At 42.4% G+C, this 144,179-nt stretch overlaps 2 protein-coding genes across 2 annotated transcripts; both read left to right on the top strand.

Annotated features, from left to right (window-relative positions):
• Positions 1 to 31,702: 31,702 nt before the first annotated feature.
• Positions 31,703 to 104,350, top strand: CD2AP (CD2 associated protein; the record flags this gene model as incomplete). Its single annotated transcript, XM_084261178.1, has 18 exons — positions 31,703 to 31,775; positions 38,885 to 39,045; positions 59,504 to 59,657; positions 63,738 to 63,838; positions 68,426 to 68,546; positions 71,036 to 71,220; positions 76,239 to 76,344; positions 81,152 to 81,243; positions 83,667 to 83,771; positions 86,010 to 86,046; positions 86,427 to 86,489; positions 89,969 to 90,128; positions 91,265 to 91,407; positions 99,133 to 99,248; positions 100,097 to 100,183; positions 100,796 to 100,980; positions 102,100 to 102,163; positions 103,313 to 104,350. 18 exons carry the CDS (start codon positions 31,703 to 31,705, stop codon positions 103,352 to 103,354), a joined length of 1,995 nt encoding a protein of 664 aa, XP_084117304.1. The 3' UTR covers positions 103,355 to 104,350.
• Positions 104,351 to 111,365: 7,015 nt separating this feature from the next.
• On the top strand, positions 111,366 to 118,611 carry ADGRF4 (adhesion G protein-coupled receptor F4; the record flags this gene model as incomplete). Its single annotated transcript, XM_084261177.1, has 8 exons — positions 111,366 to 111,443; positions 112,085 to 112,121; positions 112,262 to 112,422; positions 112,996 to 113,283; positions 114,219 to 115,583; positions 116,833 to 116,874; positions 116,967 to 117,026; positions 118,555 to 118,611. The coding sequence occupies 8 exons, from the start codon at positions 111,366 to 111,368 to the stop codon at positions 118,609 to 118,611; spliced, it is 2,088 nt and encodes a 695-aa protein (XP_084117303.1).
• Between the last annotated feature and the right edge of the window lie 25,568 nt (positions 118,612 to 144,179).

Here is a 144,179-nt window from a genome sequence, read left to right as displayed (position 1 = left end):
CTTATAAAATTAAGAGATAGACAGCCAAAATTAAAGACAAATGAAATATATTTGTAAGTGTTATAGCTTCTTTGGGGAACTGACTTGAGTGGGTTTTTAAGGTGAGAGGTACAGAGCTAGTGCTCCAAAACCAAGCACCATCTGAAAGCTTACTACAAAGATTATCAGCATCCCCTACAAACAGGCAAGGTACACAGAATAAATCCGTGGCTTAAATACCATCTCTTTTGGTATTTACAGGTTTAAATAAATGGTTTTACAGGATTAAATAAAATGGATACCCAATTTAAACAAATAGTACATGTAGAGTGAGGAGAAGGCAAAAAAGTGGTATGGGACAAGGGAGAATAAGCTCTATTTAAAAAAAAACCCAAAGCACAACAAATACACCTGAAAGGAGAGAAAGCAGAGGAATAGAAATGGGGGACAGCACAGGGCAGTGCTGTTGTACTTACAAAAATGACTAAATGGTAGGAACCTGGATCTTCTATCTTAACATAAGAAGTTGTCATATAAATATGACAGCACAGCTTGTGGGGTTTTTTCTGTCTCCTCCCCTGTAAACACAGCCTGGGAGCACAGAACAATGGGATTACTACATCTCAGCATCATCATTTCTAATGGATGCTACAATGCCCTTATCACATACAGCCATGACACTTATCCTACTACAGATTTCTTCAAGGACCAAAAGCAAACTCCAGAGCTTCCTTTGATGAGACACATTTGGTGCCTGCTGCCTTTGGTAGAGGTGAAATTCAACCTGTGCATATTTTATGTGCCTTGTAATACTACCCACTGGTTCACTGCAGAAGAGGCATTCTATTGCCCTCCAATGACACTTCTTTGGGATTGCAGCTGGAAGATGTCTCCCAGGGACTTGCCTTTGTTTCCTCCCTATGAACTAGATGCTAGTGACAGGTGCTGGATTGGTGGCCCCACAGAAACAGATACTCCAGGCCACCAGCTTGCACAAGTGGTGATATAGCTCAGGAGTCTGGCTTCTGTATGGCACCTATCACTTTGCTGCTAGACCGCAGAGGTTAATCAGCAGCTGTCAAACAGCACTGTTCAAGCACTTCTTCTGGGCCAGAGTGGTAACTCACCTGCTTCATGTCACAGGAGCAGAGCCAAAGCTGATACAAGACTTCAGTTCTTTATTTCAGTCTTTTCCCATTGCCCCCATTTAGGGAAGGAGAAATGACTGCACTCCCTACCACAGGTCTAACCCTAACCCTAATGCTAACCCTCAACCTGACCCATTAGGGATGCCCTTCTGACAGCCTAAAGGCTGTCCTTCCTGAAAAGGAGAGGAACAGGGTTACAGTGGGACCATGTTGGAGAGAGCAGAGCTACCTAGGTTGCTGTGATCTGTATACTGACTACTGTCACCAGTGCTCAGATCTGGCAATGCCAAGCACGCTCTCTCTGGTATTTTCCAATCACTCCTGGATAGTTGAATGTGAAAGGCAAAATGGTGATAGTGAAGTCCATACCATACAAAGCTTTGTAGCAGCCTGTAGACATATCAAGGCACCTGTGCCCTCTGCTTCTCATGGAAGGGTAAGAACTTGACCCTTGTGCTTAGAACTTCTAAAAAAATAAACACACTTGTGTATGCATACAGCACATGCATGTATACACACAAACATGCACTATATATGTGTGTGTATAGACATGCACTTAGGAAATAATGTAATCCTTTCTCCTGCTAGCAAAGAAATACTACTACTACTACTACTACTACTACTACTACTTCTTCTTCTTCTAAATAATCCATTACATGAAATGAACAAACTCCATCCTGACAACTGGTACAGTGCTTCTCTCCAAACTCCTGTGTGACTGTTGTTGCAGAATATCACAGCTGTACTCTGCACCAATGTTTCCTTTTGCATTTCCAGTCTGAGCACATCCACCATCATATTCTGCCCCTTGATTCTGAGCAGTGCTGCTTGTAAGCTTTAGTCATTTCCTCTCCCTTAGATCTGCCCTAGGATGTATTTACAGAGAGCTAATCCCTCCCTTGTCAGCCTTTGTTTTATGAGACTAAACAACCTCTTTTAGACTGCTCACACTCCACCATGGTTCAAATGAACCTTTTCCATACCTATTCCAAGCTGAATGTACTTTTCTTGCATGGCTCTGCATTCATTTTTCAAAAGTAGGACTTACTAGTCAAATGATGGCATCAACATTTCCTGAGGTCAACGCTGCATCACAGTAGTGGGTACAGCCAATTGCTACTCTGTTTTTTCTCCTCAACATCCATCCTTCCCAACAACTTCTCACCATTGGCTTAAATGCAGAACCAGTGCAGGGCCTTGCACTTTGAACACTAACATTTCACACTAAGAGGATTAAAAAAGAAGGAACACAGTTGGATTTGGCCAGTAATTTATTACTTTCCACTTCAAGACTTCCTCTTTAAGCAGCTGTGTCTAGGTCTTGTCTCACTTTTGGGTATATGAAGCAACCTCCAGAAACATGAACTAAATCTAACCCTAGACTGTTCAGAATGCACTGTTGATTTGGCTTGCAAGGAGAATGTTTTAATAGCAGAATTTAAGGCAAAAATAATACAGAGATGCTGAAAGAGGAGTATGTATCCTCTACTCTAATGATGACATTCGCTTCACCAAACTTCAGTCACCCAAGTCTAAGCCAGTTGGGTGGTTTCCCTCTACAACTACCAAAACCCAAAAAGATGCTGGGACCTCTCCAGGGTTTTTATCACTCTTGTCTTAGGGATTTATTTTAGGAACTGATGAACTGTTTCCTATCTGCCTGCTTCTTCCTTTCCACAGGAATTGTCGAATGAATCCGCATCAGCAGAGTAGCTGAAGCATGCAGCTAAAATCAGGTGAAATGAGCTTCCCTTTGTTTTTTCTCTCAAAATTCAAAAGAATGTTCCTGTCAGTGGCTGAAATTGCTGGGTACATGAAGTAAGTCATGCTGGGCTTTTCTAAAAACTACAGGTGGACATCAGCTCTTTTCTCAACATTGTAACAAGGGTGGATTTCGTGGATGGGTGTTTCTGCGCCCCTTTTCACCACCAGTTCCAACTAAATGTTCTAGTATAACCCAGGAGTAGGGCTAGTCAGCAAGAACAGAAGATGCTGAGGCTTCAGTCCTTTGATTTTTTTATGCATAGAGAAGAAAACGGATCACAGAGCGGTCACCTGAGATGTTAGAGAGCTGCTAAAGAGAACTAAATACCTTCAGAAATTAATGACATGTCATGAGACAAAAATAAGCATTGAAATGAAAAACTATAGAAAGTTTGAAACTTTTTTTTCCCCCACAGAAATGAGTGTTTTCCAGAATCTCTATTGCAAAAATTGCTGTAATTTTAAATTGGAAGAAGAATAAGGTTTGGAATATTGATTTGCCATGAGAGAGCTCTCATTATTTAGTGTAGAAAATAGCTGAGATGGGAAAATTCTAACCGATCCTATGTTAGCACCTGTCCTTCTAAGAGCTCACTCTGAAAAAATACAGTCTTTTAGCAGACTTGTGTGTAAGGAAAGATACTATTTTTGCTCTGGTTTGTGACAGAAGGTGATGAAGAGAGTTTGGGAGTTCCCTGTACAGCAGGAGCTCTGGAACAATTATAAACTGGAATTTCTAAAAAGGAAGGAATTTGATGTGAAAGACCAAGTCATAAAGAGTAATTAAATTCAAGAAGGGATGCTGTCGTTCAAGTAGTCAGGGCTGGAAATAACACAGATGGAGAAGTGAAAAAGAATAGCAAACATCACGTCTGCAAACTGTTCTCTGAGTGAGTGTGTTTGGGAGGGTGCCAGCTAGAGGATTCGGCCCCTTGGTAGGAAGAGCATGAATTATCCATACCCATATTTATGGTTAATCAAATCACAAATAAGATGATTAGTTAGTTAAGTGTTGCTTCCTTAGAAAAACCACTCAGGTTTGTGAGTTTAGTTGGCAATACACTTTTGGTGACTCGGGTAACTATTGCTGGAGCACGTTCCCCTTTTCTGTCGCACCCCCCGGCACTTTCCAGTGCCCAAAGTGCAAGTCCAAACAATGCAATAAACTATTCCATAGAATCCATTTCCTTCTGGTGTTTTCCTCTGCCTGCACAAAACGACTATTTTTCTCTGCACCTTAATCAGGAAAAGTAGAAATAATCTCACTTTACTGTCCCACATAAAATCGGAACTGAGGAACATGTTACTTGTCAAGACATAAACCCACCCTTCTGTTTGCCTCCCTAACTCCATTGTCTCTGCAAGTGGCATAAGAGCTGCTCTTCCTCCTTCGGGTTGAGAGGATGATAGCTGCTGAAGTGGAAATACAGAGTCAACATTTCCACTTGCAGCCAGTGAGTGCAACCAGGAAACTCATCTTCTGCCGTTTCTGTGGGAATAGTCTCTGGTAACAGGAGTAATCCCCAACACTTTTAACTTCTTAGGAGGGAAAATGCAAAGCAATCGGGCACTTCTGAAGTGCTCGGGCTGGTTTTAGGCTGAGGCTGCTGTCTCTCTAGAAAAGCTGATGTGCGTTGTTGGCAGCAGGCAGCAATGCCCCGAGGGAGGGAGAGGATATACAAGCCTGCAGGAATGTAGATAAATATCTAAGTTCTTACTCTGCATGACAACAAGATAAATAATCGGTGAAAGCCTCCAAAGCTCTGCCAAGGAGCCCTTCTTCATAGTCACAAGTACCTTAGTAAGACAAGTGCTAACTGTTCCGATTGAAAAAATTTCATGTTTATTAGATCCAATCACGATTCTGACTTATTTAACCGACAAAACCGATAGGGTTTGGTTTGTCAAGAGATGGGAAGGGAAAAATGCCTGTCTTTTCCTGATCTGGGCAACGTTTTCTCTGTAGTAATGCCTAATGGTTTGGTCAGCTGTAATTTACTTGAATGGAAAATGCAGCAAACCAACTTTTTTGGTAAAAATTACTATCTTGCTGGAAATACACACCTTAGAGAAACATCTGCTGATGACAGCAACACATCCTAGAGTTCAGGTAGTGTAACTGAAGGTGAGAGTGTCAGGGAAAGTACTATTTTATTACAGAATTTTCTAAACAGTGGGTATTCATCAACTCTGTCAATTCCACAGATGAACAGACTAGCCCTTGGGAATATTATTTATAAGCTCAAAAGTGGCTGAATGGCACTCACAAAAAGGCTGCCACTTCTAAGAAAATTAATGACACTTATATTGTTTGAGGATGAAGAGAGAAGAGGCACTGGGCTGAGCATGAAGCACGAAGCAATAACCAAGTATGCTGGCACTCCATTGTCTCGACCTCTCTGTCAAAGACTGGGATATTGATGAAAATGCATCGTCAGCTTAGAAAAATCAATCCAGGGAAATGGAAACATACAGGTAACTACACATCCCTTTCTCCTAAAGGCTCCCAAGAGTCTCCTAGAGCACAGCACTATAAAGAATACTGTGTATTCATGTCTTGGAACTTGCAGGGTGTGGCTTTGCTGTACTTCCATTAAAAAAAAATCAAACACCAGAACAAAACCACACACACACACAAAAACCCCACAAACAACCCCGCCCCCCCCCCCCAAAAAAAAAAATCAACAAGGAAAAATCCTCAAAATAGTTCCCTGAGTGCAAGGAATGCATGCAATGTTTCTGTACCTGGGGGTCTTAGTGATAGTCTGGTTTTATTTGGAATTTTTAAAATTACAGTTGAACTTTATTTAATTTTAAGTCCAAACTGCTCTGAAGACTTAACAATTACCTGCTTTGAAAGTTTCCTGATTGAGTTTAGAAGCTGAACTGGCTGAGCAAAACCATGAATTGAGCAAGAGAGCACAAGAAACAGAAACAGCACTTTGGTGTCAGAGTGATGCTTTCCAATTGTGGTGGCAAAAGCAGCTGTCCTTGAAGAACTTTTTCCTAATATCCAACCTAAATCTCCCCTTTTTGTGATTAAAACCATTACCCCATATCCTACTGCTCCATGCCCTCGTGAACAGTTCTTCCCCAGCTTTCATATAGGAACATTTCAGGGACTGGAAGGCTGCTATAAAGTTCCCCTGGAGACTTCTCTTCTCCTGGCTGAACAAGCTCAACTCTCTCAGCCTATCTTCACAGGAGAGGTGCTCTAACCCCCGATCATCTTTGTGGCCTCCTCTGGACTCACTCCAACAGGTCCATGTCCTCCTTGTGTTGAGGGCTCCTGAGCTGGATGAAGCAGTAGAGGTGAGGTCTCCTCAGAACACAGCAGAGGGGCAGAATCCCCTCTCTCGATCTGCTGGCCACACTTCTGGTGATGCAGCCCAGGATGCAGTTGGCCTTCTGGGCTGCCGGTGCACACTGGTGGCTCATGTCCAGCTTCTCATTCACAAATACTCCCCAGTCCACAATCATGCATGAAACACTTTAATAAAACTACCTACCTTTTGAGCAAATATCTATCTTTAGATCACTGCAATTAGGACTGCATTGCTGTTACTGATGGAGTGAGGGGAAAACTACATTGCCAATGCTGTATGCTTTGTGTGAAAAGACTTCTTCTCTCCCTCTCAGAGCAGGTGTGAGAGCTGTTACAACCAGCAGCAGTTTTTCCTTTACTTTTATTTTGGTAAGACAAAACGGCTGAAGGCCACAGCTGTTGATTTATTCAGATGCCAAAGGAAACCATTAGCCCACTGGACCCTGAAGATGAGATTTCTTTGTGCTACATGTTAATATAAGGAAATCCCAAACAGTGACCCACAAAGGGACTTAATACAAATGCAAAATGCCAAATATAGCTAAAAGGGAAGGAGGAAGGTGGTTACATATTAGAGAAAAAAAAGTGCTGGTGGAAAGTACAGTTTGCTTTTTTTTCTACTTCTTGTTTTAAGTACAGTCTGATGAACTGCCACCAAACTGTGGATATGCATTTAAATAGAGTGTCTTTGAAAGTCCCCGTAGGGTTACACATATGGTCATACCGTTAAGGACTACATGTCCATGTGAAACGGTTTTGATCAGCATGACACCGACAAAGCTTCTTCACAAACTCCCTGCTGTTCACAGCTTTGTATTAATTGGGGGTAACAGCCCAGTAGAAATGGATCAAATCCTCAGATGAGATGTCAAAGAAAAACCATAATAGCTGCTATCAGGGTAACCACTCCGTTAGATTACTGTTATAACGGCTTGATGGCAGAAACACCACTAATTAGTGCTCATACTTAGCCAGGATTTCAGACACACCCTCCTCTCCCCCACTTCCTTCAAGATTCCACAGTTACAAGTCCTTTATTTCATACCTGTGCAACAGAAATGACATTTCTAATACTTCAGTCAGGACTTTAAAAATATCAGACAAGCTGTCATCTCCAATTATGTTTTAATCAACACCAGGTCCTATTTGAAGCAAGTATTTTAATATAATAAAATAAGGCCACAGAACCGGAAGTCATCCTTGCTCCCTGTCCTGTGCTCAGCCCAGCAAAATGGAGTAAGGCATAGGGATTTTTGGCAGGAGGCAAAGCGATAGGACAGGGGGGAAAAAAAGCATTTGCTAGTCAAGGCTAGAACTGGTTATGGACAAGATAATGGCATTGACTGAAGAAGTTGATAATAAAGGAGGAAATAGATCAAGAGTGGTAAAACTTGAAACAAAGGACAGAGGAATTTGTTTCTGTTGGCATATGTTCCTCAAACTTTTCAATCAAGAACTTAACAAGTAAACCACAAACTATTTTTGTGGTGTTGCCACAAGAAGTTCCAATTAAAAAGAAATAAAATTGAGGATAAACATTGGTGTCCACATTATTCCCCAATTTTTCCTGCCTGCTTGTTTGATATATGAGAATGTGAGCGTAGCTGGTTAAAAAAAGCTATTTTCAATTATTTTGCAGACCAGTTCCTGACTTCTCATAGATCATCACTGATCCCCAGTCCACAGTTTGAAAAATATGTCATGAGTTCCTGATACTTTAGATAGCCTGAAATCTGCAAGAAATACTATACAACTAGTAGCTCTTTACTTGGATGGAGAGAGTTCTCCAGTTCTGGGCTCCCTGGTATAAGAAAGACAGGGATCTCCTGGAAAGTGTCCAGCAGAGGGCTTTGAAGATGATTAAAGGACTGGAGTATCTCCCCTACAAGGAAAGGCTGAATGAACTGGGGCTGCTCAGCCTTGAGACAAGAAGACTGGGAGGGGATCTGATCAATGGTTATCAATATCTGGAGTGTGGGACACAGGCGGAAATGGCCAGCCCCTTTTCAGTTGTCTGTGGAGACAGGACAAGGGGCAATGGCCTCAAGTTGGAGCACAGGGAGTTCTGCACCAACATGCGGAAGAACTTTTTCACAGTGAGGGTGACAGAGCCCTGGGACAGGCTGCCCAGGGGCGTTGTGGAGTCTCCTCTGGAGATATTCAAGACCCATCTGGATGCCTATCTGAGTGATATGTCCTAGGGAGCCAGCTTTGGCAGGGGGGTTGGACCCGATGATCTCCTGAGGTCCCTTCCAACCCCTACAGCTCTGTGATTCTGTGATTCTGTGAGCCCTGTGCTGTAGTTGCACAGGGTCCAGACTTTCTAAGAGCCCAGTATAGCTGTTAAAGTGCTGCACAAGGGAGTGTCTATAGGGGAGGCAGGAAGAAAAGAAAGACAAAGTTGGTTTTGCTTCTTAAAATAATGCTAAAAGAAATAGGATTAAATGTTTGCATGCAAGCTTAATATGCCCTCTCCTTGAAAATCAACATTTTTACACAGTTTTTATTTACAAACCAGGTTTTTTTTACAGTTTTTATTTACTCTGTGTTTTTGCATTTTCTCTATTCTTTTTTTCCCCAAAGAGCCCTGCCTCATTCCATGGAATAAGCAGATTCACTCTCCACTGACTGTACAGTGATGGGAAAGACGCTGTGTGTGCTGAATGAATACTTTCCCACAGTTTGTATTTTTTTAAAGGAAATATCTCTGCCGCTGCTTCAAACCAGCAGAGGGAGTTTTCTCATCTATGTAATTTTTAAACTCCTAAAACACAAACCTAGCCTTTTTTTAAAGTAACATTTTGTTTCCTACTAGGAACTCCTACTGAAAACAAGAGGTGATATTTTACAATCGAGACAGTTTAACTCCTCGGAGCTAGAGGCTGTATGCCTCTCACCAATATTTACAGGTGGTATTGCGCAAGCAATTGCTGTCAGGAAAGAATGCAATAGAATATTCCACACCAATATGCGGAAGGACTTTTTCACAGTGAGGGTGACAGAGCCCTGGGACAGGCTGCCCAGGGGGGTTGTGGAGTCTCCTTCTCTGGAGATATTCAAGACCCATCTGGATGCTGACCTGTGCAACCTGTCCTGGGGACCCTGATTTGACAGAGGGGTTGGACCTGATGATCTCTTGAGGTCCCTTCCAACCCCTATGATTCTTTGAGCCTGTGATTAAAAGCATGAAAAATTGATTCAGCTGGAATGTTTGGGAGCAAACTGTTTGGTCAAAGGGGAATGTACAATTATTGCAGTACATGTGCCACTCAAATGTGCATGAAACCGCAACTCAGTACCAGCTGACACGTGATATTTTGTTTGAAAAAAACCCTCAGTTTCTTTCTTTTTTTGCACTCTGGGGAGAAGTTTTGCAAGTTCTGGGTTTGGGTTACTTTATTTGGAAGTAATGGAGTAATTTTAAGATTACCACAGTGGCAAAGAAAAGTTCACGTGACACTCTAGCCCTACTAGGAAAAAAGTGAATCTGTATTCCTACTTTTTTTGTGATAGAAAAAACCCCAAATATCTCCAGTGGTGACAAACTATCACTGTTATTTTACGTTACAAACCTGCACACCAGGCTCTATACAACGATCACTCTTGTAAAATAAAATGATAGCCATTACTGACGTTAACAGTGAATATCTTCATCTGTGAAAGTGTCACAGCTCTCTCAACAGCAGGCATTAAATTCAGATGTTCCATTAAGCTCACTCATAAAGCACAGAAAATGCTAATCTTCCGTTTTTATAAGTTTAGTTGAACAAATTCCTCCTCGGGAGTAAATAATCACAGCTATTTTGGGGAATCTAATTGGATTTGAAAATACTGTGAAACAAATATGCACTTTTATCATCCCATAGTCTCAGAAAATCAAGGCTCTGTAATCTGTTCGAACTGAAACAATTGAATAAAAGGCAAGATCCAGAGTTCCCTGAGCATCTACCGACGTCACAGCAAGTCTGTGTTTTCAAAAGACTGCATAAATACTGATTGCTGCATATCATCCAAGTGAAAATGGCATGTTTTCAGGTTTTACTAAAGTGAAAAGTAACACTTTGTAGGTTATTTCTACGGTAATTATTGATATAGTGTGGAAGGTCAGGTTGGATGGGGCTTTGGGCAGCCTGGGCTAGTGAAGGGTGTCCCTGCCCATGGCAGAGGGTTGGAACTAGATGGGCTTTGAGGTCCATGGTAATATGTGGTAAATAAACATTTAGCATCGGACATGGAACATATAGAAAAGAAACAAAGTAGTCACATGGCGTAAAGCTTGAGCGGTAACAGTTAATAGCCTAGCACAGATGTATTTTCCTTACAGGTATTGTAATTGACAGCTCATGCGAGAACACTAAATACAGGTGCCTGTGCTGCTTGGAGTTACACTAGCAGACTCCTGCATTCTTACAAAGCCCACTGCAGCCAAGTCTTGTTAAACTCAATGAGCCACGAGGCAGACACAGCTATTCAACACAACCCAGGGACCAAAGCCCCAAAGAAGGACCAGCTTTAGACGTGGGCAAACCAGAGGGAAGATGCCTTTCGGGCTCAGCTGTCATAGGGGCTCCCTCAAGAACCATCCCATTTCTGCCTCACTGGTACTGAAAACCAGTGCCCCTGTACTTGGCATTGGTGAGGCCACACCCTGAGTACTGTGTCCAACTCTGGGCTCCTCACCATAAGAAAGACATTGAGGTCCTTGAAAGAGTCCAGAGAAGGGCAACCAGGCTGGTGAAGGGGCTGGAGGGCAAATCATGTGAGGAGCGGCTGGGGGAGATGGGGATGTTCAGCCTGGAGAAGAGGAGGCTGAGGGGAGACCTTATCACCACCTACAACTACCTGAAGGGAGGTTGTAGAGAGGTGGGCGATGGTCTCTTCAGCCAGGTGACAGGAGATAGGACAAGGGGAAATGTCTCTAAGCTGTGCCAGGGCAGGCTCAGTTTAGATGTTAGGAAAATAATTTTTACTGAAAGAGTTGTCAGGGTCTGGAACAGGCTGCCCAGGGAGGGGGTTGAGTCACCAACCCTGGATGTGTTTAAAAACACGGCAAATGATGTATTTAGGGATATAGTTTAGCATAGGACGGGAATGGTGGGACTTGATGATCTTAAAGGTCTTTTCCAACCTTGTGATTCTGTGATTCTGTGAAACGGAGATGGAGGCTAAAGCACAGGACTGGCTGGATGCTGGTGAGCTCCCTGAATAAAATTCAGGTTTTGTACTTAGGCTGCTAAGAAGCTTTGAGCCAGCCCTGGCCCTGGGTACCAAGACACACGACAATAAAATAGAGACAATTTCAGAAAGCCAGCATCTTGCTAGTCCACAGCGTCAGAACCAAGAACCAGTGCTTTGGTCTCCAGCATGTTTTAGGAAGGGGGGGGGGGGGCAAAGGTAGTATTAGGGCAGCACGAACATTCACTCAGAGCTGATCCAATGCTTAAATAAACTGGAATGAACTTTTGCCCTAGTTCAGACCAGTTTCCTGGAAGAAGGGTACCGGGAGCTCCTTCGATGCGCTGTAAAGGCAAACGCTGTATTTCAGTTCTCACTTCTGGTTTGTGAATACTTAGCCTTTGGGCAGGGTTTAAAATGGTAAAATTTGCTTTATTGGATCAAATCTATAATTCGTCTCATCCTTTACCCTATTTTTCAAGCACACAGCTCTTCAGAGGAAGTGGAAAAAAATAGAGAGATGACAGATGAGGATAACATCCCCTGGAAGTAATTTTCTGAAGTTTGTTGGGAGTGACTTCAGACTCTAAGGACGAGGCTTCCCTTCTGTCCCAAATCTCCTCTTAACTGTTGTAAATCTGAGGTGGGCAGAGGTTGTATTTTTATAACAAATAGATTCTCCCCTTAAGGGAAGTATTACGGGACCATTTGTCAGAGTTAAACGCTGTACCTGCTTCAAGGAAATTCTCTCTCTTCTCTTTCTAGTTCTGCAATCGAAAAAAATGAGGGCAGTCCACCTCAAAGTAAAGCAAAGGCGATATAATACCATACTCCAATATGGTATGCACTTGTTTACAACCTCGGACTCCACATTTTGTCTTCGGTACTCACTCTCTGACTCATTTTCTGTTTATATGCCATGAGAAAGATGCTAAGCAAAAGCTGACTCCTGGAAATACTTGACATTCTTTTCTAGGCTAATTTTGTCCACAGCTCGGCTGAAATGGCTCATTTTGAACCGCTCATAAAAAAGGATGTCTGCAGCAGGGAAGGCAGAATATTTTCATTCGAGAGCGCCCTGCTGCGCCATAGCCCCTGATTTTCATCAAAACCAGACCACGTTTACTTGTCCTTTTGGCCTCAGGGGTCACTGTTTTTCCTCTACATCGGTTTAGTCCTAAGTAGCTGTTTTCACTCGTTCCCGACTTTCCCACAAAAACCTAAACAGCAACAGCCCGATAGAGCTTTGACCACTCTCCTCCTTTCCTAAGCACATCTTAAAAAGGCAGGCAGCCTGTGAACTCTCCCAGAGCGGCCTGCACAAGCCCACGGGCGTGCACACGAGGCTGGCTGCCTCCATGGCCAAGGGGACATGGCCGCCTCCATGGCCAAGGGGACGTGCCCGCTTTGCACCCCAGGCCTGCCTGCCCCCGGCCCCTGCCGCCCTGCCTCAGACAGCAGCAACCGCCGGGCCCCCGCCGCCAGGACCGACCCCAGGTCTCGCCCTCTCTCCCTGAAAGCGGCTTCTCCTGAGACGGGCGCGGGGCGGGTGGTTTGGGGTAAGGGCTAGAGGCAGCGGAGGCGGCGAAGACCCTGCACGCAGGGGCCGGGGTTTTGCTGAGGGGAGGCGAAGCCGTGAGGCAGCTCCGTGCCGCGGGGCAGGCGCGTCCCGTCAGGAGGGGCTGAGGCGACGCGGCCGCGGCGCGGGGGAGGCTCGGCAGGCGAGTGACGCGGCGGAGGGCCCGGCCCTTTGGGAGAGGGAGCTGCGGGACGCGACCCCACGAGGCGGCGACACTTTCCCGCGCGGGGGGTGGTGGTGGTGCTGGTGGTGGTGTGACGCGAGGATGACGTCACCCCGCCTGGCAACGGCGGCGCGGCGTGGGGGCGGTGGCGCTCGGCTCTCGCGGGATTTGGGGAGGCGGGGGCGGGGCGCGGGCGGTGCCGGCGGTGCCGAGCTCGCCCGAGGCGGGACGCGGCGGCCGTGGGTAGCGACGGGACGGGGTGGGTCGGGTTGTGAGGGTGTCGTATCGCGCCGTGTCCGCCCCGGGCCGCAGGCGGCTCGGAGAAGCTCCCTTTCGCCACCGCCGCGCTGCGGATGGAGCCGCCGTGCCCGGCTTGAGAGAGTGTCGGCGGGACCCCGAAGCCGCTCCGCCGAGCCCGGGCGGGCGGGCGCAGCATGGGTGAGAGGGGTGGGGAAGGGCTGCCGCGGCGGGGGGCGGCGAGACCGGCCCCCTCTTCCCGCTCCCCCGGGGCCGCCCTTTGTCTGAGGGGGAGGGCGCGGGCATGGGCCGCCCTGGGAAGCGCCGCCGCTTCGGTGCAGCCCCCGGGGGAAGGAGCTTCGCCGGTAACCCGGTACCCTCGCAGAAGGCGGCGGACCGAACTGAGGAGCTGCCGCCGGTGCCCAGGCCCGGCGGGCGGGGAGTTGGCGGCGGCGGCAGGTGCCCGCAGGTGCTCGGCTGATCCCTGCCGCCTCGGCGGGACGAGGCGCGGCGGCGGCTCGGGAGAGGCCGGGGCCTCTCGCTCCTGCCCGGCCGGTCCCGGGGAGGCTGCGGCGGGGAGCCCGGGGTGGGGGGAGGCAGGTGGCGGCGCAGGGGGTGGGTGGTTTTCGGCGGGGAGAGCGAGGTGTGCAGCGGCGTGCCGAGTGCTGGAGCGGCGCTGGTTGAGGACAGCTCGGGGCGGCGTGGCGGAGCCTGGAAGTTTTCCCCATTAAATCCAGCCCCTTTGGCGTTTTCTTTTTTTTAACCCAGCTTCAGCGTGAGTTTTGCCGTCACCCATTCCTTCACCAAGGTGTTGGCTTAAAAACCCGAAGCGTGCAGCGACTCAAAAGTACTCATATTCATAAAAGAGACCCGTTTGGACGTCTCCCTGTGCGATAGGGAACCTGCTCTGACCGGGGGCTTGGACCCGATGATCTCTCGTGGTCCCTTCCAACCAACACCTGCGATTCTGTGATTCCTCTCCTGCTTGCATAGCATGCCAGCTCAGATTCACGCTTGAAACAAACAATCAGCTTTACTGGGTCTGACTTTTAATGTAAGAGCGTCTGCGTAGGGCAGTGTTAAAAGAATGACTTAAACATCACTCTGCCCTTGCGCAGAATTCCTCTGCTGAGGTCCAGGAAGGTCCATTGGCCATTTTGTCCATCTCCGGTACCTCCGCTTGTATTATCCCCTGTCCTGCTGCCCTGTGTATCGCCAGCTCCTTACTGTACTTCTTGGGCAGGTGGCTTTCGTGTTGTGTGAAGAGGCGCGTGGGTGCTGATGCTGCTGTGTGCAAGTGTGCAGCATCTGAGCGTGATTTAGGCTTTTCTAAGTGGAAGGATGCACGGGTTTCTGTGATTCTGTTTCGATAGCTTTGCCTTCTCCCCCTTGTGCCCGCAGCGAAGGGGAAGAAGTGCGTGGTGTGCAGGTCAGGCGTGCAGCTGGTGAAGTGACAGGCGCTCCTCCTGACTCGCTGCTTCCTGAGTATAAAGAGGTGCTTTCAGGGTGTTCATCTCAGTTGAAAGTTGGCTTGTGCGCTCGTGTTTAAAATTAAGTCTTAAAATACAAAGTGGAATTAGTGGTTTAGGTTTTGGTATGAACCAAACTCTGCAGAACTTACTTCTTGATGCTTCTAGTCCTGTTCAGAATAGGTAAGAGTTACTATTTCTTTCTTTTTGGGCTGTGTTGTCATATTTACAAGCGAGAAGTGTCTACCCAGCTCGCTGCAGTGAGTGGGTAGTAGTTCATAAAGCATAAAGCTTTAGTGTGCTGATTAAACATTTTGAACTCAGACTGTGCACCACTGAAGTGTGGAATACCTGAGGATTTATGTGAGGTAGGTCAGGGTTAGAGTCACTAGTATGTAGTTAGGAATTATTGTATAAAATAAAGGACCGAGTCCAGTTTATAGTTAATGATTCTGCATGACATTGTTTTGAGTGTTTTTTTCTTACCTATCTTAAGTGTGGCTTCTCTCTCTGCCTTTTCTAAATACAATAGTGAGTGTGTTATTAATGCTTCCAGAGGCAACTGAACTGAGTGGGTACCTACACTCTGTGTCAAGCATTGTTATTGCCGGGGTTGTTACTGTAATGATTTGTGTCCATGAGCGGTTAGAGAACTGTTTCTGCCAGTATGCTGGCAAACCTCTATAAATGATTGCAGAATGATCCCAGAGCCTTATAAATAGATTTTCTATGAAGGTCTGTTCCTCTCTTTTGACCAAAAGTGCAGAAGAATGCCCAGTAAAACGTCACTAAAAATAAGAGGAGATAAAAGTCTAAACTACGTTTAGTGATGGCCATGCATTTACCTTGAGAAGTTGTTATTTGATTCTTCTGTTGCTGGCATTGTGGTAGAGCTGGCTCTTGATGAGTGATTGTTTGCCTTTTATGTCATCTTACGGAAGAGATTTTATGCCTAAGAAGTGGCTAAGAGGGGACTCCTGAGGTCTCTGACAAACTCAAGGGTTTCTGAGATTTATGAAGAAGTAAGAACAGGGCAGTGTAACTCTGGAGGAACCAAAAGGAGAAGGGTAGAAATACAAAATGCCTTGGAACTTGTTCTTTATGTTCTGGAAAGTAATGTTGCAAGAGCGCAGAGTCATTTTGGTACTTGACAGATGAGGAGGAAGATGTTAAGAGAGGTGACAAACACCAGACCTTATAAAGTTACTAGTAATGCCCAGTTAAATGCTTGAGCTATGTCATAATTATTTGCCTTCTCTTAAGGCAAATAATTATCATGATTAACATCATTAATCATGTTTATTCAATACATAGCTCTACAAATAGAGAAATAGATTAATTAAAGGAAAAAAACCCCACAGTTTTTCTGAGGAAAAACCTTTATTTGGTTGAATAATCTTTTTGCTGTCTCAGGTTCATAACAACTTAGAATGATGCAGCGTTCCACATCCTGATGCATCGTAACATCGGTTTACTTCTAAGGCTCAATAGCAGATAACTTACCTAATTGTAGTTGGGAAATGGTTTGACTACACAACTTGCGTGTTAACAGCAAAATTGAGTTAAATTTACAGTGTCCAGCTAATTTTTATATGACTTGACAACTGAGAATGAAATATCCCAGGAGCAGTTGATAAATTGCCACAGTGGTGCACTGGAGTCTGCTGGACTTCAGCATCTTATTAGCTATATGCACTTTCCCCCTCCTTTTTAAAAATTTATTTGTAGTTTATTTGTTTCCAAAACTTTGTGCAAGCTTTGATTTGTGGTTCCCATGGAGTAGTACACTTGAATTTTGCTGTGTTTCATCTCTAGAAGATTGTATAACTTTGGATTCTTAAACTATTCCACGTGTCTTCATTGCTAACAGAATGAGCAGAGATGTACATAAATATATTTAGTCTACAGAAACCCTTTAGGATGTTCATCGACCATTCATGTTGTGTGAAGCCTTTGGCTTTCTGCACCTTGATGTTGGCAACAGGAAAAAAAATCTAGAAGGTTTTTACGAGCAGCCTGAATATCTCTAACATACACAAGAGACAGTGACAGATTGGTTCAGTGTTCACTAGGAGTTATGACAAGAACCAATTAAAACATTACTGCAGGCTTCGTTCTCTGGTTTTAAAGAGAAAAACCCACCCAAACAAGCACGAAAAAACCCAACAGAACTCCTCCAAAAAATCCACTCCAAACATGCCTGAACAAATGGGATAGGATAAACCAAGAGTCCTTCTGCTAGTATTTTTCCTAAGAAATACTTAAGATGCATTGTAAAGTTGAACTTTATTCACAGCAAACTACTGAAGAAAGAATAAAATTACCTAATTGGAAGTAAGTTATTGCCACCCCTCTGTACTAGGGTGCTTGCTGAGCTTAATGTCCACAGACCAGGTGTACTTGTGCTGGCAATGTTGACCAAAGCGCTTTCTTGTTACAGGTTTTTGATTTTAAGTGAAACTATAAAGGAAGAGGATGGAAAGTTGACCTCTGGAAGAGAGGTGCCTGAGAAACTGAATTACAGTAACTGGGAAGAGTTGATGAATGCTGGGTTTGGGTCAAGCTAGAGGAGAAATCTCTTGAGTGCTAGAGCTCAGCCCCTGCCTTTGTTTTTCCAAGGATGTAAGAGTTGCTGTGCTGAGAGCCCTGTCTGGGTAGGGAGGAAAAGGATATGTTAAGCAGGTCTGTCATGGAAAGGTCTTAGTTTTTTGTAAAAACCTGTGGTCAGGCAGTTAGTTTTTGCTTAAACATGTTTGCAGTTTCATGAGACCTTTTCATTGTAGATAGTGACGGACCCTCAGGGACTCGTACAACATGGGCCAGCGAGGACCATGTTGCTTGCCTCCCACAACTACTTGTAGCAGTGGGAGTCCCCGTTTCACCCTGGTGGGCATGTACAGGGGAAATACGTCCTTTCAGTGTGGGTTTTTTCCCCTCCTAAAGCTGCTGTTTGCTCCACCTGACCCCTTTGCGATTTTGAGAAACGGTGGCTGATTGTTCTGTGCCTTCAGCCAGAGATGTAGTCTCTCTACATCCACTTTCCTCATGTGACAGCCATTCAGCTGGCCATCTTTACTGGATGATTATTTTAATTTTGATAGCACTCTCATCTTGTCACAGAGGCTTGTTCAGGACTGTGTATGTAATTGAGACTTTGCTGTCTTGGTTTATTTTGTTTTCCTAGCAGTTCTTACAGTTTTTGTTTCCACAAGATAAGATCTTCCCTTTGAAGTCTCTTCACCTTCACTGGCCTTCTGCACTCCCTTGTATACCTGTGTTAGTTATTTTTGGTCCCTTAGTGGTTTTTTGTTGCATAAACAAAAGGAAAGTATGGTCAGGCACTGTACTGTCTGGAATGAACTGACTGCCCAGTCTATCTCACTTTTCCCATCCATTTTTTGCTTCCTTGTAGATGTGACTGCTGGTTCAGTCACAGTTACTAAACCTATTCAGTTTATTAAACCTGGTTTAATAAAAAGTGATGTATTAGGAAAGAGCAGCAGCGAACCTGCTTGAAGTGACTTAGGTCGTTTTGACAGAAGTGGATAATTCAAGCAAGTGGAATCTGTTGCTCATGGGTCTGGGATGTAGTGACTTTTAGCAGTGAGTCCAACCTCTATTTACCACCTGACACTTAAAACATGTCTCTGGTCCTCTACAGGGGTTTAGCCCTCTTCTGTTCTTTTTAAAGTTGTGGGTTTTTTTCTTAAACTGTCTTCCTATATTTCGTAATGTAATTAAATTCTGTTCAACCTTTTCTTCCCTTCGTCTTCCTTTCCATGAATGTTGCTGTTCTCTTCTACTCCAAACTGTGAATCTGCTAACAATCTAAAGTGTGCCTTTGCCCCCCTTTATCTTCTTGGACATGCACCAATGTGAAATAGTTTTAAGTAACTTTATTGCTGGGATGGTGTGAGTGTAACCCTGCTTACGCATCGTCCTCGGCTGTTGCACTGGTGGTTATCAGGGCTCAAGTACTAAAACTGCTGGTTCAGTCACCTCTTTCCTAGAGTGCTCATCCCTTGCTGTGTCGTACTGAAGATTTATTTGTGATGCTAGCCTTGTTTTCAGCAGGATGTATGCCTAGATGGCCTCTGTAGGTTCCTCTTAGCCTAAATTGTTAGTGTAAACCTAATGCATTGGAGTAATGTTGGTAGCAGCACAGGTATTTACTTTCTCTGACTAATGCCAACAAGTATTTTTGGGTGGGACTGTGTTTTATTGGCCTAGCCATATGTAGAATTGACTTTCTTTATATAAAATCAACATCAAATGTTGCTTTTTTGGAAATCTTCAGTGGAGACAATGAAACAGGCTGGATGGAGAATGGCTTGAGAGAAGCTCAACATGAGCTGGCAGTGTGTGCTGGCAGCTCAGGAGGCCAACCTTGTCCTGGGCTGCATCAAGAACAGTGTGACCAGTAGGTTGAGGGAGGGGATTCTGCCCCTCTGCTCTGCTCTGGTGAGACCCCACCTGCAGTGCTGCGTCCAGCTCTGGGGTCCCCAGTATAGGAAAAACACGGAGCTGTTGGAGCGAGTCCAGAGGAGGCCACGAAGATCATCAGAGAGCTGGAGAACCTCTGCTGTGAAGACAGGCTGCAAGAGTTGGGCTTATTCAGCCTGGAGAAGAGAAGGCTCTGGGGTGACCTAGTTGCAGCATATCAATACTTAAAGGGGCCTACAGGAAAGTGGGAGAGGGGCTGTTCACCAGGGAGTGCAGTGCCAGGACAAGGGGCAATGGCTTGAAACTGAAAGAGGGCAGGGTTAGGTTAGATATTAGGAGGTCCCCTTAGTCCTACTAGCCAAGCATCCCTCCAGTTTTTTTTCCTCTTCACTGTATCTTTCAGATCTTTAGCCTCCTTTCTTTTATTTCCTTTAGATATACAGAAGAAACTTTCCTGTGAGGTTGGTGAGGCCCTGGCACAGGGTGCCCAGAGAAGCTGTGGCTGCCCCTGGATCCCTGGCAAGGTTCAAGGCCGGATTGGATGGGGCTTGGGATCCCTGGGCTAGTGGCGGGTATCCCTGCCCATGGCAGGGGGTTGGCACTAGTTGGACTTTGACATCCCTTCCAACTACTCTGTGATTCTATGAAACCCCATAGATATTTTTGAATGATATATCTGCATTTCCTGAAAGATGTCAGTCAGGCTGAAGGAGAAGCCACAGTATGTGTCTGTCAGCAAAATGAGTTAAATCTTTCCACTGTTGGGGTGATATACACTGAAGACAATATAATATGAGGTCATTTAGAATATTAACTTTTCTTAAAGGAATATATATAGCCTATAACATGCTCGAGGTATTAGGCAGGATTGTTTTTAGTGGAATAAATTACAATCTAATATTTTAATTGTTTAAAAAATGAACTGGTTTCCTTTTATTTCAGCAATTCGGACGTGGCTGGTGTGTTGTATGAGAGGGTTGCAGTTGGGACTCTCCGCTGAATTCTGAAGAAGGAAGCAGGCATCTGTCTGCTTGTGTATCTTAATGCTGAAGAGCTCTGTGATTTTAAACTTTGACATTACTGTTTTAAACTCACAAAGGGTGGATTTAGGTTGGATATTAGGAAAAAATTCTTCACTATGAGGGTGGTGGATCACTGGAACAGGTTGCCCAGAGAGGTGGTGGAGGTCCCATCCCTGGAGATATTCAAGGTCAGGCTTGATGGGGCTCCAAGCAACCCGATCTAGTGAAGATGTCCATGCTCACTGCAGGGGGGTTGGACTAGGTGACCTCTAAAGGTCAAACTTCCAACCTTACACATTCTATGATCGTTGTTTAAGGAATGCCAAATTATTTTTATCACTCCTATTGCTTCAACCAGTTAGAGTATTATTTTAAATTATTTAAATGGCTTAAGCTCACAGACTTTTCTTAACTGCACCAAAACTGTCGTGAACAGGATACTTCTTGACATTAGAGGAATATGTGAATAGTTTTGGGATTAAGCTGTACTAGGGAATCTGAGTTTTTAATTTCCTGCTTCTGCAGAAATGGAGTCTCAGCTGCTGTGAATAGGTTTTTGTGGAATGGGGCTATTAACGATATTTACCTTAGTTTGAAACCCAGAAGAGAGTTTTGCCCAAGTTCTGGGAAACTTGCCTGATGTACCATTTAAAAGGAGCCATCCTTGAGTCATCAGTTTCTGCCTCTTGGATTGAATTACAAAGTGACCAGTCTTAGTCAAATGGGTTTGATCTTTTTAAACTGGTTCTGAAAGTCTCATGCTTTGCATAACTCTGGCTAGGGAGTATTGCCCACTTCCCTTGCATGTGAGTGAGTATTGTCCTCCTCCTCTTCCCTTGCATGTATGAGCTGAATCTTCTGAAGCTTCCCTGGCTGCCTGGGTTAGTTTTCTGCTGGGTTGGCTGTCCAGAAATCGAGACTTAAGTTTATGGTTGCAAAAGAGTGAATGGAAGCAGGAGGAAGGTGAGGATGCTGCTTACTGCAGTGTCAGCTGCAGATCAACAGCAGTCCTTGAAGTCATGCCTGTCTCTCAGTTTTAGCTTTAATTAAATTATGGATTTATTTGAAACATACCAGTTTACCTTGATTCTGTGTAGTGGTTTATGTTTTTGTTTCCCCAAGCCACATTGTTCCTTCGTTTTCCAGGAAAAATGCAAAAGCAGAAAAATAAACTTCTCAGAATGGTTCCAAAGTCGTTTCCACTCAGTGCATCTTCAGGATGGGGGTGAAAAGTCTCTGCCTTTGCCTCTTGATGAATCAAAACCACTGATTTCATGAAGTTTTCATTCCGTAGTATAGGACAATCGCATCACATAACTACAGATACAAGTTCAGAGTTACAGAAGGGTTTGTTTATGCGGAAGAACTTTTTCACAGTGAGAGTGACAGAGCCCTGGGACAGGCTGCCCAGGGGTGTGTGGAGTCTCCTTCTCTGGAGATATTCCAGACCCGTCTGGACGCCGACCTGTGCAACCTGTCCTAAGGAACCTGCTCTGGCAGGGGGCTTGGACTCAATGATCTCTTGAGGTCCCTTCCAACCCCTACAGCACTGTGATTCTCCCAGAGTCATTCTGTGGGCACAGTTTCATGGTGGGTACCCCCAGAGATAACTTCAGGCTGCTGTCTAAAGGGGACAGAGCTTTGCAATGCCTAGCTGTGTCTCTCGTGGCTGTGAATCCGGGGTGTGACTGACAAGCTGGCTGGTGTGGAAGAAACTCTTGTGTGAGGTTTGCCACCGCATCAGCAAGTTGGACGGCCTTACTCTGACCACACTGTTGTTAGCTCCTGCGTGAGAATGGAAGCGTCTGTATTTTGGTAGCCAGGGTAGGGAGAGTGTTTCTCCTTTTCCATTTTAGCCTGCAGTTACTTTGCACTAGGTCCAAGATGAAATTTCATAAGTTTCTTCTTAGTGTTTATATTTATTGCTCTCCCTCAGTGTTTATGATTGAGCAAACTGATTACTTCACAGCTTTCTTGTTCCCAGTCTTGAAAATGTGGTTTAAACTCCTTGTCATCTCCCCCCATCCATTTTAAGCCATCCCAGTTTCCTTTTTAAACCGTGCTTCTGACTTGCATTCTTTTTTTTTTTATTGACTTCATAGCAAAATATGAAGAGAAAATAGTTCCTAAACATCTAGAAGTTTATTGTTGGATTTTTTTTTTGTATTACTGTGGATTTTGCTTTTTGTTGTCCTCAGTAATGTATGTGTTTTGAGAAGCAGACTGAGCATGATACGTAAAAATACACTGATTTTCTGCAGTTGGGCTGGGCTTTAATGTTCCCATCACTTAAATGCTTTTATGGAGTTTGGCTTATTTAGTACTGTCATAAATCAATAAATGCAGGATTAACTGGAATAAGCTTGCCTAAAATTTAAGGTAAATTGTACTGTTGTTTGCACTCACTTTAAAATCTGAATGTTTCTATTGGGGTAGTTATTAACTATGAGAGCAGATTGCTGAGGGAAGTGCTAGATCCATCCCTCCTTGATATGGTTGGTCCTCTGGATGAAGCCCATATCAGCACGTTCTTTAATCTTCCATTTTGGCAGATTTTGCGAGCGTGTGTCCCTGGGATGATCTAGTTCAAGACACTGGCCAGAGTTGAATCCAACTGGAAGAGACCCAGCTGGCTGATTTGGCAGCAAACTAGACCGGCACACCCTGGAGCAGCATAACTGCGAGGCCAGCGTAAGGAAAGAGGCAGTGGTATGGGAATGCCTAGGCAGGGATCGTGCAGGGTCATTCCTTCATCCTCTTATTGTTGCATTGGTGTAAGAAACTATTCTCTGTAAATTATAAAAGCAACTGTTCCTGAAAAGAGAGCCCATCTGTTTGGTTTCCTAAGTGGTTAAATGAAGAATATTCTGTTCAGTGTTTTTTGTGTGAGGCTTCACACATTTAGCTAGATCTGCAAGCTGCCTGGGAGTGTCAGTAGTCTCAGATGACTGTCTGAAGAGTGGGCTGTGGGCTGTTTGAAACCTTAGTGTCCCAAACAACGCTTCTTTCTGTGTTTCTCTGAGTTACGGCTGTTCTGACGCCAGGTAAAATGAGCTGCTGCGCTGAAACTGGGGCAGAAAAAGTGCTGAGGGGAGTAAGACTTCTGTAGACAGGAGGACAAAACCAAATATGCTACTCCCATACTATCATGGGTGTGCTGGAGAAGGAGAAAAAGTACAAACAGCGGAATATAGTCCTTTTATTAAGCATAAAGTATTCAGCATAAACTTATAAACTGTGCTCTTTTGCTGTTGAAAATCAAATGTCATGCTTCATTTGCCTGATTCAAACTACATGTGGTACTGAGAGTATACAGCATCCTTCAGCACAGGGGAGGAGAGTTTCTCTAAGTGGAAGACAGTTAATGTGAAATTTTTAATGTAATTTTTTAATGAGAAACATAGGTATAACAGGATCTGCTTTTACTGGATATGGATATCTGTGTAAGGATGTGATGTAGAGAAACGGGGAGACTGGAAATCATCTCAGATGAAACCCTTTGCAGCTTGAGGAGAGCTTGAAGGCATTTCTTGTAGCTTTATGTGCTGTAGGGCTATATATATCAATTAAGTGTGTGGTTGTGAGTAAAGGCAGAATTGAGAGTGCATGAAAGTGTTTCCTCTGAGCGTGTATATCATCTTCTAGCTAGATGCTTATTTTGTGGCAAGATGGTTTGCTCGTTCGGTCTTAATGCTGCATCCTTACTGAGAGAGAATCATGAAGTATATAAGGATTGTAATGTAAATGGCTTCTAATGTGTAGGTCACAGAAGAAAATTGCCCTCGTAGGTGAACTAGTAACAGTAAGCTTCTGGCTCAGTCAGTAGCAGATGAAATAAAGCTGTTTGAGAAAGGAGATGAGCTGTTGGTACAATAAGACACAGCCTGCCGTCTCCATGCAGCAAGAAGACCATGCTGATCCCCTAAAGAGAGAGAGTTGCTGGATCTTGCTCTGTCATGATTTTGTAGGTCTGAGCAGTGATTGAAGAGGGAAATCCTGAGCTGTGGGTTTGTTTTTTTTTTAAAGCTGAGGTTATATTGCTAAACTTTTCTCTCCTCTTGGTTTTACTTTTATTTTTAATGTGCAGTTAGGTCACCAGGGCTGTGCCTGGTAATTGTGAAATATGTGGGGACTGTCAAAAGGATTTCCATTGTGTTTCTGGAATGCAAACTGGTACTTCAAGCAAATGTGGTAAGAATGGTGGAGGTGAGGGTTAGCTTTCTATGAACTTGCATTTGGGTGCTTCATCTTCTGACCAGCAGTGACTGGTATCCCTTGCCCCAGTTGTTTTTTCATAACCTCCTGTAATGTCTCCGCTCCCTCCCCAAATTCTTAAAATACCGATCGTTCTGTGTTAATATCAATTAGCTCTGCAAGACACAGCACATGCTGTAGCTGCTTCCAAGCTGCATATTTGGTGATTAGCCAACCATCAGGTTAAAAAAGGCAGGAGTATTGGGGCATTCCTCAAGTCTTTTTCTCCGGGAGGACTGTCACTTGAGTGCTTCAGTGCTGACTCTGCAAAATAATAGCAAAAGAAAAAGCAGGTTCTTAATTTTGAGATGCTGCTCTTCTGGGATGTTTCCCCTGAATGGGTGCACAGGGGAAGAATTACTAGGAGTGAACCAGGAAGATCACAGAATCACAGAACGCTAGGAGTTGGAAGGGACCTCGAAAGATCATCTAGTCCAACCCCCTGCCAGAGCAGGATCATCCAGACTAAATCACACAGGAACACATCCAGGTGGGGTTTGAATGTCTCCAGAGAAGGAGACTCCACAACCTCTCTGGGCAGCCTGTCCCAGGGCTCTGTCACCCTCACAGGAAAAAATTCCTCCTTGTATTTCCATGGAACTTCCTTGGCTCCAGCTTGCACCCATTGCCCCTTGTCCTATCACTGGCCATCCCTGAGAAGAGCCAGGCTCCGTCCTCCTGACTCTCACCCTTTACATATTTATAAACATTAATAAGGTCACCCCTAAGTCTCCTCCAGGCTAAAGAGGCCCAGCTTCCTCAGCCTTTCCTCATAAGGAAGGTGTTACACTCCCTTCATCACCTTGGTGTCCCTGCACTGGGCTCTCTCAAGGAGTTCTATGTCCTTCTTGAACTGAGGGGCCCAGAACTGAACAAAATATTCCAGGTGCAACCTCACCAGGGCAGAGTAGAGTGGGAGAAGGACCTCTCTTGACCTTCCAACCAACCCCCTCCTAATACACCCCAGGGTGCCATTGGCCTTCTTAGCCCCGAAGACACATTGCTGGCTTGTGGCCATCCTGCTGTCCCCCAGGTCCCTCTCACCCATGCTGCTTTCCAACAGGCCAGTCCACAACCTATACTGGTACCTGGGGCTGTTCTTCCCTACATGAGACCCTGCACTTGCCCTTGTTAAGTCTCATTAAACGTCTCCCTGCCCAACTCTCCAGCCTGTATAAGGTAGGTTGATAGGGATGCTCTTATGAGCCTTGTTTCTTCAAGTGCTCAAGATTTATGGTCAGGTATCTAAAAAGTCTCAGAGTGAGTGAGGGAGAAGTAGTTGATGTGCTGCAGTAGTACTGGGGAACGGGCCATAGGGAACCTCCTGTGGTTCCTTAAGGACAAATGCATAATCCAGTATCTAGGAAGGAACAGCCTTGCTCTCTACAAGGTGGCATGAGCAGGATAGCAGCTAGCAGGTCATGGGGAGTGGTTGTTCCCCACTTCCTGGCACTCACAAAGCTGTCTTTAAAAAAACTGCCTTCCTCTTTTTTCCTCAAGTGCAAAGGAGATGCCAACAAACCAGACATTTGAGTGTGGTTGGGAGGTTAATGCGTGTAGCGTGCAAGAAGTTGGTCTAGCCTGGAGAAGAGCAAGCTGTACTCTCCTTGGAGGCACAGTGAACCAATGCAAATTAATGGAAGCAAGTTGGGACAATAATCCCTAATGAATATAACGAGGAAAAAAATTACTATGGAAATTGAGAAGCAGGAAAGGTGCCCAGGGTGGCTTCTTTATCTCCATGCTTTGAAGGCTTGCAAAATGCACAGGGACAGTGCCTTGAGTGACCTGATCTGACTTTGTGATTAGCCTTGCTGGGACCAGTTTGGGATAAGTGACCTCCAGAGGTCCTGTCAAACCTTGCTTTTCTGGAAGTGCTGCAAACCGTGCACATTTAAATCACAGTCTTAAATTCTTCTAAATCTGAGTTACAAATGGAAGTTTAAAGGGCTCGATCTCCTAACTTTTAGAACATAACTGAGCCAATGAAGCAGTTTTATCTCCTTTCAAAATCTCTGACTGAGTTTGTAAGGTGCCCTTGAGCATCTGTGGTTTTGACTGGCGTTTGTAAAAATCCATTGCATAAGGATTTCTTCCTCTGCTTTTCAATCAACAGTTCAGATTTTGTATTGACTAGCGTGTCCACACTAAAAAGTAAATTAATTTTATTAATGCCTTAATTAGTCTGGACTGTCCTGACAGCATGAAGTCAGATAGGAACTCCTGCCCCTGTTTCAACACTAAGCCTATTTTGTGGTTTTTTTGCAAGCTCCTGGTCTGGGACCAGTGAGAATATTGCATCATGCCTGTTTTTACAGATGAAGGGAACACTTTGTGCATAATCCGAATGATGCTTTTAAGTTTCCATAAATTTATTTCAAAGCCAGAGTCTTGCCATGTTTGCAGAAACACTAATTGCCATTCTGAATTAGATATGTGCCCAATTGTAGGTCATCTATCACAGCAGTTTTGCCTTTTTTTTTTTAAGAGCATGAAGAAAAGTTTGCTTTTAGTTTAAGCCCAAAAGGCTTTTGGAGACTTTTTCTTATTTCTTTTTGGAACTCCTGAGTTTGTAACCTGGAGCTATGATCATGCTGTCCCTTTTAGCTAGAAGCATCCTGAAATAAATCTGCAGGAGAAGCTGAAGCTTTTATCATAGCGTGGGGTTCTGATCTCAAAGGAAAGAAACAGAGAATTTAAATACAGATTTTTTGTTTTCTTTTTTTTTGGTGGGGGGAGTGACTTTGTAAAAAGAACTCTAAGATAAGCAACAAACTCTTCAAATTATTTTTGTGAGCTAATTATCTAGTGGAAGTTTTAAGGCAAAAACCTATAAATACAGCGTGTGTCTTGTGGTACTTTTACTGCTTGTTTGGTGCTTTGGAGTTGAACTAAAACTCAGTGAGGTGTGATCTTTTTGTTCTTCAGAGTTTTTTGGCCTGGCTTTGTTTTAGCAGCTTTTGTAATTTGGTGGTTTGTGTCTCAACTTGAATGTTTTGACAAATAGATGTTATAAAATTAACTTAAGGGAAGGAACAGAGGAAGAGGCATAAATCTATATATGGAACAGTGTCCAAGTCATGACTTAAGAAAAGACAGTGTGCTTTTTTAAAGTACATTCTCCTCTGCCCTCTAAGATGCCTGGTTTCCTCTACGTATTAAACAAATAACAGTTTTTCAGCTTTGATTGTGAAGATACTTGCTACCTTTCCCACAGCTGTCACCTCATTTCCAGACTCCCTTTCAGGGAGCTCTGCTCAGACTGAAGGAAACAGCAAGTAGCAAAAAACATCTCTTTCTGCTCTAACTTCCCAGGTGAAACCTTTTGATCTCTTCTGTCCTTACAAGGTAGTATCTAATCACAGAACGTTAGGAGTTGGAAGGGACCTCGAAAGATCATCTGGTCCAACCGCCCTGCCAGAGCAGGATCACCCAGACTAAATCACACATCCAGGTGGGTTTGAATGTCACCAGAGAAGGAGACTCCACAACCTCTCTGGGCAGCCTGTCCCAGGGCTCTGTCACCATCACAGTGAAAAAGTTCCTCCTTACATTCACATGGAACTTCCTTTGCTCCAGCTGCACCCATTACCCCTTGTCCTGTCACTGCCATCCCTGAGAAGACCCTGGCTCCATCCTCCTGACTGTCACCCTTTATGTATTTATAAACATTAATAAGGTCACCCCTCAGTCTCCTCTTCTCCAAGCTAAAGAGGCCCAGCTTCCTCAGCCTCTATTCATAAGGAAGATGTTCCACTCCCTTCATCATCTTGGTGTCCCTGCACTGGGCTCTTTCAAGGAGTTCTATGTCCTTCTTGAACTAAGGGGCCCAGAACTGAACACACTATTCCATGTGCGGTCTTGCCAGGGCAGAGTAGAGGGGGAGAAGGACCTCTCTTGACCTATTAGGCACACTGCTTCTAATACTAGCCCCCCCCTCCTCTCCCCCATGCCACTGGCCTTCTTAGCCCTGAGGGCACATTGCTGGCTCATGGTCATCCTGCTGCCCCCCGGGACCCCAGGTTCCTCTCTCCTACACTGCTCTCTAACAGGCCAATAACCAGTGGTGGTTCAGGTTTTATTCTAATACTTCCTATTTCATGTCTTTTCTTGCTCTGAATGGAGGAGTCTGTCTATTCCTGCTTATAGATGTGAGAGGGTAAATCAAGCCCACCATTTCAATGCTTACTAAGTTTGTGACCAAGTTTGAGATGAGTATATCTGGTAATAAGCTAGAAGATGTGATTGGATGCTTCCGAGTTGCCTTTGTGTACCTGCAGTGAAGAATATATCATTAAAATACTTTTTTCCCACCTGGCAGGTAATGACAACTTACTTATGGAATACAGTTGTGGAATTATGAGGGTATGTGTGGAAATTGCTTGCTTTGGGAAAGGGAAAATTGGTGAACTTTTTTAGAATGTGTTCTGTCAGAGTGTGGTAAGCACTAGAAGGCACTCCAGAAAATGAAGGAAGCCTGGAGTAGGAAAATGAGGTTTCCATCCTTAATGCTTCAGGGCAAGCTGCTGGGCAGGAGTTCTGCTACGCTGTTCAATTTCCTTCAGGAAGGATGGTGCCGAGTATAACTCAGTGAGCTTGAGAAGCTGGTGGTTGAGATGGTTGCTGTTAGAGTGCAGCAAGGTTTTAATTACTTGACATAGTTTGGAAGAAAAAGTGTAAATTTCTTAACAGTTTTTAGTTGTTAATTTTCCTAACTACTCCAGATGTTCTTACTGGGCTGTAAAATTAGACACAATCTTCTATTAAAAATGTGTGGTGAGTCATTTCTTGGAGAATGCACTGTTGACTTGCCCAATCCAAAAATGCTGGGCAGATGTAGAGTGGCTTCCAGATAGACCAGTTCTGTGCTGATAGAACCAAAGCTCCTGGCTTTCGACTCTCTCATGGGTAGACTGCTATTTTTGGTTTTATTTTCCTTGCTTTAGACAAGCTGTTGCTGTAGGATTGTTGTTCTAAGCAGAAAATGTTTGTGCTAGAAGAGGGTGATATACCACAGAGCAAGTTATAAAATGAGTAAGGAAAAATAACAGACACAGCAGAGTGGAAAGAGGAAAAAAAAAGGTAAAAAGCAAGATTTTGCTCAAATCACCTTATGGCTGAATTGGACAGCAGCTGGAGCTGGCTGGGAATCGTCCTGTCTGAGAGTTTGTGGTTGGGATGTCTATGGCATAGCAGCAAGACAGTGTTTTTGGGAGAAGTGTTTGGTGGCTGAAATTAGTTTTAGTGTGGCCAGCTTCTGCAGTTGCCTGTCAGTGGTTGATGTAAAATTAGAAGTGTGAGAAACTTTAATGACAGATCTTGTGAATCACTTGTGAAGTCTGTGAAAGTCACAGGACGTCTCTGAAGGAGAACATGCTAAAAGCCAGTTACTTTTATTTGAATGAATAAGTAAAATCTCATTGAAAGAAATTTGTGTCTGAATCCTAGAATGGTTTGGGTTGAAAGGGACCTCAAAGCCCATCATCTAGTTATCACCCCCTGCAGTGGGCAGGGACACCCTCCACTATCCCAGAGTGCCCAAAGCCCCGTCCAACCTGGTCTTGAACACTGCCAGGGATCCAAGGGCAGCCACAGCTGCTCTGGAAACCCTATGCCAGTGTTTCACTGTCCTTTCCAGGAAGGATTTCTTCCTTATGTATGACATAAATCTACCCTCTTTCAGTTTAAAACTATTTCTCCTTGTCCTGTCACTACAGGTCCAGGGAAAAAAAATCTCTCCATCTATTTTATAAGCCTGGTTTAAGTATTGAAAGGCAGCAATAAAGTCTCCATTATCATTATGTAATCATTAGAAAGTAGAAAATGAGGTCGGACCCCATATGGTAGGAAAATAGCAGAGGTACTTTTTATTGTGGCTTGTTCCTTCCCGTCACCTCATGGTATTGTTTTTTGCCTGGAAGCTTACAGTATTTCAGCAAAACAGGAAGCTGACAGTAACTGGCTGCTGCTGCTGAGGCCTGGTCGAGTGCAGGCCTGGCTGATATTGGGGCTTAAACAATATGTTTGAAAGTTGTTTCTATTTTGTTTTCCTTGGTGTGTTTTTATTCTTACTTTGGTTATTTTTCTAAAAGCTCACTCTCTCTGTGACAGTATAAAATCCCTTCACTGTAAGCGCTTGAGAGTACTCATAAAGTTTCTAACCGATGTTTGCAAGCCTTCACATGTATCCAGTACTTTTTTGGGTGAATGTGAGCTCACGTGGGGATGGTTTCTTCCATCTGATCAGCCCTTACACTGAGAATCAAGAGAGCTTGTTGAGAATTTGACCTGACTCTGCAGTGTGGTGGCTCCTTGACATGGCTCATCGAATGCTGCGTTGCATCTAATGAGCCTTCTGAGTCGTGGGGTGTGTTGGAGCAAGGATGAAGTCTGGCACTTCAAGTGGAGCAAGCCCTGTTGGGATACAAACTGAGTCCCAGCTGGGTGGCAGCAGCATGATCCTGGTGCTCCTGGAGTTTGGGTGAACATAGCTGAGATGTTTTTATGTACAATCTGCTTGGGTCCAACAGGCTACATTCGGTCCTGTTGAAGGTGTTTCTATCGCTTGAAAGCATAACTAATAAATACTACAAGTTTAGGTTCTCTGTCATTGAAATAACCCACTACTGGAATTAGTTTACAACAAACTGGGGATTAAGTGTATATGCTTAAAGTGCATGTAGAATGGCTTGAAAATCTTTCAGTTCCTTTGGTGTTTTATTATCAACTAATGAAAGAATCCTGACAGCTCAGGGCACATCACTTATAAAAAGACCTTGTTAAAGCTGGCATTATCTTATACTGCAAAGTGCCTCCTCTGCCCACATCCCTTCCTTGTTGGAGCAGAGGTTTGCTTGGCAGGCATATAGGGCATTAGGGAGAAAAGTCATTGCTTTGGTAGAGAGCTGTTTATCAGGATTGGAGCTGGGACGACTGGTACGGCTCATTTGGGAGTAGCCACAGGTAGAAATGGTTCTGCTATGTGTCACTGCTGTTTCTGAGGCCAGTCAGGAGGTGCCTGACCTCCTTTTGAGCTACTGTGGAGCTGAAACATCATACTCACGATGCTTAATGTTTTTAGGAGTCTTTGTGATGTAACCGTTTTGCAAGTCTTCCATGTGGAGCATGAATGTGATGGCTCTGGATGGCTCAGCTCAGTGGAGTGTCTGCTGTTCCGTATGGTGTGACTGAAAACTACGGGGATGTTGAAGGCTGTGGTGAGCCATGCTGTAAGATGTGTAGACTGCATGGTCTCCATTAGTTAAATACACTGTTTAGTTTCCAGTTTTTAGCCTGGAACTACATCATTACCATCAGGAGCCTTGTATTGCTTATGCGTGGTGGTGGGATGTGGTTTCACGGCAGGTTGTGACTCTGTGCAAAGCAGCAAGTGACGAGGGACAGGGTGGTCATTAGAGTGGAAACGGCTGGTGTTAGGGAGCTGACAGTGGCATTGCTTTGGGCATTTTTGTGTTACCATAGTTCTATTCTCAGCTCCTGACCTCAGTGCTTATTAGCATGCATTAAGAGTGTTTCAGTGCAGAGAAGTCCCGGTAACTTGCTGTGAGACAGCTCCACGCAGTGACCTAAGTGCAGTAGCTGAGGATGCAGTGAGTAGCAGGAGAAGCCTGCTCCTGGTGTGGATGGTAATAGTGATGTAGATGGGTTGGGTTTGCTGCAGTCTTTGACCCTGCAGTGAGCCGTCCTAGGGAGATAAACCTGCAGAAAGTTGGCACTAAATAGTTTTCTCCCAGGCGGTTTCTTTATCTGATTCCTGAGTAGTATAAATAGTAATTTAAGTGCAGAGCAGCGGGAAGGGACCATGTGGATGCATGCAGAAGAGAGGATGGGAATCACAGTGTCCTTAGGATGAGATATCTTGGAAGAACAGCTTTGCAGGCTTCCCACTTGGGACACAGCTGTATTGGGCACCGTGAGAAGGAAAGGAGGGAAAGCTACATTTTTGTCCTAACTTCAAGTCCTGTCCTTAGGCTGCCTCTTGTGCAGGTGGCTATTGGGGTGTGAAAGGAAGGGGAAGTACCTTTTTTGCACAAGACCAGTGGTCAGAGTGGTTTCCCCAGTAGTGGGAGATGTGAGGTGCTTCCCTACTGAGTGTGAGGAAGACCAAACCCACATCTGTACCCCAAAAGAATACTTTGATCTTTGGGGAGCTGGTGATTATGGTCATTGTGGGCTGTTGTGTAAACAGAAGAGTGAATCATGGCAGCAGATGCAGAGCGCAGGAGGAGGAACCTGGCTGCAAGAGCGGTGGAGGCTCTTGGCCAGGAAGGATTTGTCTTTGGTTGCCAAACTTGTGTCTTACCAGGAGAGCTTTGTAGGACAAAACTTGTGCAGTTTTAGAAGCAGGGGCTAGAATTAAGAGCAGTGGGGGTTCCCCCACATCTCTGTATTTGAGTGTATGGGTTGTCATCAGTGACTCAGGGAATTATGCAGTGTTGAAGTGGAAAAAACTCAATGTCATTACAACTACTGCTTACGTTTAACACTTACAGAGGTGTTTTCGCTGTTCAGCATTTAAACACCTGAACTGCTTTTTCAATGTTAAGACCTGTTTCAAGCGGCCAAACACAGATTGTGGTATTACTGTTAAAACAGCTGGAGCTCTTACATCTCACGAGTTGCAGGAATGTTTCTGGGGGACAGCAATTGGAAGGAGTTTTCTCCTTCAACCCAACACATGATTCTGAGAGAGCTGTGAAGACAAGTATGATCGCTAAAAGGTTAAGATTGTGCCTTCTGTTGTCTCCTGTTGCTAGTGTAAGCTTCCTGTCTTCTGGAAAACTAAATACCTTTGTAAGTCTGTGTATATGTAATCATACGTAATAACAAAACTTGGTTTTATAGGCAGAACTTTGGGGCTTTTTATGACAGATGTTTAAGCAGAAATAACAGCTCTAAAAAAATTGTTTCAGACGTTTAGCAACTGTTATGATAAATTAGAAAAGCAAAATCTCAGTTCCTGGTGTAACTGCAGTTCTGCTGGCAAGATGCATCCGGAGGCCACGCAACTTTCCAGGGTTCACGTTCCAATAAATTACTTTGAACTGACCTAAAACCTGCCTGAAGAGACTTTTGTGGAGCATGGCATGCAACTCAAGCTCCTCTTGCTGCTTAGTGTCAGACTCTCTCTCTTCAGCAAGTTTCAGCAAGGCATCCTGAATAGTTTGAGATTGTGAGAAAGGATTTCAGTTGTCCCACAATTCTTAGGGTTTTTTTTTTTCATTTCATGTGTTTTTCATGGGATTTGTTTTATGTCTGGTTTGTGTCTCTGTCTGGCTGCTACAGTGAGTTGACTGGCTTTTGACAGTATTGCAGTATCCTAAACAAAGTACCAAGAATGTGGAACATTGCTCTTTGCTGGTCAAGTGTCTGACACACGTTTACTTCTGGGGAAGGCCCAGCCGTGCTAGAGCTTCAATGTGTTTTCTGCTCTTCCTCAATTTACATATATATCTCCCAGAGGGCCTTGGTTACCTTTAACAGCCAACTTCAGAGAGTCCCGAGTACCTGAAGACTTCCTTTGTTTAAAATCAGTGAAGAGGGGTGTTACGCAGCTGTGCTGATCGGGAGGCTTGCCTTCTGCTTTGGCACTGGGATGAGGTTGGCAGAAGAGCCGGTTGTGTAAGTGGGGAGTCCGTCTGTGCCAGCAGTGACTGAATGCCTCGTGCCGGCAACCTTGGCTGTGTTGGCTGACAACGTGAGCTGTTGTGTCAAAGAGGCAGTGCTGTTAGGCTGTAACATCTTTGCCATGGGCGACAACGTAGTCTGTAGCTGTCGACAGGCCTGACTGGCTTTGAGGTGTGTGGCCTGTTTTATTGTTGCGTTAGGCAGGTTGTCGTCTTGCTCGAAACCAGGAGCTGTGCAGGCCGCTCCCATAAAGCCTGCTACAACCACCTTTGCCCCAAAGATGCCTGGTCACTATTTCTTTACTCATCACTGTTGATTTAATCAACCCCCTGCAAATGGGTCAAAACCTTCAAAAAACGCTGTCTGGGAAGTTCTCTAATTAGGTTGGAAAGTTGCCACCTAAGGTATGTCTTTGGTTTGAATCGCTGGTGCTGGAAGGAAGCTTTGGAGATCATCTAGTCCAGCTGGCTGCTCAGAGCAGGGTCAGCTGCAGCAGGTTGCTCAGAACCACATCCATTTCAGCCTTGAACATCCCTATGGAGACTATATAAACCCTCAAGACAACCCGTGCGTGATCACTCTCACAGTGTGTGTATCTATGTGTGTGTGTATATATGTTTAGGTGGGATTTGTTCTGGTTCAGTTTGTGCTCACTGTCTGTTGTGCTTTCACCGAGCACTGCTCAGCCTTCTCCACACCCTCATCAAGATCTCCCCAAGCCTTCTCCCAGCTGTTTCAGCCTTTCCTTATGTGATGATACTCAAGTCCTTTGGTCATCTTTATGGCCCTTTGTTGGGCTTACTCCAGTATGTTCCTGTCTGTCTTGTACTGGGGAGCCCAGCATAGGACCTGGCACTTCAGATGGGTCTCACCAGTGCTGAGCAGATGGTGAGGATCACCTCCCTTGCCCTGCTTGCAGTACTCTTCCTAATGCAGCCCAAGATGCTGTTGGCCTCTCTTTGGCTGTAAGGGTGTGTTGCTGGTTCATGTCAACTTGATCTTCACTAGGTCCTGCTCTGCCAAGCTGCTTTCCAGCCAAGCAGTCTGCAGCCTGTACTGGTGCATGGGCTTGTTAATCCCCAGCGACGGGACTTGGCATTTCCCTTTGAACTTCATGAGGTTCGTGTTGGCCCGTATCCTCAGCCTTTTGAGGTCCCTCTGAATAGCAGCACACCCGTCTGGTCTGTCAACCACTCTTCACAGTTTTGTATCATCTGCAGACTTGCCAAGGGTGCATTCAGTTCTGTCATCCAAGTCATTAATAAAGATATTGAACAACTCAAGCTTTTAAGACACAACTTGAAGCATGCAGAAGCATTCAGAACTACTTCAAGCATTCAGAAGTATAATCCATGGACTGACATAATTCCTAATACTGTTTTTATGAGGAATTGTGATTCCTTAAAAACATTTTTTGTCACCACTGGACACTGGTTTTGCTTGGGTAAATACTAGAAGACCCTTCAGAGTTTTAGTCTAGACTGTTTTGATGGTGGAATAGTTTCTTGGCTGTCACACTGCAGTCTGAATTAGTGTTTCTCTTGAGGACCACACAGCAGTGACAAGTGCAGCTTCTAGCTGTTTGTGTTGTCGTGGAAATAAAAGTATGGGATAAAACTATCACCCCTCCCACTTTACAGGCGAGACAGTGGAGTTTAAATCCATTTTGTATACGTGTCTGTGAGAGAGAGGGTGACACTGGAATATCTCTGGCAAACACAGAGAGGAAATACAACACTTACATTTTGATGTTTGTTTACTGGTATTTTTCTTTGGAACATGGAGACACATGGATGATGACTGGGAGGTTCTTGAGATCCTCCTCTGGTTGTTGGCATGACCAAGCCCATGTTTTACAGGCTGGAAAAGTGACCAGAAGGAGCATGTTGTGCATTTCAAGCATAAATATACAAACATTCCCCCAAGGAAGTACAGAAGCTTTCAAAATAATTAGTTCATGTTGACATAGTGTGAGTATGATTACCTACTGCTTCTGTGGAAAAAGGACCAGGTGTTTGGCAGTTCTAGTCGTCTGTGGTGCTGTAAGCATTTACCATGATTGACACTGTGTTCTGACCCGTTTTCCATGTTTAACTTCCTAAAACAGTCTGTAGTGTAGCATATTGAAATATAATGCCTGCTCATGTGCTTAAAGCCAGTGTTTATCATGACAGAAATACGTAACCTGGGTAGTTCTTTTGCTTTTATGCGTTTATAAGTTTCAAAAATGATTTGCTGGAGTTGGTTGGAAGATGACATTTTTATTTTTCCAGACTGTAGGTGATAAATGGCCCTTGTCTTTATGATCTGCAGCTGCCAGAATTTCCCATCTCTTGGGTGATATTTCATGTCAGCCCCTCAAAAGCCAATTCAGTGCAGAAGCAAGACAAAGCTATGATGCTTGCTGCAGCCAGGAATGGGAAAATACAGGTCTTTGAAGCAAGCTTAGAGACTACATTTGGCAAAAATCAATGTATACAGTACCAAAAGTGTGCTAGGAGTTCCAGAGTGTGTGTCACAAGCACGTAACTCTGGTGATGACTTCTGGTCATAGTGAAGAAAACAAATTTTCTTTCTTAAAGGAAAAAAACCAAACTTACATCTTGATGTTTATATTCCACTGGCTGTTCTAATGAGATATTCCAGAATCAGCTTGTGAGACAGATTGTTCTAGCTCTGCTTATATTTGTGGCACCATCATGTAGTCCTGATTTTTAGCAAGGATTTTCTGACTTCATTGATAGGCAGCAGAGGGATAAAGCCTATGTTGCAACACCTGTGCAGCAGCACTTTTGATCAAAAAATCTGTCCACAGATCAGAATTACATGTTGATTTAATTGAGCTGAAAGTTCAGTACCAGGAAATAATACTTTCTCCCCCTTGATTCCTTACTTTTTGAATTAATTGTTGGATATTATTATGCATTCATAGAAGAAAGAGTAACATGGGAAAGAAAAAAGTTGACAGCCATTGGGGATTTCTTTCTTTTAGCCATGTTGTCTTTGTGTGTGTTTGTTGTGATGTGTGGGGGAGAGGGAGGTTTCAGTGAGAGCAGTGCCTGGGTATCCCGACTGGATTTGAGTGAGAGGGAAGATTGTTTGATTCTTGCAGGTTTGTGGCAATTTCTGTCATAAACAGGATTTCTTGATGATTCTATGAACCAATGAACCTTTATTGCTAAACAAGCCTTAAGCTGTTGGTAAGCAACTCTCTTGTGCAACAGATGGATAAGTATGTAAATACAGAATCACAGACCACTATGAGTTGGAAGGGACCTCGAAAGATCATCTAGTCCACCCCCCTGCCAGAGCAGGATCACCCAGACTAAATCACACAGGAACACATCCAGGCAAGGTTTGAATATCTCCAGAGAAGGAGACTCCACAACCTCTCTGGGCAGCCTGTCCCAGGGCTCTGTCACCATCACAGTGAAAAAGTTCCTCCTTACATTCACACGGAACTTCCTCTGCTCCAGCTGCACCCATTACCCCTTGTCCTGTCACTGCCATCCCTGAGAAGACCCTGGCTCCGTCCTCCTGACTGTCACCCTTTACATATTTATAAACATTAATAAGGTCACCCCTCAGTCTCCTCTTCTCCAAGCTAAAGAGGCCCAGCTCCCTCAGCCTCTCCTCATAAGGAAGGTGTTCTACTCCCTTCATCGTCTTGGTGGCCCTGCACTGGGCTTTTTCAAGGAGCTCTATGTCCTCCTTGAGGACACAGTATTCTAGGTGTGGTGTCACCAGGGCAGAAGAGAGGGGGAGAAGGAGCCCTCTTGACCTACTGAGCACACCCCTTCTAATACAGCCCAGGATGCCATCGGCCTTCTTAGCCACGCGGGCACACTGCTGGCTCATGGGCATCCTTCTGTCCACCAGGACCCCCAAGTCCCTCTCACCCATGCTGCTCTCCAACAGGCCAGTCCCCAACCGTACTGGTACCTGGGTTGTTCTTCCCTAGATGCGAGACCCTACACTTGCCCTTGTTAAATCTCAAATACATTGTTACATGCCTCTGAGTAAACTTAATCATATCAAAAGGAAAGCTCACTTGCTTGTTCCTCTTCATACAAAAGCAGATGTGTCTGAAGGAGCATGCCTTTTATGTGCCTGTGCAGATTACATTGTATGATACTCTTGATCGTTCACCTTCTGGTTGTGTTGTGTTTCTTGGGTCAGACCTGCAGCAATGTGTGTAACATGGGTTTGCTGCAGATAAAATAGAGGATACAAGAATTAACCAAGGGCTGGATGTACATACCCTACATGCACAATTGGAACCTTTCTCCCTCCTTGGCCCCAAAATGCACATTGAGTAAAACACGCTTGCCCTGTGGGCAGTGACTCATAACTGGTAAATCTTGGGCTGGGACTTTGCGAGGTGGAGGGGAAAAAAATCCACTGCCAGGAATCCCTTCTAACACACATGCATGAAAACCTACCCACCACCAAGGAAATATGACCTGGTGTCATTCCTAAATTCACTTCAGTAGGTGACTGTCCATTTTTTTTCCCCATCTCCAAAATGCTTGGGACCACTACAGTTCAGAAATGAGCGTGAGGGATGTGCTTGTTCTTAGCACTTTTGGTTAGATCTGTCTTTTTGTACGTGCTTGGATGACAGTTTCATTCCTGCAGCTGCACTGTATTCACTGCAGTGTTTCCTTCTTTCCTTTAGTGGACTATATCGTGGAATATGACTACGATGCAGTGCACGATGACGAGTTAACGATCCGAGTTGGGGAAGTCATCAGGAATGTGAAAAAACTGGAAGAAGAAGGATGGTTAGAAGGGGAGCTAAATGGCAAACGGGGCATGTTCCCTGACAATTTTGTGAAGGTGAGTGGGGTTTTTTTTTTGCTTTTTTTGCTGTGGTTTGACAGTGACGGTACAGCAGGCAAGTTATAGAGTCATAGAATGTGGAAGGGACCTTTATAGGCCATCTAGTCCAACCACCTGCAGTGAGCAGGGACATCTTCACTAGATAGGTTGTTCAGAGCCCCATCAAGCCTGACCTTCAATGTCTCCAGGGATGAGACCTCCACCACCAATCTGGGCAACATGTTCCAGTGATCTACCACCCTCAGATTGAAGAACTTTTTCCTAATATCCAACCTAAATCTGCCCTTTTTGAGTTTAAAACCCTTACTCCTCATCCTGTTGCTCCATGCCCTTGCCTTCCCCAGCTTTCCTATAGGCACCTTTCAGGTACTGCAATGAGGTCCCCCCAGAGCCTTCTCTTCTCCAAGCTAAACAAGCCCAAGTTATTACTGAAATGGTCAGAATGCACATCAGTGGTTTTTGTAGCTAGATGGGTTTTGTAGCTTGATGACATTTTAGATGGTTAATTTTTTTTAGTATGCTTTTGAAGGCTTTTCTTGTTTTAAGTTCTGCTGTGTGTTCTTACTGGCTTCAGTGGGTTTTTGTGTCTGTACAGTTGCACTGTATGTTCTGTCTGCTTCCTACTGCCGTGGTGCACCAACAGTTGCCTCTAGCTGTGATGACCTGCTTTAGTGAGATGAACTGATTAAAAAAACCAAAAGAGTAATCCCAAACTTACTCCTAGAGAAGGCATCAAGTCATGAGGGAGTTGGGAAAGTGGGGTTACAGCTCAGTCAGCTCATCTCTAATGAAAAACTACATCCTCAGGCTGTAGTTGTGTGCGTCCTTCAGTCTGGATTAAGCTGCTTTGTTTGAAGGAGAAACTCTGACCTACCCTGGACTCCCCACTGCTGGCACTGCCTTTTTTGTGACTGTACAAAAGTACAGGGCAGGGAACACGTCCAGCTGAAAGGCAGCTGTGACATCAGGTTGGCTTTCAGCTTGTTAGGCTTCCTGACTGTGCTCCCCGTTTGTCAGCAGCAAATACCTGAAATGGGAAGGGTGTAAGGGGAGCGCTTTGCTTGCTGCGTCATTGGGTTAGTCACCATCTCTCCATGTGTGATCCTCTGCTTTGGGATTTCTGTCAGAACAGAGGTGGCTAGTAGGGACAGGGAGGTGATTGTCCCTCTCTACTCTGCCCTTGTGAGGCCCCAGCTGGAGTCCTGTGTCCAGATCTGGGGCCCACAATAACAAGGAAGATGTGGAACTGTTGGAGAGGGTTCAGAGGAGGCCACGAAGGTGATCAGAGGGCTGGAACACCTCTCCTACAAAGAGAGGCTGAGAGAGCTGGGCTTGTTCAGCCTGGAAAAGAGAAGGCTGTGGGGGGAACCTTATTGCAGCCTTCCAGTCCCTGAAGGGAGCAGAGAAGCAGGAGAGGAATCAACTTTTTAAAAGAGCAGACAATGGCAGGACAAGGGGGAATGGATTGAAGCTAAAGGAGGAAAGGTTTAAATGAGGTATTAGGGGAAGCTCTTTACAGAGAGAGTGGTGAGGGGCTGGAAGGGGCTGCCCAGAGAGGTGGTGGATGCCACGTCCCTAGAGGTGTTCAAGGCCAGGTTGGATGGGGCCCTGGGCAGCCTTGTGTAGATCCAGGCCTGGAGGTTGGTGTCCCTGCCTGTGGCACTGGGGTTGGAACTCTGTGATCCTTGGGGTCCCTTCAAACCCAGACCTGTCTCTGATTCTGTGATCTCCATCTCGCTCAGTGCTGTGTGACTGACTTGAGGGAGTTGTCTTCTGCTGTGAGATGCTGCTTCTCAAACCTCTTATTTCACTTCTTAGTGTATATTCTGTGTCTGTGGCCTAGTTTTAATTAAAGTTCTTGTTTGCACCTCCCACGTTTTTCCTGTTTTCTCTGCAAATTTTCTAAATGTAACATCAAGTTTGCACCTATTTATTAATTACTTACAGTGAAGAAAGACAGCGAAGCAGCTGGGTGTGCTGTTCCACATGGAACTCTGGAAATTCAGAGCGGCAAATATTTTCTCATCTGAACTACCCAAGCATTATGGAGATGTTATGCTGTGCTATTTTATGCTGACTTTTTTAGTAACTTCCAAGGATTCCTCTGTGTATCTTCCTTAAAGTATATTCAAAGAGATTTTAGATATTCCTGCTTCTTTTGAAATGAAATTGATCCTTTACAAAAGATAATGATATAATGCAGTTTACTGTGATATTTTCCCCCTTAGGTTTAACAACATGAATTTATCCAGTGCTATAAATACTCCTTTATGCTTCCTTACATTAAATTGGACAATTTTTCATTTCATCTTGCTGGAAAACCAAAGTTGTTCTCTTTTGACTTACTGCATGAGGATTTAAGTATTCCACCTCTTAAAACTGATGGGAATAATCGAGTTGCTCTCAGAGAGATCTTTTGCCAAGGAAGAGTTTGTAGGAATGCCTTTCTCTTGCCTAATATTTCTAGGTTGTTTGTAGTTTAGTTGAAAATCCATTTTGGGTTTTGAGTTATGTATGAATATTAATTTTATCTTAAGTGGTGTGTTGATGTACTTAATTAGCACTCAAGTGCCGTATAGGAAAGCAGCATCAGACATTGTTCTTCTCTGGTTCTTGCATCATCAAGACTGTCTTTCTGTGGAACAGCAACAAGGGTTCAGATGTAGCTTGTTTACATGTTAAATACTAAAGTTGTTGGGTGTTTTCTTGTCTTTCTGGAGCTGTGGCTTTTTATAAACTTCATTTTAAATTAATTGCAGCCTGAAAAATCTTAATGCCTCTCAGCTCTGGGTATTTTTAACTGTACAGTATGTGCATGGCATGGTTGGATGTCCTGAATTACAGGAGACAGTTTTCTAGAAGGCACAGGGATTTTGAGAAATGAAAAGGAAGTTGTGTAGAAGAGAATTACCTCTCCGGTGTCATGACAGCAGGGGTTAGCTTGACTACTTTGTGCTGGAGTTGAGTACAGTTATGAGGCTGATCTTGGGGAATTTTTCCTTTTTAAGATAGTATGCATGGGCTGGAAGGCTGTCATGCAGTGGTGAGATGATGACAAAACAGTTGTTAGGGAAGTGAAAGTCCTGTTATCCCTCACAGCTGATTTGATCACAGTTCCTTCTTAAAAGTTAATTTACAGATAATGATAGTTTGGGAGACTATTTCTGGGAAAGCTGTTGCTGAGAAGTGGGGTTTTTCTGCATCCTCCCAACAGCTGTTCTCCTTTGCTGTTGCAGTAGGCTGTTGATGGTTCAGGATCTATGAACAGTGCTGTGACCAGACTGCTGCAAACACTGAGCCTCAACATCTGAACTCCAAATGCTCCAGTTTGGCCTGGTGCAACCTTTACACCTGCAAGGTGTGGGGGAACTGCAGGAGGGAGGTAGAAACACACTGAAGCAGGGTTGTACTTTGGCCTTGTGAACAAAGAAGGTCCCTTTGAGAAACAGATTTACTCATTTGCAGCCCCACCTAGTAGCTCAGTGAGGTGGTGGTGGCCTCGGGGCCCTCTGGGCTTCTTACGGGAAGGGGTGTTTTCTTGCTCTGAGGAAGGAGGTGTGGGGTTGAGAGTAGAGGAATGTTGTAGTTGATTAGTATGGGTGATGACAAGAAGGATGTTGAATTGGGATAAATATTGCTAACTTATGACCCACGTGAAAGGGAATCATCATAGAATGGTTTGGGCTGGAAGGGACCTTAAAGATTGTCCAGTCCAGCTCCCTTGCCGTGGTCAGGGACACTCTCCACTAGACCAAGGTGTCCAAAGCCCCATCCAACCTGATCTTGATCCCTGCCAGGGATCCAGGGGCAGCCACAACTTCTCTGGGCAGCCTGTGCCAGGGCTTCATCACCCTCACAGGGAAGTTTCTTCTGTATATCTTAAGGAAATAAAGGAAAGGAGGCTAAAGGTCTGAAAGATACAGTGAAGAGGAAAAAAACTGGAGGGATGCTTGGCTAGTAGGACTAAGGGGGCCTTGGGTGCATGGGGTACATCTCCTAGGTTAGGTCAGCAGAAATAGGACCAGAGGGACATATGACCTGGTGGGGACAGGAGCAAGGGTTGCACCAAATTTTACATGTTTGGGTGCAAAATTCTGTGACTCTGCTTGAATATTTATTCCTTACTGAAAGGATCTTCTTCCTGTCCTGTTTTCATGCATTAGACGGGGATCTGGCTGAAACTAATTTTATGGTTAGATGCGGGGGTTTTTTTGGGGGGTATGTATGCTGGTTTGTTAAGAATTGAACTGAGACCAGGGTTTAACCTCTCCACGGTGAATTTGGATGGTAAATTATAGTCTGTGCTGATTTGAAAAAGATTGTATTTGAAGCTGAACGTGCACGTTACACATCAGATGTGCCTGGCCTCTTCAGGTACAGAATACTTAAATGCATAATCAAGACAGATTGAACTGGGTGAAGATGGACATCTTTTCTTTTTCAAATTTTATATATTTTTAGGGAAGATAAATCAGTTCTTTAAAAGAAGATTTTCATTGGACAACTGCAGAAGAATTGTGTGTGTGTGTGTGTGTGCCAAGTTCAGCTAGTTTTGGATTTTTTTTTCATTTTGTTAGCTTATTCTTCATCTTCTCCAAGGGCAGGAAAAAAGCTTGTGGCATTGCTGGCAGCTGCAGAGTGCCCTTAGCTGCTAGACAGCCTGTGGCTGCTCCTTGCCCGTTTAAAGGACAACCAAAACATCGACAGGAGGCTTATGGCTGCGTGCTGCCTGGATGTGTCGGATGCCCCAGATTCAGACAATGACATCACTACTACAGCTGATCAGTCCCCTCCTGTTCCCTCCTTCTGGGGTCTGCTAATACGATTTACTGACACTTTAGACCACTTTTGCATGCTTTTACAAAGGCATCTATTCTGTTGGAAGTATGACACACACAGTGTCACACGGAATGGTTGGGGTTAGAAGGGACCTCGAAATTTCATCTAGTCCAACCCCCCTGCCAGAGCAGGAGCACCCAGACTAAATCACACAGGAACACATCCAGGTGGAGTTTGAATGTCTCCAGAGAAGGAGACTCCACAACCTCTCTGGGCAGCCTGTTCCAGCGTTCAACTACCTCAGCTATTAACTTCATTTAAGCTGTTAAAGTTATGTAGGAGACAGCTATATTATTATGTCATCTTTTTTCTGATTATGTCATCTTTTTCTTTCTCAAGTCTTCTAAATGTTACAAAATAGATTTATGTATACATAAACAGATTTTTTTAAAGGGGAAGACAATGGCAGGAGAAGGAGTAATGGATTAAAACTAAAGGAAGGAAGGTTTAGATTAGGTATTAGGGGGAAGTATTTTACAGAGAGAGTGGTGAGGTGCTGGAACAGGCTGCCCAGAGAGGTGGTGGATGCCTCATCCCGTGAAGTGTTCAAGGCCAGGTTGGATGGGGTCCTGGGCAACCTTGTGTAGATCCATGCCTGGAGGCTGGTGTCCCTGCCTGTGGCAGAGGGCTTGGAGCTCTATGATCCTTGGGGTCCCATCAAACCCATGCCATTCTATGATTCTATATAGTGGTCAATTTGTTGTACAGATGAGTAGATGAACTAAGCACTATATGGTTTTAAAATACTCATGTGCAGAAGAGAATGCAAGGAAGCTTCCTGTCTTCCTGTGGATATTGATGTGATACTTGGTACCTTATGACATCAGCTTGTAACTTTTTGGTTGGGTTTTATCGGCTTCTACCCTAACTTTTTGACCTGTTGGAGCATGTCCAGAAGAGGGACACAAAAATGATCAGAGGGCTGGAGCACCTCTAGTATGAAGACAGGCTGAGAGAGTTGGGCTTGTTCAGCGTGGAGAAAAGAAGCGTCTCGGGGGACATTATAGTGGCCTATTAGAAAGCCTGGTGCCTATAAGAAAGCTGGGGAAGAACTGTTCGCAAGGGCATGGAGCAATAGGATGAGGGGTGATGGTTTTAAACTCAAAAAGGGCAGATTTAGGTTGGATATTAGGAAAAAGTTCCTCGATATGAGGGTGCTAGATCACTGGAACAGTGAGGTGCGCAGAGAGGTAGCAGAGGCCCCATCCCTGGAGGTATTGAAGGTCAAGCTTGATGGGGCTCTGAGTGATCTGATCTAGTGAAGATGTCCCTGCTTACTGCAGGGGGGTTGGACTAGAAGACCTCTAAAGGTCACTTCCAACCTTACACATTCTATGATTCTAACTATTGTGTTAAGCTGGAAGTGGTGATTTGGTGGTCATCCTTCTGCTCATTTGTGAAGGATTTTGTCCATACATAGCTGAGAAGGTTTTTAAGAGCTTGATTCACTTGTTTTATTTCATTTCTTGTTATCACAGCTTTGTAACGAGCTGTATTGTGAGTAACGTGACTTTCCATGGTAGTAAAACCAGTTCGATCGTTAAGCTCAAGGCAGTAACTCGAGCGAGGGAGGAGCAGCAGATAGATTAATTAGTAGCTTTCATCAGCTAAGCTGGAAAAGTTTGCCAGTAAGCTTCGGGGACGTTCTGGTGAAGAAGCTGGAGGCTCCTACAAGCGTATTTGGGATATGCACCACTTCAGCAGGGGACGTGCCTGCAGTAGAGCTGCTTTGGAGGAAACTTCTTGCCTGCGCAGGTGTGTGCAGCTGCCCCCCGCTTAGCGTAGCGCCGAGCCTGGTTCCTTTTCAGGTGAACTTTGCTCGCTGTGACATTTTTCTTCCTCCCCTTAAATAAAAAAAAAGTCTGCCACACTGGGTGTGTTCAAGCAAATATGTCCTTGGAAGCGGTAAGCGTGCTTTATTTTCCTTATGCTTTTTATAGCAAATATCGTGAACGGACTTGGTGTTTCGGGGTAATGTGTGTGTACAGCAGCACAAAGTTAAGAGCTGTAGTTGCAATATGGTTTTTAGATTTTGCTTAATACAGTTGTATAAATATAGTGTCAATTCTTGGCCTCAGAGTTGTTTGTGTAATAAATTTACTGGGGTTTGGTTTTGCTTATTTACCCTTCTGTAGTACGTAGAGACATGTAGGAGCTGCAGGCAGCTATGGTGCTTGCATAAAGAAGTTATTTTAAAAATGGTGGTTTGATTTTAGGGGTTACTTTCTTGTTCAACCTCCTGCTCTGTGTGTCCATGTAAACAAAAACTCCAAGCCCCTTAGGCTGCCCAGGGAGGTTGTAGAGTCTCCATCTCTGGAGATATTCAAGACCTCTCTGGACGCCTACCTGTGCGACCTGTCCTAAGGAACCTACTTTGGCAGAGGGGTTGGACCCGATGATCTCTTGAGGTCCCTTCTAACCCCTATGTTTCTGTGATTCTTTCCTTGCCCTAAAAGCCCCCTGTACCAAAACTGTGGAGTATCATCACAGCCACCTATCTCTATAAGGCTGCTGCCTCCTTCCTACATCCTCGCTGCTGGGATGCTATTAAGTACAGAGTATGCTGTGAACTGAAAATGCTGTGAACCGTCTAGAGAAGGTTTTTTTTTTGGCTGAAAATTCCTTTAAGCAAAGTGTCTTCCGTAATTCCTTTTCAAAAATAGAAAACTGACCTCACCCAGACCTTTAAACAGGAACCGTGGAGTTGGGAGGGATTGCGGGCGAGACAGTCGCTCTCTTCTGGGTCGTTCTTAACTCTTACCTAGGCACAATTAAATAGTGTAGTAACATTAATTAAAAAAACCCAGCAGAGTAATTACTGTAAGTTTTTCAACAATGTGTATAGGAGAAGCCATGTGTATCTGGTGGGAAGAAATTAGTATGTCTTGATAGAATGGAATAAAACATGCATCTATTGCTAAAATTTGAGGGTTTGCTCCTCTGCTGAGTGTTACACCAGAGAGCTGTTCTGTCCAAATTCTTTACAACCAAGGAAGACTTGGAGGAAATTAGACATGACATACTGTATCTATCTTATTGGTCAAATGATATTTCAGTTTATGGAGCTTTTTCCTTTGCTTTATTGTTATTTTGAGGAAACTGTCATCACAGAGGGCTGCGTAGGGAGGTGAGACTGAGGAGCTCCCTGGGGAGAGGCAGGCAGCCTGGCCAGTGAGAAGGTGGTGCTTGCTTTGAAGCTGGAAGTTCTTGTTTTTCAGAAACAAAGATAACATGCAAGATTGAAAGCCATCTTAAGTAATTTTGGCTTCAGTGCCGAGTATCTGAGAGAAACGATGGGTGTAAGCTGACTCTCTGTCTCCTTGCCAGGAGCCAAGCTGAGAGTTCAGGCTGGTGCTGTAACACCTCTTACTGATGTGACAGTGTGATCCATTATTCCTGCTGGTTTTTTTAATTCTGACTTCTGGAGAAAATATTGCCACTTGAAAGTGTGTTATCAGGGGGTGCCATGCGGGTTTGCCTGAGCTGCTCCCGCTAATCCTGTGTATCAACACATGTCTGAGATTTGTGAGAACTGTGATGATAATCCCTGTGCTTTTGGGGACTGAAAGATGGATCTTTACTAGCCTGCTATTTTAGCCTGGATAAATGAGGAAACAGGTTTCTTCCAACTGGAATGTCAGGATAAATGGCTTGGGTGATCCTTGCTTGTCATCCATTGTTTCTGGAAACAATACTACACCCCTCTAACAAACAAACAAACAGCTGAAAACATGGGCAGGTACAGCCGGTGGCACTGATTAGTAGGTACAGAGGCATGTATATGGGTCTCGGAGCTCATCATGGGTTATCCTCATCCCTGTGACTTCTGCAGTCTATTCCCTGGATTGACTGCTTGGGTTTGTATCAGTTGGGCACTGACCCTGTGGGCATGAAGAGAGGAGAAGACACGTCTTCAGGTTTGTTTGAATTTGCAGATGTTCTGAGACTTTGCACCGTGGAGCTGCTGTTGCTGACACAGCTCTGCCAGCACAGCCACTCCTGGGCACATGCACGAGAGGTTGTCCTTTCCTATCACTGCCATGGCCGTGTTGGGGTTTTATTGCCTTAGTTGGGGATGTGTGAATTGTTTGGTAGTCAAGGCAGTATAGGTATGCTGGTTAGAAAGTTACAGCATGAGAAGGTTACATGGCTAAGGGAATTACTTATCTTGATGGATCTTAAATGTCACAGATGCTTTCCTCAAAATTTAACTATTGAAGTGCAGAAACTTTGCTGATGTAATGCAGTCCTTTCTCTCACCTAGATGAGAGATGCTTTAAATTCTTTAAAAAAAATTAAAATAATCACCTTTCAAGGTTTCAGTTTGCATTTAAAAGTTGTTGTTTCATTGTAAGAGTAAAACCTGGTAGCATCGTAAAGTCTTCCATGGATGACTGTGAACACAGAATGAAGAAAACACTGATGCTTCTTTTAATGTTTAGTTTTTTAAAGTATATTCTGTGTTTTCAAATATTGTGTTGCCAAGAGCGTGGGAGAAATGGGAAATGCTTTTAGATACTGCCACAGCAGCAGTACAGGTATGGAAAGGAACCCGAGGTACTGTTCTGAAGGACTGCAGGATAAAATGTGATTAACAACTTGTGTGAATCCTGCTTAATATGCTAATTATTCTCTCTGATTTGAGTTACCCGAGTTTCTTGATTGTCCACGTGCCTCTTGCTTTTCCCAATGGTGTATCAACTTGTGTTGTTGCCCTGCTGTAACTGTGCCCTCCTGGATACTCACAGTGCTGCTCTCTGGGTCTGATGGCCTGTTGCACAAGCTGGTCTGGAAGGGGAATCAAGTATATGCAAGTAATTATTCCCTTAACCACATGAAATGCTCTGTACTTCCTTATTTAGCTTTTACATGTGATTTCTGTGCTATAAAATAGCTTCCTCTCCGAGTGCCGTAGCAAGGTAACTGTTCTGGTTGGAAGCTTGTGAGCAGGGTGTTCCATTGGATGGTGTCTGCAGCCACCACTGAGTGAACTCTGCAAAGCATCACCAGCATCTTGGCCCGCAGGAATTGACTGGCCCCTTGCAGAAAACCTTGTGTGTTTAAAAAAGAGGGTAGATGAGGTACTTTAGGGATATGGTTTAGCTTAGGACGGGAATGGTTGGACTTGATGATCTTAAAGGTCTTTTCCAACCTTGTGATTCTGTGCATTAGCCCTTCCCTATATACAGAGGTCTAAAATACAGCCATAAATACATACGCTGGAGTTCACACACACCGTGATACCAAAAAGGTCAGTTCTGCAGGTGCTGCAGCGTGTAGTGTTTCTCACATCCTGGGAGCTCTGGGTGTGCATTCCAGCACTGTATTTTGAGTACTTTTCCACACGTCTAATAAATGTGTGTACACCCAACACAGTTAATATTAAATCCGTTCTTTTGCCTTTTGTTTTTTTTTTTTTTATGAGGCTGAATGAAGTAATCTGCTCGTGAACTTGAAACTTAAACTTGGGTGAGGTTAGCTCATCTGGCCTGTCATCTCCTAACAGTCGCGTTGCTTCTGAATTAGTTTCTTTTCTTTGGGATGGGTGGGAAGCCAGCTGTCTCCTTCTGCGGTGTTCTCAGCATGAAATTTATTTTTGAATGTGTGTTTTCCTTCCTCGAATGCTGGGGTCTATGTAATATTACGAGCTGAGCTCGAAGTTAGATGTGGGGAATGTTCTGTAGGCTTAACGAGCTTTCTGGATAATTTTCACTTCCTTAAAAATGTTATTTTGGTGTATGTATGTGAATTCGTTAGCTTTGGACTTGGTGTAATAAGCTTTCAGACTGTTAGAAGCTGATGTTGATGGGCACTTAGCTGCTTACAAAGCAGGAGCAGGGAGCAGTACACAATTTCAGTTTAAAAAAACTAGTTAATGTGTAAATCTGTGATAAAACTTAATCTTAAAATCTCAGTGGATATTAAAGGAGATTTAGAGATTTGTATTTTTAGCCCTTCTTGGCAAATCTTTTAAACATTTTATTTTGTGTCTTGAGCAAGAGTTGTGGTGGGGTGTAGATGTGGCAATGTTTTAATGTGCTTTAACCTTTGTGCAGAGATGACCACGAGTGAAATGCTGGAAGTTTTACGGGGAATGGAAAGAGATGGGTGCCCTGGAGAAGGGACGTAGGGAAGAAGAAAGCTGAGTACAGTAATGGATGCAGGGAGCTGGGATGATGGTGAGAGGGAAAGGGGATGTTCTGAGTTAAACATCAGAGCAGACCTGCAGCAGTAAATGGATCGCACGTTTCTCTGGACCAGCAATAGTGATGCTTAACTGGGAGAAGGGGAAGAAATGTGTGTGCCTGCTGTACCTCGTGGGGGAAGCTTGATAAAACACCACGTGCTGTGGGAGCCAGGGCTGTCTTGCCCTCTGCCACGTGTGATTCTTGGCTTCATTGATCTGAAGCACTGTTCCATGGCTGGTGGTTGGCAGGACATTAACCATTAGTCTATAAAACAATTACAAGGAATATAATTCAATTTTCATATGTATAAGCAGGTAGAATAGAAAAGAAATATGATTAACATTTTAAGATGGTTTTTCTGGCTGTGAATGGGACTGCACCATAAAATATTATTTAGGTATTATTTTTAGAAGTATTTGAAGACTTTTTTTTTTCTTAATTAAATAGATGGGAAGCATTGCTATACACATCTGTGCTTCCATTAGTTGCTCCTGTTAGTTTAGGATTCTTTGCTCAAGTAGTGATCTGACTGCTGTGCTTTGCTGCGTCTGGTCTTTGGTCCTTGTGAAAGTAGATAGAAGTCTTTTGAACATCAGCATCTTAGGATGCTGAGATGGTGCATGTTTTGAGGTGTTTTGTGTTTTGCATTCATTAGTGAGACCTCAGATTGGACTCTATTTTGATACTTGTTTGACACAAGCGATATAGGTATCCAGTTTGCCACAATAAAAATTAATCTATATATAAAAATTAAAATATAGATATGTATGCTAATTAAATTTATACACGTATGTGTGTATATGTATATATAATCTGTATCAAGATTCTAATTCTGCCTCGATGTTCCATCTGTAGAGATGAGGTTTCTTTCCTTATTTGGGGAAAGTCCAGTTGTTCTCCTGTTCTTCACCTTCAAATATGACATTTGTTCAGTGGCTTGAGTTTTAGTCTGGAAGTTTGAAGTGACTTAGTAATTGATTTCTTTTTATGCTTCCCAGAGATCCTGCTTATTCCATGTGTTACATGTTGGGAGAAAGAAGCGATACCTTGTCTGATTGATTGATGCCATTCTTCCAAACAGGGAGGCAGTATGATTATTTGATCTATATTTGGCATAGGCTATAACACATGGTAGGCTGCTGGTACCTTGTTAAGCTTCACATCGAGTGCCATGATGTGGGTGTGATTTAATAGAAGGAAGCTCTGGGGTTCTGTCTGCAAACTGGAGAAGTGTGTGCCTGGCTTGAGTTACTTCTGTAGCCAATAATATTTTATTCTTGAGGAGGGGAAAGTTAGAAATTGTGATTTGAATCTGAGGCAGGCACAGACATTAACAGTTAAACTTTCTGAAAACATTCCTTCAACTATTTATGAGACTTTGCTATGCATGGAGAGTCCAGAGATACCTTCTGGTATCACTTGATGGAGAAGTTAATCTACCAGGACTTTGCATCCTTGCTTGCCGTACTCTCGTGTTTGAAGCATGTGAAAACTTGAGATGTAAATGGATAGCTCAGTGTAAAACTCCTTATAAGAAAAATTTAGGGGAATTTTCAAAGCCATGCCCAGATGCTAAGGGCATTTGAGCCGGTGCTGCACTGTGTTGCGGCCCTTTGGCCACAGCTGCACCCACAGCATTATGTGCCTGTAGCTCCTGGGAAAACTGCAGGGGATTCATGTCTGCTGGAAGCTCTTTTCTAACCTTAGACTTGAGCAGAAATGCCTTTGACTGGGTAGTACCAAGTCACAATACAAAGGAATTTCAGTTTTGGAAGAGGCAAAGGTGAGGAGTGATGCTGCCATAGTGTTGGTTCAGCCTGATGGTGGGTCAGCTCTAAACTAAACTAACCCCAATGATTTACTGCTCAACGGCCCCTACTTGGGCCATAAATTAGGCCAAAAAACCCCAACCCGTGACACATGTTAAACTGCCCAGGAGGTAATTTGTCTTGCAAAACAAAGGTTATCAAGTTTGTCCATTCTTCAGATGGTAACCACTTTCATCTGTAAAGTGATTTGTTTCTATTTTCAAGAGTAACGTTTAATCCTCTGGGGAGCCAGGGGCAGTGTGTGACCTCTCCCAGCCGAGCTCTTCTGTTGGGAGGTGGAACCTGCTCTGACCTCCTGAACGCTCCGAGAAAAGAGCTCAGGAGCTTCCCAGCTATTGTGGTTCATAAATTATCTTGACCCGTCCCTTCATTTCATGACAGGTGTGGCAAAGGGATGGGGCAGATAGGAATAGCTGCAAATTATTGTTATTCTTTCTTTGATTTTTATTAAATACTTTAACCTCTGTGCGTGCCTGAGTTGATGATGAGAAAACGTTGAAGGAGGAGATGCTGGCGAAATGAAAGGACATGGGAGATCTTGGATTTAAGAGACTGGAGCTGTTACATCTGCCCTGTGCCTGCCTGTCTGTTGCTGCAGCTAAGACTGTAAATGTCAGGAGTAATGGCTGCTTTAATAATTAGCAATGAAGATTTTTGGAACCACAGTGTTTCATCACTTGAACAGATGATGGATGACAATGTCTGCTCTGTATGCAGCTGTACAGATTTTTATATGTATCTATATAGTCACATACATACATGTTATTTTTCAGTGATGGGGTTTTGCAGGCTGTGAGGGGAAGAGGTAAACTTGTATAAATGACACTGTTGCCTCTAGATTCATCACAAGCTTCCAATTCCTCCCTCTCCCCTAAAATGACAAGATAAATTCTGGCTTCCTTATATTCTGCCCAGTAAAACAGGAATCATAAACTTAATTGCCAGTGCAGGGGTTCTTTACTGCTGTTCTGATGGGGAGGGAAAGAGATGAGATAATTGTATGTGGAGATTCAGACATTTACCTGTGTGTTTTCTTCATCTCGGCCTCTTTAGAGATTGAGACCATTTGCTGCTGCTTGAGGTTATGCTTTGAAATGTATTTGGGGAATAACAGAAATGCATATCGCCTTTCTAAAAGCTGATTTTCATGTTGTTTTCCCTGGAAACAACCATTTTTAGACGTTTTACTTTGTCCTTGATATAATGACACATAAAGAAGGAGATGGGTGGCTGGAGTCTTAATATATGGAAAATCTAGCTGCGGATTTAGGTTTGCTGGATGATGAACTTCTCTGTGCCTCATAATTCAGGCATAGGCCTCATATTTATAATCCTTTGTTGCTCATGTCCTTTCAGACGATCTGACCTCCTTTCTCTATCTCCAGTGCCCCACTGATTTTTGTGCTCTTTGCTTCTGGCGAGAGAGGCGGGGAGGATCCTGCTGTCCCCGCCGGAGCGATGCGTGGGCAAGCAGCTGATGGTGGGAAGGCTGCTGCTTGCTTGATCGCCTAAAAAGTAGGTCAGGACTGCCTGCTTATTTATTTATTCTAATGGGCATCATGAGGCTGCAGGTGAATTTTTGTCTGTGTATAAAGAAGAGTAATTTTTGTTTCGTGTGATTTTGAGATTTTTATATACAAACATATACATTTCCCTGAGGAACTGTTAAACTGTGGCAGGTGCAATTAAAAGTAAAGCTCCTTAAGATCACCCCCATCTTTTCTTTGCTGTTGAGTTAGATTTATACACACTTTTGCATATCAGCTTGTAGTGATTTCGGCAGGTTTCGTAAATGTTGGGAAACAGGCGTTTAGTGGGGATTGTGAAAACTTAGAACCTTTGTGACTAGTCCTGTAGTCTGCAACAGAAAGAGTGGGTGGTTACTTCCCAGTTGAGTCTGGTGTATGCCAAGAGACAGTCTGTATTGACTGTCTGCTGCCAAGTCGCAAATGCATAAAATCTGCGTTGCTAATGGAAACACTGACAAGCCTTGAGCTGCAGTCGACTGGCATAATAAAAACATTAAAATTTCCATCTGGAGTTAATGTCAGATTTTCATTTTGGTTTCACTAGCTGGCAGCTTGGTGGTGGCCTCATCTCAAAACGAGCTGAAGTGTCCTGGTGGTTTTTTTTTGTTGGTATTGTCAAAGCAGAGCCTCTGTTAGTTTGGATACATGGATCTGACTTTTAAAACCAGCAAAAACAAAGGAAGAAAAAAATGCTTCACTTGTTGTGAAGTCGGAGAATGAAGAGTATTGGTCATGTTCAGGTTGTATGTTGTGGTACCTGGGTCATCTTATCTTTGGTTTGGATGCAGAAATGAGACCTGTGGGCAATGTTGTTTTCCAGCCACTCAAAGTCAGACCAGCTGTTGAGGCAGAGATGTGAAAATTACAGACCGTTATTAACGGGGCATTTGTTAACGCTTGAATCAATTAGTGTCAGTTGTCAGAGATCCGGACAAACGTGTATCTTACAAGTGCCTTTGTAAAACCTTAGTGTGTCCCCACCAGGTCAGGGAGTCATAACAGTGATGCTTAGGATGAAATTGCTGGCAGTGATGGGTATGTATGTCAGAAGACAGTGACCTTTGCTTTTGGAAATGAATCTTAGAGCAGTTTCCTACGGTCAGGACTGATATGAAATACAGGTCTGTGTCGTAGCATACATCATGCAGGTGTGGAGACCAGGGATTCCTGAATTTGCCTTAACTTGATTAGGTTTAAATGTGCTTTTTAATGCCCTGAGGAAGGATAATTAATACTGAAGTTCCCCTTTAGAAGAAGGGGAAGAACCAAAAAACAGTGCTTGCTTTACGAGGGTGTTCTAAAGGGTGGTAGGTCGAGTGTGGAAAAATCGGTTGCTGATTTATCCATGCGCTGCTTACTAACCCTTCTGTAGTTTTGTCCCAACTACATCTGGTCTAGCTGCTATAGCAGTAGACTCTTGTGTGGTTATTTTTTCCACAAGCACCTTCACATGATGTTACGGTGTCATGGTTTAACCCCAGCTGACAACTAAACACCATGCAGCAGCTTGTGCACTCTCCCCAGCTCTGGTGGGATGGGGGAAAGAACCAGAAGGGTAAAAGTGAGAAAACTCGTGGGTTGAGATAAAGACAGTTTAATAATTGAAAGATAATAACAAAACATTGTAATGAAAAGGGAAATAACAAGAGGAGAAAGAGAAATAAACCCCAAGAAAAACAAGTGATGCAGATGAAAACCAGTCGCTCAACACCCACCAACCCCTGCCCAGCCAAACTCTGAGCAGTGACTGCCATCCCCTGGTAAACTCCCCATAGTTTATATACTAACCATGACATCAAATGTTATGGAATATACCTTTGGACACTCAGGTAGCTGTCCTGGCTGTGCACCCTCCCAACTGTTTCTCTCTGGCAGGGCACGAGAAGCTGAAAGGTCCTTGGCTTGGTGTAAGCACCACTCAGCAACAACTAAAAACATCGGTGTGTTATCAACATTGCTGTGATGTTAAACCACAAACACAGCACTACACCAGCTGCTAGGAAGAAAACTAACTCTACCCCAGCCGAAACTGGGACACATGGTCACAGCATGCTGTCTGATACCCAGAGTAAAGCATCGCTGCTGTCTCTGGTCCGAGCGTGGCTGATACCTCAGCCCTTCGCCCATGCCTGTTCATGGCAAACTCTCTGCTCCTGTTTTTGTGTCACGCACATTTTGAACGTTTCCTTGCCTCCTCCTTCCTTTTATATGTTGTGGATTAGGAAGGTTTCTTTTAACTGTGTGTTGAGGTATTCAACTTTAATGTCTTAGCTGTGTTAGGTAGGTCTGCTGGTACCAGTCTCTCCCAGAGTCCAGTCATTCTTTCTGGTTTATGCTAATGAAATTCTTTTTCAGTAAATCTTTGGATCTGTTGGCAAGATTTTCTGTTGCTTACTTGACAAGATTTTACTATTACTTACTTGGGATCTCTTACCTTTTAATCTAATTTCAATATTTATTCTGTTAATTTGACCATCATTAGACTTTGAGGATTTCCTACCTGTCACCACATCAACTGCTGCTTCAAGCCAGGCAAGAAAGTCACTCAAGCATCCCACCTTTCATTTTTTGGTCTTTGATCTTTTACTGTGGTCGCTGTTTTTGTTATGGACAACAGTGAATGACTTGAAGCCTATCAATTACTTTGCTGCCTTTGATACTACTGCTGGACCTGTGCTTACTACAAATTATTGATAAAGGTGATACTTACCTTACAACCTGCTCTAGCATTTGGAAGTGGTTTTGTGGGTTTTGTGTTTTGGTGGTTTTTTTATTAGAAGTAGGTCATGGTTTTGACCAGGCTACCTGTGTATATCTTCCCCATTTCTCACTCTCATCTCTGCTTTGCACAAAGTTATTGCAGCAGTTACTTCTGAAGCCTTGTGTAACCTGCAAACCCCTGGGACGGGACATGGAGCTGACCCCTTGCTGGAAAGTGTTATGATTGAGAAAGCAGTTAAATGGGGAAACTTTAGTTTCTGGAGCAGCTGGAAGCTTTTGGAAGCTGTATAATTTTCAAAGCAAAAGATTATAATTTTAAAAATCCAGGGGTAGATCAGGGGTAGTCAAACTTTCAAATGCTGATACATTTTTAAGTTGAATACTGTGGCTTTGTCAAGCTGCTAGAAAGGTGTTGGCCAACGTGGCTTCACTAAAGGCAAATCGTGCCTAACAAATTTGATGGCCTTCTATGATGCAGTTACAGCACTGGTGGATAAGGGAAGTGCAACTGATGTCATCTACCTGGACTTGTGCAAAGCATGACATCAATGTGTCCAAACTGGAAAGATGTGGATTTGATGGATGGTCCACTCAGTGGATAACGAATTGGTTGGATGGTCGCACTGAGTTGCAGTCAACAGCTCAGTGTCCAAGAGTGGACCAGTGATGAGTGTGTTCTGCAGGGGTCTGTGCTGGGACTGCCCTGATGGAAAATCTCTGTTGGAGACATGGAAAATGGGATCAAGTGCTCCCTCAGCAAGTTTGCTGATGACACCAAACTATGTGGTACAGTTGACATGCTGGAGGGAAGGGATGCCATCCTGAGGGACCCTGACAGGCAGGCCCATGTGAACAGCATGAAGTTTAACAAGGCTGAGTGCAGGGTCCTGCACGTGGGTCAGAGCAATCCCAAGCACAACTACAGGCTAGGTGGAGAATGGATGGAGAGCAGCCCTGAGGAGAAGGGTTTGATGGTACTGGTGGACCAGAAGCTCACCGTGAGCCAGCAATGTGGGCTTCAACCTAGAAAGCCAACCATGCCCCGAGCTGAATGAGCAGCAGTGTGACCAGCAGGCTGAGGAGGGGATTCTGCCTCTCTGCTCTGATGAGACCTCACCTGCAGTACTGTGTCAAGCTCTGGGGCCTCCGTACAAGACAGGCATAGACTTATTGGAGCAGGTCCAGAGGAGGCCACAAAGATGATCTGAGGACTGGAGCACCTCCCCTGTGAAGACAGGCTGAGAGAGTTGGGCTTGTTCAGCCTGGAGAAGAGAAGGCTCTGGGGACAAGTTATTGCAGTTTTCCATCACGTAAAGGAGCTACAGGAAAGCTGGAGAGGGACTGTAGGGCAGGGAATGATAGGACAAGGGGTAATGGGTTTAAGCTGAAGGAGAGGAGATTTAGGTTAGATATGCAGAAGAAACGTTTTTATTCTGAGGCTGGTGAGGCCCTGGCACAGGGTTACCCAGAGAAGCTGTGGCTGCCCCTGGATCCCTGGCAGGTTTGAATGAGGCCTTGGTCTAGGGGCGGATGTCCCTGCCCATGGCAGAGGGGTTGGACTGGACAACATTTAAGGTCGCTTCCAACCCAAACCAGTCTATGATGTGATTCGATGAATGAAGTGAACTGGAGGAAAAATCATTTTATGGCGAAGAAGTTGCTTGACGAATATGAAGCAAAGGACTTAACTGGTGACTTGTCCGGATAGAGGAGATTTGACAGTGGGGATGCCTCAGGATCTGACTGTGGTACCAGTTTTGTTTGTCTGGAGAGGGCATGTAGCAGCAGACGGTCCCATTTTATGAGTGCTGTTACGCTGTTACATAGTTCAGTGCCATACTGATAGCAAGGAGCTGAGCAGGCAAAAAAGCTGGCAGAGGAGTCTGCAGGTAGGTAAATGCCAAGGAATGTGTATAAGGAAAGGCAATCCATATCCATAATGGGCCTGCATGGAACTACCAGCTGTGAGTTGAGCATCAGCTCATGTGTATCTGCCGTTGCTTTTGGTTCTCTGGAGTACTTGGTTCTGGGTGCAGTGAAAGCCCAAACGCAGGCAGGGTGCCAGGTGTCATCAGATCTCTTGAGAACAGGAGGGGATGAGTGGCTAGATGGTTAAGGGGATGGAGCAACTGCCTGGTGAGATGGGGGCTGACAAGGCTGACGCTCTTCATTTGAGAGGATAAAACTAAGGGGGGATATGTTCCAGCTTTACACAGCCTCGGATGTACCAATAAACCAATCGCAGTGATGGGGAGCGTGCACTGGGATTAGTGAAGTGTCAGCTTAAAACAGATGAGGGTTCCTTGACCTAGCAGAGAGTAAGTATCTGGCCTCTGTCCCCAAGGAAGCTGTGGAGGCAGGCAGGACCACGGACCCAGAAAGGCATTAGACAGCTTCCTCTGCAGACTTGAAAAGGAGATGGGAGGGGATGTATCTCCTAAGTGAAAAACTCTTATGGGTGCTGTGGGAATGTGGGAGGAGTTGGGTTGCCAGCTAGCTCTCTAAAAAGCCTCTGGGATTGGGACTTCTGGGAGCTGCGTTCTGCACTGGATGGGTCATTGATCTGACTTAATGGGTTTCTTCTTGTGCAAAGTGATGGTTTCCTTACTTCAGAATATTTGTTCTCTGGTGGAGTCTCATTTAATGAGCTGATGCACTAGAGTAACTGCTGAGTGCATGGCCTTTTCTGTCAAGAACTGATGCTTCCTTGTTTATAGGCTTCTCAGTCCTGACTAGCACATTCAATTCCAGTGATAACTCCTTAATTTAGAAACATAAGGTTGGAGATAATTACCAGAAAAATTATGTGTGTGTCTCTTGTCTCCTACACTTTCCCCTCACTTCCTCCCACTTCTATTTCTTGCCTCTCGTTTGCTTTTCCACAGTCAGCACTATGTCTGCATCTTATCTGTAACCAACCTTTGAGCTTTCTGAGGCAGAGCTGATGACCTAGTAGACTTTTATATACTAGAATATTGGATTTAGTGCCGTACCCTATGGGTCTGTTACTGAAATTGTATTTCAAAAATGTTTTCAGAAATGAACTGTGGGTTAAGACATGGAACTTTTGGGTTCAAAGCTGCATTTCTTAGGTTGGATTAGGTGGTTAAAACACTGCCCTTATTTTCTGAATTTTCTGAACACATCAATGTACCTTTTTACCAGCATGATTGTATAGAAGGGTCAAGTTTATTAAGGCCTTTAGCATGTTTATGATCTTTGAGGATAGTATGTTACACACCAAAGGGTAAGTACCTGAAATCTGTTAGTCTGTGGAGCGGCTATCTAAAAACACTGAGCTGGATGATATCTGGAATGGCTTCTCAGTCTTGTAAATCTCTTGTTTCAGGAGGTTAAGAAGGATGTAGAGCCCAAGGATGATGCTGTACCAGTCAGGAGGGAGAAATCTGGCAACGTAGCCAGCCTTGTGCAGCGTATGAGCACCTATGGGCTTCCAGCAGGAGGATTTCAGCCTCATCCCGCATCCAAGAGCTTCAAGAAGAGTACGTAGTCTTTCTGGTTCCTTCAATTGCATAAGCTGCTGATGTGAATGTTTTCAATAAACATGAATTACTTAATGTCTGACTTAGTTTTAAGGTTCTACAGAAAACTAGCGCCATGAGAGGAAAAATCTTTGATTCTAAGCCGATTCTGCTCCTGATTGCATGTGCAGAGAGCTTACATGTAGTTCTTAGCAGCAGCAATGGGAATGAAATTTCCTAGGAACAGAATTATTCCCCTTCCAGGTTCCAGAGAGCTGTTCTGTAACTTCATGCATGTGAGCTCTGCCTGTATTATCAGGTACCTGAAGGAGAACTGCAGGTCTGTTTATAATAATCACAAGTGTTCCTGCAGTCATTTCTTCTAAACAAAAATTTTGCCACAGATTTAGGGTTTTGTGACAAGGAGAGGTTTTCTACTTCAGGTTCCTCTGGTTTGGTAGGCTTGTTTCTAGTGTGAAATAAAGTGGGGCTGGTGCTGTCTTAAGAAAATGTAGTGGTCTTCCTTTGATTGTAACTGTAGCCCCCGGGATGGTCAGGAATGCAGACCTAGTGCCCTCTGCATCTGTGATTTCTGTGGGTTTATGTCAGTATTTAAATCAAGTTGAATAAAACTTAGAGCAGAAGCCCTAACGTTTCCTGCATCCAGAAAAGTGACTTGTGATTTGTACTCAGACACCTACGTCTTAGAAGAGACATTGCTGTAAATCACTCTGGCTTCCTCTTTCTTACAAGATACTGCAGGCGTTTATGATTTAAGCTTGCCTTCTTAAAGGCAGAGTTCAGAACATGCCATTTCTGGTATGGTTCTGCTTTGAGTTTTTGCCTATAAAAGAAGAGCCAGAAATTGTCTTTTAAAACCTTGAGATGGAACTGCCACATTTACAGATTTGTGGAAACCTTCTTCTAGAACTAAGGATGTTACCTTCGCAGTTACTTTTCAGCGACTCTGATCTGCATGTACACATTGGCACGGGCACATGTGTGCCTGTTAGATGTTTGCATCAGCAGGCTTTTGCAAATCTAGCCTGAAGGGTTAACTCTGTTCCTAGATTATTGCAACCACACTCTGGAAGAGAATCAGCATGATCCTCATGGGTCCTTAAAACTCAGGTTACTCTATGAACATGATTTGATCCCAGTTCAGGTGTCCACTACTCATTCTGGTCTCTGTAACCCTGGAACAACCCCAGATTTCTGTCCTCAGCTGGTGACTACATGGCCGTGGCCAAAGTAGTAGGTACAACTTGGTCTCAGGCTCTGCAGTGCTCTGTCTAGTCTCATTCTCCTAGAATAAAATGGTGTTCCAGCACTTCCCTTTAAGCACACAAATGTTTACTTGGCACAAGGACAATCTCTGCATTTCCATTTACTTGCTGCTCCCTCTTTCCTGGAAGACAAAAGAGCTCCTGCAGATCCTGTTTGCTGTGTGCCTGGGTAATCGCTCACTCCTTTCAAAAGGTTTCCAGTGCTTAGTCTTTCCATTTCTGGTTCCTAACCTGGTAAAACGAAGTCTACAAAGTTACAAAGAACGTTAAGCTTCTTTAATAGCAAGTTTCCAATGTCCAGTGAGGTAGGGTGTCTCTTCCTGGCAAGTCTTTTATATAGGGTGGGTGGCAAGCTGCAGGCAGTGTTCCTATCAATTAGATGGCTGCCTTTATTCAGGAACAGGAAAACACAGGAACCATGCTAAATTATGGCAAGAAAGGCTAAATTTTGTTTACCCTGTACAAAACAAATAAAACCTGAAGCCCGACAGGTTGTTTTGGAAAGGGACAGAATTGCCTGAGGCTGCTAGCCCAGCAGTCCTGCTGTACCACATGAGGCTGGAGTGTTTTCTAAGGAGATCAGTTAGCTTCCTTAAGTTAATCAAGGGGGTTTTCAAAACTGGAAGGCAGCGCTTCCTAAACTGTGTATCACTGAAAACACACTGCAGGTGAAGAGCGAGTTCTGGATGCGAAGTGTATCTGTGGTTTTGTTTCCTCCCCTCTTAGTTAGATAGAATTACAATAGGAAAAGGAATGCTGAAATCAGAGTTCTGTTAAATGGCCATGACATTTAATTTGCCTTTTTTGGTATCGGTTAATCTCATGGAGAGGAGGAGCCCTGAAAGCGCTGCAGGAGGTAGTAAAGGCCAGTGAACCGTTTCTTGCAATTACTGCTAAGCTAACAATCCCTCTGGGCTGATGCAGGAGTTTCGTGGAGTCAAAAGAAGGGTGTATTATGTGGGCAATTACGTGTTATTAGGAATAACCCGCAGAGCTTCATACTTCTGGTTTGTTTGTTTCCTGCCCCTTTTAAGCTCTTTGAAGCCCACACCATATATCAGCATGTAGAAAGCTCTTGATTTGGCGTGTTTGCTCTTAGAAATGTCATATGCTGAATATTACTCGGATGCCTGGTGTGTTTTGTACTGAGGATGCTGGGTGTGGTGGTCATTAAAGGTCGCTATTCGAAGACATAGATCAATCTTGGAGGTAGTATCTGTGTTTTGAAATGATTTTACCCAGCTGATCTTAATTGCTGAAGCTTGAGTATGGAAGGAGTGCACAGCATGACAGAGAGTATGGAAATTATAGAGCTCCTGGGAGCGTAAGCTTTACCACTTCATATTTTCACTTGAGCTGTGGCACGTTGGTTTTGAGGAGTACAGAGATCATGTGTGGGTCATAGCTCATGATGCCACCTTCAAAAGCAGCACTGACTGCTCTGTTGTGGGACAGGTCTGAAGGCACAGCTGCTTGTTGGAAGGAGAAATACCTGAACTCTCTGGGTTCAGCAGCAGTGTCGCTCCAGGATACGTGCAGAGTAAACGGGTAATCCTAGGTTCGCATCACTCTGCCTGAGGGGTTGTTGGAAGCCACTTCAATGCTCTCCTCTCTTGGGATGTCATTTTGTCTTTTTAATGCCTGCAAAGCTTTAATGATGTGTGGCAAACATCTGAAGACTGCCCTCTCATTCTAATTTTGCCTTTGTCAAACGCTGCTAATTGAAGTTCAGGTTAAACTTTGAGAAAAGGGGAAGGTTTTTGCATTTACAGATAAAAATAAGCTTGGATTTTGAAATATGAGCCGAGCAAATGTTAGTGTTACCTCAGACCTGTAGTTAGCAAGGGCTTTCTTAGAGGGCAGAGAGGCCATGGCACTTCAGTGTTGTGCAGTACAAAATACTTGCTATCCCTAGCAGGATTCCTTAAAGACTGGAGGCTCCAACTTGCACGTTTTCTTCCAAGCAAGTGCTAACACCGCAACTGGCAGCACTTGTAGTTTTTGCAGATTTTAGTCAGGAAGTAGCTTGAAAATCATTGTCCTGGGGATTTATCTGACTTGCTTGTGTCAACATGTTTGGTGGGGTTTTTTTTTTATTTTATAGCATGTTGATAATTGGCAGTGTAGTGTTTGTTTGTGACAAGGATATTGAGGTGCTGGAGTGTGCCCAGAGAAGGGCAACCAAGCTGGTAAAGGGTTTGTAGCATGAGTCTTACCTGGAGAGGCTGAGGGAGCCAGGGTTGTTTAGACTGGAGAAAAGTAGGCTGAGGGGAGACTGTATTGCTCTTGACATCTACCTGAACGGCCGTTGTAGTGAAGTGGGGGTTGGTCTCTTCTCCCTGGTAACTAGCAATAGGACAAGAGGAAACGGTCTGAAGTTGCATTAGGGGAGGTTTAGATTGGATATTAGGAAAAATTTCAGCCTTGGAACAGGCTGCCCAGAGAGGTGGTGGAGTCACCATTCCTGGAGCCATTCAAAAAACGTGTAGAAGTGGCACTTCGGGACATGGTTTAGTTGACATGGTGGTGCTGGGCTGATGGTTAGACTTGATCATCTTAAAGGTGTTTTCCAACCTTAAAGATTATATGATTCTGTAATAGGCAGTCTGTGGAGCTTGATGGTTTTCAGGCTCAAAGATATAGATAGCTCAGTAGCCTGAAGTGACATAAATCAGAAAAACAGCAGCAGACACTATGTAGCTTTTTGGAATGAATTATGGTTGCTCTGGTTGGATTTGACCCTCAGGAGCTGCATGGAAGAAACAGTAGTTTTCCTTTGCCAGTGTTCTTACTTTTGCTGTTCCTTTTTGCTCAGAGTCCAAGAAGCGACAGTGCAAAGTGCTCTTCGAATACGTCCCACAGAACGAGGATGAGCTGGAACTCAAGCTGGGGGATGTGATTGACATCAATGAAGAGGTAAGCTGTTTTACAGAGCTGATCATCTCTGAGTGGAGCCAAAATTCAAATTGGTGGCTTTTGGGGTTTTGGTTGGGGTTTTTTTTTTTTCTGAATACTTGAATTGCAAGGGTGTTGGAAAAACAACTTAGCATATTTGAAGCTGAAGCTAATAGGTTAGGAATTCTTTCTCTCAGGATCCAATCCTAATCTCCTAGATGTGTTGGGGAGGTCTTTGATTGTCACAGCAATAAACTGTGATCTCTGTTACACAGATTCCTTTTGAAAAAGACTTTTACAGTTCTTTGGCCCTGTCTGTGATCCTTGTTTGTGCTAAACTTGTTTGGCCAGTTGCCTTCAAGCTGACATATTCTTCACTTGCTTTAGTTGAAAACTGTTATTTTACCTGATTTTTCTTGCAAACTTATTGAAGCTTTGAAGTGACAGTATTTGCAGCAATTAGCGTTACCCCTAACTGTAGCATTTCAAACCACTTGCACAAAAAAATAGAGCATATAAATGCATTCAAAACCATTTTATTTCTATTGTCTTCCTTTTCCACTGTGTAAGAAGTGCAGCTGAAGCTGTCTTGATGTTCAGACTTTGGCAACAGCCCCCTATATTTGGGATGGGGGTTTCTTGCCTTTTCCTACCTATGTGCTTCCTTGGTACCTGTTTTGTATAGTAGCAACTTGTGTCGTGAGACACCTGAATCTGTGGGAAGAGTATCTCTTAGCAGAGTGAAATCTCTCAGAGAACCTGCAGAAAAGGCCAGATTGTAGATGGAACCTTTTCAGAACTAGGTGGAAAAAGCATACATGATACACTCTGAGTGGTGCCATCTCTTCTTGCTACCTCCCTGGGGGTCTGAGGAAGGAGAAGACTAAACTTTTCTTCTTGGCCATCTGTCTGGTGGTGCGTTTTAAGTAGCTTTCTGAGATTGTGTTTTTCACATGCCTGACCTCATCTGAGGAGAGTCCTAACTCTCCAGGATGCTGACAGCTGCCAGGAAGGACTTTTCCATTCTCCTTGCAAGGAAAAAGTTATGCTTTTCCATGCATTTGCACAAACAACTTGTAGAATTTGCTCCCTTTGAATAAACAGAGCAAGTGACTTGTAAAACCTGCTTGCTAAAATCAGTGTTTCATAAATACCATTGTGTGTGGGTGTGTTGTAAAGGGGTGCTCCTGGATAGCCTCACCAGTTTAATTTATGGATGGTGCTTCTACACAGTAGTCATGACTCTGGTCCAACATAAGCACTTACAAGAGGTATTATGTGCTGTAAAGTGCTACGGAAGCAGCTGGTTTGGGTTTCACACATCAACACCTGGAATTATTTTGGGAGGGATGCTCAGTGTGATGTATCAGAGTTGACCAAGAGTCCAAACAGAATAAAACCATGAAAACATTTCTTCATCTGTTTTCTTAGGAAAACATAGATTTTATTTTATTACTATGTTTTTGGTCAGTTCCCATGTTTCTTCCTTACCTAATGATTTGAAAATACGGATTTGTAGTGCCCAACATTTGCTATTCCAGAGAAAAAAACTGTTAATCAAATTTTTAGGCAAATGCTACTGCAAAAAAAAATCTCTCAGCTAACTGTAGCACAGAGCTGTATGCATGCTGTCTTTACAATGGCTTAACATAGACCTGACAGGTGTAGGCTCAGTCTGCCTCGCAAAGTTGTACTGATGGACCAGAAATGTTAAGAATGGTGGAAAACACCATCCATTTTTTGTGCAGTGTGCTGGGGTAACTGGCCTTCGTTACTGTGAGACGATCTTTGCTTCCATTTATATATAAAAGCTGAGGTTTATATATGTTCAGAGAACATGGTGAGGCACAGGACAGGTTGCCCAGAGAGTTTGTGGCTGCCTCTGGATCCCTGGCAGGGTTTAAGGGCAGGTTGGATGGGGCTTAGGGCACCCTGGGCTAATGGAGGGTGTCCCTGTCCATGGCAGGGGGTTGGAACTAGATGGGCTTGGAGATCCTTTCCAATCCAAACCATTCTATGATGCTGTAACTGTTCCTTCAATCAAAGATCATTTGGTCAATTTCTTTTACTGGGTAAAATGAGGTAAAGTCAGCTCTGCAAGGGGATCAGTTCTGCCAGTTACCTGAGAATGATGTTTCTGTAATGTCTTCATAAACTGAGCAGTTAAAACTGATACTACTGATCTTGATGCCAAAGATGGAGTGAAATGGGTTGAGAAATTAAATGGTTAGTACAGAACAGAGCAGGCTACAAGGATCAGAAGTAGCTTTTAGGGAAGAAGGCCCTTGTGCTGTGTGCTGGCTGAAACCACAGGGGTTTTGTTTTCAGTATATATAGGTTTTGCATGCAGAATGCAGCAAGTGCACTTGATAACTGTGTTGTTGCTGCAAAACCTTTTCCGTCCCCTGGCTCCTGTCACACACAGCATTAAATAACAGATTTATTTTTGTAGTGTTACATTTGTACTATTTGCATGTGGTGTTGTCAAGCATAAAAAAAATTCATATGACTCAATTAGTGGAGCTTTTATTGCAAAACAAACATAAAACACAACAACAACAAAAAACCCCCAGCCAGGTTTGCAAAACTGTTTGTTTCAGCCTTTTTTCCCCTCCTTTGAGGAGAAGTCTGAGTTGTCATCATCTTGTAGGAATAAGTTGGTGGAATTCATGCTCACAAGTAGTATGGATGTGGGAATTAGGGCTGTGACTCCCTCTTGTGGAAATTGTATCAGGTCCTAAGCTTTTGAGATGGAAGAGTTGCAAAATTGTCACCTGAGTTGCTAGTGCCTGGAGATGGACCGGTCCTCTTCACCAGAGCATGTAGAGCTCTCTAACCTGCTTTTTAACATCAATTAAAGATACCTTTTTCTGGTGATGTAGTTTGTATACAGTCAGGTTTCTTAAATACAACGTGGCAAGGAGGCCAGAGCAAGCACACACAAGGTACTTGCTTTATTTCTGACTGTCTGACCTGGCACCCTTTTCCCTTGCAAGGCTGTAGCATGCTTTGCTGACTTTGTTTCTTGGCAGAAGTATAAATGGATGCTTGAGTCGCTTTCTCTACCATAAGCATTTAAAAGTCCTTTTCTCACGGCTTTTGGGTGTAGTATGGGTGAGTCAAGGCATCAGTGTGTTAGTTTTCTGTGTGCCAGAGCCTGGTCAGCACTTGTCAGTAAACTTTTTGCTTCAGATTTGTTTCAGAGGACTGGAGTCTGGGTTTGAACCATCCATGGCTGTGCTGTATTTGAGCACCAGGGTGTCTTTAAAAGTAACAGCTCTCTTTTCATTGCCTGTCTGCCTCTAGCTGCCAGGTTTTGGTATGTGTTCCGCTTGCCTGGAGGTAGGCAGGCAGGCCTTTAAAAACCCTGCCTGTGTGTCAAACCTAGTGACCTACAAAACAAGGCTAAAAAAAGATAATGTAAACAACTGCTGGGTTGGTTTTTTTTTTTACTTTCCTCTATGGCTTTTCTTTCTTATCACAAAAAAGCCTTCCAGCCCCCAAACAAGGGAATTGAAATGAAATATTTTGAAAACTTATCTTAATTATAGTTTCTGAGGAGAGCTCATTAGCAAAGGCAGTTGACTTAGGAAATTTTGAAAACCATTCTTCACTTTGAAGAGTGTAGTTCTTGCTCTCCCAGCACTGTTTTACACCATCACCAAGGCATGCCCAGCTTTTGCTTGTTGTGCTTTGGGCTGTGGGGTATTCCTGAGAAACACCCCGTTAAATTTTGGGGTATTGCAGTACAAATGTCACACCAGCAACCCAAGCACATAGCTGAACACTGGCCTTGGCCTATTCCCTAATTCCTGAACATGTTTATTTCCAGTTCAAAAATGAGTCATTTTGTGAATAGCAAAGTCCACAAAATTTGGCATCTAATAGACTTCTGCCCTTAAGACTGCTGTGTGCCACCACAAAATCCTCACATGTCTCAGCTTGCTGGCTCTGGTGGGAAAGTATCTGAACTTTGAGGTGCACCTAGAGCTCAGTGTGTGCTGCTCCACCAGTTGCCTCCTGCTGGAAGGACTGGATAGCTTGGATTTCCGTTAGTCTGGAATGCCCTTAAAGATTTTTTTTTTCTGTTCTACCCAGCATCATCTGTAGAAATTATGTATTTGAACCATGTATTTGTCTCCTGATCAAATTCGGTTGAAACTGCTCAGGGAATAGGAGGCCAGTGGGAACAGGACTGGTGGAATCTAGAGAAAACAAACAAACAGTTGGACAGCAAGAGGATGCAAACATTTCCTTGGAAAGCTAGGCTAGCTAGTTGCATCTTTATTTCATAAACAGTTTAATGTGGGTTTTTTCCCTTGGTTTGATGTGTGACACCTGTTATTTGAGAAAGTTGATGAATGTTTTCCTGCTTTTCTGGGTCAGTTGGTGTAGGGCTAGTCTCATGTTTCAGGATCGTTTCTGTAGTTATAGAAGTGAGAGTAAATGATTTTTCTTCTTTTTGCCTACTGTTTCTGTTTGGTAGGTTTCTCTAAAGAGAAATCATGGTCATTTGAACTTTCCCAAAGTTGTTTTCAGAGTTTTATGAGTAACCTGATAGGAATTTCCTTTTGCTTTATCGCTAATAAGCAAAATACTTCTCTACAGGTCGAAGAAGGCTGGTGGAGTGGAACATTAAATGGGAAGGCAGGGTTGTTTCCTTCAAACTTTGTGAAAGAATTGGAATTGCCAGATGATGGAGAAACACAGGACTCTCTGGATGACACAGGTGGTATTCTGCTTATAGGAAACCCTTAGCAAAGTCATTTTAGATCTCAAATATAATTTGGAGTATTCTGATTCTAGTACAACAAAAGTTGTAAAGAATTCAACCTTCCTAAGAATGGTAAGCATTAAATTGCATTCTAGAAGGTATTGATGCTGAGCATGAAGATACCTTGTGCCTTGATTCCAATACACTCTTAATAAAACCGCAGTCGAGGCCTTGATCTTACAAATGTATATTCTGCATTTTAGCAGTAGAAATGTTATTGTATTGAGACTTGAGCATTTTTCATATTGAATATTAACTTATTCATCTGTTCAATAGCTTTTTTCCAGTCTTATTCTCACTGACATGAGTTCTTGAAGATGGGAAACTCAAGTGTTTAACCATGTCAGTTGAGAAATAAAATGTGAATTGAATCAACACAACCTCAGCTCAGAATGAATCCTAGGAAGGAGGGGCTCTGGTTCTTTATTATGTTTTAATCCAACCATAAAATGTTTTTAAGGCAGTATTTACATTTAGCCATGCCTTTGTTGCTGTGATTGTACAGTTTAGGCAGAAGTGGATGCTCTGTACTGAACAGTATTTGAGTGGTGCCAGGCAGGTGCGTGCTTTGTAGGGCACTTTGTTCCCTTTTTGTCTATGAAAACCTGCTAGAAGGCTGGGGGCTTGTGATATGATACTGCTGGAATGGGACAGCTCTTTGGGAACAAGGTCTTAATGCAAGTTAATCGATGTGTAAAAACAGCTATATAATGTTCAAGGAAAAAAAGGGATTTATTTTTTTTTCCCCTTGTCATAATGGGCACCCTCATTTAAAAGATGTTCAGTATTGATTGTTCTCAACAAGGGTTTGCTCAGAGACAGGAAAGAGAAAGGCTGGCTTGGATTTGTTTGGTGAATTCAGGAAATAATTGCAATAGCACAAAATAAGAGTTGTTTGACTTGACAGTCACTGAGGTATTTGGGACTGCTCTCCTTGGAGGTCACATTCCCTGAGTTTAAGTGCTCTCTGATGAGATGGATTTACTGATGGGTATGTCTCAGTCTTGATTCACAGAATCACAAGGTTGGAAAAGACCTTTAAGATCATCAAGTCCAACCATTCCTGTCCTATGCTAAACCATATCTCTAAGTACCTGATCTACCCTTTTTAAAAACACATCCAGGGATGGTGACTCAACCCCCTCCCTGGGCAGCCTGTTCCAGGCCCTGACAACTCTTTCAGTAAAAAATTGTTTCCTAACATCTAATCTGAGCCTGACCTCGCACAGCTTAGAGACATTTCCCCTTGTCCTATCTCCTGTCACCTGGCTGAAGAGACCCAACTCTCTACATCCTCCTTTCAGTGTTCCTGAATACTGAAATCAGATTAATTTAAATTAATTGTGTATTTTATCAGTAACTGACAAATAATGATTTTTCAGTCCCTCACACCCCCAGGATTATGTTATATTTAACGCTCAGTATTTTCACAGGATCTAAAGAGTCTGATGCTACTTTTCCTCACTCCTGGGGAACTAAATGCCCTATTCACTGAGCTATGGTCATTCAAATATGCAGGCTGGACTCATCAATGCAATTTCTAGATATCTAAATGAAGAGTAACTGGGTTGAGGAATGGTGAGAAACTAAAGTAATTTAGTGGGATTATCAAAACCTCTTAAATTTATGGTTGAGAGAAGAGGCTTTAACCTTTATTGCAATTCCCAGGCATGCATGTGCTGGGAGGAATTTATCTGGAAGACTGTTTTGAATTTGATTTATAAAAGCTGTCTACATTCACATGGCTATCTCCTGGAATTTTGCACGTGGAAAAAGTTTTTCCCCTGAATACTAGCTTGTAGGTTTTGACATATTTGACTGTAATTTAAAAGTGAAAGGAAAAAAAAAAGTCTTAAAAGCTCCTAACATTTAAATTACATTCTTCTCTGAACTATATTTTGGTGTTGGATAAATGTGGTCCCTTAAAATGGAAAGATTAAAAGAATCTTAAGCAATTGTTATCTGCCAGTGATTAACCTGAAACCACTATATCTGGCTGAATTTTTACCTCATTTAACTCTTACTGGGTTAAAAACCACTTTAAATAAATTTGCAAGAAGCTTTTTAGGTATTTCTGATACTATATTTGAGCAATAGGAAATATTCACTTCGATGCCTCAAGAGGCATCATTCTAAACACAGGTTTTTTCCTCTGGCTGTTGAGATATGGTAGGACTCAGCATGGACCTTTATTGATTATCACTTTCAGCAGCTATAGCTGCATGAATGACAAGATTTTAAATGTTGGATTAAAGCTACCTCTTTAAGGTAAGCTATGTTTCATACAACTAACAAACTGGAGCCTGAGTGAAAATTGAAACAAGAAGAAATATCAGCCATCTAGCGACTTACTACTTTGAATAGTCTGGCAACTACATGTGTCATTTCAAATATTAAAACAACATTTTCTTTCTTTTTTTTTTTTTTTTTTTTTTAACTTTCAGAGTCAGTTTTCAGTGGTCCTACCTCACCTGTGGTTTCTCCAGGAAATGGGAGTGAACCTGGCTCTGGACCAGCACAGCCAAAGAAAATCCGAGGTATTGGGTTTGGCGATATCTTTAAAGAAGGCTCGGTGAAACTTAAGACAAGATTGTCCAGTAATGAGTCAGAAGAGAAAAAGCAAGATAAGGTTTGTAGCAGTTAATTTTACTATTTTTGGGTTTCCTGTAAAAATAATGTAGAATACTTGAGTCTGAAGACATAATCACAGAATTGTTGGAGTTTGAAGGGATTTCTAGAGATCGTCTAGTCCAACCCCCTGCCAAGCAGGTTCACCTAGGGCATATCACACAGGACAGGATCCAGGAGGGTTTTGAATCTCTCCAGAGAAGGAGACTCCACATCTTCCCTGGGCAGTGTGTCCCAATGCTCTGTCACCATCACAGTAATAAATTTTTCCTCACATTGAGATGGAACTTCCTCTGTTCCAGTGTATGTCCATTGCCCCTTGTTCTGTCACTTGGCACCAGTGAAAACAGACTGCCCCACCTTCTTGAGAGCCACCCTTCAGGTATTTATATGTGTTGAGCAGATATTCTCTCAGCCTTCTCTTCTCCAGGTTCCTCAGCCTTTCCTCATAAGAGATGCTCCATTCCCTAAATCATGCTCATAATGTCATATCGTACAAAGCTGAAAAGGCATTGTTTGTCACTTGAAAACAAGTGACCAAGAATCACAAATTGGTTTGAGTTGGAAGGGACCTCAAAGGTCATCCAGTCAAAGTCCCCTGCCATAGGCGGAGACACCCTCCACTAACCCAGAGTACCCAGAGCCCCATCCAACCTGGCCTTGAACCCTGCCAGGGATCCAGGGGCAGCCACAGCTTCTCTGGCCACCTTGTGCCAGTGTTATACCACCCTCTTAATAAAGAATTTCTTTGTAATGTCTAATCTAAATCTACCTTCTTTTAAATTAAGCCCATTACCCCTTGTCCGGTCACTACATTCCCTTGTAAACAGTCCCTCTCCAGCTTTTCTGTAGCCCCTTTAGGTACTGGAAGGCTGCTATGAGGTCTCCCCAGAGCCTTCTCTTCTCCAGGCTGAACAAGTCCAACTCTCTCAGCCTGCCTTCTTCATAGCAGAGGTGCTCCAGCCCTCTGATCATCTTTGTGGCCTCCTCTGGACTCCAACAGTACCTAACCAACAAGTACCTAAGTTGTACTCCTCAGGGCTGCTCTCCATCCATTATCCACCCAGCCTGTAGCTGTGCTTGGGATTGCCCTGACCCCTGTACAGGACCTTGCACTTGGCCTTGTTGAACGTCACGCAGTTCACATAGTCCCACCTCTCCAGCCTGTCAGGGTCCTTCTGGATGGCATCCCTTCCCTCCAGTATGTTGACCGCATCCCCCAGCTTGGTGTCATCAGCAAGCTTACTGAAGGTGCACTCAATCCCACTGCCCATGTCACTGACAAAGATGTTACATAGTGCAGGTCCCAGTACTGACCAGCAGAAGACCACCTGTCACTGTTCTCGATTTGGACATTTAGCTGTTGACCACAGCTCCTTCAGTGCAACCACCCAGGCAGATTCTTATCCACCAAACAGTCCATGTGTCACATCCATATCTTTCCAATGTAGAAACAAGGATATCATGTGGGATAGTGTCAAATGCTTTTGACAAATGTTTATTCATACTCTTCCATAATCAGACTCTTAATCATCTCACAGCCCTCTTGCGTAGAAGACAAAACAAATCCCCTCAAGCATCTTTCATATTAAACCCTATTTAACGTTGATTCTGAGAGGTCTGTTCACATGTTTTGGTATTTAAAACATCAGAGAGGAAAAACTAAGCTGATATAAAAATTGTCATTTCAAAGCCATGTGGTGTAAGACATTTTAATTTCTCGAACACATCTCCAGTATGAGGTGTCTCCTGGCTCTTTGTGATAGGCTTTGTATGCCATCTGAAACTAGGCTGCTATATCCTGCTGTAGAATTTAAACGTGGCCTTTAAAACAAGGAATGCTTTGGGGTTTCTGCAGTTTCTGAGGTGGGTTTTTTTGTTTATTCATACCAAGTTTTGGTGGGTGGTGAGATTGCTGTTCTGTTCTAGGTGTTAATTGTCATTACCAGCGTAAATGTCCTTTAGTGAATGCTGCCAAGCTTTTGGTTTTGATGTCTCAGGTTAATGAGCTGCATAAACTATTGATTCTGGAAGCCTGAACAATGCTGTTCTACGCTCCTGCATTCCTCTTTTAATTTTCTTTTCCCCTTCTCTTTTATGAGTGGGGGGGGAAAGAACATTTTATTCTGTACATCGAACTTAAAGCTTAGGAGACAGCAGATAACATGATGGTAGTGAAATTGCTTTAGTTGAAGTTTTATTTTAATCTGAACCTGAGACTGCTCTTATCCCTTGGGAGCACAACAGCATTGCTCAGCCCTTTCTCTTGAACTTAGGCATTGTTTATACCAAAAGCCTTACGTATGGATTTTCAGCTTTTGATAAATTCAAGACGGCTGAGATCAACCAACATTTCAGTTCTACCTTGGGTGATCGATTCAAGAAAGCTTTTAAAACCTTTGTCTGATCTCAGTTTTTTGCCTGCAGTTATGGTCATTAATGCTGCTCTGCTGACTGATCTACTTTCCTTTGCTGCTACAGAAGTCCTTGTAGTGTTGTAAGGCAAAAGGTGGGATGAGTCCCTGGGAAGAGGATAGAGATTCTCTAAGATTTCATTGAATATCTTTTCCCTTGTAGCAGTGCTCATCTACCTGTAGGCATGGTATGTGTTCTCTCTAATCCAGTCAAAACATCAGATGACTCAGAAAATGAAGATTACAAGAGTGTCACCTTCTGTTTAAGGCTCTGGGAATGTTACCTCCTAAGGAAGATGATGTTCACCTTGGAGAAGAGCAGACTCTGAGGAGACCTTATTGCATCCTTTTAATATATAAAGGTGGTTGTAAGGAGGGTTGAGAGAAGCTTTTTACTGAGGTCTGTAGTAACAGGACAAAGAACAATGGTTTTAAACTGGAAGAGGGTAAATTTAGATTGGACATAAGGAAGAAATGATTTCTTATGAGGGTGGTGAGGCCCTAGCACAGGGTTCCCAGAGAAGCTGTGGCTGCCTCTGGATCCCTTTCAGGGTTCAAGGTCAGGTTGGATGAGGCTTTGGGCATCCTGGACTAGCAAAGGGTGTCTCAGCTCATGGCAGGGGGTGCAGCTGGATAAGGATCTTTAAGGTTCCTCCCAACCCAAACCTTTCTTTGAGTCTGTGAAGGCATGTTGATGTTTCTTGATTCTCTTCAGGCTTTGTCGCTTAAAGTATCACTACATCTCTGTGTGAATGCTGTTAGACTCAGGTTCAGTTTGCTTTTTTGTTGTGAGATTGGTTGTTCAAAAATGCTTCCCTACTTTCTACCTTGTATATTGGGAGAATACAGTGTCTATCTGAAATATGTTCAGTTAATGTGAAGTCTGCTCAGATGTTTTGGATTTTGTAATTTGACTGTCTGTAAACACTAAAATATGTTGGTGCTCTGTTTTGTTGGCTTGTCTGGGAAGTTATTGTAGGCTGTTTCTCAGCAAGAGGGGAAATGAAGTGAGAAAACAGTTTTGCATATCTTAAAGACAATGAAATAAACAGTTGAGTTTAGCACTTAATATTCCATTTACGCTTGTTGCTGAAGTCATCCCAAAGGCAGAGAGACTTACGGAACAGCCTGGTCAGCTCCAGGGAGATAATTCTCATGAAAGTCCTGCAAAAATGGATGGTTTCTTTGAATTTGTGCTCCAGTTGCTTTGGAGTTAGATTGAGGGATGCTGGAAGGGCATTTTCAGTCTTTAAGCTGGTAAAGAAAAAAGCTGTCACCGCTGAAACTCCAGAGCTGAGAGAACTCTAGAGCAGAGAGGGCTTTCTTCCCTTGGGGAATTGAGTATGGAGACTGTTGGGCACAGAAGGCTGAGCACTGATGTATCTGAAGTGCTCAAGCATATATGTGTTCCTTCAGGAGAGAAATAGGTTTCAGCTGGTCCCAGCATCCTGCCTGCGCTCGGGCTATTTATACCCTGTCTGCCTAAACTTCCTCTCTTACTTCTAATAGCATCTTGGTTTGGAAGGGGGAAATGGAGAGGTCTGTTTGCACACCGGACTTGTTTAATCTCATAGGTGGGTTATTTTAGTGCTTCCTTCATATAGCATTTTGGAGTGAGCTAAATTGCATATGTACTCCAAGAACATCCCAAGTGATCGTGGCTTCCCCCATGGTATGCTGGAGGTGCCAAACGCCAGCCCACAGGCATCGTCTGGTTTTTAAGGAGAGTAAATCGAGTTTCTGTGGCAGTAGAGAGTCTGCAAGGTTTAACTGTAAATGCAAATGAAGAGAGTAACTAAAGGCAATGGGATTTTTCATGTCAGTAGTGCTCTTAGGGCTGCTCAGGTAAGTAAGATCATATTTTATGTTTGTAGCTCATAGGGCTGTGAAAAAGCAGCTGCAGCTGTCTGAGGTGTCCTAGCAGCTCAGTAAGTCTCCTGGGGGGGGGGTGGGGGGAACCCAACAGTACTGGAACAATTATTTTTGTTAGCTGTTAACTCTGAAGCTTGTTACTGGTTGCAGCGGCTCTGTGGTTTTTTGTTCAGGAGCGATCTCTAGTGAAGTTTATTGGTTCTGTTCTACATGAATTGCTGAGTGAAGGGAAGCTGGGACAGGCTTTTATGTGCTTTTCCATTTGTCTGAGTAGTTGAAAACTGATTGCTGTGTCTGCTGAGGTGGTGTATGGCTACTGAACAGTCCTGCTGTACTGCAGTGCAGAGCGTGATCAGTGAGCTGCTTTGATCTGAGCTCTTTAAACAACCCTTTCTGTGCTGCACTGGAGGAGGCAGTGTGCAGAGGAACGGCACAATAACACTTGGGGCTGCTGAAATATGATTGCAGAAGTGTATCTGATGATGTCCTGAGATTGGTTTCCTGTTTGAACGCTTTGCTGTGTCTTTAATCAGGAGACAAAATTCTTATTGCAGTGGCTGTAATGAAGTAGTTACAGTAAGTTAAGTAGTTCATGGGATTGCTCACTGAATCTCTTGGAGATGGTCATTCATATCATCTCAGCTATTAAAAATGAGAGTTTGTCCTATAGCCTGAACAAAAGTAAAACTCATGATGAACTTTTATTAACAGAAATTCTTTTTCATTCATGTAGCCATCACCTAACCATCCCTCTGGAACAAAGCTAATTCATTTCCCCAGTACCAAAGCTGAAAGTCTGTCAGAAGTCACGAAGCCAGAAGCTGAAAGTAAACCGAAAGGTAAGGCTGGTGGGAGCTCACATCCCTTACTTAGTCCTCTCTGGAGAAGTATTCCCTTGTCAAATATTTTTCTTAAAATATTAAACGTTTGCATGTACTGTGTTTTTGTGTAGTGTTGTGTACCTTTGCACAGTTAGGCAAATGCAAGAGTCTGAAGGAGTTTTTGCTTGCATTTCTGTGGAAAATGCATTTAAACCTGCTTGTGCAGTAGCCTCCTGGAATGGGATAGACCTAGGGCCTGAAGTTTTATTGCAGCAGTCCCATTGCATTAATTTGCTTATATTTGAGCACTTGCTCAAAGTGCCTTAACTTTTTGCCTGGCTTTTAGTGTTCAGCTGTAAAGCTGGACATCTCTTGCTATGGAGTGATCTCCTTATGCAGTTTCTACCTCATGACTATAGAAGTGACTCTCTCGACTCAGGACTTACTGTGGAGCTGCTGGCATGCTGTCATACAGTTGTATGTGAAATTTCTTGCGTAAGAAAATTGGTGCATACCTTTTCATACAATCACAGAATCTCCTGAGCTGGAAGGAGCCCATAAGGATCATCAGGTCCAACTCCTGGCTCCACACAGGGCCAGCCTAGACCAAGCCACGGGACTGAGGGCATTGTCCAGATGTTTCTTGGCCTCAGCCCAGCTCAGTGCTGTGACCCCTTCCCTGGGGAGCCAGTGCCAGTGCCCAACTGCCCTCTCAGTAGAGAACTTCTTCCTAACATCCTACTTGTCCCCTAGATAATCCAGTTCCATTGTGGTTCTATTTATAACAATTTTTTTTTTCCTCCATTATCTCCAAGAATTTATGACTTCATTTAGCTACCAAATTACGTAGCTTTATCTAGGGAGATATTTTTAAGTCTATCCAAAACATCTTGTGGGAGTGCCAACCCTGCATTAAAAATTAACTTCAATTATGTGATGTGTATACAGCTCATTTTGCCTGGTCCCAGAGCAGACTCTATTTTTTTGACTTCCATATTGTAATTTGAAGTTTATTTTTGTTTTATGTGGAAATACCTAAGTGGGTTGTTTTACATGGAATGCATAATTTGCAGAAATAAGAAAACTCCAACAGACAGTTGATTTTTTGCTGCTGTCCAGGAGTTGTGTAATGTAGCACAACAGGGTACCTGACATGGCAGGTTTGTTGGAGCCCAGGTTTATCTGTATCTGTAGCAGTGTGTAGGGCATCTCTGCCATCTTAGCTGTATTTCGGCTTTGTTAAATTGGTTAGCTTTAAAGAACATGACCCTGATTACAAGTCCAGCTGATTACTGTCAAGAAGTCTGATGCAATGGCTTGAGAGTAGTTAATCCTTAAGTTTTGCCATTTGCCATAGCACTTCCCCTACGAAGAGAGGCTGAGGGAGCTGGGCTTGTTCAGCCTGGAGAAGAGAATGCAGCCTTCCAGTCCCTGAAGGGAGCAGAGAAACATGAGGGGAATCAACTTTTTAAAAGGGAAGATAATGTCAGGAGAAGGGGAAATGGATTAAACCTAAAGGAGGGAAGGTTTAGATTAGATATTAGGGGGAAGCTCTTTACAGAGAGGGTGGTGAGGTGCTGGGATGGGCTGCCTAGAGAGGTGGTGGATGCCCTGTACCTGGAGGTGTTCAAGACCAGGTTGGATGGGGCCCAGGGCAACCTTGTGTAGCTCCATGCCTGGAGGTTAGTGGCCCTTCCTGTGGCAGGGGGGTTGGAGCTTTGTGATCCTTGGGGTCCCTTCAAACCCAGACCATGCTATGATTCTGTATCAGAAGTATAGTGCATTCAGTGGAAGCTGATGCTTTCTTGTAACTTTGAAGTCTGTACTGAACATCAAATTTGGGATAGTCATGGGCTCTTGCATTTAAACCATTCCAGTGTTGTTGCTATGAGAGCCAGCAAGGCAGCCCTGAACACTGTAAAACTTGACTTGTTTAAAACTTTGCATAAAAATTAACCCAAGCCTGCTTAAAAAATCTGCACAGTTGTTCCTGGCCACTCAGACCATTCAGTGTTTGGCTCTTTTCAAGCTTTCAGGTGCAGCATGCTAAAAGCATAGAAACAGGACAAATCGAGTAGCAATGCTGAGTCTCTGCTCTGCAGAGAAATGAGTGTATCAGAGAGATGATACTAATAGATGCTGTAGGAGAACATCAGCAGATAATATTTGTAGACACCATTTAAGAGCATGTAACACCCTTTCAATGAAAGCTTTCTTTTCTTCCTTGCTGTTTTTATACTAATATTGAATCACAGAATGGTTTACTTTGGAAAGGACTTTAAAGATCATCAAGTTCCAACCCCCATTCCACGGACAGGGACACCTCTCACTATACCAGGCTGCTTAATATAGATACGTTCTAAAATGTTCTAATATAGAACATATTATAGTTTATCTATGTAAACTACTGCCTCCAGTACAAGAAAGACGTAGAACTGTTGGAGTGAGTCCAGATGAGGCCACAGAAATGATCAGAGGGCTGGAGCACCTCTGCTGTGAAGACAGGCTGCAAGAGTTGGGTTTGTTCAGCCTGAGGAAGAGAAGGCTCTGGGGAGACCTAATTGCAGCCTACCAATACTTAAAGGGGCCTACAGGAAAGTGGGAGAGGGGCTGTTCATCAGGGAATGCAGTGACAGGACAAGGGGCAGTGGCTTCAAGTTGGAAGAGGGCAGGGTTAGGTTATAGGTTAGTAAGACATTCTTCCCTGTGAGGCTAGTGAGGCCCTGGCACAGGGTGCCCAGGGAAGCTGTGGCAGGTTGGATGGGGCTTTGGGTACCCTGTGCTACTGGAGAGTGTTCCTCCCCATGATGTGATGAGATGGACTTTGAGGTCCCTTCCAACCCAAACCGTTCTGTGATTCTGTATCATCCTCAGTTTTCAGAGAGCAAGCTTAAAGCGAACTGTGTTCGATATGTTAGCAGATAAACAGAGATCTCAAAAATGTTTAGACTAGTGTGGCTTATTCTGTGGTGTGGCTCTGCTATTTCTGGGAAGCTTGTTTTGGCCTCTGGTGCAAGTATGTAAAACTATTTTGTTTAAAAATATAAAATAATGTCACAGTTTGACCTCTCTTTCCCCCCATTCTGTTAGAATACAACATCTGTGATTCCTACTACTGTATTGTTAGTCCCCAGTCTCTGGAAAAGATTCTGCTTTAAACTACCTCTTATTAAAAATATTTACTGAAGTTCAGATTTGCTGTTTTGTAAATACCAACTTAGAGCCCAGTTTAACTTTCCAGTATATAAATCTGTTTTAGCTGCTGGCAGAATACTGGGCTCACAGCATAAGATGCTGAACTAGCAGATTGTACATACTCTTTAACATTCGTGGCTGGGTTTTTGGGGTGCTGACTGCTGGGGTTGACAGCCCTGCACATACAGGGCTGGCAGCTCTCAGTCTCCACCCTTCCTTGTAGGTGGAGTAGAGTGAAAGGTCCCCTTCTCTGGGGTGATTTTCTGTCTGTTCTGGGCCCTGGTGTATTTTGGAGGAGAGAGGAGGAGGAGTGCATAGTTTGGCTGTACTGGCCAAACCCCTAGGCAGTAAGGAAATGTATGTATATTTACCAAATCAGGATGTATAGAAGTGCGTTACACTTGTGTTAACACTTACTCATCACTAATAAATAAACCCCCTGCATTCCAGAAGTATGCATAGTGTATCTATTGATTTTTGGTTTTCCCCTTGGACCTCAAGTCAAACATTCTTCTTTTTGACGTGGTTCCTCTGTTTCTGTAACTCTTCACAAACCCCAAAGTAGTCAATCATTAAACATTTTTGATCACTAGGTAAGGCAGTAAAATAATGTAAGTTCTTGTAAGTAGGATTACTGACGTGGTTACATATCCATGTGTATCTATCCAGATACTCATTATATCTGTCTCTTAAGCTTGGCATACTTTGGTGTTTTAACAGCAGTTGCCACTGACTGAGGTAGTTTTTTATTTAAGAATACAGAAATCCAGCCTCTTTGCTATATAACTTTAAATGTGCTGGGATTAAAACAGGTGTGAAAAATGCTTTGCTGTCAAGGCTTCTTTATTTATATATATTTTGGCCTTTCTCATGTTGTTTTCATTCCAGCATGGGAAAGGAAAACAAATCCTCCTGTTTTTTTACCTGAAATCGTTCCCACAATTTAAAATGGATTACTTATAGAGCTGTACCAAAGGGAAAGAAAGGAATTATTCTTCCACCTTTTTGCAGGAGAGGCTATGACTGCCCCAGTTGATCGCTTGGATGAGCTCTGGTTTCGGGTGCTCAGTCAAGGAATTCCTCTGCTTTGCTCTCTTGATTTCACCGCAGCGTTTCAGCAAACGTGCTGCTGGGGTATTTGCTGAAGCAATTGCATGTATTGCAGTAGGATTGCAAATTTCAAATTGTGGTCAACTTGGAAAAATGCCATACAAGCTCTCAATAAGTAGCTTGAACCTAATTTTGTCTCGTGTAGCTCAAAATTGAGTATATAATGCAACAGGAAGGGTTATAGATTGATAGGTTGTTATAGTTTTAGCTAAGTAGGCTCCTCTCTTCTCCCTCTGAAGCCAGAGTACTTGGATTTAGTTGCTGTTCTGAAAGAACTGTGTGAGAGCTAAAACTACTGACTTCACAAAGATTTATCTCCACTGCTCTGTAAATACATAATCTTATTTTTCTTGCGATAGGAATGACATTTGCAAAGCCATCTCAGATGGCTTCTGGTCTGGAAGAATGGATTAATGTAGTGATAGTCCCAGAGCTCTCCTTCAGACAGTAGTGAGCTGGTACTATGTACCTTACTACCCGTGGTATGCAAGCTTGTGGTAATTGTGCTGCTTTGTTTCAGCCAAGGAATATTGCAGGACAATATATTCCTATGAAGGCTCAAACGATGAACTCAGCTTTAAAGAAGGCGAGATCATTCAGATAATCAGTAAGGTAAGATCTTTGGTCTGCTTTAACCTTTTATATATAGCTTTTGTAGGTTTTGGACAGGTAGGTAACGTGTAAAATGTGGAAGCAAGAGAGAGTGTTGGAGTAGATATTCCCATAGACTGATTTGTCTCATAGAATCATAGAAACACTTAGGTTGGAAGAGATCTTTAAGATCATTAAGTCCAACCATGGCCTAGCCCTACCTAGTCCACCTCTAGACAATGTCCTCAAGCACAAAGTTAACCCTCACATGAGGGTTAACTCTTTTCTTCCATACTTGGTGGGGATGTGGATGTCCTTATCAATCGTTCTGGAGTGGGAAGTTATCTAAGAGTCCTTGAAGGCACATAGGATCAGTGTACACCCAGTGCCAAATGCCTTTTCTGTGAAGAAATTGGAAAAGGTTTGCAAACAGCCCTTTTACTTTCAGAACTTGGACTTTTACTCTGGTTGTGCATCAGGTGGCCATTAAGGTGGTGATTGGAAAGTATTATTGTGTCATTAAGATGTACTGATTTTTGATCAAGGTATTACGAAAAAATCTGAACAAACATTTTCAGTCAGAGAATGAAGTCCAGGTGTTGGAGACACGTGGTATTTCAGAACAGCCATGCAGATGGTACTGTCTCACTCTGTAAAAAAAGAAATAGTCAAATACATAATCACCTGTGTGCTGAATACTGAAAACACCTTTTTGAAAGGTCATCTTGCTAGAGAGATTTCTTTTAATGAGAAATGAACATACCTATGCTTAATTTTCCTGCAGTACTCTGCAGTCTTTTGTTAGTTACTATTTACATGCTGCTATGTAAAGGAATAACAACTCGCCTAAGAAAAGAAAGTGGAAAGGTTTTGGTTTGGGTTGCTCTTAAATTCAGCTTTCACACAGTTGCAAAAGAAATGAAGCACTTTGGGTTTTTTGTTTTGTTTTGTTTTGGGTTTTTTTTAGGAGAATTTTAGTTTGTTGACAAGATTGCCACTTAATCTTACCAAGAAAATCGATATTATCACTATTACTGACTGTAATTACAGTGGAAAAGTGTAGTTGTGGAATGCACGTTTTTAAACACGACAGCTCTTGTCTCAGGGTTATCTTCACTCTATCTTCTACCTCTCTGTCCTTTTTATACTGACTTACTCAAAGCTTACCCTGGTCCAAACTGGAGCGAGGAAGAGTTATTCCAGAGCAGAACTCTTCCTGCTAAACCGTCTTCTGAAGTCTGAGTATATTAATTTAACTGTCAGGTGGCTGACTCACTCCAGGGTTTTGATCTTGTGAGCATTAAGGTCTTCTCTTCCAGCACACTCACCCTGTGTAAAGCCTGTCCCCCTCGGCTGTTTCTTTTCTGTTTGTTCTGAATATGATCATTTTCCACAGAGTTCTCCCTGTCTTGCCGATGTGCCTCAGCACTGCCCATGTGGAGTGTAGCAATAGATACCTTATCTACCCCATTTGTGACTGCTCACTGCTCAGAAATTGGAATCCACAGTACTTAATGGAAAGGGTGATGGAGGGAGAAATGAGAGGAAAGTTTAGCAAACTTTTACTTAGAGCACTTATCATTTAGTCAGGGCTTTTTCCAACCAATTCCTCCTTCAGCTTAACGTGAAATGGGACTGTGTATAAAAACTATTTTATATTTCATTTCCCCCACTCTCTGTTCAGTGTCTCAGCTGAGCTGAGTGCTGAATTGTCCTTGTTCTCTACTGAACTTGGGAATGTGCTGGTGGGACCAGTGGCACACATCATCAGTAATCCACTTGGATCTGTGTGGCAGAGTGACATCTGCAGTATTTTGGACCTGAGGCAAAGAGGAAATTGTTATGTATGCTAATAAAATATTCAAATAACATCATAATTTCTGTTAGGGACAAACTAAGACCTCGATCCAGTAAGCTCATCTAATGGATTTCTGTGTGATGGCATTTATTTATTTTTAACTTCATGTCTCAGTGTGGTTGCCCTTTCCCTCAGTGGGGTATATCCTCTTGCTTCTTCACCATTTCCAGACCAGTGGACTTGATCAATCACATCATTTGGTAAAATTGTGTGTTACTCCAGTGGCACCTGGAGTTTTTACAGGATAAGTTACGAGTCAAGGAAGTTGAGAATACTGCATGGTGTACGTTGGGTCATAACTGGTTTTATGTGCTTTCCTTCCCTTTGCACGTCTTATCATTGTACCCTTATACCTGATATAATATCACTTCATCCTGCTTTTTAGACAACAAACAAGAAGTGGCCAAACCTGATCTGATCTGTAGCTCTTTCCCTTTGCAAAGGTGGCTAAAGTACTCCTCTTATAAATGTAATATTTCAGACAAACTATTATTTTATAGTGTGGGTAAAAGCAAAAACATTGTTCCTGTAACTGTATCTGTTGAAGAGGTAAATATTGATTGAAATGTTCTGGTGTTTGTTTTAGGACACTGGAGAGCCAGGCTGGTGGAGAGGAGAACTTGGTGGTAAAGAAGGAGTCTTCCCAGATAATTTTGCTGTTCAAATACAAGAGTCTGATAAAGACTTCCCAGTAAGTTCTTACATGTTCACGTAGTATCACAAAAAGGTTGATGGAAATGCAAGAATCAAAACTTCACAGCCCATTATGTTGGATAACATATTGAGACAAGCATTAGGGATTTTAACTTTGGTATTGGCTATAGGAAAGAAGAAAGATTTAAAAGTTAATGTTAGTGTTAAATATTAAGCAAAGACATGCTTCTTGAGATGAACTGTAATTAATGAAGATTATTAGGTTGTATAGAAAAGGATATAGTTCTGATAACACGGTGTTAGATAGAAGTGATTGCTGAATTAATTGCTCTTGTCTCATGTACTAAGTTACAGAAATCCATGTTTTCATGTCGGACTCATTTATCTTGGTACTTTGGTTGTTATTTTATTTGTTTCCTTGGAATTAGTCCAGTGTTTTAGTTCTGGCATATTTGTGTAGCAAAGACAGTTGTGTTAGTCCCCCAACATACATCATAACCAGATGGGAAGGATTCAGCTTCAGATCAGGACATCGGAATGTCGAAGCCAGTGTCTCAGCAGAACAGTTTGAGTTTCATGGTAATTTAGTTTTGTTTGGCCTGGAACTGGGGACATTCACAGAGGATTGCTAGATACAACCCAACGGATAACTATTAATTTAGCATTTAATCTCAGTTTCTTAACATACACAGAAGGTTTAGTTACTCCAAGTCAGTGTTTTCTTTTCCAACTGATTCTTAGCTTTGCAAGGAGGACAGACATGCTGTAACATGTGGCTGACTTGGTTTGAGGGGTGGATGGGTGGTATCACTTTTTTTGCAATACCAATTTGCTCCCCTGAGAGAGATTAAAAAAACCTTTCACTATAAGCAGTGTTTCTTGTAGACAGACCTTGCTTTGATACTTTATTCTGCTTTGTGTAGTGTCTCTCAGTACAGGGATTCACCTTGCACTGAGCAGCTTTGAAGTTCAAGGCATCGTTTGGCTGATAATTGTAATCAGCTATGTGAGATCGACTTAATAAAAACAGAGACCAGTGTCATGTACCTGTAAGCAGATACTGAACCCTCAGAGCTTTGGATACAGGCAGCAGTGCTGCACAGCTGGATAATGTGTTTGCTTTTCGGGAGAGAAAGAAAATGCAGTCTTGGTACTTAAGTTTACTACCTTTTGTGTTCTGTGAAAACAGAGGAGGGAATTTAATATGGCTTTCCATGCTTGCTTAATTACATTTCACTTGTCAGAATAAAAATCTTTCTGCATTAAGAGCTTTTTCAATAGCGGTAGGGGCATAGAAGTGAAATCCATCCATAGCAACTGTTTCAAAAATACCCAAGTAGAGGGAACTTTTGGAGAGGCTATATTATCCTGAGCACATACAATTTCAGTAACGTTTGTATAAAGAAAAGGGATTTTATAGGTTCTCATGATGAGATTATCAGTGAGTCTTCTCCTTAGTATAACCATAAAGACACCTCTTCCGGAGCATATTAATGAATTGGATTCTAAGGATGAGATGCCTGAAGATGTCCATCCTGAGGGGTGCCAGTACTCCTTCAACAGGAGGAGATTCAAATTCATTTTTACCAATTTAAGGAAAGTGATGATTGTATTTTAAAACAGAATTATTTTCAGTGTACCAGCTGTGGCACCATAATACTAGAGTAGTTTGTGCACCCTTTTTTGCACTTAAATATATAGCCATAATCCTAAACCAATATTTTTCCTGCAACTGCAGTGTTTGTTGCAATCACTGCTAACTTTTTGTGTCTCAGAATATTGTAATTTAAAAATAAGTTAATTGAAATAGCTCTGCTGACATTTAGTTTAGTTTTTCTTTCTTTTTTTTTGTAAAAGAGACTAGGTTCAAAAATTTACCTGATTACCCCTTTAAAGTTGGATATACTAACCCAGAGTGAAGTTTACATACTGAAATTAAAATGGGTGCAATTGGAGCAGTTCTTTGGACTAGAACAGATGTAATTCTTAATTTTTGTAGTTATTTGTACTTCAGCTGCTTCTGCATGCTGCTGAATCACTGATCTGAGATTTAAAGAAACCCCCATCTTGTTTTTCTTTCTTCAACTGGTTGTCTGGGAGGTATCAGAGGAGTTACTCCAGTCATCTGTCTGTAGATTGATTGCCTCCTTTGTGAAATACTTTGAAATCTCCTAGTAAACGAGGTAGACCTTGCAATGTGCAAAACAAAATACAAGTAAGTCTGTCTTGACTGAAGAATATCTGTTTGTTTATTTATTTTTTTCCTCTTTTGCAGAAGCCAAAGAAACCTCCACCTCCAGTAAAAAGTCCAGGTACATAGTATATGTATGGTGGTACGTGTCTGAGGAAGTATTAAATTTCAGAAGTAGTGCATGTGTCCAAAAGAAAATTCAGAGGTGCTTTTGTATTTCGTAGTAGTGCAGCCACCCATAGTCATGGCTTGAGGTTTCTTTTTATGCTTTATGTATTTTGCTGCTGCTATATATTTTTGAAAATTACGATGAGGCCTACTTTGGAAATGCTTTAATACAGGCCTGCCATTTCCTGGGCTCAGATGAATGTTTATAAATGGTATTACACTCCTTGCAAAGGAGAAAATATAACACAAATTGGCATGTGTCATATTTTTAGTTAGTGACTAAGATAATTAAAGCCCTTTGAGAAATGACTATGGTTTGTGTTTTGCATTCAGCTCCAAAGCCTGAATTGCCAGCTGTAGAGAAGAAATTTCCTCCTTTGAGGCCAGAAGAAAAAGGTGAGACCAGTTTTCTTTATAGTGCTCTTGTAAATGAGTCTGGTTTTAGCTTGACTGCCTCGTGCCTTTTTAGAAGACGTCATTTAAGTATAGTTCTGTGATAGTGACTGCAGTTTTGAATACTAAGTTATTAGAAATGGAAAACATTTGCTGTTGCCTCTGAATGTTCAGACTTAAACAGTCTCTGATAGAAAAAGAAAAGAAGGAAATACATGGAACAGTTGTGTCATTCCTTAGCAGGTGTTACACAGTGCTCAGAAGTTGAGTTTTCTTGTGATGTTGATCCTTGCTACATTCTATGTTTCCCATCCCCAGTTCCATGGAATTTGGTGATGGTTGCCAGTTTATTCTAAAATTCAAAGGATGCCTTTTTTTTTTTTTCCTTTCAGAAGACAAGCTACTGTTGCCCCCAAAACACATTTCTAGAATGCTTCATTTCGTGTTTGAAAAATTTGGCATGGGAAGCTGTAAAAGTGTTTTATTTGAAGTCAAAAGCTTAAACATACATGCTGGTTGAGTCTTAAAGAATAAACTCTGGAATGAGGGGAGCTTAACCACATTACAAAACAGTACCCTCCTCTGTGAGTGGTTGACCATGACTAAACAGCATTTTGACAAGTAAGCCTGCTCAATAGGTTTCTTGGCTTCTGGTAGTTTTTATAGCCCGCTTTTCAAACAAAGCCCTGTTCTCAGGTGTTTGACATGAAGAATACCTGTTAAAACCAGTTCTATTTCTCTGCATGTGAGCAAACAAGTTACTTTTTGTCGGTTGGAACAGTATCTTTAGGCATGAATTGAGATTAACTACGACTCTAGAAATTCTGATCACTTGCCTTTTTACATAAACTGGTTCTTTTTTTGTACTGTGGTTTTAACCTTGGCAACTGTTTGTGAAGGAATAGCAAAAAAAGAAAAATTACTGAGTGGTACCATCCTAGAAGAAATGCCCCTTTATCAGTGCAGTTTTACTCAAGGAAAAATAACCATGTTGATATTAATGATTAAATTATTTACATATGAAATTGTGCTGTAACTTAAAACAAATTGAGCAGCTCTAATCACAAGCTATCAAACCATGTAATTTTTTTTTTTGTGCCTATTGGATGATTAAGACATGCCTTTATTTATGATCAAAAATTGATCAAAATTTAAAAGCAATACTCCTATAAGTATTTCTGTATTTATAGTGAAGGTTGCTTAGTGGTATCATATAGAATTTTTTGTCTGGTGTAAAAGCCTTCAGATTAATATTTTTCTTTCTATTACTAAACTTCGCATTTTTAGCCAACCCTTATCTTTCTCATCACGGAGCAAAATCCAAAACTGAGGCATTTTGTCCTGCAGAATTGTCCAGTTTCTGTGCTCATGGTGAATCTTGACCTTTGGTATTAACATTTTCCACTTAGCTGTGGACAGGGTTTATATCCCGTTTTTGAGTAGGAGTAATTGAAGGGAATGATAATTGATGATGATTCAGGAATATGATTTGACGACAGCATTTTTTTTTTCTGCCCTCAGTATCAACTCACTGATTCTTAAAAATAAAAGGCGTAATTCTCAATCTGTGTTCAGCACAGATAAAATGAAGTTGATTGAACCTCAGTCATTCTGACTGCTACTGGGCATTTACAATATAAATCCTGAGTATAGGATCAGTAGACACAAGCGTATGTCCCTGTTCACAGGCTGCTCTACACAGAACAGCCAGCACCACCGTGTGGCAACAACCTTCCACTGCTCTCAGTATTTTACTGGTTTTTAACTCAATACCAAGAGAGACTGGGCGGTGATGGCACCAGCTCGGTGTTTTTGGTTCATGTTTACTCCTGATGTTCTTCTGTTTCAATACAGGAAAAAAAGAATCTGCCATGGATGATACTTTTCCTTTTCTGAAGGGTCTTTATGATCTGTTATGGAAATGGTTTAGGTTTTCTTAGATCTTTTAGGTTCCTGCTTGTATCAGGAATAGTGTGGCCAGCGGGATCAGGGAAGTGATTGTGCCCGTGGTACTCAGCACTGGTGAGGCTGCAGCTCAAGTGTTGCATTCGGTTTTGGGCCCCTCACTACAAGAAAGACATTGAGATGCTGAAGGATATCCAGAGGAGGACAATAGAGCTGGTGAAGGGGCTGAAGCACAAGTCTGATGAGGAGTGGCTGAGGGACTGGGATTGTTTAGTCTGCAGTAGAGGAGGCTGACGGGGAGACCTTATCGCTCTCTACAAGTACCTGAAAGGAGGTTGTAGTGAGGTGGGGATTGGTTCCTTCTCCGAAGTAACTAGCAATAGGACAAGAGGAAACGGTCTCAAGCTGCATCAGGGGAGGTTTAGATTGGATATAATAGAATCATCAAGGTTGGATAAATCCTTCAAGAACATCAAGTCCATCTGTCAGCCCTACACCACTGTAATTTCTTCACTGAAAGAGCAATCAGGCCTTGGAACAGGCTGCCCAGAGAGGTGATGGAGTCACCATCCCTGGAAGCGTTTAAAAAAACATGTTGTAGACATGGCACTCCAGGCCATAGTTTAGTTGACACAGTGGTGTTGGACAGATGGTTGGACTTGATGATCTTAGAGGTTTCTTCCAACCTTAAAGATTCTGTGATTCTAAGTGAGACCAACACTTGGTTGAAAATAAAACCATAGAAGGAGAGGATAGGGGGAGCCAAAGCTGAGGGGCAGTCTTTCCATACCGCTTTACCACCTTAACTGTAAAAGGCTGTAACTCCTTACTGTAACCTAAGCATAATCTTTATAATCCTCAGTGCTCTGTGCGTGCCTGGCTGAGCTGGAGCATAGCTTTACAAGGAAAAGTAGAAGGTATGCCCTGGAAATCCCGCAGGGTGTGATTGGGGAGCATGGGTTGAAAGTTACTCAGCTGATAGTTGTGAAGCAGCTTGAACTTTTACTGGACAGTATTCAGTTAGGTCACACAATGAACAATAAATTTAACTTTTTTGGTGGCACATAATTAATTTTTATCTTGAATTTGTAGGAAGGTAGACTTTTATCTAAAATAATCAGATAAATACTCATTTCCCCCCCCATTTTTCCATGGATAAATTATGCTGTTTGTGTGTATGAAAGAAGTCTAGCTACAACAAAACAAAGCAACTCTGAAACCCTACCTCTTATAGGAGATAAGCTGAATTCATAGAAAAAGGAGATCAGTAGCAGTGAAGAAAGATTTGTGGTTCTTGGCTGTTATTTGCAGTGTAACAGTGTGAGTCTGTAACTTCTTCCTACTGTTTCTTGTCAGTAGAACGACATTTTCCCTACTTTAATGTTTGTTAAGTTCAGGTAAGTCTTTTGTATGTGCTGATAAGGTATCACTTAAGACACTTGCATATCTATTTTTCACTTTTCCCTGATCTTCAAAGTCAGTATTTCTGACAGCAGTTGCTTTCTAATTGATTAGCATTGTAAGAATCTGAGACAACACGGGTTTGTAAAATGCTCTGGTGACTTTTATTTTGTCAGATGAAAAAGGAGCTTTGGATCAGAAGCCTGTGAAGCCACAAGCTCCTCAGGTTCCACCCAAGAAGCCTATTCCTCCAAGCAAGGCTAACAGCTTACTGAGAGCCGGGCTTCTGCACCCAAAACGTCCCGATAAACCTGTTTTGACATCGTCTGTATCCAAGTCAGTATAGCTTAAATATATTGAAGTATATTTTATTTGGGTGGTTGTTCTGTCTTCCTTCATGGCTGAGGTGGGAAGAAATGTGTGTTCAAAGGGCAAGAATATGCGAGAAGGGTGCAAGGGTGCAGGCCCTACACCTGCCAGTATCTTGGTTCTCCAAATTTTTATTGATGTGAACTTTGAACTTCCTAATTCTTTAGGAGATTGAATCCATCTCAGAGTAAATACTACAGCATAACTAACCATGGTACAGGGGTTGGAGGGGACCTCAAGAGATCATCAGGTCCGGCCCCCAAAGTTGCTGATTTACTTCAACAGATTTAAACCTTTTGGGTAGTTGAATATGCATAAATGTCTGAAAGTTTAACAGTGTTCTAGGAGAACAAGGCTGATATATCCTAAAGCACTGCAATAAAACTTTCAGAGAAAGGATTTGGAGTGTGTGTTAATAACAGGGGCGTATTGAAGCTGACAACTGGTCCACTTGATGTCCTTTTTTTATGCTGTGGTATAAATAACAAGAATTGAAAAGGGAAATGTCAACTATTCAGGGTGGTTTTTTTGTTCTTTTGGCTTTTTTTGAGTTTTTAGTTTGGGTTGGGTTTTTTTTGTCCCTGGATGACGTGACCAGACATGCAAAGAATGTATAGTAAAATAAAAGTCATATATACAGGTATTCTATTCTATACCCAGAAAGTAATAACTTATTCTTGGCAGCTTTTTTCTTTTTGGGAGGATTTTGATGTCAAGGAGTCTGAGTGCGTTTCTAAATATTTAAAAAGATACATGCTGCAGGTGCTATTCATCTCTCCTTTTTTTCTTGCACCACAGTGTACTACTCTGGATTTAAGTGCCAAATGTACCCTGTAGTAAAAGTTTTGGGTTATTTTACAAGGGAGTTGTACCTATTTGACAACTTTGCTGGAGCTGAAACGGAAGAATTGTCTTTTATAGGTCTAGAATTGATCTCTGAGCCACTTGATTTATGCATGGCTTTAGAAAATTATAAAATCTACTGTTTGTTCTGGGTTTTTTTCCCCAGTTTCCTTCTAATTCTTGGTATGTTTCATTTGTAGGCTATTTAATCTCTTGACTAGGTGTGTCATCTTGGTGTTTTTATTTTTTCCTTAATACAGATCTAATGGAGAAGTCGTTTCTCTTCGACCGAAATCTGAAGTTGAGCCAGTAGCAAAACCAAAGTTAGACTCTGAACCGTTGCCACTTAGACCAAAATCAGTAGAGGTAGATTCACTTGTGGTAAAGAGCTCTAAAGAATCAGGTAAGAAAAGAATAAAATGTTCTTTTGGGTCTTTCTGTGTGGGTTGTACTATTTTACGAGGTTAGAATAAGCTTTTTGAGTAATTTTCACAAAATGCCACAGAGGGCAATTATGCCTGTTCAATACAAAGTATATTTTTGTAGAACTGTAAGCAGCTGAAAGCAAGAGTCAGCAAGCAATGAACAGATAGATGTCAGCAGGCTATTTGGAGGTAGTTGATGAGCTTTGTGTTAGAAGAGATGATCGCATGGGAGGAACGTGAGTAACAGTTTATTCTTCTGAGTTGAAAGCATGGATTTTTTTTGCTGTCACTTTTATCTTGCATTTTTATGAAATTGTTTTCCTTCCTGACTGGTTCTGTTGGTTCTGCTCTTGCATATCAGATAACTTTTGCTTTTCTAGCTAACTTGCCTATTTTTAGTAATGCCATTACCTTAAATTTGGCTGGCATGGTATATCCTACGTTTGAATTTCATGCTTACAGCTTTGCTTAATGCACCTTGAGCCAAACCCAGCACCTCTTCAAATCTAAATTTGTCAGTAATAGGTGTGATATTGGTTAAAGCAAGCACATTGATGATCAGGCTTTTTGAGCTGTTGTGTATTTCCTTTTTCTCCTTTACTGACAGCGCAACTGATTTGTCCTCTATATTTGCCTTTTGAGCAGAATTCACCTGCTCTGGGCATGTATTTTTAAAAAACCCTAAATTATTGCTATTTTATGACTAACCACTGCAGAAAAAAACTTAAGTGAATTGTACTTGCAGTGTTAGTCTTGCATATCTCAGATGCACCCTTTCATCTCAGAAAAGTTTTCAATAGCAATTAATTTAAAAAATAATATAACTTCAGTTTTTAATTTTTTTTTAGGCTAACTATGATATTCAGGTTGTAGAAAAGTTGGTCCTAAAGCATAATAAAATCATCTGGGAGATAAAAGCAATACAGTAAAAACCCAAAGCACTCTACCAATAGGAAAGAGTACTCCTGTTTATTCCCCTAAGCATTTTAAAACATTCTTCTAAGCTTAAAAGCTTCATGTGAAGAAAAGTTGGTTCGTGTTATGTTTTTACTACAGAAGTCATGTTTTTCTGAGCCACAGAGAGCTAGACTTCAGGAGGTATTAAAATATCCTCTAAGCACTACAAATATAATGAGTGTTATCCTAAAACAGTGTGGGGATTTTTGTCGGTTTGTTTTGGTTGGTTTTTGGTTTTTTAATTCTCCAGTAAAATCCGTGCACATGCTGTGATACACCTGGTTTTAAACCCTTTGAATTGGCAGTTTAATTGTCATTCTATTTAAAGATGAGTTTGAGGCTATGGTAGAAACACTTTCAGGCCAAAGCAAGCTGAGAGATGAGCGGTGTGCTCATAAAAAATATAAGCCTTATGCTGCTGCTCAGGTGTTTATCTCTAGGACTGTGCTAGATGTGTTACTGTATAGCATAGTATCATTTATCCTCAGGAAAAAACTTCCCATAAAATGTCTTATTTTTTAATTTAGGTGCAATTATCTTGACATCTTTAATAACCAGAGTGGCAACACAGGAGCTGTGATATTAAGCATCCATATATATAAACCCCTAATTTATACAAATTTAGGAAAAAAAATAAGTTATCTGTTTTATGATTTGCTCACAGAAGATTTTGCAGGCTCATGGAGCAGTTGAGGATTTTAATACCTGAGAGGGGAAAGGGAGAGGCATGCATAACAAACAAGGGGGTGAGGTCTGTGTCCTGGTCCTTTGGCGCAGAGCAAGCGAGGGAGGTTCGGGCAGTCTGTGTGGTGATGCAGCACTGACACCTCAAGGAGGTGAAACTGTTCCTTGTTTAAAATGAACTGTGTACTTGTAGTTTTACAGCTCTTGTGAAAGTGACCAGTCCCAAATTCCTGCTTGTAAAACATATAGGATCTCATACTGTAGCAGCAAAATGCATACAGAGACATAAAGATGTAATACTCCCTGCAGCAGCTAAGGCTATGTAAAGCCCCAAAAATCTTGGGTCCTTATATAAATCTTAAAATGAAACTGTCTTGCAAGAACTAGGATAGAAACTTGAGGGAAAATGTATGGCTGGGATTGGCAACTGCATTACCAGAGTCTTGGGATTTTTTTTCTTCCCCTTCCCCTCCTGCCCCTTTAGATTGAGATCCTGAAGTGAGTTAATTTTTTAGATAAAACAATTTCTTTAAGTGTGGATCTTATCTTTTTTTGCGACTTAGTTTGGCCATGAAGCATGGTGTGAGTTGAGCCACTTTCACTTTAGCCTAAGAGGAAGGTGTAAATACCCTGTATCTATAGGAAAAACAACTCACCCCATACCAAAATCTGGCCTCCAGACATCAGATAAGGACAAATCCTCAAGAATATTCGGGAACGTTGATCATGTTGATATATCTCCTCTTGAAGCTTTATTTGAAAACAATGCATAAATGTTTCTCTGCACGATCAGAACTGAAGTACTGTGAAAGACTAAAGCTGTAACACTGGCATGCTGAACATGTAAAGCGATTCTGTTTCTTCTACAAATGTTTCTTTTTTTCCTGCTTTGTAAAATAATTTTTTTTTTTTTTTTTTGTTCAGAATCTTTTTCTAGACATTCCTCTCCTTGGCTTTTCTTTCCAGATTTTGTTTCCTATCCTGTTTGCCATGTTTCCCTTCTTACGTGTCAGGAAATTACCCTACCCTTCTCCATTTTGGTAAGATAACAATCTATAAGGAAATCCAAATGCTTTATGCCATACACATAGCCTCTTCTTAACGTCGTAAGCGTGGTTTTCAGTTGCAGTTATTGATACTAAAACTTTTGGGTTTCAATTTAAAATGCTTTTTCTGTTTCTTTGAATGCCTGTTTTCCTTAGCTGTTAAACAAGAAGATACTTGAAGTATACTTTTCAATTAGGAATTTGTAGAAGTTAAAAAAAAACCCACAACCAAACAAGAAAAACCTTATGGTCCAGATAAGCCAAACCCCATGTTTATAATAAAATGTGTGCAACTCTTACAGTACTTCTGATGTATGTAGGTTGAATGGCTTTATCTTTCTGAATACACAAATGATGCAGTTATGAAGCCTTTGGGCACTGAATGCTCTAGTGTTGGCTATTTAGTATCATGAGTCTTGTAAAATAGTGTTTTTGAAAGTTAAATATAAGGTATGTGTTAATTTGTAGCAAATACCTTATACTGCACATTGAACCCTATACCTCTCCCCTAAATTTTTGGGGTGTGCTCCCAGCAAGATGAGTAATAGGAAAAAGGCTGCCATCTCTTTTTACTTTGCAGGTTAATGCAAGATCTTGTCTTTTCTGAAATACTGGTTCTGTTTTACTTGTCATGGGTTTTGAAAGCCCCCAGCATCATGAGATGTTGGAAGGAAGGTATGTTCTGGAAAAAGGGTCATGTCACTCCCATTTATAAGAAAGGGAGCAACGAGGACCCAGGGAATTCCAGGCCGGTGAGCCTCACCTCTGGGCCTGGGAAGATCATGGAACAGATCCTCCTGGATGACATGTTAGAGCACACAGGGGATGAGCACGTGATCAGGGAGAGCCAGCACAGCTTCACCAAGGGAAGGTCATGCCTTACCAATCTGGTGACCTTCTATGAAGGTGTGACAGCATTGGTGGATAAAAGGAAGGCAACTAATGTCATCTACCTGGACTTATGCAAGGCCTTTGACACAGTCCCCCACCACATCCTTATCTCTGAATTTGAGATGTGGATTTGATGGGTGGACGTTCCAGTGGATAAGAAACTGACTGAAAGGAGACAGACAAAGGGTGGTGGTCAGTGGGTCTATGTCCATTTGGACGCGGGTGCCAAATGGGGTGCCCCAGGGGTCTGTCTTGGGACCAGTGCCCTTTAACATCTTTATCAGTGACATCGATGATGGAATTGAGTGCACCCTCAGCAAGTTTGTGGATGACACCAAGCTGAGTGGTGTGGTTGACACAATAGAAGGAAAGGAAGCCATCCAGAAGGACCTTGACAGGCTGGACAGGTGGGCCCAGGTGAGCTTAATGAGGTTCAACACTGCAAAGTTGAACTTGGGTTGGAGGAGTCCCAGACATACATACAGAATGGGAGAAGAGCTCCTTGAGAGTAGCCCTGCTGAGAAGGACCTGGGGGTTCTGGTGGATGAGAAACTTAACATGAGCCAGCAGTGTGCTCTTGCAGCTTGAAAGGGCAATGGTATCCTGGGCTCCATCAGAAGAGGGGTGGCCAGCAGGGACAGGGAGGTGACTGTCCCTCTCTGCTCTGCCCTTGTGGGGCCCACAATACAAGAAAGATGTGGAACTGTTGGAGAGGGTTCAGAGGAGGCCAGGAAGGTGATCAGAGGGCTGGAGCACCTCCCCTACGAAGAGAGGCTGAGGAAGCTGGGCTTGTTCAGCCTGGAGAAGAGAAGGCTGCAGGGGGACCTCATTGCAGCCTTCCAATCCCCGAAGGGAGCAGAGAAACAGGAGGGGAATCAACTTTTTAAAAGGGTAGATAATGGCAGGACAAGGGGGAATGGATTGAAGCTAAAGGAGGGAAGGTTGAGTTTAGAGACTAGATTTTAGGGGGAAGTTCTTCACAGAGAGAGTGTTGAGGGGCTGGAACGGGCTGCCCAGAGACGTGGTGGATGCCCCGTCCCTGGAAGTGTTCAAGGCCAGGTTGGATGGGGCCCTGGGCAGCCTTGTGTAGCTCCATGCCTGGAGGCTGGTGGCCCTTCCTGTGGCAGGGGGCTTGGAAGTCTGTGATCCTTGGGGTCCCTTCAAACCTGGACCAGTCTGTGATTTGATGATTCAGACTTCACTTCAGCTTTGCTTCTTTTTTTGTGAAGGCTTTTGAGACAAATTGGTATCTAGTATGAATACACTGAAACATTCACAAATCCTAACAAAATCCCTTGCCCTACTGTATTTCTTAAAGCTCCTAGCAGTTCTGTGATGTATGGACCCAAGTTAAGCTTGCAAAAGAGATGTTTCTAATAGTCTGTCCTAAGTAACTGCTCAAGCTTAGCTCATCTTTCTAGAAAGATAAGTACTTTCACTCAGACTTAAAATAATTTTGTGCCTCAGATTATCCCCAGATGTATGGTATTGCTTTTTTTGGCATTATGACAGGATTTCCTTTAACGCTCACAGGCTGGCTGTAAGAAAGTTAATTGATAAATCTCTTTATTGGTTGAAATGAGTGTAAATTGTGAACTTTCAGCAGGTTTTATCAATATCTCTATTGGTTTCTCCTAAAACAATTAAGAATGCTGCTTAAGAAGACCACCCCTTGCCAAACCCACAATAAAACAAGTGAAACGACCAACCTTAATCCCACCAGCCTGTGTTTTCATTTCTTCCCTATAGCAAAGCAACAAAATGGGAGAGGTAAAGAGGAAAATGCAAGTGCAGTCAGAATTCGCTCTGCCTGTTACATGCTGGTAATATTTCAGTGCTGAGCAATTGTCTTGGATGGAGCAATTTCCCTTAGAAGATCTTACAGATAGCAAAAAAACCCCAAAGAACAAAACAAACACCCTGGCTTTAGTGTCATCCCACCACTTATGTTTAAATCATATGCAATTCAAGACTTCAGCAGTCTTCATCTCCAAGCCTTGTCAAATACTGTGGGTTATTTTTCTTTCCAGAAGTACACATTATTCTTAATATATCAGTTTGTTCATGGTGACAGGACTGTCATTACAATCATAATAGCAGCTCTATTTGCAATTCTTACTTAAATTCACAAAACTTACTTAAAATTACCTGTGCAGAATGGAAAAGGAGGACCATTTAAAGGCAAAATTTACTGAAATGGGGGAAAAGGCATATATTTGTAATATATTTTTCTGCCTCCTTTTTTACCTTTTTAATAATACCTAACAAATGTAAATCCTAATTTACACTTTGGCATGGGTTACTGCTCTGGGATTACTGACAATTGAGTAAAGAACATGAAGGTTGGTCACTGTTGCTTGACTTCTGATAAGCTGAATATTTTATTTGCACAGCCTACAACAGCAATACCTTCATCGTTAGTTATGTCTCCCTCATCCTCTTTTCCATCAACCGCTTGCCATTCATCGCTCTTCTGTTTCTTCCTGCTTTGTTTTCCTTCCCTTCCCAGCTTTTTTTAATTGCAGATATGATGATATGTTTACAAAGCACTGCCTTTACATTCTCTTTAATAACATTAAAAAGCAGCAAAACTGATTGGTAGCAGATAGTGTTACAAAAGCTTACATCTCAATGAGGTGATCAGGGATGGCTGAAAGATTTGAATATTTTAAATTCAAAAGATTTGAATATTTTAAGGACTTCAAGGAGAGTAACTCAGCATAGAAGACATCAAAACCAGTTAAATACTCAGCGGAAAACTTAGTTCCTACAGGTGTAGATTAGTTTTGAGAAAGCATGAATGAAACTTGGAGTAATCAGATGAGTCTGTCATTCAAACACTGAAGTGGCATGAATCGTCTGGCCCTGTCTTCTTAGGGCTCTTTTCCTATGTGTCCTCTTGCTGTAGCTTCAAAAATAAAACCCAGAGAAAGCAAGTGTCATAGATTCTGTTTGATAATTTATACTGTCATCTAAAAATCAGAGGTTGCCAAACACCGTCCCCCAAACCACACCAAAGCCCACAACCAAACCCCAGCCACCCACAAAACCACCCCCCAAACCTTGAATATTACTTCTAGTGCCCACAGTAAATGCTGTGTGGCAGTTTAGTTAAGCATTTAGAGTTTCTAGAGTAAGTCTAATGGATCTGTGTTATGAAATGTTACTTAATATCTGTAATGTCAATGCTGAAATAAAAATACCCTATTGCATTGCACATCTGTTGGCAGGTAAGTATTACTGTATTTTTTGTGGAGAAATGGTTAAGAAGTTGAGTTGCTAACTAGGTGAGCTACTTAAACGCTATTAGATTAGATATATTCTGCTCTTCCTATTAATATTTTTTTTTTTCCCTAAGATTGTCTCTTGCCATAGAATGCAAAGATCTTCTACTGATCTGAAGAGAGCCTTTACCTAGAGCTATGAGCTTAAAGGGACTAACCCGCAGGGATAGCTATATGATTTAGCAAAGTACAAGAACAGAGTCCTGAAATGTTGTATTGGAGACTTTACAAAGCTGTGTATTTTCTTTACCAAAAGTACTGCATAGGAAAAAAATGACCCTGTACAGAAATATTCACAGTTAATGTCTCATTAACTTACTTTCACCAGCTTGTGGATGTGTACTTCACCATATTGTTTTTATTTTTGTCTCAATCATTAAACTTGGATTTTTACACTTCTCATGCAAGTTTAGCAATAAGAAAGTACTCCTCTTAAATAGTTGAATGTGGCACCTCTCTAAAAAGCAGTCATAAATATGTTTTTCTCCAGCTATTTGTTAAATCTGTGCTATGCTGTCATGTTACTACAGCACTACTTCTGTTACGAACTTAAATTTAAATGCTAGTTGAATTAACTCTTGGTTTTTTGGGGGGTGTTTGGGTTTGGTGGTTTGTTTGGGGTTTGTTGTTGTTGTTTTTTTCCCCAAGGAGGGGAAGTGTGATTTCCTAGATATGTCAGAGTCCTGTAGTTGTTTCACATGGCTCACGTGTTATATATGCTGAAAAGATTTGAAACAGTAAGAATGCTGATTCTTTTGTTTGTTTGTTAAAGAGTGTTAAAAAGGAACATGGAAGAATATTCTGGTCTTGATGGTGGTCTGTGTTTTCATCTTTTTTCTAGATCTGTTAAGCTTTGATGATGTAATAGCTACCTCAGATAATCTATCACACCCTACTGCAAGCCGACCCAAGATGCCTGGTAGGAGGCTGCCTTCCCGTTTCAATAACAGTAGTCCTGTGAGTATAATTTGTCTGTGTTCCTGGTAGTGAACTAAGAACTAACTTCCCCAAAAAACATCATTGCACTGGGAAACAGTCCTAAGAACCATTTACCAGAGAGAAAAATGCAAACTGCAGAAGAGGTTCAGTTCCTAGAGACTTTGCCTACAGGAATATCCGTTCCCAGGGGTATGTAAGAGAAATGACAGGTCTGCGTTGCATGTGAAGGAGCTTTTCTGTTCTGTGGGGTATTACTGGAGTAAGTCCTCAGCTCTTTAAGCATCAGTTATGATGAAATGGGTGTTGTGCATACACACAACCCTGAAAGAGTCTCTAGTGCCTTATGAGCCTGACAACATACAGCAGATTTGTAATGTAATGTTGCTGTAATGCAGAACTTGCGGTCTCATGTCTTAGCATGTGAGGTTGTCAGGCCATGGGAACTGAGTGGTGCAGAGTCTTTGAAATCAAATTATCTCATCAGATGCTGTATAATTTGGTCACGTCACTTACTGTCTACAATTAACATGTTTCACAGAAACACCAACAGATTCCCCAAAGCATCAAGTGCTTGTTTTGTTAAGTGCTGCAGGGATGCTTGAAAATCCTGCCAAAGATTCCTGTGTTTGATTTAAATTCAGCTGAATGACTATTATGAGGAAGGAAAGTTCTCACTGGCATGGAAGGAAAAACATAGTAGTGTATAGAATTTAAGTTTCCGATCATCCCTTGGCGGTTTTTTTGGTGTTTTGTGTTTTTTTCCCCTCTGTTTTTTGTTTTTCTATTGTATCTTTATAAAAGTGGTATTTATCCATTTCCTTATTTAAATATTGAAAACTTTTCTACTTTTATAAATGGTTTACTAGGGAAGTCAAAATGTGAGTCCAGAAAAAAAATTGAAGGTGCAGAAGGAAGAGGAAAGTGCCAAACCACAGTCAGTTGAAACAAAAAAGGTATGGTACCAAGGAGCTAGAGAAGTACCAAGCAGCTGTTCTGTTCATCGTGCCCATGTTTCTACCTTAGACTGATGCAACCACCTAAATGCAAATGACTCTATTTAAGTCCAAGTGAGCCATGTCATTTGGTATAAAGTTCAAAATACTTCAGTATAAAGTTCATTTAACAGCTTTAAAACTTTAAACAGTTTATTTAACAGCATATTCTATTATTCTATGATGAGAACTAGTCTATCAGCATGAAACATCTATCATTTCCTAAATAAGCTTCACGTCTGCTCAACCTCTCCTCACAGACAGAACATCTCAGAAAGATCAGAAAGGTGCACAAAAGATTGTTTATAATTCAATGGGCTCCATTAAATCCCCCCCTTTTTTTTTTATCTGAAGTGTAGGGAACTGCAGTGTAAACACCTGTAATAACTGTATCTTATGTACTACACTAGTTCATTTGAACTGGACATAATTTTTTAGATTTTCAGGAGAAAATTAAGGGAACTTGTGCACATGTAGCTCCCCTAACAGTACAACCTGAGTACAGCCTGTATGCTGTAAGTGCTCAGCATGATTTCATTTCTTAGCTTTCTACTGTTACCATCTTTTTTTCAGTCATCTGCATTCAGTCCATCAATTCCATCTTCATCTCAGAGACCAAGTTCTGTTATACTCAACTTATTTCCTGGAGACATCCAACTTAGAGGAGAAACAGACGATGAAAAAATTTCTGTGGAGGAGCTCAGGACTCAGATTAATGAATTGATGGGCTTTGTGGATACACTGAGGAAAGAACATGGGTAAATATTGTCCTTCTCAGTCTTCAAAGTGATATATAGACATCTTCCAGGCTTCTTAAAAAAACAACCAAACAAACCAACAAACCCAAACCAATTATTCCAAGTATTAATTTGGAACTTCTTTCTTTAGGAATTAAGCCAACTAGATGTCCTAAATATGAACAAATACGATGGTATATTGTAATTTGTTGACATTTTATCCTTCTTACTTTGTGCTCCTGCATTCATTACAGATTTTGGAAAATTTTTCTTATCACTATAAGGAAAAGTATGTAATTTTTGAGGTATTAAATAGAAGAAAGTGTGCTTTGTATAATACCATGCACAAGCAATTGCAACATGACTAGTATTAGTGCTTTTCAAATTGCTGGCCGTGGTACCTCCATCATCAGTGTGCATGGGGGTAGGTTATGTTTGGAGAATGAAAGGAAAAATTAATTAGTGCTTGAGTAAACTCAGTAAAGAATAATCTGTGGGAAATTTACCATTCTTTTAAATTTTGCAGTGCAGGCATTCATTTTGGTGCTATTTAAATGATGACTAGTGCTAACCAACTAACAAGCTTTTAGAGTGACCTCTTGGGAGGTTATAAAGCATCAGGATCAGTTGGTCTCCAAAGCAAACCAGTAAATTATGAGTTCTGGCAATTAGTGAACTAGTTCTTCAGTGACATTCTTAGCACTTTCTTGCCTGAACATAATTATGAAATAAATCATGTTTTAGGAACTTTCTGTTCTAAAGAATTTATCTTCTCTGTGTGGAAGTTGCCAGGTTATTTTAGCTTAAATTCAACTCTCCAAGTAAAATAACAGTGCGGATGTTTAAGTACCCTATTTAGAACTGTTGTTATAAGTGAAGGATGGGTGCATAGTGATAGGTAAGAAGTGCGGGGAGTTGGCAGATGTTTGTGGCTGACCAGATTTGAGTACTAGTTCACTAGTGAGCTTGTATGTGTATAAGTTATATTTGTAAGATGTGGCATCAGACAGTTGTTATGTGAATTCCTCTTGGAAAATTTAAACAAGGCCTGTGCTTCCTGTTGCCTGTGCTGCCTGTTCATGGTAATGTGGGACTTCCCCTCCCTCTAACTTTTGTTTCTGATGTCTTATCTACTATTAGGAGAGAACTGGAAAAACTAAAGAAGGATTTGGAAGAGGAGAAGCTGTTGCGAAGTAATCTGGAGGTAATATTGCAGTTTGAGGTGTGTGGGGAAGTCTGGGGCTATGTAGGAGATTGTTCTGGAATTTGATGCCACAGAAGAGTCCCAACGAAGCTACTCAACCTTTGTATTCCTGTGTTAATGGGGAGTTGCACGAATGGGTCACGAGGCAGGTGGGTGTATATAGAAGATTCTCAGTTCATCTTCATTCAGCTTGCTTTGTCTAGAAATTTTTTGTTAACAATAATGGGTTTTGGCATGTAAGTTCAGTTTAGTGTCACTAGATTCTGCTCTTTGCTAGAAATGTCTCCAACTGGAGCTGTTCCAGCAGAGAAGATGAATACTTTGCTTTTGTCAGACTTGGGGTACAAATTTACTGTATGTAACCAAAAGCAAAGCAGGGTAAAAGTAATTTTTAAAAAAATTTTTGATGATCTGTTTAAATACTAAGTGGATAATTTGCTGAAAGAATGCATCTGAAAAGTTTCCTTATGAATGAACACTACTCCTCTCGATTTATTGATGAAGATGGCTACCTGCATTGCAGTCAGATGTCATTAATTAGTTAATAGGATGAGCACACTGTAGGAAAAGTATTTCAGTCTGGTACAAAAGGCATTTTATTTATGAAATATTACTCCTTGTTGACTACAAAGCTGCTTTTGAAGCTTGAGAAAAACTTCTGGCGAGTTCTCTTTTTAATGTGTCTCTAAAGCAATCAATGAAGTTGCCTTCAATCTGTGCTGGGGGTGAAGAGGAGGTAACTTCTGGGTAGTCCCTAAATCCATATGAAGAAGTACAAATCAGTCCTGGCAGGGTGTTTTGCATGAAGGCTGCTTTAGGAAGCTGGTCTGAGGTGTTGGTGCCATGTTACATTGGGGACATCTCAAATGATTCCACAATGTGGCTTTGACTGCTTTGTTCAGAGTGAATTTCTCCACTGAGATGTGCCAGAGCTATAGATAATTTTTAATTATCTAAAATTCTTGTTTGCTTAGCAATATAGTCATATAAAAGCTACAAATATGGAGCTATCAAATACTTCTGCTATCATTTTATTTATTTGAGTGTCTTTGAAATAGAAATGTTGTGATTTTGGTGAATGCTCTGAAGGATTTAGACTATTGCTACTTTAATACTGACTCTTTCTTCTCCAAATGTCTGTTTTTCCAGCTTGAAATAGAGAAACTGAAGAAAGCGGTGATGTCTACATGAGACAGCTATGGACTCAGTGTTTTTAACTTGCCAGGAATTCAAAGTTGAACCCAAGGAGAACTGACTCTTATTTCACAATAATGGATGCTGATGTTCTACAGTCTTAAAGAAAAAAAATATATAGTAAAAAAAGGAATATAGTCTTTTATTCAGAGAGATAAGAAAACAAAAGAGAATAATGATGTAATTTTTTTGCCAATATAAAAGAGGCCTTATTTCTTACTGTGCTGGAATTGCAGACCTTATTTTTTGGTTTGCTTTGAAAATACTACTGAATCTGTATAGAAAGGAGAGGGAATTCTTAATAGATTTTTTTATTGAATATCTGTAGCTTAATTTTTAAAGAGATCTATACTATAAATAGGTTGATCTATCTTGACAACTAATCTGTAAAATAGTCTACTGGGAGGGATGGAATAACTGTCATAGCTGTAGTCACTACTTTTCCCCTATGTGCAAAAGGGAATATAAAATATTTGTATAATTTTGGTAGTCTTACCCAGGGTTATGCTGTTGTGCCTGTCTACAGTGAGAACATGAATAATATGCTGTTTATACGTTGGGTGATGAGATAGGAATTTGTTCATGCAATGAAGCAGGTGAAACTCCTATGCATTGTAATAAGAACGAACGATCTAATCCGAGTAGTTTAGCAGAACACTTTGTCACTTGCACTATTGGATTAAAAAGGGATTTGGGACTGAATCATGAAGTTATGACAAAATTAACTTTGGAAACCATGAAATGTGGGAACTACAGTAACAAAGCTAAAATCCAGTCTTAACTCAACCTGTTGTGCCTAAAATATCACAGCATACAGCGTGGAAAAGGAAACCTTCAGTCACATCTGCGCATCTGAACTGAAGTCATCGCTCTTTCTAGTGGCTGAATAAGCATCTTGATCTGTCTTTAACAACAGTCAGGTTTTGTTTATAATACGTCTCCAAATAAATCCCTTTGGAACTTTGATACTCTCAAAAACTCTCAATATTTATATGTTTATGCCATAAACTTCATCAGTATGTCGCACACCTCTAAATTTAATAACATCCTTGTATTCTAATGAGTTATCAGAACCGTTGCTTTGAGAGCATTGTGCTCGTTTCCGAGACTGCATCTTTTGCTTTATATGGAAAGCAGTTGAAATCTCATGGATTACCATTATCTTTAACCTCCAAGCTCAACAGTGCTCCAGAGTAATATGCAAATACCACACGAAGTGATGGGAGACAATGATTTTTATTGCTGTGTTCATTTGATTAATGAATTAAAAACCACACAGCTTTAGAAAGGCAGTCAAACGTGTTGCTTGTGTTTGTAAACGCCTTCTCTCCTTTTGGTCTACTAGACTTTAAATGACAAAAGCACCACGCCACCTAGTTTGGCAACTTCACCTGTAAGAGAAGTAATTAAGTTTCTATTCATGGGAATAGTCCTAAGTATAGTAATTATTTAGTGTGTCACTTGAGCAAGTGGCATGGAAGCCTTACTTCTTGAGAGTGTACGTTGTCCACAGTTGATGCATCATAAAATACAAACATCAGAACGTCAACAGGAGGATGGTTGTCAGTTGCTGATTTAAATTGTTGGCAAAACATAATCCTATGCAGGTATCAGTTAATATTTGCTACCCACATTGCTAATAAGCTGATTGAATATTAATGCTTTTAACTTCTAATTGCCTAACAATGCATCACGAATGAAGACTTGAGCCAGATCTTTGTATTGCGGAATAAGGTGTAGCAGTAATGCTTCTCATCAGACAAAAACCCTTGCTTAGAATTCGTGTCTCCAAGTCAGGTGATGAAAAGCAGGAATTGAGCCTAACGGAATGGCCAATTTAGTTGTACAAGCTCCTCACTGTGATCAGAGCATGAAACAAATCTAGGAATGGATTGCTCTACTGAAATTGCGTCTGCGCGTAAGCTCGTAGCAGATGAGCAGAACAAGACAATCAATTAAAAACCACAAATGGAAGAAAGGTGTTCCTTATTTAATGGCCTTTGTTCGCTGTAGCAATAAATGACCCAAGTGCAATGACTTGATTTAATAAAACCCTCCTTTAAAAGTCGCTGCTATGAGTATTTTTAGCCATAAGGAAGTTGCCCTGATATATGTCTGTCTTCTCTTCAGCTAGTGTTATGTACTGGAGTGGAGAGGGAGAGGGTAATGGTTTTGAAGACATTCCACAGTACAAGTTCCTAAAAGCAGTATGCTTCACTGACTTGTTTACTGGTGCTGTAAAACAATGCATGCTACCCAAACTCAGCAAATAAAAGAAGTTTAAAAACCTGTTGAAATGTCTGCTCAGTTCTGTTCAGGAATGTTTCATCTGCCATTAAATTCCTTGCAGGAGGAGTTTGGGGGGTGGGAGCGAAGTGTGTTGTTATTTCTCTGGTTCACATTTGAGGCTTTCAGGTTTTAAGCTACTCACTGGGATCCTGTGGTTCCAGAGTGTTAGTATGGCTTGGGATCCAAACAGGTGGAAAGCTTGCTGTTCTTTGCAATGTAACAGAGAATCTTAACTTCTCAGTATCTCTTTATTCTTTTGCTTTTGCTTTTTTTCTTTTCTTCCCCTGCTGGTCCATATTGAACTGACCTCACTGTGCATCTTCAGAGCCTTGGGTTTTGGGTTTTTTTGTGGTTTTGTTTTTTTTAAGGTCCCTCTTGCCACTCAGTAAATAAATGCATACTGGAATTGCTTCTCAAGTATATAGCGAAGAATTGAAGACAGAGGGTGACACCTTTAAAAGGTGAACAAAGAACAGAACAACAGAAAGGCATTGTAAGCTGCAGTGGGGTTTTAATTTTTATTTTTAAAACATCCTCTAAAAAGCTTTTGTTTGCATATAAAGTACAAGTTTGAAGCATAAAAATTACAGATCTGTTTTTCATTTCCAGTTAAATACTATGAAGATAATGTTTTTATAGTATTGCTTTAGGGGGAAAAGTTTCTTCTAAGAAACCTTAATGTAGTGAAAGGTTTGACTATGACTCCTTTAGCAAAGTATCTGTTGAACTTGTACATAAACACCTTGTATTCATTAAAGTCATAAATTCACAGAAGCCTGTGACTTGGTTCTGAAGGAAATGGTAAAAAAAAGTTTTCCCACCTGCCTGACTTTTGGCTGCTACTGAAGTTCCCCGAGATGTCCGATTGCTGACAGTTTGCTTTCTCAGAGCAGTGTCAGCAGTTACTCATATCTCGTGGGTAATTGGATTTTGCAAGAGCTAAAAAGATGAACCACTCCCTTCCTGGGTGCCTAGGCACGTACCTTCCAGCTTGAAGACTCTGAACACCCTCCACCAGCCTTGTAGAGCATGCAACTGGTACTACTGGGGTCAGGGTTTGGAGTAGTACCCTCCTGGCTGGTTGGAAGTCATGGTTTAAATGTCTTTCTAAGCCCAAGAAGGGCAGATCCCACCTCTTCTTCTGGGAGATGCATGTGGGTGGGTCCCTGTGCTGAAGTGTGCCAGCCATTGAGTCCTTCAGAGGACTGTTGCTTAGGATGGGGAGATGTTGGAGAATCGAGGGGTATCCAGTCCTGCATCATAGCAGTGGTTTGAGGTGAGGTTGGGGCTGTGTGGAAGCACAACTCTGGGTGCCTAGTGGAAAAAGTCTTTAGTGTCCATACTTTGATGCAATCTGGTTGTTGGCCCTTCTAACTTCAAGGGTTGCAAAGGTGCCACCGTTTAGTTCTTCTCTATGTATCTGCATCAAGAACAAGTGATTTCACCTTCCCATGTGGGTCGTGTTGGCTGTGCCTAGTTGTGCTTGGCTTAATGCCTACTTGATACCAATGCGAGGTGCCAGGCTGGCTGTGTCAGAACACTAAATAACACCTGCCTTTAGGCTAAAACTGGGGAGCTTGTGGCCGAAGGCTGACTGAAGATGTGGTAGCAGACAGAGCAGCACTGCTTCAGGAAACCCTATAAGTGCATGACAAACACCTCAGAGCTGTGGGGGGGGGGGGGGGGGTGGTGGTGGTGGGGGTGAAGATCGTGACCAAAGTTCTTCCAAAGCAGCCCTGTGAGAAGAAAAAGCATTGGGAATTCCTCTTGTGTTGTGGTTAACTGCTGGCTGTAAACTGGAAATGCTCAGAAAAGCAGGAATGGAGCCAACAATGGAGGTGGCACAAGGTTCAGCAGGCAACTCCCGCCCCTTAGGGTGGGTGCAGCCCATCAAGGAAGGTTATTACTTGCTCATTCTGCTTTTTAGCTGCACAAGCCATTGTCAGCGGCATCACCTTTGAATTACGAAGGATAACACATTAACTTCACCAGGTTTTTGATCAGGCGTTTTTATTTCTGGGGTCTTTAGAAGTTCTGTTAAATACAGAAGAGCAAAATAAGTCTCCTCCCCAAAGAGGAAGGGTAGAAACCACCCAAGCATGATTCATCTCTGTAGCCTCCTGGCAGAGGTGGCAATCTGGCAGTTTTGTGGGTGTGTTTGTAACTTGTTTTGTCACTTTGCAGTGCAATACCTGTGTCATCATCTGCAGGTTCCTCAACGCTGATCCAGTCAGACAAGAAAAGAAGCAGGCTGGTGCCCGGGGTTATTTCTTCATGGGAAGAATGAATCAGAGCACCCAAGCAACGCTGGGTGAGGCTGTGAGAGTGAGACTGGGGCGCGATGGCAGCAGATGAATGGTTAAACACTTGCCTGTGGTATCCTGAGGATCTCTGTTAATTTTGCTTGCAGTAGAGCCCAGACTTCTGGAAACAGTGAGTACCAACAAACCTTTATCCAGAGCTGCTTGAAAATTACTAATAGTCTGTGAAATTGGTTCAGTCATAATCTAAAATGCCCCTAACTGCTTAAGATGGATTTACTTTGGACTTACTTCTTCATTTTTATGTTCTCCTTCCATCTGGGGAAATAATTAGGCTTCTTAATTATTCTCTCATCTTTTATTTTTCTAATTGGTCTCTAACCACTGTGGTGTCACTTTTAAAAACATCTGAAATTTTCTTACAGCTGATGTTACTGTAAACCAGCCTCTCAGAGCTTCCTTTACTTAAATTCACGTTTTCTGAGTGTGATCCCTTTTAAGAGTACAACCAACGCTGTTCAGGCTTTGGTGCAAGAGCTTTGGGTTTTGTCCTCAGGTGACCACGTTGACTCTTTAAGACTCCTGTTGCTGCCTTTGTGGCAGTGGGAAGTGATCACATCACAGTGGCTTGCGAACTGTTTGGGTTTTAAACTACCCATGAAGCCCTGAAAATAGTAAATTAGGTTCTGTAACAAATAATTTACTATTTTTTACAGATAACCCTTTAAATACACACAGCACAAGATTGCAGCAAGCATTTGAGGAAACATGCTTGTCTAGCTCATTATGGCAAGCCCAGAGACAAGTTTTATTTTGTACAATACATGCTGGTAATTTTTGTGCAGCGTAGCTTTCCCCATGAGCTTTTAATTAATACTTCATTTTCTAGAGTAGTGGAGAGGGGAAAGCTGTGAGCCGAGGTGATGGAGAACCCATTGGTCAGAGACTTTGGGTCTATCAGCCTGGGGCTGTGTGGCATTGCCACAGTTGTCCCTGCTTGGGTTGAGCCCTGGAAGCTGCGAGCACGTGGGGCCAGGCTGCCTTGTGATGCACCCTGACAGAAATTAAACCAAGAAGGCTCTTGGGGCAGGGAAGGAGGGGTTGCTTTGTAGGGTTTTAAAAAGCATGTTGATTTTAAACCAACAGAAATTATAGGGTGAGGGCTTTGAATTTAAGGCTGTGATGCAGTAGCCACAGTGTGCTTTACTTTCAAAATACACAATTGCTATGCCTTCTTTACTGCTTTAAGAGGCTGTTTCCTCTCCATGACCATCATCTAGCCACTCGCTTCTTATTCCTTCCCTCCTGTTGAGGGGTGCTTTAACCAAATGAAATAAGCTGGAGAAGGCGGTTAGCAGCTGGTAAGCATCTCCTGAGCTGGGTGGGAGACACCTGGAGATATGGCAGTGTCCTCTTGCTAGGAAGTCCCTTCCATGTGAGAAGGCTTTGACACCTCAGCTGCTCGTGTGTCTGTGTGCAGATGGAGTAGAAACCTCTGGAAGAGAGGAGTAATGTGGTTAGAGCTTCTTTATGGAGGCATTAATAGTAGTAGAGAGGTTATGATTAGACATGCATTATTCTCTGCCTGAAGAGCTATGATTGGATGCTTTGGAGGGAGAAGAATAGCTGTACGTGCTTTCAGGTGTCCTTATGTCAGTATATCCCTTTTTTCCCCCTGAAGTGACAGCGACTTGTTGCTGTATTAATTGTTTTGCCCTAATTTCTATTGCTGCATGGTATAGTTAGGCTGGCACGTTCGTGCCGTGGTGAGACTGGGTGGTTTCTGTGACGAATCAAGCAATGCAACCGAGCCAGATCGGTGTTTCACTGGTAACACTGGCCAGGATCTCTGTGAGCCTTAGATACCTGGAGCTGTCCCAGATTTCTACCTCGCTTAAAGGTTAACAGCCCTAGGTGGAGTTACATCAGTGATTAGAATGGTTGTGATTTAATGATGAAACACGATGAGCTCAAGGATTCCTGGCTGTGAAATGGAATTAGGGCTACACACATACATTAAACACTTAATGACTGCAGAAATGGGAAAAGAATCCAACACAACCCTTGGCCTCAGACCTGTGTGTGTTTCCCAGCCACCTCCCATTCTTCAGCAATATTGATCTGAGTCTTTTCGTTCACTACTTCTTCTCCATTTTATTTCTCTAGAAGAGCTAAACTTTGCTAGCTTTACACCCAGAAAATGCTTTTACTGGTGCCAGTCGAGTTTGAGGGCTGGTGGAGGCTCTCCTTTAGAGCTAGCTTAGGAACTCGGTCGCTCAGCCTAGCTCTTCCCTTTACAGTCTTTTCATACTTAAGGAATAAACCAGCAGGTCTCAAAAGACAGTAAGGTGCATGAATGTCAGGATGAGAGGGGGCAGCCAGCTGTGAGCCTGGCCTTTTGGTGCTGTCAGATGGCATGGGCTTGGGGTTTCCTGGATAGGAAAACACCTTCCTGCTCTATCAGTGCAGGACCCCTTCTGTTCCAGCATCCACTGTGTAGTGGGGGAATAGTGAGTGGTCCCTGTGGGGGTGCAGTGATTCACCAAGGTTTTTCATGGGTAGAACCTCCTGAAATCCAGCCACCGTCCTTCTTTGCCATTTTGTGTTTCTTCTGTGCTTTAGTGCTTTAGCTCACTGATTTTATGCAGGTTTTTTAGTACAGGGCTTAAATCTACATAAACATCCAGTGACAGAAGCTCAGTGCCTGAATTCCCTTGAATCCACAGCAGCTGTTGTTCTGCCCTGGACACGTATAGCATCTAATAATCAGATTGGGCATAACACATTACTTTTCCTTCATTCACTTTACCAGATTATTTTTCTCCAGCGAATATGCCAGTAGCAAGTTGCATCCCCTGGATATTAAGCTTTTACCAAGGACCATGGGAAACTTCATGGAGAGACCAGAGTCCAGAATCCTTGTGCAAAATGAGTAATACTTCAGTCTGGTCCTTCTTTCTCAGATTTTGATGCCTGAGCCCTGAGGGCCGAAGTTTCCTCCCTTGCATGGCTGGTCCCATCAGGAACCATCTGAGGAGAGAAGAGCAGTGTTGAACCTTCTGGAGACAAGGCTGTCTTAAATCACTTTGAAAGTGACCCGCAGGTTGAACCTCTTTAAGTTTTCCAACTCCCAGTTTACAGTACGTTATTAGTAGAGAACAGGGTTGGGCTTGATGATCTTAATGGTCTTTTCCAACCTAGTGATTCTGTGATTAATGCAGTAATTTCCAGTGTTGGATAGATTTGTAATTATTTTTATTTATTTTAAGAAAATTATCACAAATGTTTCTCAGTATGAAACTTGATAAATGCCTGAAAATCACCTTGCAAGCCCAGTAAGGAGTTTGTCAGGGTTTTAGCTGTTTTCTTACTAGCAACTGGTCAGTGTTCAAAAGTGAAAGGTGTCTAAACTCTTTAACACATCTTTTTCCCAGGAGGAAAGCAGTAAATGTGAGGTGATGGATGTGAGAGTAGCCCACTGCCTGCTCCTTTGGGCTGTGCACTTGTTCCTGGCTGTGCCACACACTGCTCTTGGGGTAAGTCCCACTAGCCCAGGGTACCCAAAGCCCCATCCAACCTGGCCTTGAACCCTGTCAGGGATCCAGGGGCAGCCACAGCTTCTCTGGGCACCCTGTGCCATGGCCTCACCACCCTCATTGTAAAAACTTGCCTGCAGGACCCTGGTACGACAACCTCAGGGTCACCTCCTAATTGGGAGAGGATTATTTGATGTGGTGCTATTTATACAACTGTAGCTTTATCTTATGGCAAAAGTCATACAGATTGCATATTCTCATCAACAAGTCGCATGTCTCATCATCACAAGAAATGCTGGTGAGTTTAAGCCTAATGCAGGCTTTTTGACAGGAATAACTGCTGGAGCCATGGGTGGTCTTGTCCTCTGGCTTAGTTTGTGCCTTCAGTAGAAAGATACAACTGAAGCCTTAATATAGAAACAGACTGTTAGTAGAGGGGTCTCAATTGCTCTGTACAAGCAAGGGGTCATGCCATCTGCATTCTGGACCTTGAAAAGACTTTTGGACCTTCAAAAAGGAATATTTTGCCCTCAAAATCATCTTTCTGGTTTGTGCCAGGGAGTCATCTTTTACTTAATTATTTTAACATTGATTCTACATCCATGATTAACATTCATCTACATACTCTTCTTATTTTTCAGGTTCTCAGTAAGGAATCAAAGACAGGTACTCAGCAAGGTACAGTGAATAGCTCCGTGACTTTGTTAGTTCTTTGGGAGATGTTGTCAGTTATCAATACTTTACATCCCTGATACCTCATGGGCCATCATCTGCCGTCTTGCACCTTGTAACAATATCTTGCTTGATTTGTTTTTCAGATGACTGCATAAATCTCATTCCCTGCAGAAAGAACGGGGCTGTTTGTATTCAGCCTTGTTCTCCCTCCTTCCATGGGGAGAAGAGCTTTGTCTGTGAAGACAGAAAGTGGCAAATGTTGACAGATGCCTGTGCAAACTTGGATGTTCAGTCCCTTTTTCAGGTGAAGTAACAGTTAAAGGTCTACTTTGGCCTATGCTCTTGATTTCTTGCAAGGACAGGCCCTCCATACGCTTGCTTTCAGTCTGGAGCAAGGGGAAGAAAGGATCCTAAAATGCAAATTACTTTGATAAGAGGCTTTGACTTCATATTAAATCAAGTGATGGAAAATAAATTTGGGGAATTCCCATGTGGAAACAATTCAGAAATGAAGTTGCCTTGTTCACTTGGCTAAGGTCCCTCATGTGGATCTAAACCAAGACAAAGATGCACTTGAGAAAAGAGCAACATCGATATCTCTACAAATCAGATAATTCATGGTAAATTCTTCCCAACTACAAAATAAATAACTTCATTCAAGTCAGTTAAGGTGTAAGGCACTGCATTTAGTTCTTGCCCCTTCCTTCATATGTGTTGTACGAGCAAGACATTCTTCTCAGGTGAGCTTTGGCCCTGGATTTCAGGTGGTCTGACACATTCATCACGTGCCCCAGCACTGTGCCTCTGCCTGGCTGTAGCTGGTGCTTCATTTTCATTCTGTTCATAAACTTACTCAAATCTGTTTTCCTCCCTCCAGAGGATTTCTGAACGTGATCTCCTTCCAAGCTCTGGAGGACAAGCGAGTGTTGCTGGAGGACGCCTTCCTTTTGTTGGGCAAGGAGAGCCAGTGCACGGGAAGCCTGGAGATGGAGCAAAATACTTTGGTGCCAGTGGCCATGGGAATAACTGCCAAGCTGATTTTTCATGCATCATCCCGGATATCCTGTCTTCACCAGCCATTCCAGGAAACATTGCTGATATAGTGGAATTGCTAGAGAAGATTTCTCTGCTGTTGTTGGGGAATGTCAGTAGAGAAAAAATGCAGGTATTTACTTCCATGGACTTCAAGAGGTGTTTCTGAGCTTGCCAGAGCATCTATACAGTGTTCTGCCTTATAGCCACTCTGCAGTGAAGTGTGGCTGCAAGTGACATGGAGATACATGGAAAGAGTTTCCAGAGGGCCATATTTTCACAGAATCATAGAACAGAGTAATAGAATCTCCTGAGTTGGAAAGGACCCATAAGGATCACTGAATCCAACTCCTGGCTCCACACAGGCCCAGCCAAGTCAGAGCATGGGACTGAGTGCATCATCCAGATGCTTCCTGACCTTAGCCAAGCTCGGTGCTGTGACCCCTTCCCTGGGGAGCCTGTGCCAGTGCCCGACCCCCACTCAGTACAGAACCTCTTCCTAATATTTTGTCGCTAGAGAGACTATTTTTGACCTGTTCATGTGTGGTGACAATACTCTGTGTAGTAGTTCTTTTAAAAACAAAATTTTTCAGGAGCTGCTCTCCAGGAGAGCAGTACAAGGAAGAGTTAATTTTTAAAGTACGGCACTATAGGGAAGGCAACCTCAGAGATGCTGACTCACATCTGTGATGTCATGTGCTGACCAATGGAAATGAAAACCTTTTCCTGGTGAACTCAGAGATGTGGGGAAAGATGATGCAAGCAGAGCTGTGTAGTGGGTCAGCATTTGGGACAGAACTTAGGTGTCCCAATTTTTGCTTTATGTTTGTTTCTGCCAACATCTTTTGAACTGTGATATGAAGAGGATAGGACAATTCTGATAGTGACCATGCCAATGAGATGTTTGGGTTTGAATAGCATGGATCAGTGTTGTAGAAGAATACTCCCTTTATAGAAATCACGCTTGAATGAAATGAACCCTTCTGGAGGCTCTGCCAGTGGAAAAACAGTTGGTTTATTTTAATGTTAAAAATAGCGTTTTTAATTTTTTTTTCTTGTTTGTTTCAGAGTTACAGCAGGATAGCAAACCATATCCTGAACAGCTCTGTCATTTCCAACTGGGCTTTTGTAAGGGACAGAAATGCCAGTTCGATATTACTGGACTCAGTAAATCAATTTGCTGGGAGACTTCTTCTAAAAAATGGGTCAGAGAGTATACAGGAACACTTCATCTCTACAAAAGGCTACAGCATACATAAAAATACCTCAGGGAAAAGCTTTGATTTTTCTATGGAGTTCAATAACACAGGAAATATCTCTGGGCATGTGGCCATTCCAAAAGAAGAGCTTTTGAAGTTACCCAAGGCTTCCAAAGCCATCAGCATTGCCTTCCCAACGCTTGGAGCCATTATAGAAACCAACCGTTTGGACCCCGTGTTTGTGAATGGAATGGTGCTGTCGGTGTCGCTGCCAGCAGAGCTGCGTTATGTTCTGCTCACCTTTGAGAAGGTGAAGAAACTGGAGAACATCCAGGCCCAGTGTGTAGGGTGGCACTCTGCTGAAAGGAGGTGGGACACCAAGGCGTGCACGGTGAAGTCGGACAACATCAGCAGTGTGGTTTGCGTCTGCAGGCACCGCCAGCGGACCTTCAAGTCCTTCTCCATTTTGATGTCCCCCACCCTGCTGCGCAGTGCAGTGCTGGATTACATTACACGTGTAGGGTTAGGCCTTTCCATTTTCAGCCTGATCCTCTGCCTTGGCATCGAGGCTGTTGTCTGGCACCACGTTACAAAGACTGAAATAACCTACATGCGCCATTTCTGTCTGGTCAACATTGCTACATCGCTGCTCATTGCTGATGTGTTGTTCATCTTGGCAGCTGTTGTGCACAACACAGCCCTAAACCACCGGTTGTGTGTAGCAGCCACTTTTTTCCTTCACTTTTTCTATCTTGCCTTGTTTTTTTGGATGTTTACCCTGGGCCTCTTGATTCTCTATGGTTTATTATTTATTTTTTTTAAGATAACAAGATCTGTATTCATGGCTATGGCATTCTCTGTTGGATATGGGTGTCCCTTGGTCATATCTATCCTCACTGTTGCTATTACTGAACCAAACAATGGCTATTTGAGAAGTGGAGCCTGCTGGCTCAATTGGTATGAGACAAAAGCCCTTCTGGCCTTTGTTGTACCCGCTCTGAGCATCATTGTAGTGAACTTGGTGGTTGTGGTAGTGGTTGTGGCGAAGACTGGGAGGTCCTCTGTTGGAGAAGGCTGCAAGTCACAAGATTTGAGCAACATGATCCGAATTAGCAAAAACGTTGCACTTCTGACACCTCTTCTGGGCCTCACCTGGGGTTTTGGATTAGCAACGATTGTCGACAGTCGCTCTCTGGGATTCCACATTACATTTGCACTGCTGAATGCCTTCCAGGTAAACTCTGTGAGACTGGGAATTGTGTGTGCTCAGAATTTGAGCCTGGGAAAAGGTAGCAGACGTAAGAGGGGCTGGCTGCATGTGCTGCTTATGGAAAAAAAGGATTTAAGCTTTCCTTTTGACTCAACTATTTTACGTGGTATGTGCACTGGGCATCCTGCACTGATATAGTAAATGCAGATAGGTGAGCACAGGATCACAGAACAGTTGGAAGGGATCTCAAAAGATCATCTAGTCCAACCCCCCTGCCAGAGCAGAATCACCCAGAGTATATCACACAAGGATGCATCCACTCAGGTTTTGAATGTCTCCAGAGAAGGAGACTCCACAGCCTCTCTGGGCAGCCTGTCCCAGGGCTCCATCACCCTCACAGTGAAAAAGTTCCTCCTTACATTCACATGGAACTTCCTGCGCTCCAGCTTACACCTGTTGCCCCTTGTCCTTTCACTAACCATCCCTGAGAAGAGCCTGGCTCCTTCCTCCTGACTCTTGCCCTTTATATATTTATAAACATTAATAAGGTCACCCCTCAGTCTCCTCCAAGCTAAAGAGTCACAGCTCCCTCAGCCTTTCCGAATGAGGAAGGTGTTCCACTCCCTTCATCACCTTGGTGTCCCTGCACTGGGCTCTTTCGAGGAGTTCTATGTCCTCCTTGAACTGAGGGGCCCAGAACTGGACACACTATTCCAGGTGTGGCCTCACCAGGGCAGAGCAAAGGGGACTAATGGGACAAGCTAGTTGTGTAAAGTGTGGTGAGGGTGATTAATTCATGCTAAACATAAAATGCACCAGTTAATATCCATTAACTGCAAAGGTTTCTCATCCTTATCAATTAACAAATATGCAAAAAATACTCAGCTGCCATTGAAGATGGTTTTAAGTCATGGGTATAGGCATGTGGTGTTACCTGCCACACTGTTGTAGACCCAGTCTGCTTTAGCTCTTCTTGGCTAATACTGCTACTGAGTGGGTTGAGAAGGTCCTGGTATGTAACCCATCAGTCCAGTTCATAATGAGCATTAGTATGGGTTATATATCCAGTTAAATACAACCATTCCCAGAAAGCCCATGTGATCTGGGTGGATAAACTCATGTTGCACATTGCTGTTATCTGAGTCGTAAATGATGTAATCTGTTACACTGACATAAACATTGTTTTATCTGTCCTTAAGGAAATAGCACCTGGATGCATTTAAGAACTGTGGTTATGTTGGTTTTGTTAACTGGTGTTGCAATTTTTTTTTAGGGATTCTTCATCCTGTTGTTTGGGACACTTCTGGACAGAAAGGTACTTGGCACTTTATTCTGGATTATATGAACATTTTCTATATGAACTCTGAGAAACTGTTCCCTTTAACATTATTTTTTGAAAATCTACAGACAAGAGAAGCCTTAAGGATGAGCTGCCTTTCATCAAAGCGGAGGTGTAGTCTAGCAAAGGTAAAGATTTTTTTCTTCCCCCCACCCCAATCCTTTAATTGCTTCATTTACCAACTTGCACACCTTATTTGTATGTGGAAAGGATGGAATTCCCCACTGAATCTTACCTAGTTAACATTTTTCTAAGGCAAGTACTTGCTGATGGAAATTCAGATACCTCAATCACCTCTGTGATTCTGTGAAATTCAGATACCTCAATATATATATTGAGGATATTAAGCTTTTAAATATTAGAAGTGTCAATCCATAGACTGGCATAACCTACTGCTGCTGTTACATAATTAAAAAGGGTATTTCAACATAATCTCTTCTCCTGTAGTTATCAAAACCCTTTAGTTAGAGAATGCCTATGATCATTTTTCCCCATCTGTAAAACATAACTACTTTAAGGTTACTGACTAAGTAAGGAACAAAACTGAGAGTCCAAAATCCCAGTGCAATGACTTGTTTGCTGCCTCTACAAAAATATAGACCTGTACCACAGCAGGGCTGCTCTAGGATGTCAGAGGATTATTCTGCTTCCAGCTGAATATCAGCTCAGGGTGGAAATCACCCAGACCCCAGCCAGTATGTTTGGTGCTGATCAATGTTGTGTATTCATAAGAGCTTGAAGGGTTTTTTTAAATGTCAGGGCAGTTCATTAGAAGGATATGTTTAAACATCAAGGAAGCAACTGTTTCAGCAGCTTCCTGGGAAAGTGTTGGCAGAATTGATGTGTGGACATTGCTGAGTTAGTGTTTCCCACCTTTGCTGGAAAACTCTCATCTCTTTGTCAGATTTCTTTTGGTACCAGGGCTATAAAGGTTTCACGCTGTATTTGTAAAAGGAAATTCCCTTTATCTGTCTCACAAGAATAGTTTGAAGTGCTCCAAGTGACAGGTGATAGGACAAGGGGAAATGGCACAAAGCTGTGCCAGGGCAGGGTCAGATGAGATGTTAGGAAAAAATCCTTCACTGAAAGAGTTGTCAGGGCCTGGAACAGGCTGCCCAGGGAGGGGGTTGAGTCACCGACCCTGGATGTGTTTAATAAAAGGGTTGATGAGGTACTTAGGGATATGGTTTAGCATAGGACAGGAATGGTTGGACTTGATGATCTTAAATGTCTTTTCCAACCTTGTGATTCTGTACTACCCACCAAAAGAAACCATGTTAGTTCTGTTTGGACCTTAGAAAGATAAAGTTATTTCCTTGCTTCACTACTGTCTGTTTATCAGTCCTGATTCTAGTATTGAAAGCTGCAGAGTTCTTCAGTGACAGTGCATCCAAATGGGACTGGTTTGTAAAGAAAAAATAGAGCTGCTGTTGTGTGAAGTTTCAAAGCAGTGCAAAAGGTCCTTTAAAGAAAAAAAAAAAAAAAGTAACAAAACAAACCCCAAAACCCCATAAAAAATAAAGACTAACTCCCAAACTTCTGCTGAAATTAACTGTCTGCTTTTTAAGAGAGGAAAAAGAGAAAGGAAGCGTTTGTCACTGCTCCAAATTTAATAAACTGAGATTACAATTACAATTCCTGATTTTATGGATCCAGGATCTAATTAACAGTGAAGATATGAAACCTCTTATTCAGGCTTTAGGTCAGGATTGAAAGTTGAAATCCTCTCAAGTCAACACTGGTACAATATTCTGGGAATAAAAGGGGGAATTTCACCGATCCCATGACTCAGCAGCATTTGCTAAAAGTCTTAAGTGATCCCACTGGGCAATACTTGACATGGAAATTCCATGTGGCTTCATGTGCCTAAGAACTTGGGTTGATGCTGTCACTCAATTTGGTGGAAGAGACCATGTGTAGGTGTTTACCATTGCATAATAGAGAAAGAGAAAATGTTAGTCATCCACTTCTGTAAACTTGTATGTAAATATGGACTTAGGCTAATGAGACCTGGAAAAGTTTGTCATATCTGAAATTATTGTTAAAAAAAAAATAAAAAATCTTGTTTCAGAGAGCTTCAGAATGGGGCTGTACATCTAGGGGTTAAATGGTGAATACTTAAAACCTCTAGAAGGGTTGTGCAGACTCTTGCTTCACCTGTCCTAGTCTCTCCAACCTCATAAGAGCCTTTCTTCTGGGTCAGAGTTTAAGGTGACCATCTTGTGGCATTTCTAAGAGGACCCTGACCCACCTCCCATTTGAAACAGAACCCCCACCAATATGGATAATATATCTAACCTGTCCTGCTGATTGCTTTCCTCCTAGTCCTAGCAGTGGACAGTTGTCTTCAGTGGATCTGACCAGTGAGAGGAAAAGGAGCACTTCTTACACAGAAATCCTGCTTTGAGATGAGCCGAAGTGGCTGACCAGCTCGGAGCATGGACAGTGCTGTCTTGGAGCATGACCACAGCAAGCATCATGAAAACCAGAAGAGAAAAGGTCCTGAACCTGTTGTCAAGAGCAGGAAACTATCAGTGTTGCTGCAACCCTTGGAGGAAACATGCTGATACGTAAAGGTCTTGTTTCTTACCTATGTGAAAGCTGCTGTGAGGAGAGTTTGTCCTCGTTTGCCATTTCAGTGCTTCAACTTCTTTCTTCTTTGTTCAAGTCAGTGCAATAAGGAGCTATGCAGCATGTGGAGCTGTTCAAACATGGTTTAATTTTTAATGTGTTGTACAAATGTTGAGTGTTACCCAGCTAAATTTGGCTGGTCTTGGATCAAAAGTGATTCTGTTAGGTTGCACTGTATTCATTATTTTTATCTGTCCTCCCAGACTGATGGACAACATAACCCTAGTTCTGCATTATGGCTGTTCACTCCATCTCAGTATGTGTGTGTCAGGAGAGCTGTACAAAGCCCTTTTTGGGTCTCTCAGGACAGAATTTTCATTCTTTTTCCAGTCCTGCAAGATGGTGATGGAGATAAGTAAGAAAGAACACTCTGTAAATAATTAGTTTCCATCTTCAGATGTAGGAAAGCAAGCTTTGAATGTGCTTCAGAGCTGAATCACATGGATGGAGATCTCCCATGTCCCTCGCAATGTGGCTAACAAAGAAAATGGTTTGTCCATGTGAGGTGGTGTATCTGGTTTAATAAGAAAGTCAGTCCTTGGTCTGAGAAACCCTTTCAAATGAAAGGTTTGATAAAAATGTTATTGTCTCTTGTCAGGACAAATAGATGCTTTCAAATGGAAATAAAGTTGAAAGTTTGTCATTGTTTCTAATAAATGGTTCTTATCCTCCTGTACCACACTGAGTAGATAAATGCCCTTTGAAATTAGCTGGAATTACTCAAGTCAGAAATCACTCATCATAGAAGTTTTTCATCAAAATAATACTGGTTGATGTCATCAGCACTCCTTTACTACAGAGGGAGAAATGAACAGGTAGACAAACTGTGGGACGTGGGACATGTGATACAAACTATGGAAAAACCCAGAGTCACGTGTCTCTGGGGGGTGTGCAGAGCTCTGCCCTGGGCCCTGAGACAGTTCTTGTCCCCAGGACTCTGTAGTTGAAGAGCTTTGACCAAACAGAGATAAAATTGGGCTTCTGAGCAGCAGTAACATAAATGTAAAGAGACCATTACCCCAAAGTCTGCTTCTTGGTGTCAAGCAGCATCTTCTGTGCTTTACCTTCTTCTTCTCCTCGAAGCAATTGGAGGCCTTTTTTCTGTCCTTCTCTTCTGCCCTTCAGTTACCTGTATCTTGGAGTTGTCTTTGTTAAACCTTTTTCCAGCATCAGTAGTACCTCCAACTCCCTGCATCATGTTTTTCAGCGTAGCATGAGAACTTGGTGCCTCTTACACTTGAGGGATTTATTTCATTGTGATAGCATTGGGCACCTGGTTTATGAATTGGCAACGTATTTTAAAAGACCTCTTGTTCCCCACCACTCCTCCACTTGGGATGGTGTTTAACTCAGCTGGTGTTTCTTGTCTGCTTGTTTTACTGTTAACAGTGACATGAGAGGCTGAGGGAGCTGGGCTTGTTCAGCCTGGAGAAGAGAAGGCTGCAGGGGGAACCTTATTGCAGCCTTCCAGTACCTGAAGGGATCAGAGAAATGGGAGGGGAATCAACTTTTTAAAAGGATAGACAATGGCAGGACAAGGGGGAATGGGTTAAAGCTAAAGAAAGGAAGGTTTAGTTTAGATATTAGGGGGAAGTTATTTACAGAAAGAGTGGTGAGGTGCTGGAACAGGCTGCCCAGAGAGGTGGTGGGTGCCCTGGCCCTGTAAGTGTTCAAGGTCAGGTTGTATTGGATGGGGCCCTGGGCAACCTTGTGTAGATCCAAGATCCCTTCCAACCCATGCCATTCTATGATTCTATGATTTCATTAATGAAATGTGATTATTTTGGTTTTTAACAGCACCTGAACTGTTAAGAGAACTGGCTTCAGCTTAGCACCTTTCCCTTCTCTTACATATCACACGTGTTGCATGTGAAACCACAATCCACTGCAACTGTGGGTTCATAGACAGCCTCGGATGAGGCTTCCTGGTTATACAAAACCCATCTAAATTCCCAGGAAATTCAGCAGGACTCTGGCCCAGGCAACTGCACTACAAAAAGAATCGGTTTCATTTGCAGTTTGCTGAGTAAAGTATCTAAGCCATTTATCAAAGGGTGTTTGATGTATGATGCTTATTTTTGGAAGCTGGCATACAGCACAGTGTTTTTCCCCTGTGTTTTATGGTCATTTACCTATTTAAAAATAACTGGAGTCTTACAGAGAACCAGTTAATGGTGCAGGATGAAGATGAACACTGAAGTTTTAGTTTTAATACCCCCAAATTAAACTGTGCAAGAGCATTTAATGAATCAAAGAGTGGGTTTTTTGAGGGGTGAAAGCTTGGGTGTGAACTTGTATCTCTTTAAATGCTGTGGGCTGATGACCCAGTTCCAATTGCAGATGGGGGGAAATAGGAAAATCACTGGAGTTGGAATTCTGCCATTTTCCCAAATCATCAGTGTTGCAACATCTTAATAATGTCAATGTTGAATGGGTCAGATGTGCAGGAGCTTGTTTTGAAGTTGTTCCACCCTGCCTGCCAAAGTGGTCAGACTTGAAAACCCCACGTGCTGTTCTTCACATAGTGTCCCAATTAATGGGACAACCCATTACTCCCCCCCAACCCCGACTTGCAGCATAGGTTGTGTGGCCAGAGAGAGATGTCAGAACTCCTTGGCCAGGTAAAATTGAATTTTCTTGGCTTGGTATTGACACCAAAACCAGTTCTTGGGCAGAACATTAACTTACCTCAAATATCTCAAGTTTTACATTGCCTTTCCAGAGCCAGGCTATTCCCTACTCCTCTTTTTCATCTAGCACAGGCATCTCCTTCACGGTTGATGAATCAAAAGAGAGGAAGATGCCAAACCAGCAGTGTCTTGGCAGGCTGTTAACAGGGCTTCTGGGCTGCCCCATAAAATGTGCTTACAGTAGATGCTCGCCTGTACCACGAGGCTTGGCACTGCTAGCTCTGGGCATGCTTCCAGCCTGCTGCCCACGGCTCCAAGAATCAGCGGGTGCTTGGCCTGTGGTCCCTCACAAAGGCATTGCATGGCTCTGTGTCTGGCTCACTGGTTTGCCTTGCTGAGAAGTGTCGTGATGCCCTGTGGTCGGTCTGTTTGGCTTTAGGCATTAACAACACTACTTGTTGCTCAATAAGCAGAGCCTGTGGAATAACACCCCTCCCAGAGTTAAATCTCATATTAGGTTTTGAATGTGCAGCACTTTTCACCTCTGCCTCTACAGTGAAGATGCACTTAAAATTTCTGGGGGGGTGTCTTCCTGGGAGAGAAGCCCTGAGGAGCACTACCCCTTCCTCTGGCTCCAGTTTCAATGTTTTGTTCAGGTTAGTAGTACTACTCAAGTGTATTTTCAGCACATATGTGAATGTGTTTGGGTTAAAATTATAAACCAAACACTCTTCTCCCTTCCTGGCCCCCAGATTCGTGTCCCATAGGCAGCGTGATGCTGATTGTTTTAATTCTCCCAAGGGGGATACAGTCAATATCTAATCAATATTAGATTTCTATATAATTTTAACTTCTCTGTTATCTTTTGATGTAATCAAATATTTCCATGGTTTTACTCTGAATGCTATAGTTGTTGATGTTCTTTAACTGCTTCCGCCTGGATGTGCCAGAGAAACCTTTCCAATGGTGTAAAGTTTGTGAATTTGTTTACATGCACTCTACTTTTCAGGTCAAATTTGGTTGGGCACCGTGTACCTTTGAGCCCTGAGGTTCCCATTGTGTCTGAAACTCAGCCCAAATTTAGTGACACCTTGAGGGTCGTTCAAACTTTGGGAGAAAGTGCGTGCCTCTTCGGGTTTTACAAAAATAATTCATCTGTCACTAAGTACTGCAGCCATGTGCTGAGGTCATTCTTTTTCACAACTGGAAAAAGTCATCTTGGGTCAATTTATTTACTCAACTGTGAATTGCACTTCTATTTATTCACTGGTGCTAATCTTGAAAAGCCCAGTGCTCTCCAGCATGCTTTAAGCATCAGTGTTTACTTACAGCCCTTCAACCCACATGAAAGATGTAGATGTATCCTTTGGGTACTTTTGTTTCAGGTTGAGACTGGCAGTAAATAATTTCTTGGGTGGTTTGAAGACTAAGTCTCCAACAGTAGATTGATTAGAAAGATCATTCCCATTGGGGAGTGCAAGTCAAGCTTTATTTACTACTTATTCATTCTGCGAGGTCTCTGGCCAGGAACAGGCAGACAATTACAATTACTGGGTTATTGGAAGATCCCACTGTATTTAGCTTGAATATGTCCAGTTTCAAATACCCTTCCTTCAGAAGGACAGGTTAGTAGAGGAACAAAGTATTTTGGGAAGCAGTAGGTTTTTCCTTTCTCTGGTGTTGCTAAACCAGGCTTTCAGTAAACAGTAATTACTGGGATGCGTGCAGTGGTGTGTAAGCAGTTCTCCAGCCTGTGAAACAGTCCCTTCTGGGCTTAACACTCAGTAACTATCCCAGGCCTTTATTCCATTGCAGCATTGCTGCCAGTAGCCAAGTGTGAATTTCTAGTATGGCCATCTAGGTGGCCATCCTTGGGTAGAGCTCTCTGGTTTTGGTGTGTCTTCGATGGCAACTCTGGGAGGTAGTTGATTGCATCAGTATACTTTCATCCATGTTAATCCTCTTAATAAACCCTGCTCTTCATCTTTGGCCCCATTTGGAAGAGTGTTTTCCTTTCAGCAATGCTCCATTGACGTCAGTAGTTAATCCTGACCTCCTGTGGTACAAGAGAGCAGAACAGGACTCGGGGTACCACTCTCCAGTTTAAATCACAACAGATCCATCACAGTGCTGTGTCTGTCTCTGAGCAATCACTATTTCCATAGTAAAGGATCCATTTTTTTTCTGGGCAATGGCAGTTACTCCTGCAATCTTTGTTTCTGTTGTGGCGTGGCTGGGATGGTTGGCTTGGGAGCTCTGGGGCAGCCTGGCTTTCCCACCTAGCTTCTGCATTACTACAAAATATTATCTTAATCTCTGCTTGCTGCAAAGAACTGAAGGTATTCATCTAGCCAGCTGGAGAGGTGCAGCAGAAATCCTCTCAATCTCCAGTACTGCAAATGTAGGTGCTGCTGGGCATCACAGGAATAGGACAATAATTGACCTTTTAATGAAAAAAAGCTGTAAAGCTACTAGAGTATAATGTGTGTCAGGATCTGCCAAAAGATCTGTTGAAGACAAGACTTGAAGGCTGACTTTGAAGTGTGCTGATTAGTAGTAAAATTCCCGCTAACTCTAAAATGAACTGCCAAGAAATGTGTCATGAAAATGTCTGCTTTTGAGAAAAAAACATTTTGGATGATTTTTTTTAACCTTTTCTCTTTTAGGTTAAAGGAATTGTTGGGAACTAGCTAGAGCTGTCCCTCAGATATGATCAAACCACGTTTCAACCTTCTTTTGGGTGAGCTAGATAGATTGACCTGTCTTTGTTCTTTCAGAAGACGAGTTGTAGTATTGAATTTGTATTGATTTCCATTTTTCTTAGCAGACAGAAGAATTAATGTAATAGACAAATGCATCTTGGGCATGAGCTCACCATGTGTGCTTGCAGCCCTAAATACAAACATATTCTGGGCTGCATCAAAAGCAGTGTGGTTGAGGGAGGGAGCTCTCCCATTCCACTCTTGTGAGACCTCCTGTTGTAGTATTGCATGGCTGGGTTCTGGTGGAGGAGGGGGCTGCAGAGGTGGCTTCTGCAAGACGCATCCAGAAACTCTCTGCAGGCCCCACAGAGCAAACACCAGCTGGCTCAAGGTCAGAGTTGTTGCTGACCAAGGCCGAGCCCATCAGCGATGGTCACAGCACCTCTGGGAATCACATTTAGGAGAAAAAACCTGCAGGCAGCCACTTTTTGCCCCCAGAGAAGGGAGTGAGAAGATGTAAGAAACTCTGCAGGCACCAAGGCCAGGGAAGGGGGGGGAAGAGATGCCCCAGGTGCAGGAGAGAAAGATGCCCCTGCAGCCCATGGAGAAACCCATGGTGGAGCGAGTGTCCCCCCACAGCCCGTGGAAAAGGCCGAGACCCACCCCGCAGCCCATGGAGAGGCTCCACGTTGGAGCAGGTGATGCACAGAAGATGCTGTGACCCGCGTTGGAGTCAGCCTCTGCCAGCACTTGCAGCTGATGGAGAGACACAGAGACACACAGATGAGTGAGACAGAGACCCACGCTGGAGCCACTTTGCTGGGGGGGGGGCGTTGGTGGAGCTTGTGACTCCTGGAGCAGTCTGGGCCTGAGAGACATTCTATGATTTGTGACTGCACCCATTTGTGACTAGCCCAGGGTGCTCAAAGCCCCATCCAACCTGGCCTTGAACCCTGCCAGGGATCGAGGGGCAGCCACAGCTTCTCTGGGCACCCTGTGCCAGGGCCTCACCACCCTCCTCAGGAAGAATCTCTTTCTTATATCTCATCTAAATCTCCCCTCTTTCAACTTAATGCCATTCCCCCTTGTCCTATCACTACATTGGACCATGGCTCAAGATGCCACAGTATAAGTGAAAAGTAATAATGCTAATGACTCCAAAGTCATTATCTTGAATGTTTTTCATTATGCATGTGTCTGTGAAATTGCACACAACAAGGTGCTGGTGGCAGATGAAATAGTTACAAATACATACCTGCTAAACCAAAGTCCTGTGCAGTTCTTGGTAGAAATGGTATGATTAAGTAGCACAAGATAATCTTTAACTGCAGGCAAAGAAGTATGTGATTATTAATTGCTTACCAAAATTCTTAATTGCTAGTTTTGTTGATACAAGCAGAAAAAGGTATCCTACAGACGTTATGTATGGAGTCATGTGTTTTTATGAAAGAAATTCTGTTAAAAATTATATTATTTTCAACTGGTGAACTCTGGGCTTGAACTCCAGTGAGCTTGATATGATTTGACATAACTAAAACATTGTTTCCAGGAAATAAAAACAAGTCATGTGGCTCAGAGACAGATCTTATGACAACACAAATAAAAGCAGATCGTATGAAACAAATTTTTGGATTATTTCTTCAGGGCAAACCCATGACTTCCACAATGCTTTATTGCTCTTTTCAGACCAGTTATTTTATTGGTGCAGTTAAGATAAACCATGCAAACAAGAAAAATAGAAATGAAATGTAATGGGTTTTGCTCAGTTCTCTTGTACAGCAGTGAATTGTCCTAGTAGGTAAACAAAACTGAAAGTTGAAGGAGAAGCTGGGGCACTTACTGAGAATTTTCTTTGCCATGATGTAAAGAAGCCTGAAACTTCAGTTGTTTTGCTTCTGTATTGAGATCACCTCGGCTTTCATTCAACTCCTGGAGGGCAAATCCTATGAGAAGTGGCTGAGGGAGCTGGGGATATTTAGCCTGGAGAAGAGGAGGCTGAGGGGAGACCTTATCACCACCTTCAACTACCTGAAGGGAGGTTGTAGAGGGGTGGGCGATGGTCTCTTCAGCCAGGTGACAGGAGATGGGACAAGGGGAAATGGCATGAAGCTGGGCCAGGGCAGGTTTAGATTGGACATTAGAAAAAAAATAATTTACTGAAAGAGTTGTCAGGGCCTGGAACAGGCTGCCCAGGGAGGTGGTTGAGTCACCTTCCCTGCATGTGTTCAAAAAACAGGTAGATGAGGTACTTAGGGATATGGTTTAGCATAGGATGGGAGTGGTTGGACTTCAAAGGTCTTTTCCAACCTTGTGATTCTGTGATTCTGTGATTCAGTAATACTTTTGCCTTGTTCCAGATGTGTTGCTTCTCTGTGGAAAGGTGACTGAAAGTCACCAAGTCTACTAGTTTTGAGGGAGCTTTTGCCCATGAAGTATCCTGAGCAGGGTTGGTCTGTCTGCACGTTGTGTGACAACAGCTTGTTGAGCAACTCAGAGATATTGCTGTCACCAGACTCACTGAGTGCTGCTTTAGGGTTCTTTTCCCCCAAAGAGGAACTCTAAATACAAAACTCTTAATGCCATCCCAGGTTGCATACCACTGCAGCATCTTTTGGATCACAGCTATGATTTTATTTTCTCAAGCAACACACTTCTCAGTGCATTAACTTTACATTTTTTACTCAGATGCTGTAAAGATAGGAAATGGTAGATGTGTTTGTGGATGAAAGAGATTTCTTTGGCTTTATTATGAGATTTAAAGGTGTGTGCATGTATGTGCATGTATCAAAATATGTTATGTAGCCTTTCTGTATGCAGGAAAAAAAAAAAATAGATCTCTGTGCAATATCAATGCATGGAATAAATTCTTTTGTTTGTTAACATCTTTCTAGGTCTTTGAGTATTTAGAGCTATTAAAAATAAACCCCATAACCAATGAAGTGAAATATCTCTGATAGGATTAAAATGTACCAATTTGTGGCCAGCAGCAGTTGTGATATCTGTTAGAGCATGCAGGGCTGCAGCTACAGACTAATGTGAGTGTTTGTTGCCTGCACTTGTCTGAGAGAAAGAGGAGGAAAAATGTAAATTAATTTCTGTGCTTGAATATTTTTATCATCAAAGATACAGCCAGAAGCTTCTGGGAAAGGCTGAGTTGAATGCAAGAAGTTTACCCTGAAGTTTGACTGAAGGATTTTAAAAATGGAAACCACGTGGAAGAATAAAAATATGGAAACATCATGGAAAAAGCCCGAAACCACCAGCATTTTGCTTATAAAAGAATCATAACTTTTGGTGGAAAAAAAAAAATAGGGGTTTGCTGTTTTATTAACAATAAAAAAAGCAATTTTCTTGGGGGAGCAGAAGGATCTTCCAGCCCCTCTGAAATGGTCCACAAAAAGAATTGAAAACAACTTCATCGTGAGAAAAAGTGAAAACAATTCTCATGTATCCTTTGCCAGCGCTGAGTTTGAGATGAAAATCTGACCTTGAATCTCCGTTCAACATTTTCCATGTCTGCAGTGTGAACCCATTAATGTCTTTCCTTACCCTGTGGCTGCTTTTGCCACCACAGGAACTTTCTGATAGACTTTCAGATAGGGTGTGGGTTTAGTTTCTCTCCATTCGCCTCGTGTTTGTGCATGTGGGCTCGATACAGCACTAACAACAATCTCTGGAACATCATTTTGCCCAGAGAGGTGGTGGAGTCTCCTTCTCTGGAGATATTCAAGACCCATCTGGACACCTATCTGTGCAATATGTGGCAGGGAGTTGCTTTGGCAGGGGTGTTGGACCCGATGATCTCTCGAGGTCCCTTCCAGCCCCTACAATTCTGTGATTCTGTGATTCTGTGATCTTCTGCTGGGTGGTAAGCTGAGCACCTTTGGAAATTGCCAGACACTCTTTGCTAACGCTGTGCAAAGCCAGAAACACACCAAGGGCAGGGTGAGCATCCCTGTGGTAAGGGAACGGTGTCCAATTAAAAGTTTGGGCTCCCTGCGTGACCTTGATAAAAGCCGCTTTTAAAAGTCAAAGTCATCTTGCTCAGCACATTCACACTTTCTCTTTCCTGACCAGACAGCCATTGAAGGTGCAAGTATAATGGGCTCTGTCATTTTAGTGTCATAGATTTTCCCCCTTTTCATCAGTGTTAGCACGGACCCGTGGGGAATTTGCAGTGTGAGCTCTGAGCTCTCCATCCTGTGAAGCACATCGTTTATTAGAGTCATCCAAAAGGAAATCCAGAAGTTATGTTTGGGTTTTGGGGCCACTTTTGTGGGGGTTTTTTTTTGGTTGTGAAGGGATAATAAACACAAATGTCCATACTTGCCTTCTTTATTGACCAGTTCCTAAACCAAAATGTCAGATTTTTCATTCCTGGGACCAAGGCATAACCGTAATTCTTCTCTCCAGAAATGAACAGTTCTGGAGAGGTATTGGAGATAGACAGTGTAGGACCTTGTCCATGTTATCCATGTCAGTCATGTAACTACCTAAGAGGAATACAGGGAATTTCTATTCTTCCCAGTACCACAATTCTCCATCTTGCCAAGCCCAGCTCTTCACAGGTAGAGTGTAGCAGAAAGCATGTGTGAGATTATTAAACACAGCCCACTTTCACTATCTACTGTGTCCATGCATGGTAATAATCCATGTTTGCTGCTAAGCAGCACCTACACTACCTGAATATACGAGGAATAGCACTAACAGGCACCATCCCCTCTGTCAGGATTTGTAGAGACTGTTCAGTGGCATCAAGAGCTCTTCTTGCCTTTATATTGGACAAGAAAAGCTTCCATTGGTGAGTCAAATGTTGCAGCCTGGCAAAGTTGAGTCGCTTACCTTAAAATGATGTATTTGTTTCACCATGTTTATCAAAGAACTTTTGACATACAAAAAGGAAGAAAAACCCACCTCATCTGAGCTGGGGAGTTTACAGGGTTTCCAGGTCTGACATCTGAAAGTTGAATGATGGACCTTACATAAATATCAGTACAAATGATCATTTTAAATTTAGTCTAAAACATGATACTGCTGGTATGCAATGTGTTGTAAGCATAGCTGTGTTTTACTTTGAGCTTCTAGAAACCTCTCATATCTGCAAATGGCTTTTTGCTTTCTGTAAATATTGACCTGTTCAGAGCAAGGATGATAAGGTAAAGCATTTGGCTCAGGAAGAAATTTCATCCTCTTCCCTGGGACTCTCACATATTTCCCACAGGGAAATTCGGATGAAATGGATACATTTGCACATGGAGAAATTAGCAGTGGAGAGCTTTCCTCTGAAATTGGCAGGGGCTCTTCTGGCCCTTCCTCAGCTCTATGACTCATGAGCAAAATGCCATTGTCCTGGAAAAAAAAAAAAAAGACATATCCACCTACTGCAGGGATGAGCCTGTTCTTCCCCCAAGGCATAATTGGATTTTTCTCCCACAGACAGTTGCGTGCACTGTGTTTACCTGTGGTACCATGGGTGTGGGCCAGCTGAGGGAGAGGGAAGAGGAAGTAAGTCCTGGGTCATCTGTACAAGAAGCTATACATCCAGTAAGTATGGATTAGTTATTTTTTGGTGTGGATGTTGTCTCATATGAATCATGCATCTTATTTCTGTGTCCTGACCGATGATTAAAACATTTAAAACATGACAGAACATTTTCAATAAAAAAAACAAAACTCTACTCTGAAATTCCACCTTTTATGGGAAAGGTGTAGGATTTTTCTTTTCTCAATTTGTGAACATTTTTATAAATAATTTATAAAACAGTAATTCTACAATCTCCCCATGAAAGCATTTATTTTCAAATTTTCTGAAAATTAATACCAAAACTCAATTTTCACACCTGTGTTCTGTTGAGCTCCACAAAGATGTCAGTTGAACTGCTCCTGATAAAAGCCCAGAGGCAATTTGGTAAGTTTAGCAATAAAATTCTACCACGTCTTGTAAACGTAACATGAATAACAGATGTCAGCTGGTTATTTCTCTTTGGATCCATTTATTTCTTTGACACCTGCATTTTGTAGAATCATAGAATGATTTTGGTTTGAAAAGACCTTCAAGATCATCGAGACCAACCATCTATCCAGCCCTACTAGGTCCAACACTAGGCCATGTCACCAAGTACAACATCTACTCTGTTTTTAAACACCTCTAGGGATGGTGACTCAACCACCTCCCTGGGCAGCCTGTTCCAATATCTGACAACCCTTTCAGTAAAGATATTTTTCCTAATATCCAACCTAAACTTCCCCTGATGCAACTTCAGACCGTTTCCCCTTGTCTTGTCACTAGCTACCAGGGAGAAGAGACCAACCCCCACCACACTGCAACCACCTTTTTTGCAGTTGTAGAGAGTGATGAGGTTTCCCCTCAGTCTCCTTTTACCCAGGCTAAACAATCCCAGGTCCCTCAGTTGCTCCTTATAAGATTTGTCTTCTAAACCCTTCACCAGCTTTGTAGCCCTTCTCTGGACATGCTTAAGCATCTCAATGTCCATCTTGTAGTGAGGGGCCCAAAACTGAATGCAGTACTCCAGGTGTAGCCTCACCAGTGCTGAATAAGGGGAAGGATTACTTCCCTACCTCTGCTGGCTGCACTGGTCTAATGCAGGCCAGTATGCCACTGGTGTTCTTGGCCACCAAGAAGTGATTTCTTTTTCATTCCAGGCCCTTCCCCCATGGAGTAATTGATAGACATTTTATACCTGTCTGACTGAAGTCTTAAATTTAGTCAAAGTGTGTCTAATCTTAAAAAAAACCCCACCCCACACACCCTTTCTAATCAATCCACAGCCATTCTCCCCTCCACCTGAGACACGTTCTTCTCTTAGTATCAAGACACAATTTTGCTCATATGCCTCCGGCACTAAATGTACTCCCAGAAAATCACCTTCTCTTAAATTCTTTTCCTAGGTTTTCTGTGCTATTGGGGATTTTATGAAATCCTCTTTCCTTGGGGCTGTCTGTTGTGGTGTAAGATATAATCATGTATTAGGGAAAAAATGTTGAAAGAAATTGCTCAGGGAGAATAATGGAAACATCCTTTTTGTCTTAGCAAGTTAATGCACGACTTTGCTCTTACACATGTAAAGTGGCTGCATCAGCAATACATTTTATGGTGTTGGGGTTCTACTAAGATATTTTAGAAGTGGTTTGTTTGTTTTCATTAGAAATAAGAGGTGTTGTGACTTTCTCTTCTTATTATCTGATTTCTCTTTAGGGGAAAATGTCAGCGTGACTTGATTGAATTAACACTCTTGGGGCAATTTCTGACTGTGAACTTTTCTCAGAAAAGTCATCCATGTGTCCTGATCATCTGGAACCCTGAACACTAAATTTGGCATGCACTAGTTTTGCTGGCAAACTTAATTAAGCAAACCTTAATTATATTTAGCAAAACCATGAAAAGCCAATCACAAACATATACATAACTATCTATTTCATTACTATTCTGGGTAACAGCTTGGGAACATGGAAATCCTGAAAATGTAGAGGTATTTTAGCTCTAAAAAGCCTCTCAAAAAGTCTTGGGGAGATTGAATGGAAGGAAGCATCTGTAACTAAATGAGTGGTATTATAGGTACAGAAAATTATTACTTAAATAATTAAAAAAATTAATTTGAGGTGTAAGGAGAAAAAAATCTGTGCAATGTTTGTGAACATTTCATCAGATAACACAGTTTTGTGGGAACAAGAAAGAAAAAACTTACCAACATACTTCTGCTCTACAGAGTTTAAGAGCAGCATCTTCATGTTTACAATCTGAAGTACAAAACAAGCCTTACAGTGTCCCAAGAAGTGATTCAGAAACAAATAATAATGCCCATCTCAGGCACAGGTATTTGACATTCTATATATTTTAGCTGTAAGATCTTTCCAAGCTTAAACATATCCTTATTTTACTGGTACTTTAAAGGATCAGAATGCTGTAATGGATGAAAATAACACTATCATAAGAAGTCTTCTCCATTGTGCATATGAAGGCAGATGGTCATATTTCCAGCAATGCATCAGAGGCTACAGCTCTCTCTGTTGATACGCAACTGCCAGGTACAGATGGGCTGAACTGTGTTGGTTTGTAAGTGCAAAAATGAATCCATTTTATTCTCATGGCATAGAAGGACTGGTGACTTCATTAAAGCACAGATAAGGATAATGTGTGGAGTTCCAATAAATATTCATTGTTGTGTGGCTACCTCCTCGATAGTGAGTTAGTGAAGCAAGAGTTGCATTTGTGTGACAAAAGCCAAATATTTCTTTATTCTTAATTGTTTGAATTCCTTGCAAGTCTGTCAAAAGGCCCCTCTGTAATAGTACCTTATTTTAATTAACTTTAATGTACATGGGAGAAGCCCTCTCCGTGGGATATCTCTGTGTACTTCCACGTGGAGTTGGGATGAAACCTCAGCCTGGGAGTGCCTGTGTGTCACCCTTATCTATGGAACTCATGGACCAGCTTGAACTGGATGCCTTACACTTAAAGGAAATCAGTCCCATGTCCTTGCCCTTTCTGTTCACTATGATGCATACTAGTACACAGAGGAGGTGTCAGATGTCCTCCCATGAATCATGTTTGACTGCTCTTGCCCAAGGGCTGGCACCACAGTGCCCCTGGGTGGTTTTCTGGCTGCCCCAGGATGGAGACCAAGTGCAGAGGAGATAATGTTCTTTGCAATGGCCATTTCTGAAGTTTTCCAAAATAAGGTTCTCTAATAGCTAGAAAGCATTTATGCTTCCAGTGAATTCAAGATACGGAAGACACTGGCTCTTCCAGAGGACATCTGAGTATCTCTTTCCCCTCCCTTACAGCAGTATGACATGAACCCCCAGTCCTGCTATTTTGTGGGGGACATGCACACTGCTTAGCTTTCTCTTTGGCCACGATGCTTTGCATCCTTCCTCCAAACCACAAAGTTAAGTTCATATTCTCTATCTCTGCTTTCCAGGAGTGAAGGAAAAGACCCTGCCTCCTGAATGCTTCACTCAAACCTGTGTTTGTACCTTTCTTTCAGCAACTACTTTCCATACTAGCTCTATGCTTCACTTTTGCTATAAGCATTTGGAAATCTCACTGGATAGAAGTGGAAAACTTTTCTGTTCTTGTTGCTAAAAGAAATTGCCAGCATGCCATTCCAGGTTGATATGCCTTTCTCATTTTGAGTGGGTTTGATGTAATGATATCTAAGTTACTCATACTTTCTTTTTCACTCCAAAAGTGAACAACAAAACATATTTATTTTTTTTTCCCCTAGGGAAGACCTCAGTAACCTTGGAAATATGCACCACACCAGCTCCTATCAGCATATTTGTGTGCAGACGTGCAGTGTATACATAATTTATGATGATGCCCTTGAAATAATCGAAGCAACTTCAACACTGGCCAGTTAGTGTGTGATTCCCTGTCATGCTATGCCCAAGGCTATTCTTAATCCCTTTACTTCAATATGGAGGTGTTAGCCACTCACCAGTCCTCAAGGGAGTGCTCTCAAAGTTGTGAAAATTCCAGCTAGTGTTCCAATAATTATCTTTTTTTTTCTTTCTGTGCCTTCCAGAGAACATTATGTTGAAATAATGTGTTTACAATTACAAAGAGGTTTTTTGGGGTTTTTTGTTAAACCATTTTCCACTTCTTAGATAGACTTTATTTTCCAGTTCCAGTTCATGTTACAAGGTCCAGCCCTCTGATTGGGAGCTCCTAGTACCTCAGCAGAGATCATAACATTCATGTGTCACCATTTAGTGAGAGAGGCTGAGAACAGCAAGGGATTCAAAATAGATAAATAGACCTCTTCTGAACACTTGGAACGAAGGCTTATCCACCATCCTGGGTTTGTGTTTTCAAATCTTTTATTCCTTTAGGAAGAAAATGTTTTTAGAGGATAACACTTCAGGTTACACATTTTTACTGGAACTTTACTCAGTCACTATGTGGGACATTAGGCTCTCATAGTGTGAAGACTGTGACATTAATCCACTGAGTGTAGAGTGCTCTCATTTAAGCAGAAGTTTTCTCCATCCCTCTGGCAGTATGATTTATACTGCAATGAGAACCTCATAGAAGAGAGGCTTAGAAAAAAAGAAAATTGGGTGTTGTTGATTTTGCAAGACTGCATGCCATGTCTGTGAGTTCTGGTTACTTCTTCCTTCCCATGCTGCAGTCATTCAGTGCTCTGCCTCTCAGTTTGGTCTGTGTCTGTTAGTGGATGTAATCTATTATGGGTATCCTAAACAGTTGCAATACTTCATTTGATTTTATTCACACTGCAATTCTCACTATGTTCATTTTATTATCTCCCAATTAATCTACTTTGGAGTCAGGACTTCAATCATCTTGTTAAAATTGTATATATTATACTAAAATAATTAAAAAAAAAACATTGAACTTTCTTATGCTAAGTATATGCTTAATATCTTAGGCATATTATAACACCTAGAAAGTAGATTCTCTGCATCTATGCATGTTGAAATAATTAAATCCCCACCATGAGCCATAGTTTGATTTATATAAAAGCTTTTTGGATTTAGTGATAGTCTACAGTTTGGTGGCAGTAACAGTTTCTTTGCAGTACTCAGTATAGCATGAACCAGAGTTAATCATTAAAAGGTAATCCTTTTGGTGGAGAAAAGGTGTAATTAGTTCAATGTCTGTTTCAAGAATTAGGCAATATTTTATTGTTGTTATCAGGACATATCTTCTATAGGAGGAGATTTGTTTCCTCTTAATGATCAAAAAGTCCTTGAAATCCACTTTGTGCTTATTTGGGACACTAAGACTCTTGGGTTTTTTAGACTGTGAAAACTCTTCGTGCTGCTTCCCTCAGCCAGAAGTGGAGGAGTAACTCTTTTATTAGAAATGCAGTGATAGCATGATGACTAGTCAAAGCATGAGATGTTATTTGCAGAAATGGATTCCTTTTTATTACCTTTAGCATCTTGTGTAATATTGCTTTGGGGTGGAACAATTAGTTTATAGGGTGCTGCTTTGTCTTAGCCAAAAATGTGTCCAAACTTTCATCTTGGTAGATGCAGGTGACTGAGATTCAGTGCAAGGGAATAATTTCTTAGTAGGAATGTGGTTGATGAAAACAGTGTCACCCTGAAGTCTGAAAGAAGTGGAAATGGGGTGAGGTGGGTAAGTACCAAGTCCAAGGTATGCCCTTAGGAAATAGTGGTTGTTTCTTGAACTCAGCTTATCTTGATGTGAAGGACTGTCCCATCAGAAGATCAACATGGAACCTCATTTCACTGCTGTCAAAAAGCTGAATGGTCTCCTAAGTCTCCTAAACAGAAGTCTTTGAAAAGCACAGGGAGAATTAATCCCTGTGTATGTGGTATATATAAAACCTCATCTAGGATGTAATATCCTAAACTGAGTAAAGATGGCTAAATTAACACATAAGAGTGACTAATTGTGATCTGAAAAATGAGTCACCTCTCTTCATTAAGAAACTGAAGGTACTTTGTTTATTTGGATGACAAAAGGAAGGTTGAAATTATATTTGTTCCTGTAATACACTGGGGAAATAAATGCTGGAACAGGGAAATAGTTATCAGAGCTACAGGAGAGTTTCAACATAGGCACACATAGATATATGTTCAGGCTGGACATTAAAGATTTCTAATCATCACTGAATCAAAGTCAGGAAGGACTGAAAAAGGACTTGGAAAGTCCAAGAGGAACAAATAGCGGAGAGGAGAGGAGAGGAGAGGAGAGGAGAGGAGAGGAGAGGAGAGGAGAGGAGAGGAGAGGAGAGGAGAGGAGAGGAGAGGAGAGGAGAGGAGAGGAGAGGAGAGGAGAGGAGAGGAGAGGAGAGGAGAGGAGAGGAGAGGAGAGGAGAGGAGAGGAGAGGAGAGGAGAGGAGAGGAGAGGAGAGGAGAGGAGTTGCCTGCAGTGTTGGGTGATGCCATTGCCCGGATGGACCTCTGTTTCATGCTTGTAGCTGATGGTGCCATCTCTTGGATAGTCATCTAGCAAACTGACAATGTTGTCTTCACCTTTTTCGGTCCTTCTGTGGCATGCCTAGACATGGCAGAAGTTGTCAGAAGTTTGGCACAGCATGCTTGTCTTTAGGGCTGACTCCCATTTTGTACACTTTCTTGGCATCATTTTGTAGCTGCAGAACCACTCAGAAAGTCCTGGCACCCTGGAGACCATGACAGAGATGTCATTGAAGTGGGATTACCTCTGTGAGCTACTATTGCCTTTGCATGTCACACATTTTGCAAAGGTGTAAAGCAGTAAAAGGGGGTTTACTTTTGAGGAAGGTGTTCCCAGCCATGACGGACCAATACATGGAAAGACCTCTAACATCCATCCTTACTCATAAAGGCACAGTGCTTTAGATTTGTTTTTAACAACCCCCATGAAAGTAACTAAAGTAGTCAACATAGAAGAAAAAAGGAGTAGATACTGTAGCCCCATTAAATGAAGGTTTGTGCTCATCTTAAGGTGTCTTCTCCCAGCTGGGAAAGTTTTCCTGTTCTGTATTTCTTTGTTTATATCTTGCCTCAAGTGATCCAAAATGAGTGAGTACTGGATGGAGCACCTCTCCTACAAGACAGGATGAGAGAGTTTGGCTTGTTCAGCTTGGAGAAGAGAAGGCTCTGGGGAGACCTTATAGCAGCCTTCCCTCCCTAAAGGGCCTACAGGAAAGACAGGGACAGATGTTTTACCAGGGCATGTAGTGACAGGACAAGGGGTAATATTTTTAAGCTGAAAGATGGTAGATTTAAATTAGATATAAGGAAAATATCCTTCCTTGTGAGGGTGATGAGGCCCTAGCACAGGGTACTCAGAGAAGCTGTGGCTGCCCCTGGATCCCTGGCAGGGTTCAAGGCCAGGTTGGATGGAGCTTTGGACACCCTGGTCTAGTGGAGTGTGTCCTTGCCCATGGCAGGGGGCTTAGAACTAGATGATCTTTAAAATCTCTTCCAACCCAAAGCATTCATATATGATTCATCCTATAATAATTCTCTTGGTTACTTGAGAAACTCATCACTTTTCTTTGCTGCCACCTCCTGTTGCAATGAAGTGAAGGCTGTTTAGAAGTGGGTTTTTTTCAGTGTATAAGTGTTAATTTGATGGTGAAGTGTGCTTACCACTTTGCTGCACGTAGAGACTTTCTACTACCACATCGGCTCTTACACAGCTGGTACAATTCGTGTTGGCAGGGCATTATGAACATAACTCAGGCCAGGCACTACAGTCTCCAAAACACTTCATGGCTACTTGTTTTTCTTTTTCTAGAAGTAAATAGAGCATATTAAATAGACTTCAGCCTGATGCTTGTGGGACTGGGATGATGAGGAACCTGTGGTCCAAGGACTAAAATGTGTGACATGCACAGGGAAGCAACAGTGCCTGGGAAAGGAGTGGCAAGAGAGGAAAAAAAGGCAAGTGATAAACAAAACTGAATGGGGACTGAAGGCAAGAACTATGCACAGATTGAAAAGGGAGGGAGTCCCTACCCTGAAACATTAAAGGGCATGTTGGAAACTCTTGAACCATGGAAAATGCATTTTAATTGAATGAAAACTTAATTTCAGAAGCTCTTCCACTTTCTTTTTTTTTTTCCTTTGAGCCTATTTCATCTTCTGGCCTGTTTTACTTCCAGACTTTTCTCTCTTGCTTTTTAAGGATCTGAATACCTTTCTTTTTTGCTCACCTACTACTCTTTTTCCTCTCTTTTGTATTCACTCTTCTCTCCTTTTCAGGAGATTCTGCTTAACAGGTCAGAGTTTGTGTTTTTTCTTGTTGTCTCTTGCCCAAAGAGAACCCAAAGAAAGAATTTAAAATATCTTTTACACAGACAGTTGTCATTGGACAACTCAGCTGGTGGCCTCAGCTGGGTCATGCTTGTATTAAACTGAAAGACCTGATGATCAGCCAGTTAAATGATTCTATGATTCTATCCTTACAGTTCTTTGTTGGAGATCATGCAAGCTACACAGGCAAAATTCTTTTGTTGTAGTGTCCTGGTTAGCTGGGATAGAGCTAATAGAGCATCTGGTGTAGTGCTGTGGTTTGGATTTGGGATGACGATGATGTTGATAACACACTGATGGTTTTAGTTGTTGCCAAGCAGTCAAGGACTTCACTTCTCATGCTGCCTTGCTGATGGGAAGGCTGGGGGCATCCGAGAAGCTGAGAAGGGACACAGCCAGGGCAGGTGACCCAAATTGGCCAAAGGGATATTCCAAACCATGTGATATGTGACATCATGCTCTGAATGTAACTGAGGGGTTGGCTGGGAGGCAGTGCAGCTTAGGAACTAGCTGGGCATCATCTTTGGTGGTAAACAATTGTGCTGTGCATCACTTCTTTTGTATATCATCATCATCTTCCTTTTCTGTCTTATTAAACTGTCTTTATCTCAATCCATGAGTTTTACCTTTTTCTTTTTGATTCTCTCCCCCATCCTGTTGTGGGGCAGGGAATGAACAAATGGTTGTGTGGTTGTTTTAGCTGCCTGTCAGGTGAAAGCACCACACATGGTGAATAAACCAGTGAAGACTGGTGTGAGCTCCTGAGAATCTGGTGCATAATAGGTAGTCCTCTTTCTCTGTGGTTGTAAAAAAAAAATATAATTTGCTCTTCCATGAACCCTTGTGTCAGCATACTGCTCCTCTTTTTGGCAGCAATGCTATGTTTGATGAATATTTATTCTTGAATATTCTGTCATCTGTGTTATGCAACTTTGTAGAGCTGTATGTTAGGGGATAAATCAGCTGAGGTGAGTAAAAAATACTCATCTGTTTCTTTCCTCCCTTTCACCCAGAAGTGAAGGTAAAACAGTGTTGCTTCAAGGTTAGGGGGCTTCATCAATAATATCAACTTCTCATCAATCCTTCTCTAGCTTTTGACTTAAAAAGGAGGTAGTTGTATAAGTAGGTAAACATATACCAACCAGCAAGCTGCCAGTGAGTTAAAAACCCAAACAAACAGGAGCCAAAATGAGAACCACAAAGTTAAAGTATTATCTCTGAAGGATGGTGTTTGGAGTACTGGTAACTGCATAAGCAGAGACTCTGATGTGTTGCATGAAATCTTATTGAAAGCACAGACTAAAAGCACTGGCATAAGTTACTTGCTTTAACAAAACTTAAATAACACGGACGTTTGTAGCTGAATAATGGCAGGTACAAACCCAAGTACCTATCTCCAGCATGGGAAGGGAGCTGCTCCATTGTGGAACTGTGGAGATTTCCTTGCTGGGGAGACACTGATTGTTTTGGAGAGAAGACAGGGAGAAGATTTTTCTGACTGAAGTTGGTAAAAAGCTTGGGAGCTGAGAATAGGGGCCTTATTTTTAATCCCATTTTATTCTCTGTGTGTAGGAAGTAAGATTCATGTTCCTTGTGTTCAAAACTTTGTTCAAGATACACCTGACTATAAACTTCTCTTTGCCACAGAGCACTGCTCATGGGAAAGGTGGTCAAGCAGTTGCTATTGATCATTCTGCAGTTATTAATTGGGCTGTATAACTTAGAGCACAATAATTAGCAGCTCTGTGCCCCATTATGACTCGTGCTAAGTCATGAAGGATGTCAGAGCAGGAAAGCATGGACATGAGTGTGTCTACATACACACTCTTACAAGCAAACAAGACCAATGGAAGAATCCTTTTGTTTATGAGTGTGAACTGATCAGGGTTGGATCAAGTAACCTATTCTAAAATGGATCGAAAAAGACCTACTGAGATCATACACCCACAAAAAATGGTAGCAATAGATGAAAAATTTTTATGTGGGAAAATTGGTTTTAGTCTTTAGTCCTGGTTTGAGCTCTCCATGGAAGACATTATGTTGCTTTTCTGCAAATTCCAAATTGATATATAACTCTACATAAGTCAAAGCATCCTCATTTCTATTAGCCACTAAGCTATAGTACTGACCTTCAAACAACTCTGACCATCTCAACCAACCATTAGGTCTAATACTAGTCTAAAATTCAGTGCCTGAGCTTATGGTTAATTGTCTTAACTAAATAATGTTACCTCAGTATTGAATAAGCTGTTTCAATAAACAATTAATACACAGTGTTCTTGAAGCAATTTTAAACATTATTGAGTTTTATAATCTTCTTTAAATGGAGAGAAATTGAGAAGCTGATGTTTGTCTAATATAATGGAATATTAAAAAACCCCCACAAAGTAACAAGGAAAAACCCAAGTATCCTTTTTCCTTTTTTAATTTACAATGAAGATAAGGAGAGTCTATGTGGGAAAATGATGTATTTGGGGTGATTCAGACTCATGATTATTCCCCCTCTTCAGGTTGTCACCAGTGTTTTTAATTATTAGATGTGGGCAGAATAAGGTGTTTGGACTACTTTTCCCCTTCCCCTTCCCTTCCTTTCCCTTTCCCCTTTCCCTTCCCCTTCCCATTCCCCTTTCCCCTCCCATTCCACTTCCCCCTTCCCCCTTCCCCCTTCCCCCTTCCCCCTTCCCCCTTCCCCCTTCCCCCTTCCCCCTTCCCCCTTCCCCCTTCCCCCTTCCCCCTTCCCCCTTCCCCCTTCCCCCTTCCCCCTTCCCCCTTCCCCCTTCCCCCTTCCCCCTTCCCCCTTCCCCCTTCCCCCTTCCCCCTTCCCCCTTCCCCCTTCCCCCTTCCCCCTTCCCCCTTCCCCCTTCCCTTCCCTTCCCTTCCCTTCCCTTCCCTTCCCTTCCCTTCCCTTCCCTTCCCTTCCCTTCCCTTCCCTTCCCTTCCCTTCCCTTCCCTTCCCTTCCCTTCCCTTCCCTTCCCTTGAAAATATATAGCAAGAAGTTGCTGCACTTCCTAGCAATGAAAACACAAAATCATTACTGAAATTGCTGGAGGGTCTTTGGCTTCAAATTCAGAAGAAATTTTTCCATCAAAGGAAACATTTCAAGGGATTATTTTATTTTACTTTTTTTGCAAAGCAGAGAGTGGAAATGAAGTGTGAACTATTAAAGCAGTCGAGATTCAATCAGGCAAGTTCCTTGTTTCACATGCAGCTAGAATTGCATTTGGATCTATTGTCATTAATGTACAATCCCCCGAGGTTAATCTCAGTCAACAAATGTGATTCCTTTCTTCAACTGATGGTTTGAAGCAAAGGAATGTAAGATGCAAGTAGACACAAATCAATCTAATACTGTTTCATGCTCTTTTGGACTTCACAATAGTTACTTGGCATATGAGTTGTTTTCATAAGTGGATATAGGCTCAGAACAAGAGAAGCAGGGAATCTGAAAAGCTATCTAGTCTCTTTCTTCCCCTAACCCTTCCAAAACCATTTCTAGTCGGTATCAGTCCAAGCTTGTTGCTTTTTGTCTTTTCTCTGATGTCTGGCATGAACCTCTTCTATTGAAATGTTAGCTCCATCCCCATCTTGTTCTTTCTAACACAGGTAGGAAACAACCTTACTCAATCTTGTAAACATTTTTCCACTGATCAGAGATCTCTCTTGAATAATTTATATTTCAGATTAAACAACTAATTTTTTAATACATATTCTCTTGTGCTGTTTCTCCCCCATTTCATAGGTCCACTTATTTTGTTGCCCTTTTTCTTGACTTTATGAAGATGCATTTCTCATTTTGAATGTGGGAACTCCTGATACTTACCATCCTACTGACCCAAATAGGTAATATGTACAGCTTGTCAAAGTAGTGAGCTTTTAACAGTTTCAAATAAACAAATAACCAGTTTTTAGCTTGTTTTTCCTCTTACTCTTCACCCACTAATGGGTATCTTCCCTTTTCTCTCCAAAACAACCATGCTACATTTTTTCCATGCCTCTTAACCTTAAGAGATATTAAAAGAGAAATATTGTAGACAGAAATACTGTGTTTCAGTTGTCTGATAAGGCACTAAAAAAAAGTTGATGTCTTCATTAGTCTCCATCAGTGGTTCTGCCTCCATTCCTTTCTGAATCTTATGGTTCTGCATCTTTTTTTATCTTACTGATTTTTCAAAGCACTAAAAAGATATAATTAGAGATTTCTACTAATTTATTTTTTTAAGGGATTTAATAGGTGCAACAGTTATTGGGGAAAACTTGGGCAGTGTAATTTTCTAGTCCTCATTTCCTTAAGAAACCGAGAAGTGAGTCAACTGCAGAATTAAAGTATATTTTAAGAGATAATGGAATTAAAAATTACCATTTAGGAAGTATTTAACTTAAGAAAATGGAATGTCACATTTTAAGAAAACTACCTTTTTTTCTTTATTTAACCTTGTTCCTCTTTTGAATGATTCCATGAGGAAAGTGTTGTTTTCTGTTAATTTTTCATGTTTAAAGATAAAAGGCATATAGATATTTAAATTTTGATGTTTAATATTTCATCTTCTCATGTTAGGTGAGATGAATCTTAGCCGGTGTGTATAATTATCTTCATAGTTCATAGAATAAAGTCTAGAAGTTTGCCCACCTGTACACGGTGGGCAGTTGCATTTTATTTGGGTGTCTCTTTGGTTTGTAACTTTCATGTTCCTCCTCTTGGGAGACTGGGGACCACAGGCCAAAACCAGAAGATCCCAAGGTGTCAGCGTTGTCTGAGACACGACTTTTTTTGAAGTGTGACAAACCCAGATGGCCTGAGTGAGCTGTCAGAAGGTGGCCTAATTTAATGTCATCTTTGGCAAGTTCTGCAGACCCAGAGGACAGACTTAGCAGCTTGCTTGATCACACATATTTCTTTATGCCTTAGTAAGAGAAAAATATCCCTACATGCATGTATGTTAAAGGACACTGCTTATGTTTGCAGTGGAGGTTGGTACAAGTTGTTTTGGAGGGCAAATTAGAACCAGGACTAATTTTAGACCTTGTTCTCTAGTCCTAGAAAACGTGTCATTCTTAAAGATCGATTCACTTTACTCTCAGCTTTGCATTTTGTGTGAGATGAAATAGCCTCTGGTGATAATGAGACCCCAACTCTGTTTCTCTGCAGTACCTGGTATGAGCTTGCCTGGATTAACCCCAGCCAGTAGTAAGTAAGCACCATGCAGCCACTTTCTCACCTTTCCCAGCCTAAAATAACCTCGTGGGTTGAGATAAAGACAGTTTAATAAGATTAAAAAGGAAGATAATATTAATAATAACAATAAAAATCACAATAAAGATATATAAATCAAATAATGCACAAATGCAATTGCTCACCACCTGCAGGGAAAAAACTTGCATCTGGCAAGGTGTGAGAAGTTGGAAAGTCCTTGACTTAGTGTAAATGCAAAACACAGCACTATACTGGCTACTAGAGAGGAAATCTACTTTATTCCAGCTGATTAGATATTAAGGGGAAGTTTTTTTACAGAGAGAGAGGTGAGGTGCTGGAACGGGCTGCCCAGAGAGGCGGTGGAT

This window comes from Gallinula chloropus (genome assembly GCF_964237585.1).
Source record: "Gallinula chloropus genome assembly, chromosome: 3".
NCBI classification, from domain to species: Eukaryota; Metazoa; Chordata; class Aves; order Gruiformes; family Rallidae; genus Gallinula; species Gallinula chloropus.
Note: the sequence above shows the minus strand (reverse complement) of the source record. Positions and strands in the feature narration are given on the sequence as shown.